At 36.7% G+C, this 133,196-nt stretch overlaps 1 protein-coding gene, 1 long non-coding RNA gene and 2 other non-coding genes across 4 annotated transcripts; 2 read left to right on the forward strand and 2 right to left on the reverse strand.

The window, feature by feature from the left end:
- Positions 1-10,645: 10,645 nt before the first annotated feature.
- On the reverse strand, positions 10,646-100,605 carry LOC112778199 (2-alkenal reductase (NADP(+)-dependent)-like). Its single transcript, XM_025822549.1, has 9 exons — positions 100,298-100,605; positions 97,811-97,905; positions 97,658-97,665; positions 94,740-94,917; positions 74,702-74,717; positions 14,143-14,227; positions 13,557-13,631; positions 13,391-13,473; positions 10,646-11,033 (listed from the first exon to the last, which is right to left on the reverse strand). Exons 1-9 carry the CDS (start codon positions 100,603-100,605, stop codon positions 10,646-10,648), a joined length of 1,236 nt encoding a protein of 411 aa, XP_025678334.1.
- On the forward strand, positions 41,102-41,209 carry LOC112780380 (small nucleolar RNA R71). Its single transcript, XR_003191221.1, has one exon. It is a non-coding gene; the product is annotated as a small nucleolar RNA R71 (small nucleolar RNA).
- LOC112780469 (small nucleolar RNA R71) lies at positions 52,872-52,978 on the forward strand. The gene has a single exon (XR_003191302.1). It is a non-coding gene; the product is annotated as a small nucleolar RNA R71 (small nucleolar RNA).
- LOC140181861 (uncharacterized) lies at positions 84,963-88,629 on the reverse strand. Its single transcript, XR_011877479.1, has 4 exons — positions 87,914-88,629; positions 87,750-87,842; positions 87,525-87,671; positions 84,963-85,167 (listed from the first exon to the last, which is right to left on the reverse strand). It is a non-coding gene; the product is annotated as an uncharacterized lncRNA (long non-coding RNA).
- Positions 100,606-133,196: the final 32,591 nt, after the last annotated feature.

Genomic DNA, 133,196 nt, shown 5'->3' on the forward strand with positions numbered 1-133,196 from the left:
AATACATAGTATATATTTGTGTATAAATACATATGTTGTTTAACTTATTTTAATGTATATTTTATATTCTAACATGTATTTTATAATAACGACTAATTTTAATAACTGATTTAAGTATACACATAATATGGTTAAAATATTTCTTTTAACCAAAACCTTTGTTATAAACAAGATTATTAAAAGAGTTAAAATTAAAAAATTAAAAAAATATAGGCAAATTACATTATTAAATTAATTAATATTTTAAATTACACAATTACATCAGTTAAAATTTGTTTACATGCAAATGCAATTTTTTTTATATAAACCGTTACGAGTTATAGTATTTTAATTTTTTGTATAATATGCCTTAGATCATCGCGATTTACGTGCAACATCACGCAAAGCATAAATCGCTACAAGTTGTAGCAGTTTATGAAGACAAAATGACAAAACAGAAACCACTACAAGTCATAGCGGTTTATGAGAAAGAAAAAATAAAAGCATAAGTCGCATGGGTGGTGGTGGTTTATGCTTGAAATGTTATCACCAAGAAAAATAAAAGTATAAGTCTTTTTTTATGATTTATGTTCTTATTTTAGTCTATTTTCTACTACTAAGTCCAAAATATATTTTTTTTATGGTTATGTACGTGTTTCAATTTATTTATCTTATGAAACTTTAATATATTTTCTTATCTTTTTATTGAGGTATTTTTACTATTATAAAAGAAAAAAATTAGTTTATTTATAAGAGATAATAACGTCGCTCTTATTTTGATAATGCCACTATTTTTTTTAATTCATACAAAATGTAACGCAAAAAAATCATATAAAGGATAACATTACCAAAAATAGGAATTTACAAAAAAAATTATCGTGAACGTCTTCCTTGTTCTACTAGGACTTGTCGCGCCACCGTTTCTGAGGTTCAGCCTCACCGCTATCACTGGGTTTTAGTCACTTCGTTGTCGTTGGGGCCAACCCTCTTATGCTCCCCTATAATCTCTGTGCATCCACTTGCTTTTTCTCCGACATGGGTTTGGGCTTTGGTTCTGTCCCGTCGCGCTGTGCTTTGCTGCGTTGTTGTCACTGGACAAGGGTTCCACTGCTCTTCCATTGTCGCTGTACACCTGCTGCCTTCCATTATCGTGGGTTCAGGGTGTTGGTTCTCTTGCCATCGCAGCGTCACGTTGTGTCCTACTACGTCCTCATCACTAGAGTTTCAACCACTCCTGGAACCTTCTCTGCCTTTCCTCTATCATCGCAGGTCTAAGGCTCTGGCTTTTTTTCCATGCTTCTTCTCTATTTCTTTTAAGAAAGAAAGAATGGGAAGTGACCTGGCAACTGCATCCTTGGAGAACTCTCCCTAGGAGGAAGATCTATTACTACAAAGCATTAAGAAAGCTAAACCGAATGGAGATGAAGCCTTGCCAGATGTAGAGACTGAGTCTACAGAGACTGGGAATGTCGAGAACATGTAGGGAGAGAAAATAACCTCTACAAAAGTTATGATGGATATGGTCACTAAAGAGAATACACCAACTGTAGTTGAGAACAAAACAAGTGCTCGCGCTGGGGTGTGCTCGTATAAGGATAGCTTGCTGCAGGATAGTACTTGAATGGTGTTATCACATGAAGATATCTATCAACTGGTGGCTAAAGATTATAACTAATATGAGACCAAGGGTATGCAGTATGAGGCTCAGGATCCCTTCGATCCAAAACCTATAGTGGAGGTGTCATTAGAAGAATGTAAGGATTGGTGTAGACCATAGAAGTTCTCACTAATTGTTAAATTACTCGGAAAAAGCCTTGGTTAGTGGGAAATGGAGTCTTACGTGAAGAGAGTTTGGTCATGGAATGGGGAGGTGAGGGTCATTGATCTTACAGAAGATTTTATTCTAGTTCGGTTTACGGATGAAAGAGATCATCGACATGCACTCTTTGAAGGACCTTGGCAACTAGCAGATCACTATCTTTCTTGTGTAGCGTTGGAAACCCCTGTTTCAACTGTCTAGGGGATAGTTTGTGCACTTGTTCGGGAAATTGATCCTCGACAAAAGTTGGTACCAATAATTCAGGTGTTAGGACGAGACCTCAGAGTTGAATATGAATGATTGCACTTGATATGTTTTGGTTGTGGCAAGTATGGCCATAGATCAGAAGCATGTCAGGAAGAAAATCATGGGAAGGAAATTCAGTTGTCACCGAGGTTGACTAAGAAATCCCCAGGTGTTTTTTCTCAACTGGAATGAGCAGATATTTCTGGTTTAGTTCAAAACTCCTCAAATTCAAGTGCCCAATCAATATGGACTATGGATGCAAATTTCAAAAAATTTGAAGTAAGAGTTAATACAAAGATAGTGGAAGTTTCTAGTACATTTAGGTCGTGGATGTTAATGAAAAAGGCCCAACAAAGGCCAACTCGTAATAAGGACACCACTGACCTAGAAAAAAAAAGACGCATAGCTCTGGATTGCGCTTCCAGATTCTGGAGAATGAGGAGGCTCATGTCTCAGATTATGTCCAAGTGTTAAAAATAGATGGAAGGGTCAAACAACCTCAAGTCATTTTCCCGAATAGATCAAAGAAACAATCTCTCCCAAAATGGACTTTGCTAGTAAAAGTCAACTTCAGGTCATTCAGAAAGAGAGTAAATGTGTGAAGAATGATAGCATAGATATGAGAAAAGGAAGCTCTAAAAGTTCAGAGACTACAACAAAGAATGGAAAGGAAGTGGTTACTTCCCGTCAAACAGAAGATTTGAAGAAAAAATAAGAAAACTATTGGGCAACACTGAAAATAATTAAACATGCAAGAAATTGGGTGGAAGATAATGCGTTAGCTTCAGGAGGTATCATGTATATTCAAACACATTTTCCTTCCCAAGAAGATATTGTAGCTATGGAAGCGATTCACCAGAGTAATGGGTTGAAGCCTGCGATGGCAAAACCCACCAGACTTGGGTATGTCGGGGGTGATTCGTCAAGTATGGTAGTAGAGCAACCCACCAAAGTTGTTAGTTGTAGTCAAAATTGACTAGTATGTCATATTCCTTTCTTTCTTAGTTTTGATGAATATTCTAACATGGAACTACATAAGGGTTGGAAGGAAGGGTTTTTCCAATTTGGAGAGAGAGAGTTGTATTGTAGATACCATACTAACCTCGTTTGCTTGCTTGAAACACATGTCTTGGGTGCGAAAGCAAGTAATATTGCGAAAAGGTTTGGATTTTCAAATTGGTATCTTAAAGAAGGAGTTGGTTTTTTCAGAGACATCTGGATATTGTGGAGCTCCAATAGTTGAAAAGTTGATGTTATTGAGCCTCACAGACAGTTTGTATACTTGAAAGTTGCATATGGTATAGATCAATTTCGGCATTTGACAGTGGTTTATGGTTTCCCTCATCTTGGGTTACGGTCTGCTCTATGGGAAGGCTTATTGAGAATTGTTGATTCCCTACAAGGTGAGTGGTGTGTGGGCAGTGACTTTAACCGTGTGTTATCAATGACAAACACAATGGGTAATTTTCAACTATCAAGAGACTAGCAACACTTTGTTGATTGTCTCCTAGGATATAGGTTGCAAGATATGGGGCCAGCCTTTCACTTGGCAAAGAGGGTCAATTAGAAGAAGACTAGATAGATATATTGTAAACAATGCATGGTCCTAAAGAATTAATCAGGCAATGGTGAAAACCTTCCAAAATTAAAGTCAGACCATGGTCCAATTCTTCTGCATTTTGGTGAGTCAACTGGCGGATCTTCTTCTTGACTTTTTAGATTTATTATAGCTTAGCAAACATATGCTGAATTCAAGAATTTGCCGGAGAGTAACTGGCAAAAAAATAGACCCTTGAATGAAAATATTTCAAAGTTTATGAAGGTAGTTGAGCATTGGAACAAAGATGTATTTGGGAACTTGTTCAAAAGAAAAGCCCGACTATTTTCAAGATTGGATGCCATTGTTGCTGCTCTTTAGTTTAAGATAAACCCTTACCTAGATAATTTGCAATACTCTCTATGGAAGGAGCTGGAGACAGTGCTTATTCAGAAAAAAATCTACTAGAAGCAATGCTCAAGTTGTAAGTGGATTAACTATGGAGAGAAAAATACCTCCTACTTCCACAGCATTGCGACTTCTAGAAAGAGGAGGAATAAAGTGATTATGTTGAAGAATAATGAAGGGGTATATATATATAATTGCCAACAACTTAAAGATCTTGGGGCACAAAACTCTCCTAATTTATACACAGAGGATATGCCTTACGGGAAGTTGGAGGCTCCTGGCTTGATTTCTTCACTGACTAATGAGGAGAGAAGCCGGTTAGACAATATGGTTACTGATGAAGAAATTTCTTCGTCCCTCTTTGCTATGGGTACTTGGAAAGCTCCGGGACCCGATGACCTATATTTAATGTTCTACCAGAGCAACTAGGACTTGGTTAAATGGTCATTGGTAGAGTGGGTGAAAAAATTTTCATTGATCATGAGAAAATCAAGGCAGTTAACAATAGCTTCATCTCCCTTATTCCAAAAAGGGAAACCCAAAATCTTTCAGTCAGTTTAGGCCGATTGGATTATGCAATGTCACGTATAAGCTGATCATCAAAATCATTTTTCACATGCTAAGGCAATTATGTCGAAGCTTATTAGTCCGTCTTAGTGCAATTATGTTCCAGGAAGGTAGAGCACGAATAATATTTTAATTGCTCAGGAAGTGATTCACACGATGAGGACAAAGAAAGGGCATGTTGGATATATGGCAATCAAAATTGATTTAGAGAAGGCATATGACAGATTAAATTGACAATTTATCCAAGATACTCTCATCGAAGTTGGTCTGCCAGAGAGATTGATTAATTTGATTGTGTAATGCTACACTTCAGCATAATTGAAAGTCCTATGAAATAGTGCTCCGTCTAGTCCCTTCCTTCTGACCAAAGGTATCATACATGGAGATTTCATGTTGTAAGACCTGAAAATTTTAACCAGCCAATAAAATAATTAAAATTGAGTTAATAGGGCTTTGAAAATACACGGTCTGGGTTAAAAATTTAAATTTCATAATTTAAAATTTTACGAATAAAACTTGGGCTCAGATAATTAATTAAAGCACAAAAATATAATTAGTTGTGAAAAAATGCGTACTGATGTTATAATTAACTGTACACACTTAGGTCTGTCGGGTATTGCGTATGAGAAAAATAAAAATGTAGAAATAACTAAAAAAATATTTGAAATACGAACCGAAACACTTATCTTTAAAAATTTGGCCCTAAGTAGGGCCTATAGGTGAAAAGACAAAAACGTCCTTTACTTATAAGAGTCACCAACGTGACTCTCATTTTCATTTTTCACCCATTCACCAAAGTGAGAGAGAAGGGCACGAGAGTGAGAAAGAAGAGAAGAGAATAAATACTATTCACTTTTACATTCAAATCCACTTTTCTCATAAATCAAAACTCCGATCGATGATTCGTTTGCGACTACGCGTTGCTCTCAACTCCCTCTATGTTTTTATACCACTTTTGTGGTGAGTAATCACGAGAACCCTGCCCTATTTTTCTATTTTCCTTTGTTTTTGCATTTTGGGTATGTAGGTGTTGAAAATTTGTGATTTTGATGCTTTAGGAAAGTGCAAGCTCACATTCTAGCAGAGTTTTGACCCATGATTATGTAGAACAAGGTAAGAGAACTCTTTTTATGTATTTTTCTCTAATTTGTATAAAAATCTAGTATGAACAATGTAAAAACTTGAATGAAATTAGATTGAGTAGAGTTGCTTGGATGCTTGGCTTGGTTGGTGTTGATTGAGGCTAGTCTTGGACCGAAAAAAAGGTTCAAGAGGTTGGAACCACTGTCAACTAAGGTACGGGTTTCGGTTTCGAATAAACATTATATAATGTTATGTGAAATTCTAGGCTAGTTGCCCTTAAGATAATATTGAAGTGATGTGGTTGATGACTTAGTATGAATATGTAATTTTGGTTTATTATTGATTGTTGAATAAATTTTGGGCCGGAGACCGTGATTGGGTGAGTTGTACCCCTTGGTAAGTTTTGTGAAAATTTGATATGTATTAATGTATTGTGGTGTGTTTGTTGAAGTTGAAATCCTTGTAGGTAATGTGTGAAATTGAATGAAGGTTTAATGTTGAATGAATTTTGGGTCGGAGGCCGTGATTGATTGAGTTATATCTCTTGATATGTATATTGACTTGTGGTGGTGTGATTGATGAAATTGGAGTTTCTATGAAGAATACACATAATTGAATTTGGGTGGCCTATTGTAGGATTGTATGTTTTATTGGTATATTGCATATTATGTGGGATGAGATTGATGAGGGTTATAGTCTAAATTTGATAATAATTGGAGTTTTCATGATTTTGATTTTAAATGGAAAATTACATGATTTTGAAATAAAGATTGAAGTTTAGTGAATTAATTTGTAAAGAATTAGATGGAGTTAAGAATAAAATAAATGGTTAGTCTTGGAATTTAATGAGGCTATTATGTAATGTTTTCAAAAAGAAAAGGTTTTTGAGTAGTGTGAATTTTGAATGTTGCAGAAAATGTGTAATTTAGTAATTTTGGTCATCTTCGATGGGTAATAACTTGGCACTCGGAGTTTGAAAATGAATGAAACTTAGTTTAAATTAAAATTGGGAATGTCTACTTTAAGATTGTCAAAGAACGGAGGGAAAATAATTTTTGTAGAAAAAGTTATAGGTGTTTGAAAATTAGTGGTTAAAATTGAATTAACAAATTTTGCAGAGTTAGTGGCTGAACCAGGTTCCCTGCGCACACTCCTATGTTGCATATGCACCATTGTGCTTTTGTGCGTACAAATCATTTGCAAATCCTCAAGGGACCGAATCAGGTTCCGTGCATACGCACGAAGCCTGTGTACACACGATTGTGTTGATTTTTCCAAAGTGCTGTTTTTAAACTATTTAGCCTTTCTGACAAGTTTGTAACCTATGTAACCTTCGTATGAACTCTGAAAAGCATATTATAGGCTTTGAATATGCTGGGGTGGATATAATGGATTGAATTGAGTAATTGTCAGATAAAAACTTTGTTAACTAGATAGAAAATATTGTGGGGATGGTGGTTCGTCCTGTCCACAGTAAGGACAGTAGTTTTGTCCCGTTCACGGGTTCATAATCATTATTTGCTTGGTAAGGATGGTGGTAATGTTCTGCTTGCTTAGTGTGTCATTGTTATGTGGGAATGGTAGTTTTGTCCCGCCCACAATGAGAATTGTGGCATAGTCCTGCTTATGAAATGAGGACATTGATTATTTTCATAAATGAATGAAAATTATGATGAGTTATACTTTACAAGATAGGTTAAGATTGTGATTATGATTGAAATGATTTTATTAGAGGCTTATGTTAAAAAGTGAGGTTTAGAGGAGGTTTATAATGAAAACTGTGATTGAGATATATGCTAGCGATTATGATTAATGATAAATTTAATTATGATAATGGGTTTGGTTGATGGTTTTTATTGATTTGCAAGGACGTGGGTTTCATCCTGCTTGCGTTGTTGATGAGGTACTGCCACCGAACAAGGATGGTGGTGTTGTCCCATTTGCTCGGAGTTGTGGCGTGGATATGGGGAAGGTGGAAAGATACTCTACTTCGTATTATTTCTCCTGAGTTAAGGAAAGGTAGAAAGACACTCTCCTTTGTATTATTCTCCCACAATCTCTCTTATTGCAAGGTGACAGGGCACTCTCCCTCTCGAGACTGGCTTGTGATAAGTCCAGGTGATACCCCAGTGATAAGGTGACAGATCACTCTCCGTCCCAAGATGTGGCAGGGCACTCTCCCTTTCGAGACAGACTTGTGATAAGTTCGGGATGTTTCTCCCGGGGATGTACCTCCCGGGGATGCACAACAAAGAGACGATATTTGGGTTAGCCAACGGATATGTCAGGTCTTGCAGTTTAACCGACACATGGGTTCATGGCTAGTAGAATAGGCATGCATCATGTACATCTGTTTGCAATTGTTTGGGTGTGCATAATTGTCTTGGTTTGCCTATTTGATAATCCTATTTAACTGCTAATTGTATTACTTGTCCTAAATGTTCTTATTTGTGATTGTTTGGTATGATTGCCCGTGTGTTTTCATTCCATTAAAAGAATAGGGATTGAAATTAATCATGAAGAGGACTGTTGAAAATGGATGAGGTATTGAAATTAATGAGAATGATTGTTGGGAATGGATGAGATTGGTGGCAATTTAAATACTCTTATCTTAGCAACTTTATCCTGTATGGATTAGTTAAGATCCTAGGCTTGGATTCTTGTGAAGTTGGAGAATAGGATTGCCTAGAGGATTCATATTTTTTTATGTAGTCTTTATTTAGAATTATTACTCTACTGGAAACCTTTGAATTCTTACCGTCGTAGATTTTGTATTTTTCAGATATAGAACGCAATGCACCTCGCTGAGAGTACGAAAGTTTCAGGTGACGAATCGAAGAGGATCACTTTTGAGATATTTTTTTTGACACTAGAGGTTTCTCCACTTTTGGAACTTTGTTATATATGACTGTATATTCCTCTTAGAAGCTTTTATTTGGAGAAATAGGCTTTCTATTTTGTATATTTTCTAGTGTTATATTATTCTAGCCAGCCTTTCTTCGTGGGTCGATACTAGTAACTAATATGTGTATACATTATTATGTATCTTCACTTTGAACTCAGAAAATATTCCGCTTTTGTATACAACGCTTGCCGCTTTAACGTGTTCATATGTGATTAATGGCTGTCGATGTTTAAATTTTCTTCACGAGCTTCTAGTTAATATCATCCTTCTATATTATATATGTATTTTCTTTTCTAAGTGTCGTAATGCCTCGCCACCATTGATTTACGACTTATGGGTAAAGCTCTGTGTGGTAGGATATTACATTTATGGTATCAGAGTAGTTTATCCTTGTAGAGCGTGAGGGATGGACTGATTATGCTTCTGGACATACTTTGAGTTGTGTTTATATGCTATTTAGGATATTTACTTAATAAATGTAGCATAATTGTTCATGAGCATACCTTTAGAAATTCGAAGTACTAAACTTGAGATATTAAGACTGATCACCTTAATATCAATTGTTTGGTATTGAGGACGAGGACAAGGTCGAGGACGAGGATGGAGAGGTAATAAGAAAACCGATATGGTGAACAATCGGACTGATTTCATGGCTGTTATGGTGAGTATGACTGCTGCCATGAATGCTAGTGTTGTTACTACTAACCGAGTAGTGGAAAAAATGAGACAACAAGTTGGGAATGATAATGGGGGTTGTAATGGACAAGGTGGTAGAAATGAACAAGAGGACAGAAAGTCGATGACTTTGGCTACATTTCTGAAAGTGAATCTTCCAACTTTTAAGGGTACAACCAACCCCACTGAAGCTGATAACTGGTTCCATGCTATGGAGAGAGCGCTGCAACCTCAACATGTGCCGAAAAATCAATATGTGAAGTTTTTCACTTATCAATTGGAAGGAGAGGCTCAATTTTGGTGGTAAGAAGCGTATATTTTTCGAATTTTATTTTGTTTTTTGCCCAAAGTTATACGTGATATATAATATCATTTTTTACTCATTCCATATTTAACTCCTTAGCATCGAAAATTTTTTTATTTCTTGCATATCACAAACACCAAATTATAGCATAAAAGAACAATTTTCATACCTCATTAAATTGTCATGGCATTTTATGATCCATCCAAGATCCGAAGTACTCACTTATATAAACTGACCACACCCACATCGATCAAGTTTCTTACTTGGAGAGCTTGACCCCATATACTCTAAGAGAATTCACACATAAAAATAATTTAAAAATAATTTCACTTCTATTATTATAGAATACACTCCTCAAATTTTCTTATGCTATAATGCCACGTCTAAGTAGCTTATCCGATCTTTTGTGTTAAATCTCTCTTGGATTAAGAACCAAAATAACAATTCCATAGCTTTTTTGCCGATTTTGGAGGGATAATTCCACTGGTTGAAATTTATTTGAATTATAATTTTAATTTTTAAATTTAATTTAAATTAATTTATTTTAAAAATTTTTGAATTCGTATTTTAAGTATTAAAAAAAGAATATACAAAACAACAATGATACATGCAAATATTATTATTTTAAACAAGTACTTAATCAATAATAGTTTGCATTCATATATATAGGAGTTTATATACAAAAAACACATAATTTACATCTATATTTATTAAAATTTACACACGAGTTAATACAATTTATACTAATATTTATCAAAATTTATATAATTTATTTATTGAAAATAATTTAGTATTTATACTGATTAAATACTAGTTAAAATTATGATAAAACTGATGGCCTCTGAGATTTTCTAATATACAAAATATTAAATTTACCGATGTGTTTATTGCAATTAACTTTTTGAATTTATGTAAAAAAAAAAAAGTGAACGAAGACTAATTTTATTGGATAACGACACCATATCAATCCTTTATTTTAGCAAGCTTGAACATAATAACGACAATGCTATTCTTATTCTTATTGTTAATATAAAGTTCACCATACACTATATGCATAAACTGAAAAGTTTGACATTTAAACCTTCTGCTATATATGTCATACTTTGTTTTCTATAAATCCCTTCATTCTTCCTCTTCTACTAACCTAACAATTTTCTTTCCAATATTACTTCCATTGAAGAGGCTTACAAAAGCAGAAGGGACGCTTTCCATACCCAATAAGATGTCTTCAGTCACTTGTAATTCGCCAGGTCGAAGATAATTTGATGTTTTTATCATAAAATTTTGGAAGTGGTGAATCATAAGGTCAGGAGTTAAAAATTCTTGTATGGTGATTCTCTTGTATATAACATTCACTAAATCTAATAATGCTCTCTTTCTTATATCAATATATTCCGATGTTGCTCCACAAACAACCACTCTACTAAATGTGTTCATATTATCAATCACTGCTTCTAGCATCTTGCCCCTAACATTGTCAAAATATATATCAATTCTCTCAGAAAAATACCTAGGATGAAATAAGAGCAAAATTACTTATGATACATTTTTTACTGAAAAAAAATAAATTTATGTGTTATTTTTTTAAAATATAAAAAAATACAAAACTTTTTATTTAAAAATTAAAAGAATTAAAAAATTATAAGTTAAAACTTTTAATTACTTTTATATTTTTGATACTTCATCTCATTTTTTTTACAGTATTTTTTAGTTTGATAAGTTAAAAATTAATTCATCGAAAATCTGAGCTTCATTCCCATTTGATTAAGAGTGTGTTTGGTGTAATTTAACATTTATAAACTATATATATATATATATATATATATATATATATATATATTGATAATAAAAACGTAAAATAATATTGATTTATAAATAGCTTTGACTGAACGTGCAATTTCTTGAATTTATACTATTTGACCGCTCATATGGAGTTATAATCATCAGTATTTTAAATAAATAAGATGTAAAATTAAAGTAATATTAAAAATTAGTGATAATTATAAACAACAAATATATTATTTTAACCAAAGATCTCAAAACCTTAATTAGTGAAATGCAGTGTGATGCGTAAGCATTTTCTCTATTTTTTTCTAATGAATTTGCATTCAAATTGTTAAGTTTAATCAAGATTTAAATATCTTTTAGTCATTATGAATGCTACTTTGAGTTGTGTACAATTCTGTTTATTTCAGGTAGCATTCGGATGGATTTGATAGAGTTTCTGTAGAAGAAGAAGAAGAAAGTAGATGATACTATCAACCCTAACCTCCTTGCACTCAAATAGAAATAACTTGAGCTACAGAGGTCTAATTGACGTGATTTTAGTGGCATTGGAAAGCCAACTTCCAGAACTTTCCAATGATATATAATAGTCTACACTTTTCATATGAAATTACTGCCTTGGTGGCACCAAACTTGAAAAATCCTAAGTTTGGCGCCATGATCATCACAACGCCTTCCTTTCTTGCTGCTTTGGTGGCGCAAAACTTAAGAAATCCCAAGTTTGGTGCCAAAATCATCACAACGCCTTCCTTGCTTGCTGCCTTGGTAGCGCCAAACTTGAGAAACTCCAAGTTTGGCGCCAGCTTTGGAGTCTGTAGTGGTCCCCTTCTCGCTAACAAGATAGCACGCAATCTTTTATTAATTTTGATTAAACTTTTATTTTATTTATAAATAGAAAAATATATTATTTAGGTTTAGAAAATACATTTTACATTTAACTAGGATTAGATATAAAAGGAAAAAGAATCAACCCTTCAGGGGAGCTCTTCTCTTCTCTCTTATCGCATTCCACGATTGACAGCTTTTCAGAATCCTTATTTTCTTTCTAAACCATGAGCAACTAAACCTCCACTGTTAAGGTTAGGAGCTCTGTCTATTGTATGGATTGATACTATTATTTTTCTATTTTAATTCATGTACTGATTTATATTTCAAGAATTATTTTCGTTCTTTATCTTATGAATTTGGGTGCAACGAAAGTATGACCATTGTTCTAATTGAGTTCTTGTATAACTTGGAAAAGCTATTTGCTTGAACAACAATTTGAAAATAATTTCTCCTAAATTTCTAATTATCTAGACTTAATGGGATACATGACATATAATCCTCTTATATTTAGGTAATTAGGGTTTCTTTGGCATATAAACTAGAATTGAACTTCACCCTCTAATTGGAATTAAGTGACCAATGAATTGGCGGTTGATGAAAGTTAGAGGAGACTAAAAAAGTCTAAGGAATTAGGGTTTAGCCACATATAATTTGCCATGAATTGAATCTTGCATGATTAAAATAGTTAGTAAGAAAAGTCAATCCGGAAGATAGATATCTCTGAAACCTTTACTGTTTTCTCCATATATATTTTACCTAAATTTACTGCTTATTTTTTTATTCTCTGAATTACTGTTTGATGCTTTTGAACTCTCAACACTCTTTTCTGTTTGTCTAACTAAGTAAATCACTTAACCATTGTTGCTTAATCCATCAATTCTCGTGGGATCGACCCTCATTCACTTGAGGTACTACTTGACACAACCCGGTACACTTGCCGGTTAGTTTGTGGTTATAAATTCCGCACCACGGTGAAATATAAGTTTTTAAAGCTAATGGAATTATTACACCACAGTCGGAATTTTACAGCGGTTATTTTTTAATTTTGTGACGGTTTTAAATCACCTCTATATCATCCTATAATAAATGAATAAGCATCACGTCTTCGGATGCCTTATTTAATATTTATTAATTATTACAACAATTAATAAATATTAAATAAGACAAATTTTAACTATTTTTGACTAATTTATTTTTGTTACTAAACATTTTCGCATGCCTTAATAATTCAGTTAAACTAAGTACATTTCATACTTTCTAAGAGTAGAACTTTGATGTGTTTCTTCTTTGTAATTGAATGCATCATCAAATCCTAGCTTATCTTTAAGAAATGTAACCTACACAAAATTACACAAGGGTTAGGCTTTGTTAGTGATATACCTAATGCAAGTTGGATACCAAAATGTTAACAAGTATTGACTTTGTTTTGACTTCCAACACAACCAACAACATAGCAACCGAAAAGCTTTGCATATTGCCCAACCAAACTTCCAATTAGGGGTGGCAACGGGGCGGGTAGGGACGGATTTTTTCTTTATCCGATCCCGTCTCACCGTACAATAATTCGCATAGAATCCGTCCCACTTCTATCCGCGGGTAGTAAAATGTTGAACCCTAACCCGCTCCTGCGGGTACCCACCTCGTCCCTATCCGTCCCTATAATTATTAAAATCTAATAAATAAAATTAAATTTTAAAATTTATATAACCATCATCACATACATAACATAAATTAAAGTAAAAATTTAAATATGATACAATATTATTAATTATTTACTAATTATTATATATATATATATTATACATATTATATATTAAAATTATATATATTATATATATAAAGGGGCGGGTATTACCTAAATCCGACCCGTCCCGCCCCTCCCAAAAACGCACTCCGCTAAAACTCGCCTCAATACAGGACGGATAATTATCCGTCCCAATGCGAAACGAATAGGAGCGGAGTGGATATCCGCGAGTTCGGATGGTATTACCATCCCTACTTCCAATACTTCCACAAGCTGCTGACACAAAAACCTTTTCTCCCGGTTTGCACAATTCAAAAAATCCACATAAGCTGTCATTCCCCCAAGCGCTAAGAAAAAAAACAAGATTTTATAATTTGCGCTGCTGTTCAAACATAAGCGGCATATATTGATGTAGAGCAAAAAGAGAGATTAACTAGTAAAAGATGTGGTAGCATAGTTGGAAAGGTGGAGACAAAACAATTTTATTATTATTATTATTATTATTATTATTATTATTATTATTATTATTATTATTATTATTAATTTTGAAATGAAATCACCAATTCGATGAAGCTATCATAAGTTACAAAAAATCTCTATAGATAGCTTATTCGGATTGGTCATTTATATATACGTTAATACATAAATTTTGTTATTTTACCGACCAAAAATAACTTCAATAATTGATAATTGAGTAATATGTTTGATAAAAAAAACTCATTGTTATCCTTATTGTCAAAATTATGAAAACTTTTTCTGTCTCATGTCATAGTCACATTCTCTCAAACATAAATTATTTTCCCCCAAATAAATTTTAAACTTCATTCTTGTTCGTGATCTGAGTGACCTCGGGTGCTCGACGGATCAGGTGGCAATGAGAAGATGAGCGGGTGAGACTTTGGACCAACTTGGAGCGGGTGTAGAGATGCGGGTTGAAAAGCTGGCGACGCCGGAGGCGGTGTGGACGGGGGAGGTGGCCACCTGCAAGGACATTCCAACGATCAAGTTAGCGTCCGTACGAGGTGATAGCCAAATTAGATAAGATGTTACGTACCCTGGGGGAGAGCTGGCCTCTTCCCTTATATACCGTGCTGGATGGGCCCATAGGTGACCTAGCCCACTGGCCAAGAAGCTTCTATGAGCTGTCCTGGTCCACATGGGGGAAGGAGCAGGTCGTTTCGGTTTCCGGGTCGGGGCTTCGGGTGCTGCCCCGAGGGTACTGATGAGCAGATATTTTATACGCTTTTTGGGGTTAAGTTCATGTAGTTTTTAGGATGTTTTAGTTAAGTTTTTAGTATATTTTCATTAGTTTCTAGGAAAAATTTATATTTCTGGAATTTACTATGAGTTTGTGTGCTTTTCTGTAATTCAGGTATTTTCTGGCTGAAATTGAGGGAGCTGAGCAAAAATCTGATTCGGGCTGAAAAAGGATTGCTGATGCTGTTGGATTCTGACCTCTCTGCACTCGGAATGGAATTTCTGGAGCTACAGAAGTCCAATTGGCGCGCTTCCAATTGCGTTGGAAAGTAGACATTCAGGGCTTTCCAACAATATATAATAGTCCATACTTTGCTCAAGGATAGATGACGTAAACTGGCATTCAACGCTAGTTCTATGTTGCAGTCTGGCGTCCAGCGCCAGAAACAGGTTACAAGTTGGAGTTCAACGCCAGAAACAGGTTAAAACCTGGCGTTGAACGCCCAAAACAGCCCAAGTACGTGAGAAGCTTTAGTCTCAGCCCCAGCACACACCAAGTGGGCTCCAAAAGTGGATTTCTGCACTATCTATCATAGTTTACTCATTTTCTGTAAACCAGGGTTACTAGTTTAGTATTTAAACAACTTTTAGAGATTTATTTTGTATCTCATGACATTTTAGATCTGAAATTTGTACCTTTTGGCAGCATGAGTCTCTAAACCCCATTGTTGGGGGTGAGGAGCTCTGCAGCGTCTCGATGAATTAATGCAAGTACTTCTATTTTCCATTCAAACATGCGTGTTCCTATCTAAGATATTCATTCGCGCTTAATTATGGAGAAGGTGATGATCCATGACACTCATCACCTTCCTCAACCCATGAACGTGTGTATGACAACCACCTCCGTTCTATATTAGATTGAATGAGTATCTCTTAGATTCCATAATCAGAATTTTCGTGGTATAAGCTAGAATTGATGGCGTCATTCAGGAGAATCCGGAAAGTCTAAACCTTGTCTGTGGTATTCCGAGTAGGATTCTGGGATTGGATGACTGTGACGGGCTTCAAACTTGCGAGTGCTGGGCGTAGTGACAGACGCAAAAGGACAATAAATCCTATTCCAGTATGATCGAGAACCTCTAGATGATTAGCCGTGCTGTGACAGAGCATTTGGACCATTTTCACTGAGGAGATGGGAAGTAGCCATTGACAACGGTGACACCTTACATAGAGCTTGCCATGGAAGGAACTTTGCACTTTTGCATGCATGAGGGAAGAGGAATACAAGAGAAAAACTGAAATTCAGAAGACAAAGCATCTCCAAAACCCCAACATATTCTCCATTACTGCATAATAAGTATTTATTTCATACTCTCTTATTTTTCGTAATTCAATTTGATAAGTGAATTGTTTTCCTGACTAAGAGTTACAAGATAACCATAGATTGCTTCAAGCCAACAATCTCCGTGGGATTCGACCCTTACTCATGTAAGGTATTACTTGGACGACCCAGTGCACTTGCTGGTTAGTTGTGCGGAATTACATAGTGTGAAGTAATTTTCGTGCACCAAGTTTTTGGCGTCGTTGCCGGGGATTGTTCGAGTTTGGACAACTGACGGTTTATTTTGTTGCTTAGATTAGGAAAAATTTTTCTTTTTGGTTTAGAATCTTCTATTATTGTTTTTGGTTGAAATGATTTTTTTTAAATCCTTATTTTCTCTTTTTTTTAAATTTTTCGAAATTTTTTTTACTAATAATTGAGTTTTTTTTAGTTATTAAAAATACTTCTTCAAAACAAGTGTTACATTTACTGCCCAATTGGCTAGAGCATTGGTCTATGTTCTTGGTAATTGGGTATCTTCTTGTTAAAATCTTTTTTTTCAAAAATAATTTTTCTTTGATTAAATCTTGAGCCAAACTTTAAGTTTGGTGTTTTCTTGTTAATCTTTCTATAATTTTCGAAAATTTTAGTTTGGTTTGCTAAAAGTTTTAAGTTTGGTGTTCTACCTTCATGTTCTTGTGGTTCTTGTGATTCTTCAAAGTGTTCTTGAGTTTTCCTTGTGTCTTGATCTTAAAATTTTTAAGTTTGGTGTTCCTTGGTGTTTTCCCTCCAAAATTTTCGAAAACAAGGAGCATTAGATCTAAAAATTTTAAATCTTGTGCTATTTTATTGTTTTTCTCTTTCCGTATTAAATTAAAAAAAATATCTTTTCTAACTATTTTTAAGCTAATATTTCGAAATTCTTCATAAAAATTTAGATTTCAATTTCAAAAATTTTATCTTATCATATCTTAGTTGTCAAGTTTTTTAAAAAAAAGCATATCTTTTTCAAAACCTGCTAACCACTTATTCTCTCTCTTCATTTTTTTTCGAAAATCCTCTTAAAATATTTTCAATTTTTTTATTATAGTTTTATTATTTCGAATTTTTAATATAATAAAATAAATAAAATAAAGCCACATCATCTCCCTTTCTCCATCATGGATCTAAGTGGAAATGAACAGTCCAGAAGGACTCTGGGGTCATATGCTAATCCCACTACTGCTTCATATGGGAGTAGTATCTGTATACCCTCCATCGGAGTCAGTAGCTTTGAGTTGAATCTTCAGCTCATTATCATGGTGCAGCAAAGTTGCCAGTATTCCGGTCTTCCACAGGAAGAACCTACAGAGTTTCTGGCACAGTTTTTACAAATTGCTGACACAGTACATGATAAGGAAGTAGATCAGGATGTCTACATATTATTACTGTTTCCATTTGCTGTAAAAGATCAAGCTAAGAAGTGGTTAAATAACCAACCTAAGGCTAGCATAAGGATATGGAAACAGCTGTCAGAAAAATTCCTGAATCAATACTTTCCTCCAAAACGGATGACACAGCTAAGGCTGGACATCCAAGGCTTTAAACAAGGAGATAATGAATCTCTTTATGATGCCTGGGAGAGATACAGAGAGATGCTAAGAAAATGCCCCTCTGAAATGTTTTCAGAGTGGGTTCAGCTAGACATCTTCTATTATGGGCTTACAGAAAGAGCTCAGATGTCTCTAGACTACTCAGCCGGTGGATCTATCCACATGAGAAAGACAATTGAAGAAGCTCAAGAGCTCATTGATACAGTTGCCAGAAATCAGCATCTGTACCTAAGCAGTGAACCTTCCATGAAAGAAGAGGCTAAAATAGTGACTACTGAACTCAGTCCTGCTGAACAAGCTACTGAATTCAATCAGCAATTGGATTTTCTAACAAAACAGTTAGTCGAATTCAAGGAGAGACTACAAGAGACAAGGATGGCTAATATAAATATGGAAGAACAATTAAAGCAAACAAAGCAGTAGCTATCAAAACAAATAACAGAAGAATGCCAAGCAGTTCAATTAAGAAGTCGGAAAATATTAAATACCCCACCTCAAGGCAGCAGGAAGCCAAGAAATGAGCAAACTACCCAAATTCTATCTGAGGACAGTAAGAGCCCAGGAAAAAATAATTCTGGCGCTAAAACGCCAGAAATTGGGTGGAAGGCTGGCGCTGAACGCCCAAACCATGCTCAGGACTGGCGTTCAACGGCAAAAAGAAGCAAGGAACTGGCGTTGAACGCCCAAAGGAAGCACAGTTCTGGCGTTCAGACGCCAGGAACAGCTGAGGAGTTAGCATCTAACGTCACTCCAGCTTCTAACCCTGGCACTCAATTGCCAGTGAGGGATCAAACACACACAAGTGCTGATGACAACCCCTCTAAAAGGGCTTCTTCAACCACTTCTGTAGGAAATAAACCTGCAGCAACCAAAGTTGAGGAATATAAAGCCAAGATACCTTATCCTCAAAAACTCTGCCAAGAGGAGCAGGATAAGCAATTTGCTCGCTTTGCAGATTATCTCAGGACTCTTGAAATAAAGATTCCGTTTGCAGAAGCACTTGAGCAAATACCTTCTTATGCCAAGTTCATGAAAGAGATCTTAAGTCATAAGAAGGATTGGAGAGAAACTGAAAAAGTTCTCCTCACTGAAGAATGCAGTGCAGTCATTCTAAAAAGCTTCCCTGAAAAGCTTTCTGATACCATGCATATTAGAGGGTAATTACACCAAGACAGCCTTATGTGATCTTGGGGCAAGCATCAACCTAATACCTGAATCCACTATCAGAAAGCTTGGTTTAACTAAAGAAGTTAAACCAACCCGGATATGTCTCCAACTTGCTGATGGCTCCATTAAATACCCATCAAGCATGATTGAGGACATAATTGTTAGGGTTGGGCCATTCGCCTTTCCCACTGACTTCGTAGTGCTGGAGATGGAGGAGCACAAGAGTGCTACTCTCATTCTAGGAAGACCTTTCCTAGCAATTGGACGAACTCTCATTGATGTTCAAAAGGGGGAAGTCACCCTGAGAGTCAATGAAGATGAGTTTAAGTTGAATGCTGTCAATGCCATGCAGCATCCAGACACACCAAAAGACTGTATGAAAGTTGATCTTATTGACTCTTTGGTGGAGGAGATCAACATGGCTGAGAGTCTTGAATCAGAGCTGGAAAACATCTTTAAAGATGTTCCGCCTGATCTAGAGGATTCAGAGGAATTGAAAGAGTCTCTGAAATTTCCTCAGGAAGAGGAAAAACCTCCTAAACCCGAGCTCAAACCATTACCACCATCCCTGAAATATGCATTTCTGGGAGAAGGTGATACCTTTCCAGTGATCATAAGCTCTGCTTTAAATCCACAGGAAGAGGAAGCACTAATTCAAGTGCTAAGGACACACAAGACAGCTCTTGGGTGGTCCATAAGTGACCTTAAGGGCATAAGCCCAGCTAGATGCATGCACAAGATCTTATTGGAGGACAATGCTAAGCCAGTGGTTCAACCACAGAGGCGGCTAAATCCTGCAATGAAAGAAGTGGTGCAGAAAGAGGTCACCAAATTACTGGAGACTGGGATTATTTATCCTATTTGTGATAGCCCCTGGGTGAGCCCTGTTCAAGTTGTCCCCAAAAAGGGAGGCATGACAGTGGTTCATAATGAAAAAAATGAACTGGTTCCTACAAGAACAGTTACAGGGTGGCGCATGTGTATTGACTACAGAAGGCTCAATACAGCCACCAGGAAGGATCATTTTCCTTTACCATTCATAGACCAGATGCTAGAGAGACTAGCAGGTCATGATTATTACTGCTTTTTGGACGGCTATTCAGGCTACAACCAAATTGCAGTAGATCCCCAGGATCAAGAGAAAACAGCATTCACATGTCCATCTGGAGTATTTGCTTACAGAAGGATGCCATTTGGGCTGTGTAATGCACCTGCAACCTTTCAGAGATGCATGCTCTCTATTTTCTCTGATATGGTAGAAAAATTTCTGGAAGTCATCATGGATGACTTCTCAGTATATGGAGACTCATTCAGCTCCTGTCTTGATCACCTGACACTGGTTTTGAAAAGATGCCAAGAGATCAACCTGGTTTTAAACTGGGAAAAATGTCACTTTATGGTGACTGAAGGGATTGTCCTTGGGCATAAAATTTCAAACAAGGGAATAGAGGTGGATCAAGCTAAAATAGAGGTAATTGAAAAATTACCACCACCTACCAATGTTAAGGCAATCAGAAGCTTTCTGGGGCATGCAGGATTCTATAGGAGGTTTATAAAGGATTTTTCAAAAATTGCAAAACCTCTAAGCAACCTGCTAGCTGCTGACACGCCATTTTTGTTTGACACAGAGTGCCTGCAGGCGTTTAAAACTCTGAAAGCTAAGCTGGTCACAGCACCAGTTATCTCTGCACCAGACTGGACATTACCATTCGAATTAATGTGTGATGCCAGTGATCACGCCATTGGTGCAATACTTGGGCAGAGATATGACAAACTTCTGCATGTCATTTATTATGCTAGCCGTGTTTTAAATGATGCCCAGAAAAATTACACAACCACAGAAAAAGAATTGCTTGCAGTGGTCTATGCCATTGACAAGTTTAGATCATACTTAGTAGGATCAAAAGTGATTGTGTACACTGACCATGCTGCTCTTAAATATATACTTACAAAGCAAGATTCAAAACCCAGGCTTATAAGATGGGTATTGCTTTTGCAAGAGTTTGATATAGAAATAAGAGACAGAAAAGGGACAGAAAACTAAGTGGCTGATCATCTGTCCCGAATAGAGCCAGTAGAAGGGGCGCCCTCTCCCTCTATTGAGATCTCTGAAACCTTTCCAGATGAGCATTTGTTCGCCATTCAGGAAACACCATGGTTTGCAGACATTGCAAACTATAAAGCTGCAAGGTTCATACCCAAGGCGTACAGCAGGCAACAAAAGAAAAAATTAATTTCTGATGTAAAGTACTACTTGTGGGATGAACCCTATCTCTTTAAGAGATGTGCAGACGGAATAATCTGTAGGTGTGTGCCTAGAGAAGAAGCACAGAGCATCTTATGGCATTGCCATGGGTCACAATATGGAGGTCATTTCGGAGGTGAGCGAACAGCCACCAAGGTCCTCCAATGTGGTTTCTACTGGCCTACACTCTACAGAGATTCCCGAGAGTTTGTACGTAACTGTGATAGTTGCAAGAGAGCTGGTAATTTGCCTCATAGTTACGCCATGCCTCAACAAGAAATCTTAGAGATTGAGTTGTTTGATGTATGGGAAATTGATTTCATGGGGCCTTTCCCACCATCATACTCAAACACTTATATTATGGTGGCAGTTGACTATGTATCAAAATGGGTAGAGGCCATTGCCACACCCACCAATGATACTAAAACAGTGCTGAAGTTCCTCCAGAAACATATATTCAGCAGGTTTGGTGTCCCTAGGGTACTAATCAGTGATAGGGCACTCACTTCTGCAACAAACAGCTTTACTCTGCCATGGTCCGGTATGGGATTCGCCACAAGGTGGCGACTCCATATCATCCACAGACAAATGGGCAAGCTGAAGTTTCTAACAGAGAACTGAAAAGAATCCTGAAATGGACTGTAAGTATCTGTAGAAAGGATTGGGCACGAAGCTTGGATGATGCTCTGTGGGCTTACAGAACAGCATTCAAGACTCCTATAGGGACCTCTCCGTACCAACTTGTGTATGGTAAGGCTTGTCACCTGCCCGTGGAACTGGAACATAAGGCCTACTGGGCAACCAGATTCTTAAACTTTGATGCCAAATTAGCTGGAGAAAAAAGATTGCTCCAGCTGAATGAGCTAGAGAAATTCAGATTCACTACTTTCGAAAATGCCAAGCTTTATAAAGAGAAATCTAAAAGGTGGCATGACAGAAAGCTGTCATCTAGAATCTTTGAACCAGGACAAAAGGTTCTGTTGTTTAACTCTAGGCTCAGGCTATTCCCAGGGAAACTAAAATCCCGGTGGAGGGGACCATATATGATTACAAGTGTATCACCATATGGTTATGTGGAGCTTCAAGACATTGATTATGATAAGAAGTTCATTGTTAATGGACAGAGAATCAAGCACTATCTTGAAGGCAATGTTGAGCAAGAGTGCTCAAGGCTGAAGCTAGATTAAAAGCTCAGCAAGGTCCAGCTAAAGACAATAAAGAAGTGCTTGCTGGGAGGCAACCCAGCCATTGGGAAGACTTTTTCTATTATTTTGCCCTATTATTGATTTTATTTGTTTATATAAAGTTCATTGCTACTAAGGTAAAGAGTCAATTGTATAAGTTCACAAGGTTACAGAAGGATTCAGCACACAAAACAGAGAAAGAGAGCTCACTAGCAAGAAAATACCAGTAAAAGTATGTTTTGGGCGTTCCACGCCCAAAAGAAGCATCCATTGGGCGTTGAACGCCAGTAAGGATAGCTATCTGGGTGTTAAACGCCAGATTTACAGCGTCCTGGGCGTTCAGAAAAACGCCCAGTGACAAAGGAGTTCCTGGCGTTCAACGCCAGAAAGAAGCAACAGCTGGGCGTTGAACGCCCAGGAGAAGCAGCAGTTGGGCGTTAAACGCCCAAAACATGCAGTGTTTGGGCGTTTAACGCCAGGATGGTGGGGAGGAGGTAAATTCGTTTTTACTTCATATTTTTCATTTTAATTTTAATTTTCATGTTTCAATTCATGATTTCTTGCATAAACATGTTACAAACCCTGATTTCTAAAATCCCTAATTTCTAAAAACCCTACTTTAAAAATATCAAATGAATCTTAATCTATAAAAACAAATTCTTTTTCAATCCAATCCAACTCTTTTTCAAAAATTTCCAAAACAAATCTATCTCTTTTCCTTCTAAAATCCTTTCAACTCATCAATATCTTTTTCAAATCTCCACATTATCTTTTTCAAAATCCAAATTTATCTTTTTCAAATATCTTTCATATCTTTTCAATTTTAAATCACATCTTTTCATATCATACTTATTTTTTTAAATCATATCTTCTATCTTATCTTTTTTTAAAAATTTTCGAAAACCCACCCCCTCCCTTTTAAATCCACATTCGGCTTCCCTCCTCTCATCCACCATTCGACACTAGCTCTCCTTCTATCCCTATCCTTTCTTTTCTTTTGCTTGCGGACAAGCAAACCTCTAAGTTTGGTGTGTTTATTCGTGATCACTAAATTATACCCACTAAAGGAAAACAAACCATTCCAAGAAACAAGAAGCAAGAAAGAGAGAATTCCAAAACCACTTTGGAATCAAGGAAAGTTCTTAACCAAAGAACATTCAGACCATTACTACAAAATAATGGGTCTAAGATCAGTGATCCCGGAAGTCAAGTTCGATCTGAAGGAAGATGAATATCCAGAGATCCAAGAGCAGATTCGAAATAGGAACTGGAAAGTCCTAGCTAATCCTGAAACAAAAGTGGGAAGGAATATGGTTCAGGAGTTCTACGCTAATCTGTGGCAAACAGACAGGCAGAGAATATCTGGAACTGCCCTCTATGACTATTGGACTATGGTCAGAGGAAAGATTTTTCACATCCACCCTGACAAAATCAGGGAGATCTTTAAGCTACCTCAGCTGAAAGATGACCCAGACTCCTTCAATAGGAGAATGATGAGAACAAATAAGGGCCTGGATAAGATTCTAGAGAATATATGCATCCCTGAAGCCAGGTGGACCACCAGCAGCAAGGGTGTCCCAAATCAACTCAAGAGAGAAGATCTTAAACCAGTCGCCAGAGGATGGCTGGACTTCATTGGGCATTCTATATTGCCCACTAGCAACCGTTCTGAAGTCACCGTCAAAAGAGTAGTGATGATCCATTGCATTATGTTGGGAAAAGAAGTGGAAGTTCATCAACTGATTCCATCTGAATTTTACATACTTGCAAACAAGAACTCCAAAGATGCCAGGTTGGCTTATCCAAGCCTAATCTCTATTCTCTGCAAAGATGCTGGAGTAAGGATGGGAATAACAGAGTACATCTCAGTGGAGCAACCAATCACTAAAACCACAATGGAAAAACAACAAATGCAGGATGACCCCATCAAGAGGAGGGCACAAGAATTCCTCCCGGAAGTCCCTTAATTTGAATATTGGGAACAGCTTGAAGCATCTGTCACCAAGTTGCAAGAATCTATGGACCAAATAAAGGAAGAACAGAAAAATCAAAATAGTATGCTCTGTAAACTGCTCAGGGAACAAGAAGAGCAAGGGCATGACTTAAAGGAACTGAAGCGTCAGAAGTTATCTCTTGAAGGACCAAGCACTCCACAGACTAGAGGAACATCCACATCCCAAACTCAAGGTTGTTGAGCTCTAATCTTAACCTTAACTCTGTGATAATTGTTCTTATTTTTAGTTTTACCTTAGAAGTTATAGTAGTAATTAGTAGTTATTTTATCTCCAATTAAGCTATAATTTATTTTTCTCATCATCATTAAACATGAATAAAATAGAAGATTTTCTTTAGAATAAGGAGGCAATATTTTTCAAATTTTTAATAAAACAAATTCTAATTGTTTACATGTGGTGGCAATGCTTTTGCCTTCTGAATGAATGCCTGAACAGAGCATATGTCTTTAGAATTTGATGTTCTTGAATGTTAAATATGTTGGCTCTTGAAAGAATAATGAACATGAGACATGTTATTGATAATCTGAAATATCATAAAAATGATTCTTGAAGCAAGAAAAAGCAGTGAATACAAAGCTTGCAAAAAAAAAAAGCAAGCAGAAAAAGCCAATAGCCCTTAAAACCAAAAGGCAAGGGTAGTAAAAAGGATCCAAGGCTTTGAGCATCAGTGGATAGGAGGGTCTAAGGGAATCAAATCCTGGTCTAAGCGGCTAAACCAAGCTGTCCCTAACCATGTGCTTGTGGCGTGAAGGTGTCAAGTGAAAACTTGAGACTGAGCGGTTAAAGTCAAGGTCCAAAGCAAAAAGAAGAGTGTGCTTAAGAACCCTGGACACCTCTAATTGGGGACTTTAGCAAAGCTGAGTCACAATCTGAAAAGGTTCACCCAATTATGTGTCTGTGGCATTTATGTATCCGGTGGTAATACTGGAAAACAAAGTGCTTAGGGCCACGGCCAAGACTCATAAAAGTAGCTGTGTTCAAGAATCAACATACTGAACCAGGAGAATCAATAACACTATCTGAATTCTAAGTTCCTATAGATGCCAATCATTCTGAGCTTCAATGGATAAAGCGAGATGCCAAAACTGTTCGGAAGCAAAAAGCTACTAGTCCCGCTCATTTAATTAGAATCTGAGTTTCACTCAAAAACTCGGAGATATTATTGCTTCGTAACTTATTTGTATTCTATTTTATTTGTCTAGTTGCTTGGGGACAAGCAACAGTTTAAGTTTGGTGTTGTGATGAGCGGATATTTTATACGCTTTTTGGGGTTAATTTCATGTAGTTTTTAGGATGTTTTAGTTAAGTTTTTAGTATATTTTCATTAGTTTCTAGGAAAAATTCATATTTCTGGAATTTACTATGAGTTTGTATGCTTTTCTGTAATTTCAGATATTTTCTGGCTGAAATTGAGGGAGCTGAGCAAAAATCTGATTCGGGCTGAAAAAGGATTGCTGATGCTGTTGGATTCTGACCTCTCTGCACTCGGAATGGATTTTCTGGAGCTACAGAAGTCCGATTGGCGCGCTTTCAATTGCGTTGGAAAGTAGACATCCAGGGCTTTCCAGCAATATATAATAGTTTATACTTTTCTCAAGGATAGACAACGTAAACTGGCATTCAACGCCAGTTCCATGTTGCAGTCTGGCGTCCAGCGCCAGAAACAGGTTACAAGTTGGAGTTCAATGCCAGAAATAGGTTACAACCTGGCGTTGAACGCCCAAAACAGCCCAGGCACGTGAGAAGCTTTAGTCTCAGCCCCAGCACACACCAAGTGGGCCCCAAAAGTGGATTTCTGCACTATCTATCATAATTTACTCATTTTCTGTAAACCAGGGTTACTAGTTTAGTATTTAAACAACTTTTAGAGATTTATTTTGTATCTCATGACATTTTAGATCTGAAATTTGTACCTTTTGGCAGCATGAGTCTCTAAACCCCATTGTTGGGGGTGAGGAGCTCTGCAGCGTCTCGATGAATTAATGCAAGTACTTCTATTTTCCATTCAAACATGCGTGTTCCTATCTAAGATATTCATTCGCACTTAATTATGGAGAAGGTGATGATCCGTGACACTCATCACCTTCCTCAACCCATGAACGTGTGCATGACAACCACCTCTGTTCTATATTAGATTGAATGAGTATCTCTTAGATTCCATAATCAGAATCTTCGTGGTATAAGCTAGAATTGATGGCGTCATTCAGGAGAATCCGGAAAGTCTAAACCTTGTCTGTGGTATTTCGAGTAGGATTCTGGGATTGGATGACTGTGACGGGCTTCAAACTCGCGAGTGCTGGGCGTAGTGACAGACGCAAAAGGATAGTAAATCCTATTCCAGTATGATCAAGAACCTCTAGATGATTAGCCGTGCTGTGATAGAGCATTTGGACCATTTTCACTGAGGAGATGGGAAGTAGCCATTGACAACGGTGACACCTTACATAGAGCTTGCCATGGAAGGAACTTTGCACTTTTGTATGCATGAGGGAAGAGGAATACAAGAGAAAAGCTGAAATTCAGAAGACAAAGCATCTCCAAAACCCCAACATATTCTCCATTACTGCATAATAAGTATTTATTTCATACTCTCTTATTCTTCGTAATTCAATTTGATAAGTGAATTATTTTCCTGACTAAGAGTTACAAGATAACCATAGATTGCTTCAAGCCAACAATCTCCGTGGGATTCGACCCTTACTCACGTAAGGTATTACTTGGACGACCCAGTGCACTTGCTGGTTAGTTGTGCGGAATTACATAGTGTGAAGTAATTTTCGTGCACCAGGTACCGACCCGACCGGTCGCTGGGCATGGTGACTTGGGCCGCCTAGTGGCAAGTCGGGCGTGCTTCGGGTCGGGTGTTGGGGACCGAACCGTCAGATTTTCCCTGTTGTGGGGGATGGTTCAGGGATTGGGTCGGAGGCGATGCACCGACCCGTCGGCCAATCGGGCTGGACTTGTGGTGGTCCGTAACAGTGCCCCCAACGCGGCAGCCTTGAGGTTTGAAGCTCGTGGCTAGGCGCGTTTGTCCTACTCGCCGAGTCGGGACGTGTTCTCCTTCTCGGGAGCTCGTTGATAGTATCCGTGTTCCTCACGCGTGGTCAACTCGTCTCTCCCTTGGTGCTGCCTCCTTGGCTTCTGCGCTAGGCATTAAATGCCCATCATTTCATGATTTGAAAGAGGCGTGAAATGACAATTATGCCCCTTCCTTTTGGCGCTCCTTTGGTGGTTATGTCTTTCGGTCTTTGCCCCCTTTTAGTTTCGTAACTTCTTCTTCACTTTCCTCTTCTTCTTCTTCTTCTATTTTCTCTCATTCACTGCTTCTTTTTGTTCTCCTTTTGCCCTTCGCTACTGCTTTGGCCTCCTTTCTATTTTCAGTGCTGCTTCGCCCTTTGGATTCTTCCTTCGATTTCGCGGATTTTGCATCTTCCTGGTATGTTGTTTTTACAGTTTTCTTTGCTTACTTTTCCCTTTGGTATTTCCTTGTGTATTTTCCTTGTGCATGCCTGGGTTTTGTTTATTTTTCTTTTAGAGGGGGTGCCACTAGGTATTTTCTTAGCTTTTGCTTAGGTTTTGGGTTAGTATAAGGGTGCATGGAGGGTGGTTTAGGGAGTTGTAGCTTGTTTTTCATTGTTTTTAGGGTTCCTGACCTCCCGTCCTGACTAAGTGATCCCCCTGCTGTAGGTATGGCCGAGCGTCCCATGGCTCCAAACATGGCTCAGCGGCTGCTAGCCGATTTCGTCGACCACTACGCCTGGGTTACTTCCGACGTGAAGGATACCCCATCCGGGGTTACCCGAGAGAGCCTCCAAGAACTTCGCCAGGCTGGGCTTTTGTACGGAGGGGGTCCCGAGGAGGCGTTCTACCAGGTCTACGTTCCCGCTGACCGGGAACGCGTTTGCCATAAAAATTTGGTGTCTCCGCGTGTGGTTGATTGGTTGTGGGTTTACAGACCAATGTTTACTACTCTGGGAGTTCGTCTTCCGTTTTTTCCCTTTGTGATGGGTTTGTTAAATCGGTGCGATCTTGCTCCGTCGTAGCTGCATCCGAATACTGTGATTACCATGCGGGGGAGGTTTTCGGGAAGATCATGAAACCATTGATCTTCTAGACCGAAAGATATCATGGGAGATCCCCTGTTCAGAACGGCGGGACCTCCCGTTGAGATGGATAGGACCCGGGTATCCCTTTTTGCTGCCAATCTAGACTTCGGAGGGTTATCACGTCCGACCACGATGTTGACCACAAAAGTTGGGGGGTTGTCGGCATTCCCTGCGGGCTCTTGTCTTGGTTTGATAGTTCGGCTGCGGTCCTCCTTGGAGCGTTCTCGCTCTCGCCTCCTTGGTTCTCGGATGAGTTGGGAGAACTCGTTCAGCTTTCCTTCCCTGATGACTTGCTCTAAAGCATCTTTGAGATCGAAGCAGTCCTGGGTTTTGTGACCAAACCCCTTATGGTAATCACAGTAAAGGCTTTTGTTTCTTCCTGTTCTCTCTTTCAATGGTCTGGGTCTGGATAGGATTCCCTTGTCCGCAATCTGCTGGTAGACTTCTACTATGGGCGCCGCAAGTGGCGTGTAGTTTATGAATCTCCCTACTCATGGGAGTTGTTTTGATTGTTTTGCCGAGGTTCCATCCCTGGGAGCTTCCTTGTACCTGTCGACCTGGGGGGCCTGCTGTGCTAGGGGGTTCGAGGGCTGCCGTTTGTTGCCTGCCACGACCTGGCTTACCTCGTCATCGTTGATGTATTCTTTAGCCACACTTTGAATTTCCTGCATGGTTCAGAGGGACTTCGTAGTGAGGTATTTTCTAAAGTCCTCATTTAGCAAGTTGTTCGTCAGGCAGAGACTGGGAACTGAGTCAGTGAAGGCATCGATTTCTAAACATTCATCATTGAATCTGTCCAGGAACTTTCTGGTCGGCTCTCCGGGTTTTTGGGTAACTCCTAGCAAGTTGATCGGGTGTTTTGCCTTGGCTATGCGTGTCGTGAATCGAGCTAGAAAGCTTTGGGAGATGTTTGTGAAGGTCGTGATGGATCATTGTGGGAGTGCATTAAACCATCGGATCGCTGGGCCGGTCAGCATCACAGAGAATGCTCGGTACCTGACCGCGTCGCCTACCCCTTCCAGATTCATTCTTGCTTCAAATGCCGTGAGGTGTTCCTGGGGGTCCTTAGTCCCGTCGTACCTCATGTTCGTTGGCTTGTCAAAATTCCTCGGAAGCCGGACCTTGAAGATCGAGGGGTGGAAAGGAGTGGCTCCCATGATGACGAGTTCCAGCCGTTTCCTGGCTTTTCCTTTTTGGGACTCCCCGTGGCTTTCGGATCTACCTCGGGTAGACCGAGAGGTTGCCTGCGTATGTGCTTCGTCTTCGTGCTTTGTCGAACTCCTTTCTCGGCTCTCGTATCTTTGGGAGGGGGAGCGGGTGCGGGATCAGCTGGCGTCCCCGGGGGATCGGCTGATGTCTCCGTGGGATCGACTCCTCACTGCCAGCTCCCTTTCAGGGTTTTGTAGTACTATGTGTCTAAGCTCCTGCATAATCTTGGCGCTATCGGCTCCCATCCCTCTGAAGGGATGTCTTTCAGGGGTCTTGGTGTAGATTGGTTGGTTTGGCTGAACGGAGGATCGTGGTTGTTCGCCGGCGCGAGCTGTTGAACTCGCCCTACTCAAGCGGGCCCCTCCTCTTTCACGAAGCTCCCCTGACGTGGGGAGTCGCTCTATGTCTGCTCCAGGGTCCCCACAGACGGAGCCAATGTTCGTGACCTCGGGTGCTCGACGGGTCGGGTGGCAATGAGAGGATGAGCGGGTGAGGCCTTGGACCAACTTGGAGTGGGTGTAGAGATGCGGGTTGAAAAGCTGACGACGCTGGAGGCGGTGTGGATGGGGGGGGGGGTGGTGGCCACCTGCAAGGACACTCCGACGATCAAGTCAACGTCCGTATGAGGTGATAGCCAAATTAGGTAAGATGTTACGTACCTTGGGGGGAGAGCTGGCATCTTCCCTTATATACCGTGCTGAATGGGTGATAAACCCATATTTTATGATATATTTTGTGCTTACTTTGAGTAATTTATTTAATCCTTCACCCACTTATTCATGTTAATTGCATAGTTTTACTTTCCCTCCCTTATTATGTGATGTATGTGAAAAACATGTTTCTTATGCTTTAAAATCAATTATTTTAATTACCTTTATTTCCATTCGATGCCGTGATTAGTGTGTTGAGTAGTTTCAGATCTTCTAAGGCAGGAATGACTCAAAGGATGGAAAAGAAAACATACAAAAATGGAAGGAAAGCACAAAACGGAGTTTCTAAAGAAACTGGTATCCACGCGATCGCATGGACGACGCGGACGCATGCCAAGCGCGAATCAACAGCGACGCGGCCGCATGACTGACGCGACCGCGCGCCTTAAGCAAAACACATATGACGTGGTCGCATGACTGACGCGACCGCGTGACAAGAAAAGCTCCGAATGACATGACCGCGTGACCCACGCAGACGCGTGACAGAGGCCACGCACCAGAAATTGCAGAAAACGCTCCCAGCGATTTCTGAAGCCCTTTTTGGCCCAAATCCAAGTCCAGAAGGCATAGACCAGAGGTTATAAAGTGTGGAAATGCATCCATTCAAAAAGGAGAGCTCGCCAATTAGTTACTTCTCATGATTTAGATTAGTTTTGAGAGAGGTTCTCTCCTCTCTCTCTTAGGATTTAGGACTTCTCTTAGTTTTAGGAGTGACTCTCAATCCCAGGTTTAATGTTCCTTTGCTTCAAGCTTCCCTTTTACTTTTATTCCATTACCTTAGTTGATTATTTACCTTTGCCATTTAATTTATGAATTCTTCTATGTTTCAGATTATTTGAATTAATGTTAATTGAGGTATTCCAGTTTATTACTGCTTTCTTTAATTTATGTTATTGTTGCTTTACATCTGAAAGGCATTTTTATTCCAGCAAATTTACTTTTTTCCTTTTGGTTTTGGTTAAGAAATCAGTAACTTAGGAGTTACCTTATCTCAACATAATTGATAACTGTTATCTTTGCTAATTGAATTGAGCTTCAATAATCCCAACCTTTTCTTAGGAAATAAATAGGATTCGAAGATCAAACTAATTAGTCCCTTGACTTTCCTTTGCTTTAGTAAAGGTTAACTAAGTCGAATTAAGATTCAACTTTCATTGTTTTTGATAAGGATAACTAAGTCTGGACTTCCAAATTCTCATACCTTGCCAAAATTTTTTTTTACAGTTATTTATTTATTTTTAATTGCCATTTAAATTATTTGTCATATTCGTTCCTCATTCTTGAAACCCCAAATCTACAATCTCCATAACCAATAATAAGAACATACTTCCCTACAGTTCCTTGAGAAGACGACCCGATGTTTGAATACTTCGGTTATCAATTTATTTAAGGGGTTTGTTACTTGTGACAACCAAAATATTTGTACGAAGGGATTTTTGTTGGTTTAGAAACTATATCTACAACGTGACTGTTTTATTAAAATTCTTTACTGGCAAAAATCCTAACGTCAATGGGCCCATAGGTGACCTAGCCCACTGGCCAGGAGGCTTCTATGAGCTGTCCTGGTCCACGTGGGGGGGGGGGGAAGGAGCAGGTCGTTTCAGTTTCCGGGTTGGGGCTTCGGGTGCTGCCCCGAGGGTACCGACCCGAACGGTCGTTGGGCGTGGTGACTTAGGCCGCCTCGTGGCAAGTCGGGCGTGCTTCAGATCGGGTGTTGAAGACTAACCCGTCGGGTTGTCCCTGTTGTAGGGGATGGTTCGGGGCTTGGGTCGGAGGCGATGCTCCGACCCGTCGGCCAATCAGGCTGGACTTGTGGCAGTCCGTAACAATTTTCTTCCTTTTCCTTTTGTCTTTCTCATCATTGTCATTCCCTTCGTCTTTCTCTTCCTTTCACGATACGTTTCTGCCGTCCTTGTATCTTGCTTCAAAGTTTAAACATTATAATTTAAAATTTATTAAGTATGACTAATTCTTGATTATTCATGAAATTTATTTGAGATTTGGCTTTTGATTTTATGATTAACTTTTTTTTTTGACAAATATAAGTTGTTGGATATTGATTTGTATGAATTTGTTCTTGGTACGTAATCAGGACCCGCATGAGAATGTAAATTTAAGTAGAGAAACACGGCTCATGGAAAGTCACATAGAATATGTGCCATGAGTCAGTAAAAATTTGAGAATTGATATTTAACTATGTGAGTATAATTAATTAAAGGCTTTTGAGCCTTTAATTTAGATAGTTTCATTTGTGTGTAATTAAATTAGTTGAAAGAAACCAGCAAACTGTGAACTTGGGTATTAATATGGATTTAATGAAGTCTTTAAACTGACTATTTAAACAACCAATGGATTTTACTTAATTGGGCTTGACGAACGGACTCTCTGCTAGTAAAGAATTTTATAAAAATAATCACGTTGTAAGTATAGTTTCTAAACCAGCAAAGAATCCTTTCGTACAAAAGTTTGGTTGTCACAAGTAACAAACCCCTAATAAAATTGATAACCAAAGTATTTGAACTTCGGGTTGTCTCTCAAAGAATTGCAGGGAGATGTACTTATTATTGGTTATGAGTTTTCTGGGAAATTTGGAGTTAGGGCAATGGGCACAAGCATATGATTGTAAATTAAAGTAATGAAAATTAAAAGAGATTTATATTATTCTAAATAAAAAGCCTTGAATGGAAGAATGATTAATTGGAAGTTCTATTCTTGTTGGAATTTTCTCAAGTGTAGTATAAAGAGGTTGTTATTTTCACTTAGTTAACCCTTACTAAATAAAGAAAAGACAAGTGATTGAGCTAACTCTTATTCGCAAATCCTAGTCCTCTTCCTTAGGAAGGTCTAGCGTTAGTAAATACAGAATTAGCCAACAACTTCCAATTTAACTGACCACTTGAGCATTCCAACTCAAGTGTCTCCAATTAATCAATTCATCAATTAAAGCTAAGAATGTAAAAAGCTAAATTAAAATCATAAATATGAAATACCTCAAATTGCATTAAATAAGAAATCAAATCTAACATGGAGAGTTCATAAATCAAATTGGAAAAATAAACAAACTAAAGTAATAGAATAAATAAAAGTAGAAGAGAACATAATTAAAGGAACATTGAACCTGGAATGAAGAAGCAATCCAAAAATTAAGAGAAATCCTAAATCCTAAATCCTAAGAGAGAGAGGAGAGAGCTTCTCTCTCTAAGAACTACATCTAAAACCTAAAATTGTTAATTATGAATGTTGTGTTATCCTCGTTATGAATGGATGGATTCTCCCACTTTATAGCCTCTAATCTGTATTTTCTAGATCGAAAACTGGGTCAAAAACAGCCCAGAAATCACCCCAGCAATTTCTGGTACGTACAGGTCGGCAAAGTCACACGTACGCGTCGTCCATGCGTTAGCGTGGATTGGGTTTTTGCCAGGTCACGCGTCCGCGTAATCTACGCGTGCGCGTCGCCTGGCTTCGGGGTAGCTATATCAAATTATATATCGTTGCGAAGCCCCGGACATTAGCTTTCCAACGCAACTAGAACCGCATCATTTGGACTTTTGTAGCTCAAGTTATGGTCGATTTAGTACCAGGAGGTCAGACTGGACAGCATTAGCAGTTCCTTCAGTTTCTTGTATTCCTTCCACTTTCGCATGCTTCCTTTCCATCCTCTAAGCCATTCCTGCCCTGTAATCCCTAAAATCACTTAACTCACATATCACAGAATTGAATGGTAATAAGAGAGGATTAAGATTAGCAAATATAAGGCCAAAGAAGTATGGTTTCAATCATAGCACAAAATCAGGAAGGAAAAAATGTAAACTCATGCAAATCATATGAATAAGTGAGTAAAGAATTGATATAAACCACTCAAATTAGCACAAGATAAACCATAAAATAGTGGTTTATCAAGCTCCCCACACTTAAACATTAGCATGTCCTCATGCTAAGCTTAAGAGAAATGGTGCACGAAATTGTGATCATCAATGGCGCCATCAACATGGTACGCTCAATTGTAATCTCAACTTTTTATCACAACTTCGCACAACTAACCAGCAAGTGCACTGGGTCGTCCAAGTAATAAACCTTACGCGAGTAAGGGTCGATCCCACGGAGATTGTTGGTATGAAGCAAGCTATGGTCATCTTGTAAATCTCAGTCAGGCGAATATAGAATGGTTATGGAGTTTTCAAAAATAAATAATAAAATAAGGAAAGAAATACTTATGTAAATCATTAGTGAGAATTTCAGATGAGCGCATAGAGATGCTTTTGTTCCTCTGAACCTCTGCTTTCCTGCTGTCTTCATCCAATCAATCCTACTCCTTTCCATGGCTGGCTTTATGTAAGGACATCACCGTTGTCAATGGCTACTTTTAATCCTCTCTGGAAAATGGTCCGATGCGTGTCACTGCATGGCTAATCGTCTGGAGGCATCACCCTTGTCAATGGCTGCATCCTATCCTCTTGTGAAAATGGTCCAAATGCTCTGTCACAGCACGACTAATCATCTGAGGTTCTCGATCATACTGGAATAGGATTTACCCTCCTTTTGCGTCTGTCACTACGCCCAGCACTCGCGAGTTTGAAGTTCGTCACAGTCATTCAATCCCAGAATCCTACTCGGAATACCACAGACAAGGTTTAGACTTTCCGGATTCTCATGAATGCCGCCATCAATCTAGCTTATACCACGAAGATTATGATTAAGAGATCCAAGAGATAATCATTCAATCGAAGGTAGAACGGAAGTGGTTGTCAGGCACGCATTCATAGGGAATGATGATGATTATCACGTTCATCACATTCATGTTGAAGTGCAAATGAATATCTTAGAAGCGGAATAAGTTGAATTGAATAGAAAAACAGTAGTACTTTGCATTAATTCATGAAGAACAGCAGAGCTCCACACCTTAATTTATGGAGTGCAGAAACTCTACCGTTTGAAAATACATAAGTGAAAGGTTCAGGCATGGCCGAGAGGCCAGCCCCCAAAACGTGATCACAGGATCAAAAATACAATCCCGGATGTCAAATACAATAGTAAAAAGTCCTATTTATACTAAACTAGTTACTAGAGTTTACAGAAGTAAGTAATTGATGCATAAATCCACTTCCGGGGCCCACTTGGTGTGTTCTTGGACTGAGCTTGAATTTTACACGTACAGAGGCTCTTTCTGGAGTTGAACGCCAGGTTGTAACGTATTTCTGGCGTTCAACTCTGGTTTGTGACTTGTTTCTGGCGTTTAACTCCAGACAGCAGCGTAGAACTGCCGTTCAACGCCCTTTTACATCGTCTAAACTCGTTCAAAGTATGGACTATTATACATTGCTGGAAAGCCCTGGATGTCTACTTTCCAACGCAATTGAAAGCGCGCCATATTGAGTTCCGTAGCTCCAGAAATTCCACTTTGAGTGCAGGGAGGTCAGAATCCAACAGCATCAGCAGTCCTTCTTCAACCTCTGAATCTGATTTTTGCTCAAGTCCCTCAATTTCAGCCAGGAAATACCTGAAATCACAGAAAAACACACAAACTCATAGTAAAGTCCAGAAATGTGAATTTAACATAAAAACTAATAAAAACATCCCTAAAAGTAACTAGATTCTACTAAAAACATACTAAAAACAATGCCAAAAAGCGTATAAATTATCTGCTCATCACAACACCAAACTTAAATTGTTGCTTGTCCCCAAGCAACTGAAAATCAAATAGGATAAAAAGAAGAGAATATACTATAAATTCCAAACTATCAATGAAAGATAGCTCCAATTAAATGAGCGGGACTTGTAGCTTTTTGCCTCTTGAATAGTTTTGGCATCTCACTTTATCCATTGAAGTTCAGAATGATTGGCTTCTATAGGAACTCAGAGTTCAGATAGTGTTATTGATTCTCCTAGTTCAGTATGATGATTCTTGAACATAGCTATTTTATGAGTCTTGGCCGTGGCCCTAAGCACTTTATTTTCCAGTATTACCACCGGATACATAAATGCCACAGACACATAATTGGGTGAACCTTTTCAGATTGTGACTCAGCTTTGCTAAAGTCCCCAATTAGAGGTGTCCAGGGTTCTTAAGCACACTCTTCTTTTGCTTTGGACCTTGACTTTAACCGCTCAGTCTCAAGTTTTCACTTGACACCTACACGCCACAAGTACATGGTTAGGGACAGCTTGGTTTAGCCGCTTAGGCCAGGATTTTATTCCTTTGGGCCCTCCTATCCACTGATGCTCAAAGCCTTGGGATCCTTTTTATTTGCCCTTGCCTTTTGGTTTTAAGGGTTATTGGCTTTTTGCTCTTGCCTCTTGGTTTTAAGAGCTTTTGGCTTTTTCTGCTTGCTTTTTCTTTTTCTTTCTATTTTTTTTTCGCCTATTTTTTTTCTCTTTTTTTCTGCAAGCTTTGTTCTTTGCTGCTTTTTCTTGCTTCAAGAATCATTTTTATGGTTTTTCAAATTATCAAATAACATGTCTCCTTGTCATCATTCTTTCAAGAGCCAACATATTTAACATTCTTAAACAACAACTTCAAAAGACATATGCACTGTTCAAGCATACATTCAGAAAACAAGAAGCATTGTCACCACATCAAAATAATTAAACTAAGTTCAAGGATAAATTCGAAACTCATGTACTTCTTGTTCTTTTGAATTAAAACAGTTTTCATTTAAGAGAGGTGATGGATTCATAGGACATTCATAACTTTAAGACAAAGTTACTAACTACTAATGATCATGTAATAAGACTCAAACATAGATAAGCACTTAACATAAAAAAAACGAAAAACAGAGAATAAGAACAGGGAATGAGTCCACCTTAGTGATGGTGGCATTTCCTTCTTGAGGAACCAATGATGTCCTTGAGCTCTTCTATGTCTCTTCCTTGTCTTTGTTGCTCCTCCATCATTGCTTTTTGATCTTCTCTTATTTCATAAAGAATGATGGAGTGCTCTTGATGTTCCACCCTTAATTGTCCCATGTTGGAACTTAATTCTCCTAGGGAGGTGTTGATTTGCTCCCAATAGTTTTGTGGAGGGAAATGCATTGGAGGCATTTCTGGGATCTCATGGTGATGAATTTCATGCGCCTCTTGAGCTACATGAATGGGCTCTCTTGCTTGCTCCATCCTTTTCTTAGTGATGGGCTTCTCTTCCTCAATGGGAATGTCTCCTTCTATGGAAGCTCCAGCTGAGTAACAGAGATGGCAAATTCGAATCGGTTGCTAGTGGGGATGATGGAGCATTGTATGAACTCTAACCATCCTCTAGCCACAGGCTTGAGGTCCAGTCTTCTTAGTTGAACCGGCTTGCCTTTGGAGTCAATCTTCCATTGAGCTCCTTCCACACATATGTCCATGAGGACTTGGTCCAACCTTTGATTAAAGTTGACCCTTCTAGTGTAGGGGCGTGCATCTCCTTGCATCACAGGCAAGTTAAACGCCAACCTCATATTTTCCGGACTAAAATCTAAGTATTTCCCCCGAACCATGGTGAGATAATTCTTTGGGTCCGGGTTCTTACTTTGATCATGGTTCCTAGTGATCCATGCATTGGCATAGAACTCTTGAACCATTAGGATGCCGACTTGTTGAATGGGTTTTGTTAGAACTTCCCAACCTCTTCTTTGAATTTTATGTCGGATCTCCGGATACTCATTCTTCTTGAGCTTGAAAGGAACCTCAGGGATCACCTTCTTCTTGGCCACAACATCATAGAAGTGGTCTTGATGAGCTTTGGAGATGAATCTTTCCATCTCCCATGACTCGGAGGTGGAAGCTTTTGTCTTCCCTTTCCCTTTTCTAGAGGATTCTCCGGTCTTAGGTTCCGTCAATGGTAATGGAAAGATAAAAAGCTTATGCTTTTACCACACCAAACTTAGAATATTGCTCGCCCTCGAGCAAGAGAAGAAAGAAAAGATGAAGAAGAAGAAGAAAATATGGAGAAGAGGGGGAAAGGTGTATTCGGCCAAGAAGAGAAGAGAGGGTTGTGTTGTGTGAAAATGAGGAAGAATGGAGGGCTTTATATAGGGAAGGGGGGTTAGGTTCGGCCATGTAGGGTGGGTTGGGTGGGAAATTAATTTTGAATTTTGAAGGTAGGTGGAGTTTATGAGGTAGGTTTATGGGGAAGAGTGGATGGATGTGAGTGGTGAAGTGGTGATAGGGAAGAGAGATTGAGGTGATTGGTGAAGAGTTTTGGGGAAGAGTGTTTATGGGATGGTGTGAAAGAAGGGTGAGAAGAAGTGAGTGGAGGTAGGTGGGGATCCTGTGGGGTCCACAGATCCTGAGGTGTTCAAGGATTTACAACCTTGCACCAAATTAGGCATGTAAAATGCCTTTGCACACAACTCTGGGCGTTCAGCGCCAGATTGGTGCTTGTTCTGGGCGTTGAACGCCCATTTGTTGCCCATTTCTGGCGTTGAATGCCAGAACCATGCTTGTTCTGGGCGTTCAGCACCAGCTCTTCTCCAGGGTGCAATTCTGGCGTTCAAACGCCCAGATGCTGCCCATTTTAGGCGTTCAGCGCCAGAACCATGCTCTGTTCTGGCGTTGAATGCCAGCCAGATGCTTCTTACTGGCGTTTAAATGCCAGTAAGGCCTTCCTCCAGGGTGTGGTTTTTCTTCTGCTGTTTTTGATTCCGTTTTCTATTTTTATATTTATTTTGTGACTCCACATGATCATAAACCTAATAAAACATGAAAGAATAAGAAAAATATAATTAGATAAATAAAAATTGGGTTGCCTCCCAACAAGCGCTTCTTTAATGTCAATAGCTTGACAGTGGGCTCTCATGGAGCCTCACAGATGTTCAGAGCATTGTTGAGACTCCCCAACACCAAACTTATAGTTTGGATATGGGAGTTCAACACCAAACTTAGAGTTTGGTTGTGGCCTCCCAACACCAAACTTAGAGTTTGACTGTGGGGGGCTCTGGTTGACTCTGTTTTGAGAGAAGCTTACTGTGCCTCTTTTTCATGTTTACAGAAAGGTATCCTTGAGTTGTAAACACAAGGGAGTCCTCATTCAATTGAAGGACTAATTCACCTCTGTCAACATCAATCACAGCTCTTGTTGTGGCTAGGAAAGGTCTTCCAAGGATGATGAATTCATCCTCATTCTTCCCAGTATCCAAGACTATGAAATCAGCAGGGATGTAAAGGCCTTCAACCTTTACTAACACATCCTCTACTTGTCCATAAGCCTGTTTTCTTGAATTGTCTGCCATCTCTAATGAGATTTTAGCAGCTTGCACCCCATAGATTCCCAGTTTCTCTATTACAGAGAGGGGCATGAGGTTTATCCCTGAACCAAGGTCACACAGAGCCTTTTCAAAGATCATGTTGCCTATGGTACAAGGTATTACGAACTTTCCAGGATCCTGTTTCTTCTAAGGCAATGTCAGTTGATCCAGATCACTTAGTTCATTGGTGAACAAGGGAGGTTCATCTTCCCAAGTCTCAATACCAAATAACTTGGCATTCAGCTTCATGATTGCACCAAGAAACATGACAGCTTGCTCTTCAGTAACATCCTCATTCTCTTCAGAAGAGGAATACTCATCAGAGCTCATGAATGGCATAAGGAGGTTTAATGGAATCTCTATGTTCTCTAGATGAGTCTCAGATTCCTTTGGTTCCTCAGAGGGAAACTCCTTATTGATCACTGGACGTCCCAAGAGGTCTTCCTCACTAGGATTTACGTCCTCAACCTCCCTTACAGGTTCGACCATAGTGGTTATGTCAATGGCCTTGCACTCTCCTTTTGGATTTTCTTCTGTATTGCTTGGGAGAGTATTAGGAGGGATTTCAGTGATCCTTTTACTCAGCTGGCCCACTTGTGCTTCTAAATTTCTAATGGAGGATCTTGTTTCATTCATGAAACTCACAGTGGCCTTAGATAGATCAGAGACTAAATTTTCTAAGCTAGATGGATTCTGCTCAGAATTCTCTGTCTGTTGTTGAGTGGATGATGGAAAAGGTTTACTATTGTTAAACCTATTTCTTCCACCATTATTAAAGCCTTGTTGAGACTTTTGTTGATCCTTCCATGAGAAATTTGGATGATTTCTCCATGATGGATTATAGGTGTTTCCATAAGGTTCACCCATATAATTTACCTCTGCTATTGCAGGGTTCTTAGGATCATAAGCTTCTTCTTCAGAAGATGCCTCTTGAGTACTGTTGGATGCAGCTTGCATTCCATTCAGACTCTGAGAAATCATATTGACTTGCTGAGTCAATATTTTATTCTAAGCCAATATGGCATTCAGAGTATCAATTTCAAGAACTCCCTTCTTCATAGGCGTCCCATTACTCACAGGATTCCTCTCAGAAGTGTACATGAACTGGTTATTAGCAGCTATATCAATGAGTTCTTGAGCTTCTGCAGGCATTTTTTTTAGGTGAATGGATCCACCTGTAGAAGTATCCAATGACATCTTAGCTAATTTAGACAGACCATCATAGAATATATCCAGGATGGTCCATTCTGAAAGCATGTCAGAAGGACACTTTTTGGTCAGTCCTTTGTATCTCTCCCAAGCTTCATAGAGGGATTCACCTTCTTTCTATCTGAAGGTTTGAACATCCACTCTAAGCTTACTCAGTTTTTGAGGAGGAAAGAACTTGGCTAAGAAAGCCTTGACCAGCTTATCCCAAGAGTTCAGGCTATCCTTAGGTTGAGAGTCCAACCATATTCTAGCTCTGTCTCTCACAGCAAAAGGGAAAAGTATGAGCCTGTAGACTTCAGGATCTACTCCATTAGTCTTAACAGTATCACAGATCTGCAAGAATTCAGTTAAGAACTGAAAAGGATCTTCAGATGGAAGTCCATGAAACTTGCAGTTCTGCTACATCAGAGAAACTAATTGAGGTTTCAGCTCAAAATTATTTGCTCCAATGGCAGGAATGGAGATGCTTCTTCCATGTAAATTGGAATTTGGTGCAGTAAAGTCACCAAGCATTCTCCTTGCATTATTGTTGTTGGGTTCGGCTGCCATCTCCTTTACTTTTCAATAAGGTTGTCTCTGGATTGCTGTAATTTAGCTTCTCTTAGTTTCCTCTTCAGAGTCCTTTCAGGTTCTGGATCAGCTTCAACAAGAATGCCTTTTTTCTTGTTCCTGCTCATAAGAAAGAGAAGAGAACAAGAAAAGAAGAGGAATCCTCTATGTCACAGTAAAGAGGTTCCTTATTGTTAGTAGAAGAAGAAAAGGAATAGGGGTGAAGAAGAATGAAGAATCCAAACACAAGGGTAAGGATAGGAGCAGTGATGTGAGATGAAGAGAAGTGTTAGTAGATGAATAAATAATTAGAAGGAAATGAGGGAGAAGGATTTTCGAAAATTATTTTTGAAAAAGGGTTAGTGATTTTTGAAAATAGTTTTTGAAAAAGGTTAGTAATTTTCGAAATTTTAAAATCAAAAGTTAAAATAATTAGTTAATTTAAAAAGAAATTTTGAAAAAGAGGAGAGATATTTTCGAAAATTAGAGAGAGAGAGTTAGTTAGGTAGTTTTGAAAAAGATAAGAAACAAACAAAAGTTAGTTAGTTAGTTGAAACAAATTTGAAAATCAATTTTAAAAAGATAAGAAGATAAGAAGTTAGGAAAGATATTTTAAAATCAAATTTTGAAAAAGATAAGATAAGAAGATATTTTTGAAAAGATATGATTGAAATTAGTTTTGAAAAAAGATTTGATTTTTTTTAAAATCACAATTAATGACTTGATTCACAAGAAATCACAAGATATGATTCTAGAACTCAAAGTTTGAATCTTTCTTAACAAGCAAGTAACAAACTTGAAATTTTTGAATCAAAACATTAATTGATGATGTTATTTTCGAAAATATGATGTAAAATTAAGAAAAAGATTTTTGAAAAATAATTTTTTGAAATTTTCGAAAATAGATAAGAAAAATGAAAAAGATTTGATTTTTGAAAAAGATTTTGAAAAAGATAAGATTTTTAAATTGAAAATTTGATTTGACTCATAAAAACAACTAGATTTTAAATTTTTTTGAAAAAGTCAAATCTAATTTTCGAAATTTAAGAGAGAAAAGAGGGAAAGATATTTTTTTGATTTTTGAAATTTTAATGATGAGAGAGAAAAACATGAAAAAGACTCAATGCATGAAAATTTTGGATCAAAACAATGAATGCATGCAAGAACACTATGAATGTCAAGATGAACACCAAGAACACTTTGAATGTCATGATGAACATCAAGACTTATTTTTGAAAATTTTTATATGCAAAGAAAACATGCAAGACACCAAACTTAGAAATCTTTCATGTTTAGACTCTATGGATGCAAGAATGCATATGAAAAACAAGAAAAGACACAAAACATGAAAACATCAAGATCAAGCAAGAAGACTTACCAAGAACAACTTGAAGATCATGAAGAACACTATGAATACATGAATTTTCGAAAAATGCAAGATGAATATGCAATTGACACCAAACTTATAACATGACACATGACTCAAACAAGAAATACAAAATATTTTTTTGATTTTTATGATTTTATGCTTTTTTTTGTATTTTCTTTTAAATTTTTTTTTTCTGAAAATCATTTTGAAAAGGAAGAATAAGGATTCCAAAATTTTTAATATGAATTCCAGGAATCTTATGCTCTTTAGTCTAAAGCTCCAATCACAGGGGGTCAGGCATGGCTTAGTAGCCAGCCAAGCTTTAGCATGAATATGAGTGTAATTCATTCAATTTTAGGCCAAAACCTCAGTCCAAAAGAATTTAGACATGGCTTTATGGCCAGCCCTCCTTCATGAAACACTAGAATTCATTCTTAAAAATTCTGAAGAAAAATATATTTTTGAAAACACATTTTTTTATTTTAAAATTTTTTCGAAAACAAAGGAGAAATTTTTGAAAGAATCTTTTTTTGAAAAATTTTTGAAAAGAAAACAAAAAGAAAATTACCTAATCTGAGCAACAGGATGAACCGTCAGTTGTCCGGCGCCAAAAACTTGGTGCACGAAATTGTGATCATCAATGGTGCCATCAACATGGTACGCTCAATTGTAATCTCAACTTTTTATCACAACTTCGTACAACTAACCAGCAAGTGCACTGGGTCGTCCAAGTAATAAACCTTACGCGAGTAAGGGTCGATCCCACGGAGATTGTTGGTATGAAGCAAGCTATGGTCATCTTGTAAATCTCAGTCAGGCGGATATAGAATGGTTATGGAGTTTTCGAAAATAAATAATAAAATAAGGAAAGAAATACTTATGTAAATCATTGGTGAGAATTTCAGATGAGCGCATAGAGATGCTTTCGTTCCTCTGAACCTCTGCTTTCCTGCTGTCTTCATCCAATCAATCCTACTCCTTTCCATGGCTGGCTTTATGTAAGGACATCACCGTTGTCAATGGCTACTTTTAATCCTCTCTGGAAAATGGTCCGATGCGCTGTCACTGTATGGCTAATCGTCTGGAGGCATCACCCTTGTCAATGGCTGCATCCTATCCTCTTGTGAAAATGGTCCAAATGCTCTGTCACAGCACGGCTAATCATCTGAGGTTCTCGATCATAATAGAATAGGATTCACCCTCCTTTTGCGTCTGTCACTACGCCCAGCACTCGCGAGTTTGAAGTTCGTCACAATCATTCAATCCCAGAATCCTACTCGGAATACCACAGACAAGGTTTAGACTTTCCGGATTCTCATGAATGCCGCCATCAATCTAGCTTATACCACAAAGATTCTGATTAAGAGATCCAAGATATAATCATTCAATCGAAGGTAGAACGGAAGTGGTTGTCAGGCACGCGTTCATAGGGAATGATGATGATTGTCACGTTCATCACATTCATGTTGAAGTATGAATGAATATCTTAGAAGCAGAATAAGTTGAATTGAATAGAAAAACAATAGTACTTTGCATTAATTCATGAAGAACAGCAGAGCTCCACACCTTAATCTATGGAGTACAGAAACTCTACCGTTTGAAAATACATAAGTGAAAGGTTCAGGCATGGCCGAGAGGCCAGTCCCCAAAACGTGATCACAGGATCAAAAATACAATCCCGGATGTCAAATACAATAGTAAAAAGTCCTATTTATACTAAACTAGTTACTAGGGTTTACAGAAGTAAGTAATTGATGCATAAATCCACTTCTGGGGTCCACTTGGTGTGTGCTTGGGCTGAGCTTGAATGTTACACGTGCAGAGGCTCTTTCTGGAGTTGAACGCCAGGTTGTAACGTATTTCTGGCGTTCAACTCTGGTTTGTGACTTGTTTCTGGCGTTTAACTCCAGACAGCAGCGTAGAACTGGCGTTCAACGCCCTTTTACGTCATCTAAACTCGTTCAAAGTATGGACTATTATACATTGCTGGAAAGCCCTGGATGTCTAATTTCCAATGCAATTGGAAGAGCGCCATTTTGAGTTCTGTAGCTCCAGAAATTTCACTTTGAGTGCAGGGAGGTCAGAATCCAACAGCATCAGCAGTCCTTCTTCAACCTCTGAATCTGATTTTTGCTCAAGTCCCTCAATTTCAGCCAGAAAATACCTGAAATCACAGAAAAACACACAAACTCATAGTAAAGTCCAGAAATGTGAATTTAACATAAAAACTAATAAAAACATCCCTAAAAGTAACTAGATTCTACTAAAAACATACTAAAAACAATGCCAAAAAGCGTATAAATTATCCGCTCATCAAGAAACTATAAAGGAGTGAAGAGGAATGGTAGAAAGTATGAAATGCAACATATCTATATGAATGCAACTACATGCAAAATGTTTCTACCTACTTGGTTAAAAGTAAACAAATCTTTCAAGAACAAATACGAACTGGATTTCACTAATTCAAATCACAAAATAAAGTACAAGTAAACTTGCAGAAGAAAATAGCTCATGAAAGCCGAGAACAAAGAATCAAGCATCGAACCCTCACCGGAAGTGTATGCACTCTAATCGCTCAGGTGTTTAAGGTTCGATCTCTCAATTCTCTACTAATCTTGCTTTCAAAGGCTTGCTCTTCATCTAACAATCAACAAAAATTTAATGCACAGATATACATATCAAGAGGTCTTTTAAGGGTTATAATGGGGTTAGGGTCAAGGTAGGATTGTATTTGGCCAAGTGGACTAAAATCTGAATCCTTAATTAACTTAAACTTTCCACCTAACTTAGACAATCCATGTAATCATAATACCACATCTAACTATCTATTAACCATGTTTTCCACATATTCATGCGTCCGAATCTGAGTACAACTCATATGCATTGCTTTCACCATTTACTTTGGGGCATTTTGTCCCCTTTTATTATTTGCTCTTTTTCTTTTCTTTTTCTCTCTTTTTTTTATTTTTTTATTTTTTTATTTTTATTTTCTTTATATATATGCCTTTTTTTCTTTTGTTTTTCTCAATGCATATGATTAAATTATTGAATGCATGAACATGTCCAAAACATTTCTTTCACATTTTCATAAAGATATACAACACCCAATTCTTAAACCAAACTTTTCCAAACCCACTTTTCCCACACTTAAATCATAAGCACTCTCACTAGTCTAAGCTAACCAAGGATTCAAATTAAGGACATTATTATTTTCCGCTTAGAGTTAATGATGTGCTAAAGTAAAGAATAAAAAGGGTAAAATAGGCTCAAATTGGTTTGCAAAGGATAATGAAAGGTTAAGGCCATATGGGTATGTAAGCTTAGTGAAACAAGGGCCTCAATCATATAGGTGCATGTATACATCAAACAATGGAAATATAGAATCAAGCAAGACAAAGATCACAATTTTAGAGAGAACAACACACACCAAAAATAAAATATTGGTTGATAAAATACAACCAATCAAATAAGCTCAAAATCTCACAGGTTTTGTGTGTTCGAGCTCTAAACCATATTCCAAAATAATATTTCTTCAAACAAATTCAATAAAAATTTTAATTCAAGTTAGTGGAATGCTATAAAAAGTTTCTTGAAAAAGAAAATATTACTTCAACCAAGTGGTAAAATATGCACAAAAATCAAACAAACATGCAAATGCAACAACTCATTTAACAAAAAAAATTTAAACATTGGTGTTGAGAAGGAAATAACTAACCCATGGAGATCGGTATCAACCTCCCCACACTCAAAGATTGCACCGTTCTCGGTGCATTCTGAGATGTGTAAGTGGACGGGCTGCTACAACTGATGCTATTCTCCAAAGATTGTGCAGATGGAACTTGTCTGTTTCCCCATTTAGAAGCTTTCCCTTTCCCTTCTTTGGTGGCCATCCTGAAAGAAGAGGAAAAAAAGAAAAGTAACCCAGAAATAAAGATAGGAAACAAATAAAATATGGTTAGGTTAATGCCAAATGATGAGGGTCTCAATTACATGGTAGCTACAACATGCAAGTGAGAAAACAGTAGAAGCAAATGGCATATCAGTAGTGCAAAAAATTGCAACAATAGGGAAGAGAGTGTGGATAATGAAAGACAGTGTAAGTTCATATCAATGCAAGAGGAGTGCAAGTATCATAAAAGATTAGCATTGATTTAAATAATATTACCCAATCAGAATAAAACAAGTCATGAAGCACCAGAACAATCCAAGAAAAGATGTAACAGTTGAATAAGAAAATTTAACACCAATAGAAAAACTAATAAATTTAGAAAAGAAAATAAAAATATGCACAAAATTAAAATGCAATGAATGAAAGCATGCAGATAAATTAAGTAAAAATAGAATGAAAGAGAATAATGATGAGAAGGTAAATAAACGAAGAAAAAGAAAGTAAGAAAGGAGGAAGAAAGAATTAGGATTAGGGAAGAAAAGATAGGAATTCTGGCGTTGATTTGGATAAATTGTGTGGCGCAGGCGACGCGGACGCGTGGGGCAGCGTTCGCGTGGTTGACGCTATTTTCAGGTGACGCGGACGCGTGGGTGGCGCGATCGCGTGAATGGCCATATTTTGAGAAATGACGTGGACGCATGGGGCACGCCTTCGCGTGGTATGGCTTGTGCTTCTAGCATCATTCCAGCCCAACTCCATCATAACTTACTGCCATATACTTCTTTACATCGATTTTGCAGTGGCACGCGGTCGCATGGGCGACGTGGATGCGTGGGGAGGCTATTTCGCAAACGACGCGAGCGCGTCAGCGACTCGGTCACGTGGGCATGTTTGTGCCTAAGGCACGCCTCCAGCCACGCTTTCGCGTGACTTTCTGCTTCGTTTCTTCCTAGTTTTTAATGCACTATGACGCGGACGCGTCAGCGACGCTGGCGCGTCGCGTGCCTCTCTTCTTTTTTTTTTTTATATACAGAATGCAAATGCAAATGCAGGCTATATGCAGAGATTATGAGAAGAGTCATTAACAAAAAAAATAGAATAAAGTAAAATAAAACTAAGACTGAAACTGAACGATCATACCATGGTGGGTTGTCTCCCACCTAGCACTTTGCTTTTACGTCCTTAAGTTGGATGTTCTTCAAGCTTATTCTGCTACTGTTGGTGGGTCTTCCAAGAGGAAGACCTCTAGTTCTTTGTGATCCTTAATCTTTTCTCCATGATAAAGCTTTAGGCGATGTCCGTTGACCTGTAGGAATTTGGAGCTAGAAGGATGATACAGGTGAAAAACTCTGTATGGCTCTGCCTTTTCTACTCTATAGGGACCTTCCCATCGTGATCTTAGTTTGCCTGGCATAAGCCTCAGTCTGGAGTTATAAAGAAGAACTAACTCCCCTGGTCTGAATTCTCTCCTTTTTATGTGTTTGTCATTGACAGCCTTCATCTTTTCCTTGTATCGCCTGGAATTATCATATGCTTCTAGGCGAAGATTCTCTAACTCTGCTAGTTGTAGCTTTCTTTCAGCACCATATTCTTCAAAATTCATATTGCATTCCCTTACAGCCCAAAAGGCCTTGTGTTCCACCTCTACTGGAAGGTGGCAAGCCTTTTCGTACACTAAGTGGAAGGGGCTCATCCTGATAGGTGTTTTGTATGCTGTTCTATATGCCTAGAGTGCATCTTGTAGCCTTGCACTCCAGTCTTTCCTATGGGGCTTTACTATTTTCTCCAGAATGCGTTTAATCTCCCTGTTAGACACTTCTGCTTGTCCATTGGTTTGAGGATGATAAGCTGTTGCTATTTTGTGAACAATCCCATGCTTCTTCAGTAATCCTGTTAGTCTCCTGTTACAAAAGTGAGTGCCTTGATCACTCACGATTGCTCGTGGTGATCCAAAGCGACATATAATATGATTTCTAACAAAGGAAACAATAGTGTTAGTATCATCAGTACGGGTAGGAATTGCTTCCACCTATTTAGAAACGTAATCTACAGCTAACAGTATATAAAGGTAACCATTAGAGTTTAGAAATGGACCCATGAAATCAATGCCCCAAACATCAAAAATTTCACAGAAAAGCATAATCTGTTGAGGCATCTCATCCCTCTTGGATATATTACCAAATATTTGGCATGGGGAACAAGATTTACAAAATTCAGCAGCATCTTTAAAAAGAGTAGGCCACCAAAATTCACAGTCTAAGATTTTTCTAGCTGTTCTTTGAGGGCCAAAATGTCCTCCACTCTCAGAGGAGTGGCATGCCTCTAAAATGGACTTGAATTCTGTTTGAGGTACACACCTTCTAATTACCTGGTCAGCACCACACCTCCATAAATATGGGTCATCCCATATATAATTTTAGACTCGCTTTTCAGCTTGTCCCTTTAATGTTTAGTAAAATTTGGAAGGAAGGTATGGCTAACTAGATAATTAGCTACAGGTGCATACCAAGGAACTACTTCGGATACTGCTTGCAAACTATCAAATGGAAAAGTATCATTGATAGGAGTGGAGTCATCCTTAATGTGCTCAAGGCGACTCAAGTGGTCTGCCACTAAATTCTGGTTACCACTCCTATCTTTAATTTCTAAATCAAATTCTTGTAGCAACAGTATCCATCGTATTAGCCTTGGTTTGGACTCTTTTTTAGCTAATAAATATTTTAGAGCTGCATGGTCTGAATACACTACTACCTTAGTACCAAGTAAATAGGCTCAGAATTTATCCAGAGCGAAAACAATAGCAAGAAGCTCTTTTTTAGTAGTAGTGTAATTAGACTGAGCAGCATCTAAGGTTTTAGATGCATAAGCAATTACGAAGGGGTCCTTACCTTCGCGCTGAGCCAGCGCCGCTCCTACTGCATGGTTGGAGGCATCACACATAATTTCAAATTGCTGGCTCCAGTCTGGTCCTCTCACAATTGGGACTTGAGTCAGGGCGATCTTTATCTTATCAAACACTCTCATGCAATCTTCACTGAATTTGAACTCAATATCTTTCTGTAGCAGTCTGGATAAGGATAATGCTACCTTACTGAAGTCCTTAATGAATCTCCTGTAAAAACCTGCATGACCAAGGAACGAACGGACTTCCCTCATAGAGGAGGGGTAAGGTAAACTAGAAATGACATCTACCTTTGCTGGATCTACTGAAATACCAGTTTTAGAGACAACATGTCCTAGAATAATCCCTTGTTTTACCATAAAGTGACATTTTTCAAACTTCAATACAAGGTTTGAACTAACACATCTGTCTAGTACTCTAGCTAGACTATCTAAGCCAAGGTCAAATGAATCACCATATATGCTAAAATCATCCATAAAAACTTCCATACAGTTCTCAATAAGATCTGAAAAGATACTCATCATGCATCTTTGGAAAGTAGCAGGTGCATTACATAATCCAAAAGGCATTCGTTTATAAGCATACGTTCCAAAGGGACATGTAAAAGTGGTCTTCTCCTGATCCTCAAGAGCTATATGAATTTGAAAGTTGCCTGTATAACCATCTAAAAAGCAATAATGGGATTTACCTGACAGGCGATCGAGCATCTGATCAATAAATGGCAAGGGGTAATGATCCTTGCGAGTAGCTTGGTTGAGACGCCTATAGTCAATATAAACCCTCCATGAATTCTGCACTCTAGTTGTCAGGAGTTCGCCATGCTCATTCTTGACTGTTGTGACTCCAGACTTCTTGGGCACCACTTGTACTGGACTAACTCATTCACTGTTTGAGATGGGGTAAATGATATCTACTTCAAGTAGTCTGGTTACTTCTTTCTTGACAACTTCCAAGATGGTGGGATTCAATCTTCTTTAGGATTGACGGACGGGTTTTGATTCCTCTTCTAAATATATTCTGTGCTCACAAACTTGAGGATTGATGCCTACTATATCTGCCAAGCTCCACCCAATTACTTTCTTGTGCTTTTTCAGCACACTAAGCAGTTGCTCCTCTTGTTGAAAAGTGAGTTCCCTTGCAATGATGACTGGGAACTTCTGATTATCCTCAAGGTAAGCATACTTGAGGCGTGGAGGGAGGGGCTTCAATTCCAATTTCTGCTCATGGTTAGGTTCTGGATCATCCGGGGCTGGTGGTAATGATAAAGTGTCTTTATTATGTTCAGAGGGTGTCCCCACACTTGGACCTTGCTCCAGGTGCTTCTCTTCTAATTCTTCTTGATGAACTTCAGCTATAGTTTCATCAATAATATCGCACTGGAAGATAGAATGATCTTCCGGAGGGTGCTTCATAGCTTCATTTAAACTAAAACTTACTGTTCTACCATCTATCTCAAAGGAGTAAGTTCCTGAGAATGCATCCAGCTTGAACTTTGAGGTTTTCAGGAATGGTCTCCCAAGCAGGATTGATGATGGTCTTCCTGAGTCATTAGGGGGTATTTCCAAGATATAAAAGTCAATAGAAAAGGTGAGCCCCTTAATGCTCACTAATACATCTTCAGCAATTCCAACTATTGTAATAATGCTTTTATCTGCTAACACAAAACAAGTTGCCGACCTTTTTAAGGGAGGGAGCCTTAAAGTATCATATATAGACAATGGCATTATACTAACACATGCTCCTAAGTCACACATGCAATCAGAAAATTTTACACCTCCAATGGTACAGTTTACCATACATAGACCTGGATCACTACATTTTTTAGGTATACTTCCCATTAAAGCGGATATAAAACTACCTAAAGGAATAGTTTCTAACTCATTAATTCTATCCTTATGAATGCATAAATCTTTCAGAAAATTTGCATATTTAGGTACTTGCTGAATAACATAAAAAAGGGGAACAGTTACCTCAACCTTTTTGAAAATTTCTACCATTTTGGGATCAAGTTCCACCTGCTTTCGGGGCTTTCTTGCAAGGTGTGGGAATGGGATAGGGATGGCGCTACTTGCGGATTCTGTATCCTTTGGTGCTCCATTCCTTGGCTGAGCTAATTCTTCTTCAACATTGTCTTGTACTTCATCTTCCTCTTCAGCATCTTCCATTTCAGCATCTTCTACTTCCATTGAGTCTTCAATTGGGGCGTGTTCTATTGGGCTTCGCTCCTCCTGGGTCCTTTCTGGCAGTGTGGTTCCGGACCTTAAAGTGATGGCATTGATGCCACCCTTGGGGTTAGGTAAGGGTTGAGAAGGAATTCCACTAGAGCTTGAAGGTTGGTTGGTGGAAGCAGGTAGTGATTCTATCCGGGTGGCGAGAGCTTGTAAAGTGGCATTCAGACCATTTAAAGTAGAGTTCAGTGTAGTCTGCATGTCTTGTTGTCCTTGTGCAAGAGAATGAAGCATCTCGTCAGTTGATGAGGAAGTGGGATAAGTGATTTGTGGGACTTGTTGTTGGTTATGCTGGGGTCCTTGTGACTATCTCAGGTGAGGAGCCCTGTAAGGTTGGTTCTGATTCTGCTGTCTATTGTTGTTATTCCACCTCTGGTTTCCATTATTGTCTCTACCTCCTCTGTTATAGTTATCTCTCCAGCCATGGTTGAAATTATCTCTCCAACCTTGGTTGGAGTTGTCTTGCCATCCTTGGTTATAGTTTCCTCCTTGGTTGTAGTTGCCGCCTTGTTGATTATATCCTTGGTTCGGGCGGTCATAGAAGTTATGAGTGGCTGCCACAGTGTTATCTTCTTGTTGGAGTTGCGGGCATTCATCAGTATAATGACTATAGTCAGCACAGATTTCGCATACTCTTTGTGGGACTAGCTGTTGGCTTTGTTGTGGTGTGGCAGGCTGAGCTTGTTATTGGTTCAACTGCATTTGCTTCAGTAGGTTAGTCATTTCATATATACTCAGCTAAATTGCTGATCAGTTTCCATGCTTCATCTGCGGTCTTGTACTTTTTCAAAGAACCATTACTAGCACCATCTAGTGTGGTTTTATCCCGATGCTTCATTTCTTGAGTGAAATAGCTGATTAACACTAGCCTATCAATCATATGATGGGGGCATGCATCCAGAAGGTTCTTAAAACGCTCCCAGTACTCATAGAGAGTTTCTGATTCTCCTTGAATAATGTATGAGATCTCTTTCCTTAATCTGTCAGTAACTTCAGCTGGAAAGTATTTTTCCATAAATTCTCTCCTGAGCGTATCCCAGTTAGTAACAGTCACTTCAGGTTGGGAGTAGTACCACTCCCTTGCCTTTCCCTTAAGAGAAAACGGGAAGGCGGTTAACAGAATAGAAGTTTCATTCGCACCATGACGCCTAACAGTAGAGCAGGAAAGCCATGAAACTTGGGCATCAACTTGATTAATGCAGTCTTCAGCTCAAAATCTGCAGCCAGAGTTGGATGATGCACTTGATACGGCTGCAGTGTAAAATCTGGGGCTCCAGCTTCCTGAGAGTAATCCTCCTAGGTGCTGCTATGTTATCTGCATGTGAATCAACTGAATCAATAGTAAAGGAGCTTGTTTCGTTCTCAGATGGCGGTTCAGATTCGCCCTCAGATGAGACTGGTGAATCGATAACAATCACTTCACCACCTTCAGAGGCTAACTGACGTCAAGCTCGCCTAATACGTGAAATAGTTCTTTCAATTTCGGAATCAAATGCGGCTAAGCTCAGATCAGGCAATGAACGCGTCATTCAATGAAAGAAACATATAGCTCATGGTAATAAAATAAAAATAAAATATGCAAATAAAAATAAAAATATGTACACTAATTAATAATTTAGCACACAATTGCAACTCCCCGGCAACGGCGCCATGGCTATTTCACAAACAATCAAATTCCACCTTCCATAACCACTATAAATTGAATTTCTGTGGCACTAACTGGTGCACGAAATTGTGATCATCAACAATGGTGCCAAAGGACTTGGAGCTCTCAAACGTGAATCACACTTTGTCACAATTCCACAAAACTAACCAGCAAGTGCACTAGGTCGTCCAAGTAATACCTTACGTGAGTAAGGGTCGATCCCACGGAGATTGTCGGCTTGAAGCAAGCTATGGTCATCTTGTAAATCTCAGTCAGGCAGATTCAAATGGTTATGGAGGATTGATAATAAAAATATGAATAAAACATAAAATAAAGATAGAGATAGAGATACTTATGTAATTCATTGGTAGGAATTTCAGATAAGCATATGAAGATACTTTGTTCCTCTCGAACCTCTGCTTTCCTATTGCCTTCTTCCAATCAATCATACTCCTTTCCATGGCAAGCTTTATGTTGGGCATCACCGTTGTCAATGGCTACTTCCCGTCCTCTCAGTGAAAATGTTCTACGCATGCTGTCACCGCACGGCTAATCATTTGTCGGTTCTCGATCATGTTGGAATAGGATCCATTGATCCTTTTGCGTCTGTCACACGCCCAACACTCGCAAGTTTGAAGCTCGTCACAGTCATCCCTTCCCAGATCCTACTCAGAATATTACAGACAAGGTTTAGACATTCCAGATCTCAGGAATGGCCGCCAATAATTCTATCCTATACCACGAAGGTTCTAATCTTAGATTAGAAACCCAAGAGATACACATTCAAGCTTGTTTGCATGTAGAACGGAAGTGGTTGTCAGTCACATATTCATAGGTGAGAATGGTGATGAGTGTCACATAATCATCACATTCATCATGTTCTTGGGTGCGAATGAATATCTTGGAGAAGAAATAGACTTGAGTTGAATAGAAAAACAATAGTACTTGTATTAATTTATGAAGAACAGCAGAGCTCCACACCTTAATCTATGATGTGTAGAAACTCCACCATTAAAAATACATAAGAACAAGGTTTATGCATGGCCGTGAGGCCAGCCTCCAAAAGCGTCTAAGATAGCATAAGACTTATCAAAGATGAAAATACAATAGTAAAAGGGTCCTATTTATAGAGAACTAGTAGCCTAGGGTTTACAGAAAATAAGTAATTAATGCAGAAATCTTCTTCCGGGCCCACTTGGTGTGTGCTTGGGCTGAGCATTGAAACTTCCATGTGTAGAGACTTTTCTTGGAGTTAAACGCCATCTTTTGTGTCGGTTTGGGCGTTTAACTCCAGCTTTTGTGCCAGTTTCAGTGTTAAACGCTAGAATTCTTGAGCTGACTTGGAACGCCTGTTTGGGCCATCAAATCTCAGGCAAAGTATGAACTATTATATATTGCTGGAAAACCCAGGATGTCTACTTTCTAACGCAATTAGGAGCGCGCCAATTGGGCTTCTGTAGCTCCAGAAAATTCACTTTGAGTGCAGGGAGGTCAGAATCCAACAGCATCTGTAGTCCTTTTTCAGCCTCTGAATCAGATTTTTGCTCAGGTCCCTCAATTTCAGCCAGAAAATACCTGAAATCATAGAAAAACACACAAACTCATAGTAAAGTCCAGAAAAGTGAATTTTATTTAAAAAATAATAAAAATATAATAAAAACTAACTAAAATATACTAAAAACAATGCCAAAAAGCGTATAAATTATCCGCTCATCACTAACACAGTAGAATTAATGTTTTGTCGATTTTTAGTAAATTGATAGTAGTTTAATTCTAATGGTCTGGGAGCAAAATCTACTTCTCTTTTACAAGTACCAGTTCTATAAGTGCATTGAAGGTTCTCGAATTAGACGAGTATTAAGATAGGAAATAAGTTCGAAATGTGCAAAAAAAGATAAAAGAAGTGTAAAAAAAAGATTTGAAAAGTAAACTGACTGAAATCGAAATGACTTGTACTGAATTATAAAGAAAGCGATTAAAATGCCTTCGATTTGATCATAGGACTTTGGGTAGGAAACTTAAAGATACTGAAACATAAATTGAGCGAATAAGTAAAAGACACTTTGAATGTAAATCTGACAATAAAATTAAAAGATGCTTTGAAGATAAATTTGACAAGAAAAAGTAAAGTTTACAGAAATTGTAAATGAAAATTTAAAGGCAATGGAAGGAACCCTACAGAAATTGAACTCGAATGCAGACTCAGAAATTCACTGGGATGTGAGTGTGCATGAGTGTATTTCTGAAAAAAAGTTCCAACCCCTATTTCCTAAAACTTACTAATATTTATAACCTATGTCTGTAACCAATCATTAATTACACAATGCTGCCTTGTATGCGAATTCTTAGGTAACTGTTCACGCTCTTTTTCTCACAGATGTTACCCATAAATTCCTCACTCAAAGAAAGCCTTCAACTTCTCTACTTAATGAAAACTGCCTGATTCTTTATTCGAACAAATGTTAGATTCTTCAATCAAATACTTGTTCGATTTACCAAGGTGTCTAGGTCGAGTCCGTGTCAAATAACTTCTAATAAATACCTGCACGTTCGTCATTTCGACTTTTGCTTCTTTCTTGACCCTTCACCATTGTTTCGAATCAGCCTATTCTTTCGAAATAATTATTTTGACTAACAAATTGCCCCCTAGGATTAATGTGTTTATCTTCGAAATCATTTCTTGGAAGATGAAACACTTAATCCTACTCCAAATGTCAGTCTCCTTACCCAATAATAATTACCATTTATCTTCTCCATTAATTCGGACCCGTTTGACACGTCTCCCACGATTCACATTTTCTCTCTCCACCACTTTGCCTTCTTCGTAAAGTTACCTCCTTTTCCTTTGAATTCCCTCTATAATAACGGCTAAACAAAAATTTCCTTTAAATTCGACACTTCTATCTTTGTTCATCTTTTTCAAACTCTTATTCTCTCAATTTCTATTGCATTCACCCTTCTGTCTTTATTCTTCAACCTTCATTCTTCTTTATTCATCAATGGCTGCTTCTTCATCCCACATTGTTGCACAGGACAAGGGAAAAGGTCCCATGGTGCAACCACCGGCTCCTCCAGCTCTCCATGTGTTAAATCAGGTCAATGATGAAGTCATTGATGACCCACAACTTCAAGTTAATGACCCTAGAATCCTTATTCCCTTTACTGTGGGTGAAGATATCCATTGTTTCATTGGTCTCATCGAGAATCTGGAAAGGGTAAACAAAAAACTTTCTTTCTTCCCTAGTGCTCAAGGGGAAGATCTGTCGACTAATCAAGACCTTGATATCTCTTTTTTCACCAATCAAAAACCTTTTTAGAATAACCCGAAAATCAACCCTCGTGGAACTGACTTCACAGCTTGGTGATAATGAGAGAGGCTAGGATTAATTCACATGTGGGTTAGGAACTCGGTTATCCAAAGAAAACAGATTTAACGTTGCAAGTATAGTCCCGACCCGACGAATTGGCCCCTCGGATCAAATTGGAAATTCACAAGATATGTCACAAGCAAAACCAAATTAACCGAGAGTATTAGACTCCCGAGTCGTTTCCCTAGGAGCACTTTAGAACAACGAGTGTGTAATTCCGATTGTAGTGATCAACGGGTTGTGAATGAAGAAATTAACATATAAAGCAATAAAAGAACATGCAAAATTATAATGATTGAACTAATTAAGATATTAAAGAACCGACTATGTAATATAAACAAGTAAAGTATAAAAGAAATCAACATATAAAGGTATAAAAGATTGAAAGCATCAAATAGGAGTCTTGGCTTGGAGTGAGCTAAGGGTCCTTTCCTTTTTGGAACCACAACTATGACAATTATAATGGATTAGTCTCACTTGATCAACCCTCACGTCGAAAAGTAAGTTAAGTGAGCATAAGTGTCCTTAACCCACAAATCCTAACTTGCTTGCTAATTACCTTAGCAACAAATTAGCATTAGTGGGAACAAGAACAATTAACAACCGAAGAATTGAAACTAAATGTTGGACATTCCAACTCTAGGAACCCACTTGCTCACTTTACCCAAGCCAAGAACCAATAATTTAGCCTAAAACCATGTTTGACATTTTGTCAAACACTTGGTGGGCAAAAAGCTTAAACATGAGAAAAATGAGTAAAGACTTGAAACTAAAAGCAACAATTGATCTCAATCAACAAAGATAACACAAGAGAGAATATAATCAACATCCAACATCAAATTCATCAACAAGAAATTGAAATTGCAAGAGAAAAGTAAAATTGAACTATAACTTGAATTAGAAGAAAGAGTAATGGCAATGTAACTATAAAGAGTAATAACAAGAAATTACTTACAACGAGAGCTTGCAAAATCCAAGATCAAAAATGAAAATGGCACTTGAATGTAAAACCCTAATATAAACCCTAATAGAGATGATGAAAAACTTAGAGAAAAACTAAACTAAAACTTCCTACTACTACTCCTAAACTATACTAAATGATATGATATGTTATGGCTTCATTCTCCCCTCCAATATAAGCTAGAAGACTTCAAAAATGGGCCTCCAAAGCCCCCAAATTGTGAGGCACGTGCTATTTTAATGAAGTCATGTGCGGACACCTGTGCGGACGCACAGACCCGTGTGTCCGCACACTTCGCGAGAAATCCAGGCCTGTGCGTACGCACAAGCAGTTGTGCGCACGCACACTAGGCGATGCAAGGCTGGACGCGCGACGCGCTCACTGCACTCTACACGCTTTGCTTGGATGGCTGTGCGTACGCACAGGTAGCTACCTGTGCGCACGCACACATCTCTGAGCTCACTCCTTTGATTTCTCTTGCTTCCTCCTCTTTGCATACTCTTCTTCTATTTTCTCCAATCCATTCCTACCTTACACACCTGAAAGCACTCACTAACAATATCAAGGCATCGAATGGAAGACAAATGAAATAAAATAGATTAAATTAAGTATAAAAGAGCATATTTTCATGATCAAACACAAATTGGGAGGAGAGATCAAAAGCATGCTTTTCAAGGGAATAAGTGTGAGTTTATGTGATGAAAATCCATTCAATTCTAACCAAAAATCATCATCAAATATGGATTCATCACTTATTATGGGTGCCTTGCTCCATCGAAGAGCACGGCTTGGGGGGCTCTTGGAATCCAAGATCTTCTGAGACTTTCTTACTTTTCACCTTTGACACTCCTTTGGATGATTGGAGCCGTAACCTTTTTCTGGAACAGGACTACCAACAACTTCCACCTTCCTTGTGAAATGATTGGTATGTCACTCCTTGACATAACTGCTATCACAGGACTTCCAATTAGTCCTCTAGATTTTACCTCTGACATGCAACCTAGACATCAGTACAATATTGCTTCTATGACTTCTTACAGCGATTTTATTGCTCATCACATGGGTGCAGAGGGCATTCCCATTACGGATGATGAACATGTAGCTTTTCTGTTCTACTGGCTAAATGCGATCATCTTCTGCTCTCGAAGTGTTCAGATACAAAATCTTTTCCTTCCTCTTGCTGCTCTACTCCATGAAGGAAACCATCTCAACTTGGCCAAGCTTCTTCTAAGGCATATTTTCAAAGAACTTGGCCAGTTTGTTAATTGTCTTCGAAACAACTATTTGATCAGTACAGGTGGCCTTCTCTAGCTTCTCCAACTATGGCTTAATGCCATTTTTAAAAAATATATGATAAAGCCTGGAGGGGGTGCTATAGATAAACAGCACATTGAAGGCTTCTGATTGGCTAATTTAAAGCCAAATTTCCCAAAAGCACAATCGGATGAAAACCAATTTTAGGCTGTATTTTCTCTTTTTCATTCTTGCAAAGATTTCCATAATGAGGATCTCAATTTCACCCCTTTCTTGCGTCGGAATTGTGGTCCTGATTGGCTATGAAGGAACAAGAGGGGTTTGATTTGGTAAAAGGGCAAGAAAATAAATGACAAGAAAAGTAAAGAAAATAATTAAAGAAAGCAATTAATAAAGAGAGACATTCATGGTAAGGATTGAGAATATAGGCTTTCTATCCTAGTCACTAATGATAACAGTGATTAACAAGAATTTATCTTATTTCGTCATCCCCAATGTTGGAAGAAGGTGTATAGTTATCTTCCATAAGAGAAAGTCAAATAAGACTAGTTAATCTCAATCCAAAAATCCTAATCAACTCACTAACGGAATTAGCAAGAGATTAAAGTCAATGGAAATAATATTAACTAACAACTCTAGATCACCAATCTAAATTGGGTATTAATGACTCAAGATCGCTCAATTTCTCTTTTCAAGCCAAGAATGCTCAAAAAGCTACTCTAACATCCAACTGAGCATTTTGTCAAACACTTGGAAGGCATAAAAGGTAAGCATGGCAAATGGCAAGAAATAGTAAAATCTACAACTACCCAATACAAGGAATCAACAATAACAACTCAAATTAACAATAAAAAAAGAACATCAAACATCAAATTACATTAAAAGAGATCCAAATCCAACAAGAGTTCATCAACATAAAAGAGGCATAAAAGGAAAATTAACAAGAAAACTAAGAAGAACAAAGATGTAAGAACAAGAAATTGTAAAGAAAACAAGATGAACATAAGAAATTGAACCTAGATCTAAGATGCAAAATAAACCTAAGAACCCTAATTCTAGAGAGAAAAGGGAGCTTCTCTCTCTAGAAAACTAACCTACATGATGCTATCCTATAACTAAGTGCTCCCCCTTTGTCCAATCTTCAATTATGCATGAAATAGTCCCTGGAATCAGTTGGATTTGCGCCTGGAAAGCTCAGAAATCGCCCCCATAGTTTTCACTTTAATGAGGTCACGTGCCCGCTATGACGTGTACGCATGGGCCACGCGTACGCATCGTCTGGCGGTTTTCTTCTCATGTGTACGTGTCATGTCACGCGTATGCGTCGACTGGACGACCTCATCTTCACGCGTGCACGTCGATGTATACACTCCAAATCCTTGTTTTTCCATGAATTCTCCACTTTGCATGCTTTTCTCTTCACTTCTTCCATCCAATACTTGCCTTATGAACCTAAAATCATTCAACAAACACATCAAGGCATCGAATGAAATTAAAGTTAATTAAATTAGCAATTTAAAGCCTTAAAAAGCATGTTTTCACACTTAAGCACAAATTTAGGGAGAATTACAAAACCATGCTATATCATTGAATAAATGTGAGAAAAGTTGGTAAAATCTCCTAAATTCAACACAAGATAAACCACAAAATTGGAGTTTATCAAATCTCCCCACACTTAAACCAAGCATGTCCTCATGCTAAACCAAGAAAGACAAGAAAAGGGGTATGAACATTTATTCAATGCAAATAATCTAAATGCATCTATCTATATGAATACAACTAAATGCGAAATGATTCTACCTACTTGGTTAAAAGTAAATCAATCTCCAAGAACATATACGAACAAGTAGGGTTAACATATTATGATGATTCATAAATCCTACCAATTCAAATACAAAAATTGAAGTTCGAATAAACTTGCAAGAAGAAAGCTCATGAAAGCCGGGAACAAGGAATTGAGCATCGAACCCTCACCGGAAGTGTATCCGCTCTAGTCACTCAAGTGTATAGAGTTGATCACTCAATTCTCTTCTAATCATGCTTTTTAAGATTTGTTTTTTATCTAACAATCACGATTATTCAATGCATGCATACAAGTATCATGAGGTCTTATTCATAAGTTGTAATGGGTCTAGGATAAAGGTAGGGATGCATATGGTCAAGTGAGCTTGAAATTTGAATCTTTGATTAAGCTAAGCTCTCACCAAACACTTATAACAACCTATAAAATTCTAATACAATACCTAGCTACCCATGATTTTCACTTTTTTTCACACACTCATGCATTCTCTTTTTTATCACCACACATATGCATTGATTTTTGTTGAACTTTACTTTGGGCATTTTGTCCCCTTTTTATTACATTTTTTTTCTATATATATATTTTTTCTATGTTTATTTTTCTTTTCTTTTTCTCAATTTCTTTTTTCAAACTAAAATATATACAAGAACATCAATGCATATGGTTTAAACATTTAATGCATAAGTACATACCCAATTCCCAAAATCTTCAACAAAAACACACTTTTACCTCAACCAATGTCCCAAGTTTTCCATACCCAAATGATACACACTCTCGCTAGCCTAAGCTAATCAAAGATCCAAATTAAGGGATATTTATTATTTTTCACTTAGGGGTAGTGATGTGCTACAATTAAGAACAAAAGGGATTAAATAGGCTCAAAATTGGCTAACAATGATTGATGAAAAGTAGGCTATTTGGGTAAGTGTGTTAAATAAAATGATGGCCTCAATCATATAAATGCATTTATACATAGAATAATAGACATAAAGAATCAAACAAATCAAAGATTACAATCATAGAAAGAGAATAATGCACACAAGAATGGAAATAAGTGGTTATATGATGTAACCACACAATTGGGCTCAAAACTCACATCCTTGTCTTCTTATCTCAAAAACCATATTCCAAAATAAATTCTTCAAGCAAGTTCAACAAAAAACAGTTTTCTTGGAAAAGAAATCATCACCCTAACCAAGTAGTACTAACATAAAAAGAAGTGGTAGAATATATACAAACCCTAAATATCATGCACCCTATCATGCAATGCAACAACTAACTAACGAATAAAATTAAGAATTAGTGTTGAAAAAGGAAATTGTTACCCATGGAGATCGGTCGGACGACCGAACCTCCCCACACTTGAAGATTGCACCGTCCTCGGTGTATGCAAAGAAGAGCAAGGTGGACGGGTTGCTACAATTGATGAGCTCCTTCAAACGATTGTGCGGATGGACTTGTTTGTTGCCCCACTTAGAAGCTTCTCCTTTCCTTTCCTTCTTGGTGGCCAGCCTAAAAGGAGAGAAAAAGAAAGAAAATTAAGCCTACAACAAAGATATCAAAGTAAATAGAACATAAGCGGGGGCTAATGCCAAATAAGAATATGGTTCTCAACTACATGGTAGCTACAATATGTAAATGAGAAAAAAGTATAAGCTAAGGCATATCAACTAATCCTTGATGCAAGAGTAAAGTCAAAGCATAAGGGAATGCCATGAAGAGCATGTTGAGCATCAAGTTCAAACAAGAAAGAGTGGGTTATGAAAGATATTAAAAGTTCATGTCAATGCACAAAGGACGCAAGAATCATCGAAGGTTAAGCATTGACTTAGAAATTTCATCACCCAACAATATCAAGCAAGTCAAGAAGTACCAAAACTAACCAAGAAAGTCTCAATAATTGAGTAAGAAAGTTCAACACAATTATTAAAATAAGAAACTTAGAAGAGAAAACAAGAACAAGCTATAAAAACAAAATTAAAATGTAATGAATGAAAATAAGCAAATGCTACATACAAAAGAAAATGAAAAATAAGAAAAATGAGAAGTAAACTTTTGAAGAGAGGGAGAAGAAAGAAAGTAAGAAAGGAAGAAGAGAGAAGAAGAAAGGAGAGAAGAAAGAAGAAGAAAAGAAAAGGAAGAGAGAAGAGGAAAGAAAAAGAAAGGGAAAGAAACAGCGCGCGAGGCGAGCGTCGCCCACGCGTGCACGTGGGAGGCAGCAAGGACAAGCGACGCGTAAGCGTCGCCCACAAGTACGCGTGGGAGCCAAATTGTGCCATTTGCACAAAACCAGCACCACTCCAATGCAACTCTCTGGTTTTTGTACCAGGAATCCCAAAATGCCACACGACGCGTGCGCGTTGACCACGCTTACGCGTGGCATGCATTTTTTTTTAAGGAATATGAAAACAGAAACAGGCACTCTCCTAATCTATAAGCATTCTAAAGCAATCAAAATTTGAATTTAACAACAAATCTTTTGGTTTTTGAAAAATTTTCAAATACAAAACAACCAAAACTTACACTTCAAGCAAAATACAATTCAACAACAACTAACCTACAACTTAAGGTACAAATCTAATCAAACAAACCCACAACCAAAACACTAAAACTAGAATATGCAAAGAAGAAAACTACCTAACAATGGCAACCCAATTCATCCATTGATTATATATACAAGAGAATGGAAAGAGTTTACCTCGGTGGGGTGTCTGCCACCTAGCATTTTTAGTTTAAGTCCTTAAGTTGGACATTTTGGAAGCTCCTTGTCAAGGTGGTTTATACTTGTACTCATCCTTGAACTTCCACCAATGCTTGGATTTCAAGTAAGCTCCAAATCTTAAAATTGATGGTACCAAGCTTCGGTGAAGTTCCGCACAAGCTAAGGGCTCCTAAAATTGATCTTCATATTTGTCCGAATCCCAAATCTTATTTCCACACCCATCTTCTAATTGGTCATCATTGTTCCATCCGGGTGGTAAGCACATAGAATTCTCCTCCTAGACCCATACAATTTAGCACTCTTCCAACCATGGGACCTATGCCTTGAGGGTTCAACCCTAATGAGCCTAACATTGTTTTTCCAACCACTACACAATTCTCTCCTACTCTTGACTCCACAAAGAGCTCTAAGTTGCCCATCCGTCTCAAGCAAACCATATTCAAGTGAAAAAGTAAAGCTTAGGGATAAGAATTTTACCCACTTGAATGTCATGTTGGATGGTGGCTTAGGAAGGGGTGGTTCCAATGATCTTGCAAGTTCCACTCCCTTGTGCTCTTCCTTGACTACCTCCACCTCTTGGAAAGCTTCTTCAATTTCAATTCCTTGCTCACCAACTTCTTCTTTACACCCCTCATTGCTCAAACCATGTGTCGGAGGTTGTGCACGATCCTCCTTGTCATCAATTTCATAACACAATGAGGGAGGTTCATCAATTCCAAAAGACACATTGGTTGGTGTGGAATTATCTTCAATGATGGAGCTTGCTTCTTGCTTAACCTCTTCCTCTTGGTATCTTCCTTCCAATTCAATCTCTTCTTCATTGTTTGCCAAGGTTATGGGAGGTAAGGTATCTTCTTCTTTAATCTCTATGTCAAGCCCAATGGGAGAGGATTTAATTGTGGATAGAAACTCATTGATGATTGAATCCATCTCTTGATCAACCTCTTCAAAGTCTCCAACCATGACATACCTTGGAGGTTGTACACCCTCCTCAACATCAATATCAAGCTTCTTGGAAGAGGGCTCTCTACTTCTACATCCCCATGGACTTCCAACATCTCCTAGGTCTTCAACCACTTCTTCCGGCTCAATTGTCCCAACTTTCTCCCCTTGTGGCAATCCTTGCTTTAACTCCTCTTTTTCTCTTTGAAGCTCCAAATTCTCCTTCTCATTGTTCTCTTCAACTAATCCTCCACATTTAGCAATAAGGGTGTCTTGGATAGTTGAGCGCATTGATGCCAATTGGCTTATCACTTCGGTTAAGCTAGCCACCACTTCTCCTTGCTCTTGGCAACGAATTAAAAGTTCTTATTGTTCTTGCATTAGGGGTTAGAGAGATTGGTCCAATGAAGGTGGTGGTAGAAGAGAGGGTTCATTGTTTGGGAGGAAGGGTTCATAATTGGAAGGTAGTTCATCTTGGTAAGGGTATGGATATGGTGTATATGGAGGTGATTCTTGGGAGTAGTTATGTTGGAATTATTGTGGTTCTATGTATGGCTCATATGACTCATAAGGTGGTTGGTATGATGGATATGGATTGGGGTCATATGGAGGTATTTGGTGGTATGGAGCTTGTGAGTAAGGTGGTTCAAAATTATGTTGGGGAAGTGGTTAAAAGGCATATGGTGGTGGTTGTTGACAACCACAATGAGAGTCACCACATCCATTAGGTTGATATGCATTAAGAGTGGAATTATACCTATAAGGAACCGGATGTTGTTGCCAAGAAGGGTGATCAATTCCTTGAGGCTCCTCCCATCTTTGATTGTTCCATCCTTGATGCATGTTGTCATTGTAGTTCCCATTTCCTACAACATAATTTGAGCCAAACTCATAGCCAAAGGGGTGAGAATTCATAGTGAAAAAGGGAAACAAAGGCTAACAAAATAAGCAACAAAGTCCTAAACCAAACAAAAACTAACAAACAAGCAAAAAGCAAACATATTCACATATTCACAATAGCCAATAATATAACACCATCGCAATTTTCCGGCAACGACTCCAAAAATTTGAAGAGAAAGATGTTTGACGGTTCGGAATTTCACACAAAATAATTCCGTTGATAGTATAGTCCAAACTGAAAATCAATCCTCAAATCAAATTATAAAAGATTGGTTGTCACAAGTACAAACCCCAATAAAAATTAACCGAAGTATTTAAACCTCGGGTCGTCTCACAAGAAATTTCAATGAAGTGCTCAATTATTGGCTATGAAGGAACAAGGGGGTTTGATTTGGTAAAAGGGAAAGAAAATAAATGACAAGAAAAGTAAAGAAAACAATTAAAGAAAGTAATTAATAAAGAGAGACATTCATGGCAAGGATTGAGAATATAGGCTTTCTATCCTAGTCACTAATCATAACAGTGATTAACAAGAATTTATCTTATTTCGTCATCTCCAATGTTGGAAGAAGGTGTAAAGTTATCTTCCATGAGAGAAAGTCAAATAAGACTAGTTAATCTCAATCCAAAAATCCTAATCAACTCACTAATGGAATTAGTAAGAGATTAAAGTCAATGGAAATAATATTAACTAACAACTCTAGATCACCAATCTAAATTGGGTATTAATGACTCAAGATTGCCCAATTTCTCTTTCCAAGCCAAGAATGCTCAAAAAGCTACTCTAACATCCAACCGAGCATTTTGTCAAATACTTGGAAGGCATAAAAGGTAAGCCTGGCAAATGGCAAGAAATAGTAAAATCTACAACTACCTAATACAAAGAATCAACAATAACAACTCAAATTAACAATAAAAGAACATCAAACATCAAATTACATTAAAAGGGATCCAAATCCAACAAGAGTTCATCAACATAAAAGAGGCATAAAAGGGAAATTAACAAGAAAACTAAGAAAAACAAAGATGTAAGAACAAGAAATTGTAAAGGAAATAAGATGAAAACAAGAAATTGAACCTAGATCTAAGATGCAAAATAAACCTAAGAACCCTAATTCTAGAGAGAAGAGGGAGCTTCTCTCTCTAGAAAACTAACCTACATGATGCTATCCTACAACTAAGTGCTCCCCCTTTATCCAATCTTCAATTCTGCATGAAATAGTCCCTGGAATCAGTTGGATTTGGGTCTGGAAAGCTTAGAAATCGCCCTCAACATTTTCACTTTAATGAGATCACGTGCCCGCTGTGACGCGTACGCATGGGCCACACGTACGTGTCATCTGGCATTTTCCTTCTCACGCGTACACGTCGACTGGACAACCTCATCCTCACGCGTGCGCATCTGTCATGCATGTGCATCGATGTATGCACTCGAAATCCTTGTTTTTCCGTGAATTCTCCACTTTGCAAGCTTTTCTCTTCCATTCTTCCATCCAATACTTGCCTTATGAACCTAAAATCACTTAACAAACACATCAAGGAATCGAATGGAATTAAAGTCTATTAAATTAGCAAGCCCTAAAAAGCATATTTTCACACCTAAGCACAAATTTAGGGAGAATTAGAAAACTATGCTATTTCATTGAATAAATGTGAGAAAAGTTGATAAAATTCCCTAAATTCAGCACAAGATAAACCACAAAATTGGGGTTTATCAGATTGCTTATTACTCCAAATACAGTCGTACCCTGGAAGAGATCAAGCGTTCTGTTGTCCAAACAATCCCTGCTGTTGAGGGTTCTCCAAAGAAAACTCAGAAAAGAAAGGCCGAAGCTACATCTTCCTCACGCCAACCGTTAAGGAAAAGTCGACGAACACCTTCAAAGACTTCCAGGAAGGTAACTACATTCATACACTCATTCTTTATCTGAGACTCTTCGATAACTACATTTACTTGCAACTCTTTTAATTTCAATCTTTCTTTAGTTACAGTTGCAACCGTCAAGTGAAAGTTCTAATGAAAGTGAGCCATCTATCCAGAATATTCTTGCTGTAACCTCACAGTCGGAGGATACAATTGATTCAGATTCGGGCTCTCAATTAGTTCGAAGAACAAGACCTATTTCGGTAATATTATATCATTTTCACATATACTTCCATTTAGTCAAAATATATCTCAACTTACTATACCTTGCATCTCAGCCTGTCACTGCTGCTCAATCAATCACATCATCTCTGGCACCTGACCAGCCACATCAACAACAACAACAAGACTTAGGACAAACCACATCTCACTCATCAATCCAAGCCACAGAGTCTGTTCAGCCTCTTCAAGTCACTTTTCCAATTCCGACTGGAACGCAGGTAGTTGACTTAACAAAGGAGCATACCCCTCATTCCCCAACACAAACTTTGATTGTTGGACATGTTTCTCCAACAAACTAGGCTAATACTTTTACCGGATTTCAGGTGGCCCCTGATTCGGATTCTCCCTCTCGAGTTGCTAAAACTGTTGTTCCCAATTCGGATTCTCCATCTTGAGTTCTGGAAACTCTCCCTTCTCTACAACGAACCTCCAGTCCTCCCAAATAAGCTGCACTTCAAACTTTCCCTGGTCAGGGATCTGGAGGTTTGGGTGTTTCTACCTTATCTACAAATGCCAGCCTGGTTAACCTGGTCACTATTTTGAACCAAGCTATTCAAGAAGATAAGGTACTTCTTTTTAGTCCTGTACTCATTGGTCCTTCTACATCTGGTCCTTCATCTGAATTGAATGTTAATGCTCGAGAACAACTTCTGTCACTTCTCAAGCTCCTGGACCATCCACCCATTGAGTGGACCAATAATGTAGCCCTGAACAAACTTTTGTTTGATCTTTTAAGTTTGTCTCTTGAACTCTATGTCCCATCCTCATACTCTGCCATAGTCAAACAATTCATACAAATTGCCAACAGGAGCGTAACTACCCAAGAAAAACTACAAGAGATCAAGGGTATAGTGGCTCAAATTAGAACTGAATCCGAAAGCTATGCTACAACTCTACAGCCAATCAAGGTTTCCCATGAAGAATTCGATTTAAGAATCTCTCAGGCCCTCTCCATTCAAGCTCACTATGATAATGAAGAGAGAAAACTTGAAGCAGAATTGGCTCAGATCAATGAAAGATTGGCGAAAATTCAGAAGAGGAGGGCAGATATAGCTACACCTTTAGCCACCGTCCAGCATGAACGACAACAACTTGTGCAAGAAATCGTTTCTATTGAGACCAAACAAGAAGAATGTGAGAAACAACTTGACGAAGCCCAATATGAAGAATTCGGACATGCTGAGACACTTTCAGCTCTAAACAATGAAAGGGTAAAGCTACGCTCATACTTGGGAGAGCTTATGGCGCCTTACATTTCTTCACCTTAGACTTCAGTACTTGTAATAGTTTTCTTTATTTTCAGACTTACGCATTTTAATCTTAATTTAGCAAACAGTGATATTGCTTCAAATACTTCCTATTTATCGAATTGATTATATTTTCGGATTCGATATCTTTGATTCGATATGCATTTCCCGAATATAATCCTATCACTTGGAAAGGGCCCTCCCAAGTATGGGACCATTTGCCAAGAATTCTTGATTTCTTTTTCATTGGCAAAATAACTTTTAAAACCAACTCACCTATACTGAAGTATTTCTCCTTTATTCGACGATTATAATTTCGAGCGACACTTTCTTTTTGTCGAATCATGTTTTCAAGCGCCAATATTCGCTCTGAGTCTAATTCATTCAACTCATCAAATATTGCATTCCAATAATCATCGACTGGCAAATCATTCTGTCTTGACACCCTCAAAGTGTTAAGATTGATCTCCAATGGCAACATAGCATCATGGCCATACACCAATTTATAGTGTGACGTACCTGTCGACCCTCTTGGTGAATTTTGATAAGCCCATAGTACTTGACTTAACGTTTCATGCCAAGTTCGAGGTCTATTTGCAATATGTTTTTTAATCAAACTTATCAGAATTTTATTTGCTGCCTCAACTTGTGCATAGTAGGGGGTTGAAGTAACCATATTGATATTCCTCGAAACTGCAAAATTCTTAATTCGCTGACAAGTGAACATAGCCCCTTGATCAGTGCTCAATGTTTGAGGAATCCCAAATCGATGGATTATATGTTCCTCAATAAAATCTATTATTTCATTTTGCCCAACTTCTATTAAAGGAACTGCTTCGACCCACTTTGTAAAATAATCAATTGCTACCAGAATAAATTTATGATGTTTTGATGAAGGAGGATGAATCAATCCAATTAGATCCAAAGCTCAACCCCCTGGCCATGGCTTTATAATTGAATGCAACTCAAATGCTGGGATCTGTTGTATCGATCCATGCTTTTGGCATTCTAGACACGCCTTTGCATATTCAATACAATCCTTGATCATGGATGGCCAATATACGTGATTTCGATATAGCACCCATTTCATCTTCCTCCCAGCCTGATGAGCACCACATATCCCTTTATGGACTTCACCTAAAGTAATGTCTTTATCATCTTGACTTAGACATCTCGATAGACTTCCATCGATTTCTTTCTTATACAACTCATCAGCTATCAAGACAAAATGCATTGCTCACAATTTTACCTTTATATCGACTGGGATACTGTGATTATTTAAATATCCAAAAATAGGCTTCCTCCAATAATTATCTTCCCATTCACCTATACACAAAGCTTCCCTTTCATTCGCAGGCATCAAAATTTGATTTGGCTAGTTTTTTTACAGTTTCTGGGCCAATTCTACATCTCGAAGCAATTTGGGCTAATTCATTAGCGATCTCATTATGAATTCTTAGGATATGAACTAAAGAAACTTTTCAAAAAGCGGTTGACAATTCCCAAGCCGTTGCCAAATATTTTTGCAACTTCTCATTATTACATTTGAATTCCTTCGATAATTGTTTCAGGACTAACTGGGAATCCCCTAGGATTTGGACTTCCAAATCCCCTTTCCAATCAATATTTCAAGCCCAAAATCAAAGCTTCATACTCTGTCACATTATTCGAGCGAGGATATTTTAACTTGAACAGGAATTCTGATGGAATCCCCTTTGGTGAGATAATAAGAATTTCAACCCCTGCACCATCTTTGTGCTTCGATCCATCAAAATATAACTTCCAATAATCGACTTTAATGTCGAGTACATTTGCCCCCTGGTCATTCAGATTATTCGAATTATCAACTAAAAAAATCTGCAATGACCTGACCTTTCACAGCCTTGGTAGGGACATATTGTAAATCTAATTCTGTCAAAGCTAACATCCACTTTCCTAATCGACCTCGTAACAATGGAAAACTCAACATATATTTGATGAGATCAGTTTGTGCTATAACCTTTACTGATTTAGCCACCATGTAGCATTTTAATTTCATGCACATATAGTATAGGGATAAACACAATTTTTCTATTGGGGAATACCTTATTTCAATATCGGTCAAAACACGACTAAGGTAATAAACTATCCGTTCTTGCCCATTTTCATCATCTTGGACTAGCATACACCCAATTGTGTTTGCGGATGCTGCGATATACAGTTTCAAGGGCTCTTGAGGATGAACATTCACCATTATTGGAGCCTTAGATAAATAAGTCTTGATTGACTCAAATGCCTGTTGATGCTCATGAGTCAATTCGAACTGTGAATCATTCTTTAGTTTCACTAAAGGAGTAAACACCCTGGTTCGATCAAAAAGATTCGAAATGAACCTTCGAAGATAATTAATTTCCCCAAGAATAATTGCAATTCTTTTTTCGATTTCGGCGAAGACAATGCCAATATTGCATCAGCCTTGCTCTTATTGATAGTAATCCCTTTCTTATGAACAACAAAACCTAAGAAGTTCCCAGCCGATACACCAAAAGCACATTTCAAAGGATTCATTTTTAACCCCTTTTTCCGCATTGTAACAAATGCTTTCCTTAAGTGATCAATATGTTGATTCACCGAAATCGAATTGACCATAACATCATTAATATACACCTCCATAAATCTCCCAATATACTCATGGAATATAGAATTCATTGCTTGCTGGTAAGTTGCACCAGTATTTTTCAAACCGAAGGGTATAACTACTCACTCATAAGTGCCTAATGTCCTTGGACAATGAAATGCAATTTTGGACACGCCATCTTCTGTAATGAAGATTTGATTATATCCTGAATAACCATCCATAAAACTTAGAATTTTGTTTTTCGCTGCAGAATCGATCAACATATCTGCGATTGGCATAAAATACTCATTCTTCGAAGTAACATTATTCAAGTCTCTAAAATCAATGCACACCGTTAACTTTCCATTTTTCTTCATTACGGGAACAATATTCGAAACCCATTCAACATAACGTGCAGCTCGAATAAACTTTGCTTTAATCAACCGTTCTATTTCTTCCTTAATCTTTTGATTGATTTCTGGAGCAAAACGACAAGGAGTTTGCTTCACAGGTCGAGCATTTGGTTTCAATGCTAATCGATGTTCTACAAGAGAATGATCGAGACCAGGCATCTCATGATAATCCCAAGCAATACAATCTTTAAATTCATGTAAAAGATAGAAAAGTTCAGTTCGAATAGGATCTACAAGATCTTTACAAATATAAGTAATTTGGACATCGTCAAGAGACCCCAAATTAATTTCTTCTAAAGGATCTTGAGATTCAAATCCTTTTAAATGATCCTCATCTTTTACTGAATATTTTTCGAACCCAAAGGTTCTAAATCATAGATGCAATGAAAAGAAAAATCAACAGATTCATTAGGAATAACATGAACTTGATCATGTGCCTAATTAACATCAACTTTATTTTCAACCCAATGGACTTCTACTATTAGATCAGCAGTTCGTCTAACACTATCATTAGCATTACACATTGAAGAAAAACTTAAGCCATGACTAAACTCGATTGTAGACATCGAGCTGTTGCTACTAAGAGAAGAAATTACATTCCTAAATTATTCCACTTCATCAGAAGAACCACCTTTATTTTCTACAAAAGAAAAACTACTTAAATAATCATTAAAGTTACCAGGTAATCCGAGACATCTTGAACACGGTCCATGGAGCAATGCCTCGGATCCCTTAAGATGAACAATCCCAGCCAGTTAGGGTCACATTCAGATGTGGATGTCGCAACTTCACTGTTAAACCTTCTGAAGACAAGTAGCAACCCTCGCAGTTATAAGAATTCAACGCCCTGTCAACATTTAACGACTTCAGTTTTGGGTTATATACCCTGAAATCGACATGTAGCTGTTCAACATATAGATTCGAATATGTCTTAACAACTTCAGGCTTGCCATCCTTTGTCCAAAGGAGGACACTGATGAGCGGATAATTTATACGCTTTTTGGCATTATTTTTAGGTAGTTTTTAGTATGATTAATTAGTTTTTACTAAGTTTTTATTAGTTTTTAAGCAAAATTCACATTTCTAGACTTTACTATGAGTTTGTGTATTTTTCTGTGATTTCAGGTATTTTCTGGCACAAATTGAGGGACCTAAGCAAAAATCTGATTCAGAGGCTGAAAAAGGACTGCAGATGCTGTTGGATTCTGACCTCCCTGCACTCAAAATGGATTTTCTGGAGCTACATAAATCCAATTGGCACGCTCTTAATTGCGTTAGAAAGTAGACATCCTGGGCTTTCCATTAGTATATAATAGTCCATACTTTTCTCGAGTTTTGACGATGCAAACTGGCGTTTAAACGCCAACTTCCAGCCCTATTCTGGCGTTAAACGCCAGAACTAAGTTACAAGCTGGAGTTAAACGCCCAAACTGGCACCAAAGCTAGCGTTTAACTCCAAGAAAAGTCTCTTCATGTGAAAGCTTCAATGCTCAGCCCAAGCACACACCAAGTGGGCCCGGAAGTGGATTTCTGCATCATTTACTCATTTCTGTAAACCCTAGTTACTAGTTTAGTATAAAAACTACTTTTAGGGATTTATTTTATATCTTTGGATGTTTAGTTCTTAGACCTACATCTTTTCATATTGTACACGTTTGGAGGCTGGCTTCACAGCCATGCCTAGACCTTTCACTTATATATTTTCAACGGTGGAGTTTCTACACCCCATAGATTAAGGTGTGGAGCTCTGCTGTTCTTCATGAATTAATGCAAAGTACTATTATTTTTCTATTCAATTCAAGCTTATTCTTATTCCAAGATATTCACTCGCACTTCAACCTGATGAATGTGATGACCCGTGAAACTCATCATCATTCTCACCTATGAACGCGTGCCTGACAACCACTTCAGTTCTATCTGCAATAGCTTGAGTGTGTATCTCTTGGCCTCCATTCCAAAAGATCGGAGTCTTCGTGGTATAAGCTAGAATCAATTGGCAGCATTCTTGAGATCCGGAAATTCTAAACCTTGTCTGTGGTATTCCGAGTAGGATCTGGATGGGATGACTGTGACGAGCTTCAAACTGGCACCATTCTGGGTGTTAAACGCCAGAAACAGGCACCAGACTAGCGTTTAACGCCAGAACAGAGCACCAAGTTGGCGTTAAACGCCAAGAAAGGGAGAAAAGCTGGCGTTAAACGCCAGAAACAAGCAGCAACCTGGCGTTTAACGCCAGAATTGCACTCTAAGGGAATTTTTGCACGCCTCAATGGAGCAGGGATGCTAAGTCCTTGACCCCTCAGGATCTGTGGACCCCATAAGATCCCTACCTACCCCACCTCTTCTTCTCTCTTCTTCACACATTTTCATAACACTCTTCCCCAAATACCCTTCACCAATCACCTCATTCACTTTTTCCCAAAACACCACCCACCTTCAAATTCAAAACTCTTTTTTTCCCCCAAACCCAACCCCAAATACACGAACCTAACCCTCCCCCCACTCCTATATGTACCCCTCATCACTCCTTCAATATCACACATCACAAACACCTTATACCCCCTTGACCGAACTCACCCTTACCCTCCATCTCCTCCATTTTCTTCTTCTTCTCCTTCATTCTTTCTTCTTTGCTCGAGGGCGAGCAAACACTTTAAGTTTGGTGTGGTAAAAGCATTGCTTTTTGTTTTTCCATAACTATTTATGGCACCTAAGGCTGGAGAAACCTCTAGAAAGAGGAAAGGGAAGGCAATTGCTTCCACCTCTGAGTCATGGGAGATGGAGAAATTCATCTCAAAGGTCCATCAAGACCACTTCTATGAAGTTGTGGCCAAGAAGGTGATCCCTGAGGTCCCTTTCAAGCTCAAAAGGAGTGAGTATCCGGAGATCCGACATGAGATCAAAAGAAGAGGATGGGAAGTTCTCTCCAATCCTATTCAACAAGTCAAAATCTTAATGGTTCAAGAGTTCTATGCAAACGCATGGATCACTAAGAACCATGATCAAAGTATGAACCCGAATCCAAAGAATTGGCTTACAATAGTTCGGGGGAAATACCTAGATTTCAGTCCGAAAAATGTAAGATTGGCATTCAACTTGCCAATGATGCAAGAAAACGCACGCCCCTACACTAGAAGGGTCAACTTTGATCAAAGGTTGGACCAAGTCCTCATGGACATATGTGTGGAAGGAGCTCAATGGAAAATTGACTCAAGAGGCAAGCCGGTTCAATTGAGAAGGCATGACCTTAAGCCTGTGGCTAGAGGATGGTTGGAGTTCATCCAACGCTCAATCATTCCCACTAGCAACCGGTCTGAAGTTACTATAGATCGGGCCATCATGATCCATAGTATCATGATTGGGGAGGAAGTGGAAGTTCATGAGATTATACCTCAAGAACTCTATAAGGTGGCTAACAAGTCTTCCATTTTGGCAAGATTAGCCTTTCCTCACCTCATTTACCACCTCTACAATTCGGCTGAGATTGTCATAGAGGGAGGCATCCTCATTGAAGAGGACAAGCCCATCACTAAAAAGAGGATGGAGCAAACAAGAGAACCCACTCATGGACCTCAACAAGAGCATGAGGAAATTCCTCATCATGAAATCCCTGAGATGCCTCAAGGGATGCACTTCCCTCCATAAAACTATTGGGAGCAAATTAACACCTCTCTAGGAGAATTAAGTTCCAACATGGGACAACTAAGGGTGGAACACCAAGAGCATTCCATCCTCCTTCATGAAATTAGAGAAGACCAAAGAGCCATGAGGGAGGAGCAACAAAGGCAAGAAAGAGACATAGAGAAACTCAAGAGCACCATTGGTTCTTCAAGAGAAAGAAGACGCCACCCTCACTAAGGTGGACCCATTCCTTAATCTCCTGGTCTATTTATTTTTCTGTTTTTGGTTTTGAACCTGATGTTTTATCTATGTTTTGTGTCTTTATTACATGATCATTAGTATCTTAGTGTCTATGCCTTAAAGCTATGAATGTCCTATGAATCTATCACCGTTCTTAAATAAAAAAATGTTTTTAATTACAAAAGAACAAGAAGTACATGATTTCGAATTCATCCTTGAAATTAGTTTAATTATTTTGATGTGGTGACAATACTTTTTATTTTCTGAATGAATGCTTGAACAGTGCATATTTTTGAAATTGTTGTTTATGAATGTTAAAACTGTTGGCTCTTGAAAGAATGATGGAAAAGGAGAAATGTTATTGATAATCTGAAAAACCATAAAATTGATTCTTGAAGCAAGAAAAAGCAGTGAATACAAAGCTTGCAGAAAAAATGGCGAAAAATAAAAGAAAAAGAAAGAAAAAGAAAAAGCAAGCAGAAAAAGCCAGTAACCCTTTAAACCAAAAGGCAAGGAAAAAATAAAAAGGATCCAAGGCTTTGAGCATTAATGGATAGAAGGGCCTAAAGGAATAAAATCCTGGCCTAAGCGGCTAAACAAAGCTGTCCCTAACCATGTGCTTGTGGCGTGAATGTGTCAAGTAAAAAGCTTGAGATTGAGCGGTTAAAGTCGTGATCCAAAGCAAAAAAAAGTGTGCTTAAGAACCATGGACACCTCTAATTGGGGACTCTAGCAAAGCTGAGTCACAATCTGAAAAGGTTCACTCAGTTATGTGTCTGTGGCATTTATGTATCCGGTGGTAATACTGGAAAATAAAGTGCTTAGGGCCACGGCCAAGACTCATAAAGTAGCTGTGTTCAAGAATCAACATACTAAACTAGGATAATCAATAACATTATCTAAATTCTGAGTTCTTATAGATGCCAATCATTCTGAACTTCAAAAGATAAAGTGAGATGCCAAAACTATTCAGAGGCAAAAAGCTACTAGTCCCGCTCATCTAATTGGAGCTAAGTCTCATTGATATTTTAGAATTTATAGTATATTCTCTTTTTTTTATCCTATTTGATTTTCAGTTGCCTGGGGACAAGCAACAATTTAAGTTTGGTGTTGTGATGAGCGGATAATTTATACGCTTTTTGGCATTGTTTTTAGGTAATTTTTAGTATGATTTAGTTAGTTTTTACTAAGTTTTTATTAGTTTTTAAGCAAAATTCACATTTCTAGACTTTACTATGAGTTTGTTTGTTTTTCTGTGATTTCAGGTATTTTCTGGCTGAAATTGAGGGACCTAAGCAAAATTCTGATTCAGAGGCTGAAAAATGACTACAGATGCTGTTGGATTCTGACCTCCCTACACTCAAAATGAATTTTCTGGAGCTACAGAAACCCAATTGGCACGCTCTCAATTGCATTAGAAAGTAGGCATCCTAGGCTTTCCATCAATATATAATAGTCCATACTTTTCCCGAGTTTTGACGATACAAACTGGCATTTAAACGCAAACTTCCTGCCCTATTCTGGCGTTAAACGCCAAAACTAAGTTACAAGCTGGAGTTAAACGCCCAAACTGGCACCAAAGCTGGCGTTTAACTCCAAGAAAAGTCTCTACATGTGAAAGCTTCAATGCTCAACCCAAGCACACACCAAGTGGGCCCGGAAGTGGATTTCTGCATCATTTACTCATTTTTGTAAACCCTAGTTACTAGTTTAGTATAAAAACTACTTTTAGGGATTTATTTTATATCTTTGGACGTTTAGTCCTTAGACCTACGTCTTTAGACCATCTTTTCATATTGTACACGTTTGGAGGCTGGCTTCACAGCCATGCCTAGACCTTTCACTTATATATTTTCAACGGTGGAGTTTCTACACCCCATAGATTAAGGTGTGGAGCTCTGCTGTTCTTCATGAATTAATGCAAAGTACTATTATTTTTCTATTCAATTCAAGCTTATTCTTATTCCAAGATATTCACTCGCACTTCAACCTGATGAATGTGATGACCCGTGACACTCATCATCATTCTCACCTATGAACGCGTGCCTGACAACCACTTCAGTTCTATCTGCAATAGCTTGAGTGTGTATCTCTTGGCCTCCATTCCGAAAGATTGGAGTCTTCGTGGTATAAGCTAGAATCAATTGGCAGCAGTCTTGAGATCCGGAAAGTCTAAACCTTGTCTGTGGTATTCCGAGTAGGATCTTGGATGGGATGACTGTGACGAGCTTCAAACTCGCGAGTGTTTGGCGTAGTGACAGACGCAAAAGGATCAATGGATCCTATTCCAACATGAGTGAGAACCGACAGATGATTAGCCGTGTGGTGACAGTGCATTTGGACCATTTTCACTGAGAGGACGGATGGTAGCCATTGACAACGGTGATCTCCCAATATACAGCTTGCCATGGAAAGGAGTATGAATGATTGAATGAAGACAGTAGGAAAGCAGAGATTCAGAAGGAGCAAAGCATCTCCATACGCTTATTTGAAATTCTCACAAATGAATTACATAAGTATTTCTATCTTATTTTATTTTTTAATTATATTTTAATTATCAAAACCTCATAATCATTTAAATCTGCCTGACTGAGATTTACAAGATGACCATAGCTTGCTTCAAGCCGACAATCTCCGTGGGATCGACCCTTACTCACGTAAGATTTATTACTTGGACGACCCAGTGCACTTGCTGGTTAGTTGTGCGGAGTTGTGAAAAGGAGTTGAGATTACAATCATGCGTACCAAGTTGTTGGCGCCGTTGAGATCACAATTTCGTGCCCCAGACACTTTGATTCACAGTAGATGGTACAGCCCCAACTCTGTGAATCCAGTCTCGACCCAGTAAAGCATTGTAACTTGCTTTCAATGGCACCACCACAAACACAGTGTTTCGTTCAGATGACCCTACTTTCACCCCCAAAGTAACCAGACCTTTTGCAGGAATAAAAGAGCCACTAAAGTCTGTTACAGCAATATTGGTGGGAACCAAGTCATCAGGATGCTTACCAACCTTCATTAGCATCCTTTCTGGTAAGAGACTTATTACTGCTCCACCATCAATCAAAACTTTATTTACTTTAATCTCACTCAAAGTAGTAGTAATATGGAGTGGGCGGAGATGAGAATTTTGCTTCTTAGTGGGCCTCAGAAAATACCCTGGTTCATCCTCATATTGGATGAAAGAAAAAGCCTCTTCAGCATCCATGTTATAGTCCTCTTCTGTATCACCTTCATACTCACCCAAATACTCAGTTGGAATAATCAAAATAGTTCCAATCATGTCATTATCTCCCTCTTCGAAATATTCTTCATCCAAGTCAACGTCCTTAACTTTGTCAACACTTGGAATTTCGGCTAACACCTTACCTTTATCCAACTTTGCAAGGGATGGAATGCCTTTTGGGCATGTCTCCCCATTATTTTTCAAAAATTGCTGCAGTCTCAGCGTCAAATACAGCATTACATCGAGGACACAAGGATACATCCCGATCTTTGATCTTTTGTTTTACTAAGAAATCTAGTAAGCCATCCCCTGCTCGAGGATATACTGATTGAACTTCCAACTCGAAATCGCCTAGAGCCACATCAAAGTCATAAGACATGCCAACCATATTTACTCCAAAACATGGTTCAACAAAACCAGCATCAGCGTCGAAAAGGATCAACATCAACTTTCATTTCTTTCTTCCTATCATTGAACTTCAAACGCCCTTCCATTATAGCCTCCTGAATTAAGTCCTTAGTCGAATGACTGGTTGCTTGGTGAAATTTACAATAAGGTTTTCCTTTTAAATCTTTCACCGAAAGTAAAGTTCTACCCTCAGGCAGAATTAATTTTTTATCTTTAAGCAACACATCAAAAATCTAATCAGATTTTGAAATATCAAAACTATATTCTTTTTCCGCTCTTTAGTTTTGAATCATTCAACTTTTCATTACTAGGGAGCTTTTTTAGTAAGGAGCAAACATATGGAGGACCTTTCTTAAGTTCAACCAAATCAACCTCTGCCTCGAGATCGAATTCCTCCTCTGAGGACTCCATGGTTACATAAGCAACCTTCTCCTTTCAAGTAAAAGGTTTACTCTTTAACTTATGTTCATTCCTATATTTCTCCTTTTCTTTTTTCATAAGTTCGACCTGATGAACCTTTTCAGCCAAATGGACTAAGTCAGGGATATGCACATTAAGTAGCTTTCGACGCATATAAAATCTTAACCCCATAACTGCTATGTTCACCACTTCACTTTCGGGTAATGACACGTAACATCTACTTCTAGCATTTTTGAAACGTATCATATAATAATCGATGGTTTCACCATCTTCCCGTTTCAAAGCAACTAGATCAGTAACTGCTACATTCAACTCCCCTCGGTAAAATTGAGTATGAAAAGCAGTTTCCAACTGATTTCATGTCGTTATCGAATTTGGTCTGAGATTCGAAAACTAAGTAAATTCATTCTTCGTTAACGAAGAAGGAAAAAACTTCATTTTCAAATTCTCATCGTTGGCTAAATTCCCAATCTCGACCAAATATCGAGCGACATGTTCAGTGATTGACTCTCCAACTTCCCCTGCAAATTTTGTGATTATCTTTGGATTTTTCACCCCTCTTGGCACTTCATCCATTTGTACAACTTGAGGGAAAGCAGACACAAAATGAGGTCGGTTCATAAAACCAACATTCAAACCAACTCGATTGAGCACTTCCTCCACAATCCTTGTGACTTGATAACGTTCACCACCATGATTAGCACGTAATGGGCGAGAACATCATCTGCATTTTGACCACGGGGAATTATCTGAGGATTTTCTCTATTTAAAACATTGTTTTCATTTTGAAATATATTTTAGAATCCTTCATTATTCCCCCTGGCATCATGCCTTTCACCTTCATCATAATCAAGGATTCGAGCAATTCGTTCGACTTGTCTGGCAAGGCGTTCGAATTTCAATTCGTGATCAGCCATCATGGGATTTAGAATTTTGGTCATTTGTTGAGTCAATAGGTTGACTAAATCATGATGACTTTCCTCTACATGTTGTCGAAATACCGCCATGGAATTAGAAGCATTCGATGTAGAGCCAACATTATAATCACGAGAGAACTCGAAATGTTTGTTGTGGGTTTTGAGAATTATTTACTCCATTTATACTCCTGAAAAGAACATGAGGAACAAAACTACTCACAGGTGGAGTATAACCAGGACAAAGGCCATAAGGGGGCTATCCAGTGGTTAATGGAGGCTGGACTGGTGGTAAGTTACCACGTGGATGAATATTATGTCCAACATTTTCAGTTTGTACGCTAGTAACCACCGTACTTTCACTTCCAACCAAACCTTCCGAACGTGATGTCACGTCCGTAGATTGCACAGTTATTGGTATGCTGTCATTGGTGGATGAACCACCATTCACATTTGACAATTCATCAGCCATGTGAATAATCTTTTCACTTCTCAATTTCATACACCAAATGACACCAAAAAATTATTTGACACACTTCAATTTAAAACTGTCCCACTAGGTGTGCCAATTTTTTTTGTCAATTTTTAGCAAATCAATGGTGGTTCGATTCTAATGGTCTGGGAGCGAAACCTACTCCTCTTTTGCAGGTACCAGTTCTATAAGTGCATCAAAGGTTCTCGAATTAGACGAGTATTAAAATAGGAAATAAGTTCGAAAAGTGCAAAAAAAAAATAAAAGAAGTGTAAAAGAAAAGATTTGAAAAGTAAACTGACTGAAATCGAAATGACTTGTACTGAATTATAAAGAAAGCGACTAAAATGCCTTCAATTTGATCCTAGGACTTTGGGCAAGAAACTTAAAAGATACTGAAACATAAATTGAGTGAATAAGTAAAAGAAACTTTGAATGTAAATCTGACAATAAAATTAAAGGATGCTTTGAAGATAAATTTGACAAGAAAAAGAAAGTTTACAGAAATTGTAAATAGAAATTTAAAGGCAATGGAAGGAACCCTACAGAAATCGAACTCGAATGCAGACTTAGAAATTTGCTGGGGATGTGAATGTACTTGAGTGTATTTCTGAAGAAAAGTTTCAACCCCTATTTTTTAAAACTTACTAATATTTATAACCTATGTCTGTAACCGATCATTAATAACACAATGCTGTCTTGTATGCGAATTCTTAGGTAACTGTTCCTGCTCTTTTGCTCATAGATGTTACCCATAAATTCCTCACTCAAAGAAAGCCTTTAACTTCTCTACTTAATGCAATCGTCCGATTCTTTATTCGAACACATGTTTGATTCTTCAATCGACTACTTGTTCAATATACCAAGATGTCTAGGTCGAATCCGTGTCAAATAACTTTTAATAAATACATGTACGTGCATCATTTCGACTTTTGCTTCTTTCTTGACCCTTCATCATTGTTTCGAATCAGCCTATTCTTTCGAAATAATTATTTTGACTAACAATTAGATCATCCATGGTCACTAACCAAGTAATTTTTGTCCAAAGAACCCACTTGACGGCATTATCTCATGACCAATTTGGATGTATATAGGATTATGTGAGAAGTTACAGGTTTGGTTCAAAAGGTTTACAGAATTTGTTTTCAAGAGACTAAAATTGAAATTAAAGAACTAGCATTTACTATTATATTTGGTGGTTAGAAAATAAAATTAAAATTTTAGTTTTAAGATACAAAATTTTGGTTTTTATATTTTTTCTAAAAAATAGAAATAAAAGAGACTAAAATTTCTAAAATTAGAGACTGAAATTTTAACATTTTTTTTGAATATATTCTCACGTAATCTTTTAAATTTTAAATTTAATCTTTAATTTTTATATTTATTTTAAATTAAATATGATACTTAGACATAACTCAATCTAATATATTTTATATTTTTATACAAAAAACAATACAAAAATTTAATTTAATCGTTATCTTTTAGTCTCTGTCTCTCCGTCTCAGTCTTTCATCCAAACTCATTCTAAAAGTTACAATATAGTTTATGACGAGTCAAACCCCAAAATGGTCCCTAAGATTAGCGTCATATACTAAAATCGTCCCTGAGATTCTAATTGTACCAATTATGTCCCTGAGATTGACAAAAGTGTACTATATTAGTCCCAGACCTATTTTCCATTAAAGACATGATGACATGGCTTGATGACGTGGACTGTTAGTGACACGTGTCACTCTACGATTTAGCCACGTGTAATGGAATGATGATGTGTTGACCGGTGACACGTGGCATGCTGATGTGGACGGTTGTGCCACGTGTCACAATGCTATTTGGCTATGTGTCCGTTTTGTGCCACATGTCACAACAGTATTCGTCCACGTGTCATTTGCTATGTCATTATTGTAGATGTATCAAATTAGTCTCTCACTTTTTATTAAGTGACTCATTTTAGTCCCTGAAATTGAATGTCTTACACTAAATTAGTCTTTTCACTAATTTTTTTTCATTTTTTTTAAATTTAAAATTTTTAATATTTTGAATGTACTAATATGGTACTTTTTATCAATCTCAAAGACGTAATTAATACAATTAGAATTTTAGAAATAATTTTAATGTACAATACTAATTTTAAAAATTATTTTAGAGTGTAACTCAGTTTATGACATAATCTTATAAGAGCCATAGAAAATCATTTTTCAGTATAGTGTAATCTTGGGTTCACACTAATCATCACATTTGAAAACATTGAAAACACGAGTAGCCTTCCTCTAGCAAATCGTGCTTAATAATTGTGCAAATTGGTGCCACTTACCCTCGTACCAATAGAAGACTTTTTGCAGTATTTGTTTTGTTGGACATATTTATCCCTTAATGAACACAGTAGTATATATTTGTTATTTGGTTTATTAAATATAAATTTTGGATGGATCCAGTAGCACACAAAAATATATAAAATATATATTTTTATGTTTTTTTTGTTTGAGATATTGACATATAATTTATAATACACAAATTTTTTTAATTTTGTTTTTTTTTATTTTTATTTTGTTAATTATCTTCTTTTTTTTAGTGATATTTTTTTTGACAGAAATAATATTAACATTTATAATTTATTGTTCTATTCAGTATATAGTTACTAAACAAAATAAAAATTTTGTGTCATATTATATTTATATTTTCAGTATTTATGTTTTTTGTTTTTCTGTCTCAATTCATACATAAACCAAACACAGTCTAAAGTAAAACACTTTCTATGCGGCATGGTCAAATCCATGGAGTGCCTCGTGAAAAAAAACTTCCGTAAATTTATCATAATGTGCAAGTTTGTAGTTTGATAGCATCTTTCAACTAATTTAAATGCTTTCGAAAATATCCCTAACTTTTAAAAGCGGTAAACACAAGTATGCTTTTTGATTTACCAATGTTTTTGAAAATTACAAGCGTCTCTTCAAAAGGTTTTATAAAACCAAGAGGCTTAGTTTGATAAAACTTTTATTTTTAAAAATAACTTATAAAAGTTAGCTTTTTAAAAATTATAGGATATGTGTTTAGTAAATTAAATTAAAAATATCTTTTAATAAGTATAAGGAATAACAAGTGTATTTCGTAAACTAATTTTTAAAATTTAAAACTATTATAATAAATAGTAATATAAGAATTAAATTTGAATATTAATTAATATACGAGGTTATATTAGACATTTTAGTTTTGTGATAAACACAAGCTGTAAGACCCAGAATCTTTGAAAAGTCTTGTTATGATCAAGTCTCAAATCTTACAGTTATTTATAGCCTTAATTTCAGAGATCATTTTATTAAAGATAATTAAGGCAAGTTTTGATTTATTGAACTTGAGATAAGTTATGACTATTATCTAATATGATAATTATTGGATTATTTTCTATAATTATATTATAAAGTTGATAGTTATGAAATAATAAGGATTTTATATGATTTGGATTAGATAAGTAATATTTTAAATATTATTACTGCTGTAACACCCTAACTACAAAAGTTCACACTTCCGGCTGCGCGACTCTGATAGCTCGGACATTACAACGACACTTACACTATTTAATACTAAAATATGAGCCTGTTTAAAACTTTAAACCGTAATACCGCTCCCAAAAATACTTTCGTTCGATAACAAACATCCATAAATACCATACAACTTACGAAAGCTCATAAAGAGTACATCCATATATATACACATATATATAAATATAAATAATATTACAAGCATTAGACAATACAACTCCTATCCCTCTTACAGAATATCTCAAGATAAAGGCGAGGGTACAATAAACCATAACTAAAACAATACAGAGCATCTCAACAACAATAAAATAAACTCTTCGTAACTTCTGCGCCCATATCCTGAAAGGGGAAAAATGTAGGGGGGGTGAGAACATCATCCTTGAAAGGGTTCTCAGTAGAGGGTTTTTGGGAATTACTGTAATAGGATACGTGAAGATAACCACACCAGTGATTCATAACCGTCTTATGCCTCTTTTCAAAAACAACGGTTTACAATAGAAGTAAAGTCGGAAATCTTTTCGGAAAGAAGAACCGTTCAATTCTCAAAAACTCAAAAGCCTTTCAAAACGGTTTATCTATGCGGAACCAAAATAGCCTTTCATAATTTTATTCCAAACCAGAAACACAAAACCGAAATCAACCATCAGTTCATCTCTTTCCAACCACGGCCCTAGGTCCAAACAATCCAACCAACAACCAATCACCACAATCCAACAGAGTCCCAGATGCAAACACAGATAGGAAGTTCAAGCACAAACAAACAGTTATTACAAGTAGAACAGTTAGCAATTAATCACATAGGCAAACCAAGTATAATATGCACACCCAACCAATGTCACACAATTGCATATGATGCATGCCTGTCCCTAGTGGCTGATGATATCATCTGTCGGTTACCAAGCCAACCCGACGTGTCCGGTAGCTAACCCGGACACAGTCTCTCTGTTGCGCTTTATTATCATTAGAGGGTATCTGCGCCCTGTCGCCATTAGAGGGTATCTGCGCCCTGTCGCCATTAGAGGGTATCTGCGTGCCCTGTCACCCTTACAACCAGAGAGAAAACACAAGCATACTCGCATACAACATTCATCTCAGCCATCCGGCTTAAATTCACAATTCATTCGATTGCATACATGCATTTATACTCAACCATGGATCACCATCCGGCTCACGGTTCAATCCAGAACCAGCCAATTTATCAATAAATACAGCCCTTCGGCTTAAGTTTATAATTCATAATCAGCCATACGGCTCACAACTCATTCGGCAATCAGCCATAGTTCAATAGCATACACGGCCATTCCGGCTCACAACAAAACAACACTTCCACCATTCAACATCATCAAATTCATAAAACCGGCATTTAAGCCATAAATCACTTTTCTCAAGCCATTTCACTTTGAAATCAAATTTCAACTCTTTTTAGCCTTGGCTTTAAAGATCTCATTTCTCAAATCATCTCAGGCTCATAAGCCAAATTTACTCAAAGTGAGTTCCCTTTTTAAAACAAAGCCACTCTCGGCATTCTCTTTCCAAAACTTCCAAAACCATGGAAAGTTAAAGATTCTTTTTGGGAACATTCAAAATCACCCATCCAACAATGGAATTTTATAACAAAAGTTTCTTGCCAGAGTCCCAAGTCTTTAGGGAAGGTCAACTTATATAAATTCCTTAAAATTCATTGAAACTTTTAAAATCATAGATTCCCGGTTCAAGTAAATAAAACTGAATTTATTATGAAACCGATCATACAAAATCACAAGTTCCAACCCGGTCCAAAAATCAACTCATTTGAAACGGAACCGGTTCATTTGAATCAAACCACTTTCAGGTTTCTTTTTGGAACCCATTTTTCTAACTCTTCCAAAATGCCTCAAACTTGATTACTCAATCAAAAGTCTAAATTCCTTTAAAATCACTAAAAGCTCCTTTTTATATTAAAATCAATATTAGAGCATCATTCTTTCCTTCAGTGATTCAAACTGTACAAATAGTTCGTTTCTAAATAAGCCGAACTCAACGCATAAAGTTCATTAAATAAATTAAGCTTGAAAACATAAATATTCTCTTAATAAATCAATTACTACAATTTCTCAAATCCAACCCTTTTTAAATAACTTTACAAATAAGAGTAGGATTTTGTAGAAATTTCGGCAGCGCCTCCCCTAAAACTTGGACTTTTGCCACCCGGTTCGGGTCCCAACTAAACCGTTTCTCATTCCTTTTCAACAGCTCAAAACCAGAAATCAATTCAAGGCAGCTAAATCCAACAGTCGCCTCAGTGGCATATCTCAAGAAAACCATTTCAAAATCAACTCAATATCAACCGATTTAACTCATTTCCAAAGCTTTAAAGAATTGGTTCAGCAATAAATCATTTATCAAAACCAAATCAATTAAAGCAACACAGGCTGAATTTCAAGAGTATTCTATCTTTCACATCATCAAAATAATCAACTCAATTCAAATCAATCCTCAACGGATTAAACTCAGATTTCAAATATTTAAAGAATCAGCTTCAAAACATTACATCTCACAAAGCCGCACAACTCAGCCAAACCAACATCCATAGACATTCGAGTCAATCAAATAATACATAAGGCCGATACAATCACCAAATACACATTTTCTCACATCGGTATCCATATGTAATAATTCCAACATATAAAAATATAGTTTTTGGAAAGCGCCCCTACCTTAAAACGCAATTCCATAACCCAAACGCCTCATCAAGTCCTTTCCGCCTCAACCCGAACTGACGGCAACCAAAATCTCAGCTCCAAGCCACTTTCGCAACAGTCTCAACAACTCGAATCGCAACATACAACAACCGAAACTTAATCCTATAGAAATCAACGCCACAAACCTCAGTGTATGATAACAGAACGGTAACTAAAAGGCTTTCAAATCTAAACGCTTACCGAACCGAAGAAGGAACGGCTGAACCGAAGCAGCGGCGGTCTCCGAACCGGTTTGGCGGCAGCCCGGCAGCCACCTCAAGCGGCAGCGATGACCTGAACCATATGCAGTGACAGTGAGGTTTCCAGAAACTCAACGGAAAGGGAAACCAACTTAAGACCCTTACCGATAGACTTTTCCGGCGACGGCAAGGGCAGCCAGAAGCTCCGGTGGTGGTTCCGGCGGCCTCAACAACTTCTTCGGCAGCCATACACGACAAGAGACAATCCTGGTTGCAGTTGGTTGGGCAGCGGCGGCTTCTGACGGCCATAGAAGCTCCGGCGGCCAGAACAACGGCACGGCCTCTCCTTCCTTCTTTCACGGTTCCCATGACAGCAACCACCCAACTCCGGTGATGGCGCGCTCGCAGCTACAGCGCCCAGGCACGCCGCGATGTCACAAGGCAGCGTCCCATCCACACCAGCAGCAAGACCCACGACGGTGACCATGGCGAGGCGACTTGGCTGGTCAGTGGCGGCAACGAGGATGCACGGCGGCGGCTGGTTCGCAGCAACAGTGCCCCTGACGGCCAGCCTTCCAGCGCGACTTTTCTCCCCTCGAGTGCATCACAGCGGCGACAACCAGCGTGGACGCAGTGGTGACGATGGCGCGGCGGCTCCAAGCTTGCGACAACCATCACTCGCGGACCAACCCTCTCCTCGGTTCCGCTCTCCCTGGTGACGGCGCAGATGGTGCGGCGGTGGCGGGCTGAACTGGAGCACGATCGGCGGCTCGTGGTGAGTTCCCTCCCCCTGGCCGACACATTCTCACTTCTCTCCATTTTTTGCTTCTGTTCTTTTCTCTTCTGAAGTTGTTGTGTTGCAGGTCTGCTGAAGGGAAGAAGAAAGGGTGGCGGCTGCTAGGCTTGGGAATAAGGGTTTTCCTCATTTGGAAAACTAGGGTTTTTTGTCAAGCTAGGGGTAGTTTAGGTAATTTCAAATAAAAGTAGGGATAATATAGTAATTTCACATAAAATTGGGAATAATATAGTAATTGAAACCCAAATTAAATCCAACACTAATTGTATATAGAAAATACTATTTGATCATCCATTTTTACTAATTACTTTTAATAAAATGTCCAAATCCAAAATTTAGAAATAATATAATTAATTTTTTTCTATTTTTCAAAATAGCAGTATTAATATTTAAAATATTACTTATCTAATCCAAATCATACAAAATTTCTTATTATTTCATAACTATCAACTTTATAATTCAAATATAGAAAATAATCCAATAATTATAAAATTGGATAATAAATCATAACTTGTCTCAAATTCAATAAATCACACTTGCCTTAATTATCTTTAATAAAATGATTTCCGAAATTAAGGCTATAAATAACTATATGATTTGAGACTTGATCATAATAAGACTTTTCAAAAGTTCTGGGTCTTACAACTGCTATTTTGGAAAATGAAGAAATTAAGTATATTATTTCTAATTTTTAGATTTGGGCATTTTATTGAAAATAATTTGTAGAATTGATGAGTAAATAGTATTTTTCTATATACAAATAGTGTTGGATTTAAATTGGGTTTCAATTACTACATTATCCCCAATTTCATTTGAAATTACCAATTTGCCCCTAACCCTAACTTTCAAAATAATGAAACCCTAAAGCCTTCATCCCAGCAGCCGAAACCATGCCTTGTCCCCCCTTTCACCCACGGTTTTCCCCTTCCTCCATGAACAAAGAAACAAAAAACAAAAGAAAGAACGGAGGGCCGCGGAGGGGAAGAGAAAGAGGATTGCGCCGGCGTGCTGGGCTCACTGCCGTCGCAGTCGCCGTCGCGTCTTGCTACGGTCAGCTTCACCGTCGCGTCCTGCCATCCTTGCCACTATGGAGCTGTTCCGATCTGGACTGAGGGAGAGAGATTGAAAGAAGCTGCTGCGCTGCCCAGAACCGCGTCCAACTCGCCGCCGTCTCCGTGGGGCTTGTGTGGCCGCGGTCGCTCTTCGCCGTGGAACCCGTGTCGTCGGCGTTCACCCCACCGCCGGAGCAGAGACGCGTGAAGGAGAGAATGGATCTGAGGGCCGAGCTGAGGTCCAACCACCGCGTCGGAGTCCTTCCGTGTCGCCGCCGCACGCGCTGTGACCTCCAGCCGCGCCGTTGCCAGTCGAGCTTACTCCGCCGCCGTGAAGCCCAGCTGCTGTTAGGAACCTTGTCGTTGCTCATGGGGTGCGCTGGAAAGCCTCTGCCGCCGGAAAACGTCACTGCTGCAGCGTCACTGGAGTTCTGGCCCCCGGAGAGACCTCGCTGCCGCAGTGGTTGTGGTCCACTGTATAGCCGCTGAAACCACCGCCGGTAAGGGTCTTTGCAGTTGGTTCTCATTCCTTCCTGTTCCTGGGACTTATGGTCATGACGTTGTTGTGCAGTCACGGTTATCGTGATCGGAAGTCGTCGCTGCTGCCGCTTGAGGTGGTCGCCGCCGAACCGATTCGGAAGCCGCCACTATTTCGGTTCAGCCGTTCCTCCTTCGGTTCGGTAAGCGTTTCGATCTGAAAGCCCTCTAGTTACTGCTCTATTATATGTTGAGGAGTTGTAGCATTTGTTGTTATGAGAGTTAATCTCGGTTATTATATATTGTGATTAGAGTCGTTGTGGTTGCTGAGAAAATGGTTTGGAGCTGAGATTTTGGTAGCCGGGATTTTGATTGTTGATTTCGGGTCGAGGCGGAAAGGACTCGGTGACGCGTTTGAGTTATGGAATTGCATTTTGAGGTAGGGGCGCTTTCCGAAAACTACAGTTTATTATTGGAATTATTACATATGGATACTGATGTGAGATATGGTGTAATTAGTGATTGTATCTGCCTTATGTATTATTTGATTGACTCGAATGATTATGGATGTTGACTTGGCTGAATTGTTGTGTGGCTTATGAAATGTAATGTTTGAAGTTGATTCTTTAAATATTTGAAATGAGTTTAATCCGTTGAGGATTGGTTTGAATTGAGTCAATTATTTTGATGATGTGAAAGATAGAATACTCTTGAAATTCAGCCTGGGTTGCTTTAATTGCTCTGGTTTTGATAAATGATTTATTGCTGAACCGATTCTTTAAAGCTTTATAAATGAGTTAAATCGGTTGATATTGAGTTGATTTTTGAAATGGTTTCCTTGAGGTATGCCATTGAGGCGACTGTTGGATTTAGCTTGCTTTTGAATTGATTTCTGGTTTTGAGCTGTTGAAAAGGAATGAGAAACGGTTTAGTTGGGACCAGAACCGAGTGGCAAAAGTCCAAGTTTTAGGGGAGGTGCTGCCGAAATTTCCATAAAATCCGAGTCTTTATTGAAATGTTGTCTGGAAAATGATGAGTTAAAGACTTGTACTATTTTATTTGAATTATCGAGAAAAGGATGATTCATGCTTTCGAAATGAATTAATAAAGAGGAAATTATGATTTAGTCTTGCTTCTTAAGAAAGGCATTGTATCTCTTTCAGGGGAAGATTATTTAGATGAAACTTGTGTTTTAAAGCTGTTTGGATGTGAAAAGGGTTTATGCCTTTGAATTTGACTTGGGGTTTCAATTAAAGAAGTTTCAATGGCTTTGAAAGAACCTGAATGTCTATTGACAAGTTTCATTTTGAAATATTTTGAGAAAGGTTTTAAGTGCTCTTTGAATTCTGAATTCTTGCAAGACTAAAACAATTTTGAACAGTTGAAACGTTCTAGAATTTATCATGGGGGTTGAAGTTGGTTTTGCCTAAGTAAAGGAAACGGCTTTGAAAGAAGTAAATGATTACATGACTCAGTTTGGCTTAGATCCTATTTGCTTACTCAAATCAGAAAGCCAATGTTTTAATGATTTTAAATGAATTTGGCGAAATGAGTTATGTTATTCTCCCCTAAAGACTTGGGACTCTGCCGAGAAACTTTTGTTATGAAATCCCATTGTTGTATGGGTGATTTTGAATACTTTGAAATAAATCCTTAACTTGCCATGGTTTTGGAAGTTTTGAAAAGAGAATGCCGAGAGTTGCTTTGTTTTAAAAAGGGAACTCACTTTGAGTAAATTTGGCTTATGAGCCTGAGATGATTTGAGAAACGAGATTTCTAAAGCCAAGGCTGAAAAGAGTTGAAACTTGATTTCAAAGTGAAGCGATTTGAGAAAAAGTGATTTATGGCTTAAATGCCGGTTTTATGAATTTGATGATGTTGGATGGAGGAAGTGCTGTTTTGTTATGGGCCGGAATGGCTGTGTATGATTATGAATATTGGCTGGTTCTGGATTGAACTGGAGCCGGAATGGCTGTGTATGATATTGATTTATGGCTGATTGCCGAATGAGTTATGGGCCGTATGGCTGACTATGAATTATGAATTTAAGCCGGATGGCTAAGATGGATGTTGATCCATGGTTGGGATTGAATGAATATATGCTTGAGATACCTAGGTAGTAGCAAGGGTTGTGGTTCGTCCCACTTGCTCCAGGTCAGAGATTGTGACACCTGGGTAGTAGCGATAGTAGTGGTGATTCCACTCGTTCCAGGTTGAGCTTTTAAACACCCGCCTGGGTAGTAGCCGCAGTAGTGGTTGTTCCACTGGCTCTGGGTTGAGCGGGTAGTAGCAATGGGGTTGTAGCTCAAACCTACTTGCTCCACGAGGGGTGTTTCTGTCCATGGTTAGCTACCAGGACGTGTCGGGTTAGCTATATAACCGACAGATGATATCATCAGCCACTAGGGACAGGCATGCATCATATGCATTTATGTGACATTGTTTGGGTGTGCATATTATACTTGGTTTGCCTATGTGACTAATTGCTAATTGTCCTACTTGCAATAACTGTTTGTTTGTGCTTGCATCTTTCTATTTGTGTTTGCTACTGGGACTCTGTTGGACTGTGGTGATTGGTTGCTGGTTGGATTGTTTGCGCCTAGGGCCGTGGTTGGAATGAGGTGGACCGATGGTTGATTTCGGTTTTTGTGTTTCTGGTTTGGAAAAGTATGAAATGCTAATTTGGTTCAACATGGTTAAACCTTTTTGAAAGGCTTTTTGAGTTTTTGAGAATTGAACGGTTCCTCTTTTAGAAAAGATTTCCGACTTTACCTTTATTGTAAACCGTTATTTTTGAAAAGAGGCATAAGACGGTTATAAATCACTGGTGCGGTTATTTTCACGTATCCTATTACAGTAATTCCCAAAAACCCTCTACTGAGAACCCTTTCGAGGATGATGTTCTCACCCCCCTACATTTTTTCCCTTTCAGGATATGGGTGCAGAAGTTACGAAGAGCTTATTTAATTGTTGTTGTGATGCTCTATATTGTTTTAGTTATGGTTTATTGTACCCTCGCCTTTATCTTGATATAATCTGTAAGAGGGATATGAATTGTATTGGATTATGTTTGTAATATTACTTATATATATGTATGTATATATATGGATGTACTCTTTATGAGTTTTTGTAAGTTGTATGGTATTTATGGATGTACGTTATCGAACGAAAGAATTTTTGGGAGCGGTATTGCGGTTTAAAGTTTCAAACAGGCTCATATTTTAGTATTAAATAGTATAAAAGTCATCGTAATGTCCGAGCTATCAGAGTCGCGCAGCCGGAAGTGTGAGCTTTGGTAGTTAGGGTGTTACACAAGCTAACTTTTAAAAAAAATTCTTAGGCTGTGTTTGTTTTTGAGAATAGGACAAGACAAAACACTGAGAACAAGACATAAATGACAAAGACACAGAATTTAGTATTCTTGTATTCTGTTTGGTGATAAGATAGAATAAATTATGAAAATTTATTTTATTCTCATTTTATAATAATAAAAAATATAATTATAAAAAATTAACAAGAATAATAAAAGAAAAATAAAAAATAAGTTGTGTACTTTATTAGTATCTATGTATCATTTTTGTTAGAATGAACACAAAATATAATAATTTAGTATCTTTAAATATAATGTTTCTATTTATGTTTTATCTATCAAATACAATTTTGTATTTTTGTGTTATTGTCTCATGTCCTGTCACTATAAATAAACACAATATTAAATACTTTTAAAAGTACCTTAACTTTAAAAAATTACAAACACAAATACATACATAAACTTTTTAATTTACCAAAAATAAAACAAAATATTTATGCTTTTGAAAAGTATAAATGTCTCTTAAAAAAAATAAAGTGAAATAGTGGAACCTACAGTATCATTACACATGCTATAAATTAATCTTGAAAATTTATCAGTACTGATAAAATAAAAAGTTATAGAATTAATTACAATTGAATTTTAAAACTTGTGTATGTTCTAAGAGTAAATAAATACTCTTATTATGTGTTATTTATTTTGCCTGATATTAGTTTTTATTTTAGAGTTTAGAATTTTAAGATTTAAATGTGATTTAAAATTTAAAATTTTATTTGACTAATATTTTTAAAATTTAAATTAAAAATAATAACAAGCATATAATAATATGAAAGACAATTAATTTATCATAATAAGAAAGTTGATCTTAAAACACTTTAAAACTTAAAATTTCTCATAAAATTATAACTTTCATCACGTGTAAATTTCACTATATCTTAATTTAAAAATAATTAGACTTTGCACTTTTTCACTTTACTAATATCATTCTTTATATATGGGATTGATCCATCTTCATATATTTATAAATGTATGTTTACGGGACATTCAGTTTAAAGTGTTGGGTGAATATGAAGTTAGATTTTCCATATAATGATTCCAATATACTCTCAAGGACCAATACGATGATGACACATATTTTAGGGGAGAAAAACATGATATTACTCTTCCAATTTTTTTTTCACAGGGCATGATTTACTTTGCTTTAATTAATTAAATAATTAATTAATAATTAATTAAAATGTGTAGCCAATTGTGTAATTTTGTATAGGTAAATATAGCACAAAGTGCTTGGCCATCTCTATAATAGCGAAGTATCCATGCAATAACCATGAGCCATGTAATTAATAAAAAGCTTACCTAGAACCCCAAGATGATAACTGAGTGGAAATTCGGAGGGCTCTAATTTTCTCATTATGGTTCTTTCTTTCATAAAACAGTACTCAGCCCAAGTGAATACTCCAAGAACCAAATCACCTTTCACGAACTTATTGTTACCAGAAGTCACAACTTTTCCAATAACAGGACCATCAATTGCCTGGAAAGTGAATACATCAACACATAACATTTGAAGCCGAGGTAGGGAGAGGCAAAATTAAAGGAGACACTTTGGACATAATAATGATCTTCTTGCAACATATAATTAAGGGCCAATTTAGTAAAATTTTTACTTTTTAAATATAATGATTAGTTTTTTAAAAGATAATTTTTTGAAAAATCTTGCTACTACACATTCAAATTTTTAACTAATTTAGTCTAAATCTAAAAAAAATCAGTTTTATTAGTGAGAGTATGAATATACGTTTTAACTATCCCACTGATGTTAATATTCATTCTTCTTCTTTACTTTTTTTTTTTTTCATTATCGTTTTTTTATTGTTGTTGTTGTATTTTTTTCTTTTCTTCCTCCTCTTCCTATTGATTTTGCAACATCATATGTATTTTTTTTATTTTTTTATTTTTATTCTTATTAACAAAGTAAAACAAGAAGAATCATGAGAAGATAAAACAAAAAAATAAAAAGAAGAAGAATGAAGAAGAGTATGAAGGTTGTAGTAGGCTTAGAGAAGGGGAATTGAATCTATGCCTTTCTTTTAAGTTACTGAAGTGACCCTTTAAAGCAAACTTTGAATTCTGATTCTGTTTGAACTCAGCAGCGGAAATTTATGAGACAATTTATTTTTGTCTCATGAATATCAGAAAACAGAACATAGCAGAGAAGAGAAAAGCTAACACCAGTATGTATCCTGGTTCGATTGCCATGTGCTATGCAACCTAGGTCCAGTCTCCTCCACAACAATGGAAGAATTTCCACTACAGTTAAAAGTATTACATACACCAATTCCACAGGATTGACCCAATCCTTTCACACTCAAGTTCTAACTTAACTTGACATTGGCTATGCTAATACCTAACTCTTCACTCTTAGTGCTAACCCAACTAAGGAAGAGATACCTCACAGGTACAAGATACAAGACATAGACATACCTAAAGAAATCTAAAAATAATTCTAGGCTTTTCTCTCAAGTGTATCTCTCAGCCTTTTTCCGCTCATGGCTTTTACTTGAGCTCTCTCAATATGCCTTTTCTCACAAGAAATTACAGAAAGATAAACATTGAAAAGTACATTACAATCTGTAAAACATGAAGGAGATTGACTTCATCAACAGCCTCTTTGCTATGTGATAAACCAGTTTGCATGTCTCTGATTTAGTTCTTCATTTTTGGCGGAATGCTTCTTTGAAAGAGAGCACTGTCCAAGTAAAGGAACTTCTTCAGAGAACTTCTTCATAGAACAAATCTCAATACTCTGGGTTATCTCTCCTTGGCTTCTGAATGAACAGCAAACCTCTTTTATCTTCTTGCATGTTGCTTGGTTGCTCTTCCTAGGTCAACTTCTTGAGTATTGTGCTTCACCAACCCACGACATCACTTTTTCTTATTAATCCTCAGAGTAAAAACTTTGCTTCTGACTTCCCTTGATTGACCGAAAGCCTCAAGACAGCAAACACAAAAGGATCTTTCAATGGTAAACCAGATCTCAGCCATTGAGAAGTTACTTGGTCCCCAAGTATCACTTGTGACCGTAGATACACAGCAGATTAGGGTAGAAATCAAATTTCCCTTGTATGCCATTTTCGGACTTGTAGAGAGTTGGGAAGAAGAGAATAAGGCAGCTTTCATGTAATAAGAATTGGTTTACCTTTAACCTGTGCTTAAGCTTGATATGGTTTGATTTTTCTTATTTGACCTAAACCCTTCTTGTATAATCTTCTCTTTCTTTCTTCTTTTGTGAGTAGCTTAGGGAAGAAGCTCTCTCTTCTCACTTTTTCTGAGTTCTGACCACAGCAGGCAAAAGTGTACGTTGAGTTGGTGAAAGCAAGTGAAGGAAAATTTGCTTGCTGAATATCAAATCGGGCTTGAGTATACATTCAAGTTCAGCCCATTAGATATCTTGCTTTGATTTTCTTTGGGCTTCCATTTGCTTTATAGCCCGCCAGCCTTGTTTATTGATTTCATTTAGTTTGGGCTGCTAGCTTTTATATTGGGCTGTTGCAATGTTGAGTTTTGGCCTGCAACATATAATAAATAATTAGCAACATACAATTATAAACAATCAATATTTAATTATTTATTTTACCCAATTAAATAATGTTTGTCATCACTAATTAATTTAGTTAATTTCTTAACTCAACAATCTCCCCCTTGATGACAAACATATTTAAGCAATAATCAAAAGGAAATGAATTTTAGTAAGGTTTAGGAACTCCCTTTGATTTTTGTTCTTTGCTTTTATGTTGCTCCCCCTTTGCTTTTCAAGATTAGCTCCCCCTAGATTTATGCTCTTCTCTTCTTTCCTGTTTACATATGCTTATTTGGAACCAAACAAATACTATGTACTAACCAAAGATGCAACAAACATTAATATTTTTAAGTTTTAGCCAAAACAGAGCATTAACTTATCAGGGTCAAAGCAACAACGTATCATAAAGCAAAGTTTTCATCCTCATGCCAAGATAATCACAACAGTTCTCAACATTTGCAAACATTTACAAATCAAGATTATTAAAATCTGCAGCAGTCAAACAAAAAACAAAAAAACAGTGACCAAAATCAACTTTAGTCAATTTGACATTCAGCATTCCATCTATTGATTCACAATTAAGATTAAAAAAAATCACCATTCAGCACATTTAGTAATTCAGAGATCAGAGAGGCTATTACTCCCCCTTTTGTCATCAAGGGTGGATAATAAACAAGATCAATAAAAACATAACCTTAAAACCTGCAAGAAGGTATTAGAACACAGTGCAAAATATCTAAGAAGTTTAAAAGTAATTTGCAGCAGTTGTTAAGGTATTACAGTCATCCAAAAATAAGAAACATAAGTCCTAAGGTAGCAAAATGAACAGAATTCATGAGACAAAAACAGCAATTAGCAGCAGCTTCATGTAGCATCCTAGGCATCCGAAGCATTTCCCTCCGAATCAACTTCTTCATCAACATCAGTGGCAGGGTCTTCATCCTTTTGAAGGTTATCAATGAAAGTCATGAACATAGCCACTCTATCTCTTGACTTACGGAGGAAATTCTCGTGCTTGCTTGCTAGCTTCCTTTGCTCTTTGCTCATAGCAATCAAGTGATTTGATTGGGAGACTGACGATCGATTTTTCTATTGGTAAAGAAATATAAAAATATGATCGCGTTGTAAGTATAGTTTCTAAACCAATAGAAAACTCTTTCGTACAAACGTTTTGGTTGTCACAAGTAACAAACCCCTTTAAAATTGATAACCGAAGTATTTAAACCTCGGGTCGTCTTCTCAAGGAACTACAGGGAGGTATGTTCTTATTAATGGTTATGAGTTTTGTAAATTGGGGGTTTTTGAAAGTAAGAGACAAGTAATTTAAATGACAAATAAAATAAATAAATGATTGTAAAATAAACTCTTGGCAATGTATGAAAATTCGGAAGTCCTATCCTAGTTACTCCTATGAGAATGGAAGTTAATCCCACTTAGTTAACCCTTATGAAAGCAAGGGAAAGTCAAGTGAACTAATTAGTTAGATTCCCAAGTCCTAGCCAACTCCTAAGGAAAGACTAGAGTTAGTGGAATACCAGTCAATTTAGCCGACATAACAACCAATCACGGATAGTTGATAACTCAAGAGCTTCCAGTTAATCAATTAAAGCCAAGAATATAAAAAGCTAAATAAGAATCATAAACTGAAATACCTCAAATTATATTAAATAGAATATTCAAATCTAACATGGAAAGATTCATAAATTAAATTGGAAAAATAAATAAAAGGAACATTGAACCTGTGATGAAGAAGAAATAATCCTAAATCCTAAAACTAAATTCTAAGAGAGAGGAGAGAACCTCTCTCTCTCTAAAAACTATATCTAAAACTAAAAATTATGAATTATGAGCTGATGATTATGAATGGATGCATTCTCCCACTTTATAGCCTCTAATTTGTATTTTCTGGCCCGAGAACTGGGTCAGAAACAACCCAGAATTTGCTGGTTTCGAATTCAAATACGCTGGTTTTTTGCCACTGCGATGCGTCCGCGTAGATCACGCGTTCGCGTCACTTATAGTCAGGAAAACTATGACAAATTATATATCCAATCGAAGCCCCAGATGTTAGCTTTCCAACACAACTAGAACCGCATCATTTGGACCTTTGTAACTAAAGTTATAGCCGTTTGAGTGCAAAGAGGTCAGGCTGACAGCTTTGCAGTTCCTTCAACTTCTTGTATTCCTTCCACTTTTGCATGCTTCCTTTCCATTCTCCAAGTCATTCTTGCCCTGTAATCTCTGAAATCACTTAACGCACATATCAAGGCATCTAATGGTAATAAGAGAGGATTAATATTAGCAAATTAAGACCAAAGAAGCATGTTTTCAATCATAGCACAAAATCAGGAAGGAAAATATAAAACCATGCAATTTATATGAATAAGTGAGTAAAGAGTTGATAAAAACCACTCAAATTAGCACAAGATAAACCATAAAATAGTGGTTTATTAGAGACAAACTCCTGAACAACATCCTTGACAACATTCAACAGGGCAAATTTCTGGCCAGTAGAGATGGAAGTGCCCTCGATGGAAGGAGGAGGAGATTCCTCAGGGATAAAGTCATCATCATCATCATCCAATACCACTCTTTCTGAACGAGTGGGTCCCTTTTACTATTTCACTGAACTACCCCCTTTTAGATATGAATGTATGTTTTCATAATCTTCATTTGACAGGTCAACATCAAAATACTCAAATATGCAAGTTAGAAACATGCCATAAGCTAGTGCTTTATCTTTCTCACTTCTAACAGAATCAAACATGTATCTAGCCATCAAATAGGCAAAAGAAATTTCTGTTTTCGTGATTAGGGCATACAAAACAAGTGTGTCTGTGTAAGAAACCCTTTGATATGAACCACTTTGAGGAAGTAAAATGTGGTTGACAATTCAGTGCAACTGAGCACGTTCATATCCTAGGGCTTTGTGAGTGGGTGTGATGCTATCAATTAAGGAAACATGTTCACAAATGTGAGCCAAAGCATCATGGTAAGAGATACTAACTCCTTCATCCTACTTTACAGACGTATAAGCACACGGCCCAACATCAGTGTACTTTAAAGAATCACTGATTGTTTCATTATTTAAAATAATGTCTCTGTCCTTAACATAAGAATGCACACTTCCTTCATGGTAAGTCATATTTGCAAAAAACTCTTTGACCAGCAGAGGATACACAAGTTTTTTATTTTAAAAAGGTAATTTTAGTCTAAAAATTCCAGATTTTCAACAAAAGGGAAACCTTTCTTTTTCAAAGCAGGTAAATCAGCAAGAAAAGAGGGACACATAGTACGGTACTGAATAACTCTTTGTGAACGCAATGAAACAGACCTTGGCTTAGATTTTGTTGTCTCAGGAATAGATTCTTCAGCAGCAGGGCGCTTGCCCTTGGATGAGCTTGGTTTCGAGGAGCTTGGTTTGGAAGGCATTGCCTTTGGTGGTGGTGTTGGCTTGGCAGAGGTAGGATACCTTGGTGTGGTCTTGGTCCGCACCATGGGATCAGTGCGAGGAGGAGATGTAGGAGGAGAAGGTGAGGGAGTGAAGGTCTGAACTCTTGAACGAGTAGAAGGCTTCGGTTTTGATGGGAGTTTGAGGATCTTTTCACGAGGAGGCCTTTGTGGAATGGTTTTCTTCCTCATGTGGGTGGTTTCTTCATTTTGAGGGAAGAGAAATAATAAAGGTGGTGAAGAAACTAAAAGGTTTGAGGAGAAGTTATGGAGGGAAGAGAGGGAGTGTTGGTAATCGTACCCAAAAAGATTTTCTAAAACCATGCAACTTCATCACCATCTGATTTGACTTGAAAATACATGACCTCATAAAAAGAAAGATTTTATTTGATTTTAAAATAAAAAAGAAAATTAATTTTAAATTTTAAAAATCCCCTTTTAAAAATTAAATCAACCTGAAAGCTTTTTTGGACAAGAAACCGAAACACACAAGCTAACAAAAAACAAATATTAAAAAATGTAACATTCATATTGGGCTCAGAGGTGGTTTGAATTAATGAAACACATAGGACCACCCATGATCTGATTTTTGAGGTTGGCCCATATCAACTTTCACTTGCAATAAGTCCAGAACACGCTGATTGAAGGGAAGGTTCTTCACATGCCCAGAATTGTCTCATACCTGTTTATGAGACAAAAACTCTAACAAACACATCAGCAATTTTTAAACAATAAATCATATCTTAGAATTCCTAGGCTAGTCCTAAGCATACAAAATCTGTCCTCAGCAAGTGGTTTTATGAAAATATCTACTAATTGTTCTTCCGATTTAACAAATTGAATGCTAATATCTCCTTTTTGGACATGTTCTCTTATTGAGTGAAATTTCACTTCAATATGTTTAGTCCTAGAGTGCAAAACCGGGTTTTTAGAAATATTAATGACACTCATATTATCACACAACAAGGGAATATTTTCAGCATTTAACTTGTAATCAGCAAGCTGGGTTTTTAACCACATCAGCTGAGAACAACATGAAAAAGCAACTATATACTCAGCCTCTGCAGTGGATAAAGCCACTGTTGGCTGCTTCTTACTAGACCAAACATTTAAGGACTTTTCAAGGAAGCAACATAAGCCTGAAGTGCTCCTTCTATCAACTCTATCACCGGCAAAATCTGCATCACAATAGCCAACTGCAGAAAAATTATCAATCTTAGGATACCAAAGACCAAAATTGGATGTGCCATGAACATATCTAATGATCCTCTTAACTGCAGAAAGATGTGACTCTTTTGGTTTGGATTGGAACCTTGAACACAATCCAACACTTTGCACAATATCGGGTCTAGAGGAAGTTAAGTACATAAGAGAACCAATCATTGCTCTATACCTAGTCTCATCCACATCTTTCTCAGTTTCTCCCTTGTCTAATTTTGAATTAGGGTGCATGGGAGTTCCCATAGGTTTGGCATTTTCCATACCAAATTTCTTAACTAATTCCTTGGCATACTTTTCTTGATGAATGAAAATACCTTTTTCAGTTTGTTTAATTTGTATCCCAAGGAAAAAATTAAGTTCACCCATCATGCTCATGTCAAATTCACTTGTCATGAGTTTGGCAAATTCAGAACAAAGGGAATCGTTTGCTGATCCAAAAATAATATCATCAACATATATTTGGACAAGAATAAAGGAATCATTAGAATTCTTGATAAATAGAGTTGTGTATGTGGTGCCTCTTTGAAAACTATTTTTCAAAAGAAAAGAGCTAAGTCTCTCATACCAAGCTCTAGGAGCTTGTCTTAAACCATAGAGAGCTTTAGATAATTTGAAAACATGGTTAGAATGCTCTTTATTTTCAAAGCCAGGTGGCTGCTCCACATACACTTCTCTATCTATCACACCATTCAAGAATACACATTTCACATCCATTTGATATAATTTAAAACCATAAAATGCAGCATAAGCTAAAAGAAGTCTTATGGCCTCCATTCGGGCAACAGGGGCAAAGGATTCATCAAAGTCTATTCCTTCTTCTTGGTCATATCCTTATGCCACTAGCCTTGCTTTATTTCTTGCAATGCTGCCATCTTCTCCTAACTTGTTCCAAAATATCCACTTGGTTCCGGTCACTTTCTTTCCACTTGGCCTTGGAACCAAAGTCCACACTTGGTTCTTCTCAAACTCAAGAAGCTCATCCTCCATAGCTTTAACCCAAGAAGGGTCACTAAGGGCTTTCTTGACATTTTGAGGCTCCATTTGTGAGAGAAGGGCAGTGTTTGTTCCTTCATTTGCCTTTCTAGTTGAAGATCGAGTTTTCACTCCATGAGAGACGTCCCCAATGACAAATTCCTCAGGATAATTCTTTAAGAACCTCCATTCACGAGGTCTGGTGAACTTGGAGGCAGATTCAGATACCAAGGGATTCTGGGTGTTGTTGGCTTTAGGGTTTTCTTCATATTCATGAGACAAAATGGAATTATCTCTTGAATTTTCAGCAACAGCAGTTTCTGGTTCAGCTTGAACAGAATTTCCATTTTCTTGATTTTGCACAGTTTTAGCGTCCTTTTGAGCTTGATTTCTTGCATCACAATATTCCAAAATATTTTGCACCAAGTTAGTATCACAAAATATAACATGTATGGACTCCTCAATAATCCTAGCATCTTGATGATAAACCCTATATGCTTTACTAGCTGTGAAATATCCTACAAACAAACACTCATACGCCTTTGGATCAAATTTACCCAAATTATCCTTGTTATTTAAAACAAAACATTTGCATCCAAAGATGTGCAAGTAATCTAAGTTTGGTGGGTAACCTTTCCAAAGTTCATAAGGTGTTTTCTTCAAAAATTTCCTTATGATTGTTCTATTCAAAATGTGGCAAGCTGTGTTAACCGCTTCAGCCCAAAGGAATTTTGGAACATTGCACAAAGCATAGCTCTTATCATTTCTTATATGCTTCTATTTCTTCTTTCCACAACACCATTTTGTTGTGGTGTTCTTGGACAAGAGAAGTTGTGAGATATTCCAAATTCCTCACAAAAGTATTCAAATAAATTATTTTCAAATTCAGTTCCATGATCACTTCTTATAGAAGATATCTTCAAATCCTTTTCATTTTGAATTTTCTTGCAAAAAGGTTCAAAGGCCGAAAAGGCTTCATTTTTGTGTGCAAGAAATAAAACCCAACCAAACCTAGTATAGTCATCCACAATTACTAAACCATAATGTTTACCACCAAGGCTTTGAGTTCTTGTTGGACCAAATAAATCAATGTGTAGCAACTCAAGTGGTCTTTTAGTAGAGACATCTTCCTTTGGTTTAAAAGAGCTTTTTGTCTGTTTTCCCATTTGGCAAGCATCACAAGTGATGTCTTTGTCAAACTTTATCAAAGGAAAACCTCTTACTAATTCTTTCTTTACAAGTTTGTTTATTTGAAACATACTTGCATGGCCCAATCTCTTGTGCCATAACTACTTTTCAGATTCTTTAGAATGAAAACAAACTACATTTTGATCCTTTAGTTCATCAAGAGTAAGTCCATAAACATTATTAAAACGCTTGACAACAAATAGTACTTCATTTGTTTTTTCATTTATAACACAATATTCAAGCCTGTTGAAAGTCACTAAATATCCTAAGTTACACAGCTGACTTATACTCAAAAGATTGTGCTTTAAACCACATACCAAAAATACATCATCAATGAAAGTAGATTGTTCATTACCTACTTTTTCAACAACAATTATTTTACCTTTACCATCATCTCCAAAGGTCACAAAACCTCCATCATACTTGCTTAGTTTGATGAAGTAAGTCGACCTTCCAGTCATGTGCCTTGAGCATCCACCATCTAAGTACCGCATATCCTTTTTGTTCTTGGATGCTAAGCAAATATGCATGATAAGCTTCAAATAACCTTAGGTAACCAAATTAATTTGGATCCTTTGAAGTTAATCCATCTTGGTTGTCCAAGTGCATTGAAATCACAAACAACATTGTAAATTTTGTTTCCTACAACTCTCTTTTCAATGAAACATTGTGCATATGAGTGACCAAATTTCTTGCAATTAACACAATGATTTTTTGATGTGTGTCACTGAAATTGAGGTGAGTTATTTTGCTTGAAATGATTAAAGGGTTGAAATTTTCTGGTTTTTGGAGGAGATACATTTCTTTTGACAAACTGATTTTTATTAAAATTATTCCTCTTTGCAAAAATATTTTCACTAGAATTTTTTTGAATATTTGGACTTTTTGAATATGAGGTTTTGTTGTAAAATAGTGGTTTCTTGAAAGCAACCTCATTTTTCAAAATGTATCCCAAACCTGGCTGACGTTAGGATTTTTGCCAGTAAAGAATTTTATAAAAACAGTCGCGTTGTAGATATAGTCTCTAAACCAATAGAAATCTCTTCGTACAAACGTTTTGGTTGTCACAAGTAACAAACCCCTTTTTAAATTGATAACCGAGTATTTAAACCTCGGGTCGTCTTCTCAAGGAATTGCAGGGAGGTGTTCTTATTATTGGTTATGAGTTTGTAAATTGGGGGGTTTTAATGTATAAGGTAAAAAGCGAGAATAGTAAATGGCAAGAAAGTAAATTGTATTAAATTAAATAGATAATAAAACTCTTGGCAAGGTATGAAAACTGAAAGTCCTATCCTGGTTATCCTTATCAATTGTAATGAGAATTGGATTTTTCTCTCACTTTGTTAACCTCTAACTATGAAGGTAAGTTAAGTGGATGAATTAATTCTGATTCCTCAAGTCCTAGTCTTTCCTTGAGAAAAGTTAGAGTTAGTGGAACTCGAATTAATTCTTGAAGAATTCCAATTTTCAATTAACAATGAGTTTGATAACTCAAGAGTCTCCAATGACTCAACCAAAGCCAAAAGGGAAAAATCCAAATTATTTATATAATAAATAAAAAAAAACAATCATAATTCTGAAATACCTCAATTAGCACTAATAAAGATATCAAATGTAACATGGAAGAGTTTATAAATTAAATTAGAAAAATAAAAAAAAAAGAACATTGAACCTGTGATGAAGAAGAAATAATCCTAAATCCTAAAACTAAATCCTACATCTAAATCCTAAAATTGTGAATTTTGAGAGCATGTTTATAAATGGATGTATTCCCCTACTTTATAGCCTCTAATATGTGTTTTCTGGGTCGAGAACTAGGTCAGAAACAACCCAGAATTCGCTGGTTGCAAATTCAAACATGCTGATTTTTTGTCACTGCGACGTGTCCATGTGGAGCACGCGTTCGCGTCACCTATCGTCAGGGAAACTATGGCATATTATATATCAAATCGAAGCCCCAGACGTTAGCTTTCCAACACAACTGGAACCGCGTCATTTGGACCTCTGTAGCTAAAGTTATAGTCGTTTGAGTGCGAAGAGGTCAGGCTGGACAGCTTAGCAATTTCTCCAACTTCTTGTATTCTTTCCACTTTTGCATGCTTTCTTTCCATCCTCTAAGTCATTCCTGCCCTGTAATCTCTGAAATCACTTAACACACATATCAAGGCATCTAATGGTAATGAGAGAGGATTAAACATAGGGAACTTAAGGCCAAAGAAGCATATTTTCAATCAAAGCACATAATCAGGAAGGAAAATGTAAAACATGCAAATTGTATGAATAAGTGGGTAAAGAGTTGATAAAATTCACTCAATTGAGCACAAGATAAACCATAAAATAGTGATTTATCAACCTCCCCACACTTAAACATTAGCATGTCCTCATGCTAAGCTCAAGAGAAACCATAAAGAATGAAGAGGAATGGTAGAATGTATGAAATGCAACCTATCTATATGAATGCAACTATATGTAAAATGTTTCTACCTACTTAGTTAAAAGTAAACAAATCCTTCAAGAAAAAATATGAACTGGATTTCACTAATTCAAATCATGAAAATGAAGTACAAATAGACTTGCAAGAAGAAAATAGCTCATGAAAGCAGGGAACAAGGAATTGAGCATCGAACCCTCACTAGTAGTGTATACACTCTAATCACTCATGTGTTTAAGGTTCGATTCTCTCAATTCTCTACTAACCTTGCTTTTTAAGGCTTACTTTTCATCTAACAATCAACAAAAATTTAATGCACAAATACACAAATCAAGAGGTATTTTAAGGGTTGTAATGGGGTTAGGGTCAAGGTAGGATTGTATTTGGTCAAGTGGACTAAAATCTGAATCCTTAATTAACTTAAACTTTCCACCTAACTTTAGACAATCCATGTAATCATAATACCACATCTAACTATCCATTAACCATGTTTTCCACATATTCATGCATTCTAATTTCAAGTACAGTACATATGCATTGCTTTCACCACTTACTTTGGGGCATTTTTGTCCCCTTTTATTTATTTGCTCTTTTTCTCTTCTTTTTCTCTTTTTCTTATTTTTTTATATTATTTTTTTTCAATGCATATGATTAAATTATTGAATGCATAAACATGTCCTAAACATTTCTTTCACATTTTCATAAAGATATATAACATACTCAATTCTCAAACCAAACATTTTTAAATTCAACTTTTCCCATACTTAATTCATGAGCACTCTCATTAGTCTAAGCTAACCAAGGATTCAAATTAAGGACATTATTGTTTTCCGCTTAGAGTTAATGATGTGCTAAAGTAAAGAACAAAGGGGTATAATAGGCTCAACATTGGTTTGCAAAGAATAATGAAAGGGTAAGGCCATATGGGTATGTAAGCTCAGTGAAACAAAGGTCTCAATCATGTAAGTGTATGCATACATCAAATAATGGAAATATAGAATTAAGCAAGACAAAGATCACAATTTTAGAGAGAAAAATACACACCAAAAATAAAATATTGGTTGATAAAATGCAACCAATTTAAATAAGCTCAAAATCTCACTGGTTTTGTGTGTTCGAGCTCTAAACCATGTTCCAGTATAAAATTTTTTGAAACAAGTGTAATATTAAATTTTATTCAAATTAGTGAAATACTTTAAAAGGTTTCTTGAAAAAGAAAATATTACTTCAACCAAGTGGTAAAATATGCAAAAAATCAAACAAATATGCAAATGCTACAACTAACAAGGAAAATAAACCATTGGTGTTGAGATGGAAAAGTAACTAACCCATGGAGATCGGTATCGACCTCCCCACACTTAAAGATTGCATCGTCCTCAGTGCATGCTAAGATGTGCAAGTGGAGGGGTTGTTCCAACTGATGCTTTTCTCTGAAGATTTTGCAGATGGACTTGTCTGTCTCCCCATGTAAACGTCTTCCGGTTCCCTTTCGGGTGGCAATCCTGAAAGAAAAAGGGAAGAAAAGTAACCCAGAAATAAAGATAAGAAAATAAATGAAGTATGGGTGGGTTAATGCCAATTGATAAGGGTCTCATTTACATGGAAGCTTCAACATGTACATGAGAAAATAATAGAAGCACATGGCATACTAGTGGTGCAAAATTTGCAACAAAGGAGAGGAAAATGTGGGTAATGCAAGATAGTATAAGTTCATAATAATGCAAGAGAAGTACAAGTATCATAAAAGATTAGCATTGATTTAAATAATGTTACCCAATCAGAATAAAACAAGTCATAAGCACTAAGATAATACTAGAAAAGATATAACAGTTGAATAAGAACATTTGAACACCAATGGTAAAATAATAAATTTAGAAAAGAAAATAAAAAATATACAAAATTAAAATGCAATGAATGAAAGTATGAAAATAAATAAAATAAAATAAAAGATAAGAAGAATGAGAAGGGAAAGAAATAAAGTAAGAAAGAAAGAAGAAAAGATAGAAGAAATTAGGATTGGGGAAGAAAAGATAAGATAATTGGCTGATCTGGATAAGCTGTGCGGCGCAGGCGATGCAGACGCGTGGGTAACGCGGTCGCGTGGTGCGCGATAAGGTCAGGTGACGCGGACGCGTGGGTCACGCGATCACGTGACCTGATTTGTGCGATTGGCGCGAGTGCAGCCTCGCATTCGCACAACTCTCTGTTCGAAATGCATTTTTGCCAAAAATCTGGGTGATGCGGTCGCGTGGATGGCCTTTTGTTGAAAACGACGTGGACGCGTGGGGCACGCGTTTGCGTGGTAGGGCTGGTGCCTCTAGCACAAGTCCAGCCCAATTCCAGCTCAACTTTCGGCCATACACCCTTGTTACGTCGATTTACAGGGCCACGCAGTCGCGTGGGTGACGCGGACGCGTGGGGAAGCTATTTGTAAATGACGCGGCCGCGTCGGCGACGCAGTCGCGTGGGCATATTTGTGCCTAAGGCACGCCTCCAGCCACGCTCTCGCGTGACTCTCTATTCGATTTTTTTCTTCCCAATGCACTGGCGACGCAGACGCGTCGCGTGCGTACTTCTTTTTTTTTTTAATAATGCAGTATGCAGAATGCAATGCTAATATGAATGTCATTCATGATTCCAAGTCCAATGAAATAAAATAAAACTTAAAAACAAACAAAACAGACTAGAATTAAAACTAAAAAAGGAACGATCATACCATGGTGGGTTGTCTCCCACCTAGCACTTTTAGTTAAAGTCCTTAAGTTGGACATTTGGTGAGCTCCCTGTTATGGTGGCTTGTGCTTGAACTCATCCAGGAATCTCCACCAATGTTTGTATCTCCAGTAACCTCCGGGGTCCCAAACTAGGCATGTAAAGCTCTTAAGAAGCTTCAAACAGATTCTTAGGCTCCCGGGGTGACAAATGTCAGAGCAGGATCCCAAATCTTGCTTTTACACCAATCCTTATCGGGATCTGTATTTTTCCAACTGGGTGATAAGTAATTTGAATTCTCACTGCAGCTACCAAACAGCTTCCTAGACCCATTCAGTTGAGCTTTACACCAACCTTTGCGTTTAAACTTAAAGCTTCCAACCGTGATGAACCTTGCAGGACGATTCTTACCACTGGCCATCTTCCTCTTACTCTTAATGTTACAAAGAGTTCTAAGTTGACCATCCGTCTCCAGTAGCCCATATTCAAGTGGAATTAGAAAGCTAAGGGATATGAATTTTACCCACTTGAATGTTGTGAAGGATGATGGGATGATGGCAACTTAGGGGGAGGGGTCTCCAATAACTTTGGCAAGGTGATTTCAAGCTCCACTCCCTTGTGCTCTTTGACAACTTCCACCTCTTTGCAAACTTCTTTGATTTCAACCTCTTCCTCTTGGTAGCCTTTTTCCAATTCAATCTCTTCTTCATTGCTTACCAAGGGCATGGGAGGCTGTGCTTCTTCTTCTTGAATCTCCATCTCTTGATCAACCTCTTCCAAGTCTTCAACCAGGGTATGCCTTGGAGGTTGTACACCCTCCTCAACATCAAATGCAACCGTCTTGGAAGGAGGCTCTATGACTGGACTTTCCAATGGAGGTACAGTATCTCTTAAGTCTGCAACCACTTCTTCCTTTTAATAATTTCTGCTTTGTTCAGTTGTTTAAGTATAAAATCATACTCATCCTTGATGATTTTCTTTCCATGACAACTCCTTTCAACTACTCTTTCATCTTCAAGGGTCTCTCCTACCTTTACCCGTAGGGCCTCCTCTAGCTCCTTATGAACTATGGATTCGCGAAGATGATCCCTTCTCTCTTGTTCCATGTCAATAGCATCATTGGAATCATGTTGCTCTTGGATTAATGGATGTGGGTGCTCTTCCATGGATGGTGGTGATGGGATGGAGAGATCATTCTGTGGTTGAAAAGGAAGTGCACTAGAGCTTGAGGGTTAAATTTTGGAGGTAGAGGGTTGGTTCATGCGGGATATAAGATTTTGGAGTGTAGAGGTGAGACCAATGATGTTAGAGATGAGTGTATTGTTATCCAATGGAGGTTGGGGTGGATCTATGTATGGCTCATTCGGTTCATAGGGTGGTTGGTATGGTGGATGTGGGTTAGGGTCATATGGAGGTAAATAGTGTAAAGGGGCTTGTGAGTTTGGTGGTTCAAAGGTATGTTGGGGAGGTGGTTCATAAGCACAGGGTGGGGCTTGTTGGTAATTACAAGGGGGTCCACCATATCTATCAGCTTGGTATGCATTGTAGAGTAGTCCTTGCCCATGATATCTTGGAGGGTGTTGTTGCCTAAAGGGTTGATCAGATTCTCTTGGCTCCATCCATCTTTGATTGCTTAGACCTTGATGCATATTCCTGTTATAGCTTCCACTCCTTTCAACAGATTTAGAACCAAACTCAAAGCGAGAGGGGTGAGAATTCATGGTAGCTAATAAAAATTAAAAACGAAAATAAAAATAAATTTAAAATTAAAAGGTTATTGAAATTAAAATTTTTGAATTTGAAAATTTAAATTTTGAATTTTGAGTTTTTAAATTTTGAAATTTGAATTTAGAAAATTAAAATTTTGAAATTTAAAATTTGAATTTTAAAATTTTGAATTTTGATTTTTGAATTTTAAAATTTTGAAATTAAAATTTTGAATTTTGAATTTTAAATTTTGGAAATTAAATATTGAAATTTGAAATTTGATTTTTGAAATAAGATAAGATAAGATTTTGAAAAAGATATGATTTTTGAAAAATATTTGAATTTTGAAATTTAAAACTAAGATAAGATAAGATAAAAATTTTAAAATCAATTTTTTTTAATGGAAAATTCGAAAATTCAATAAAAATAAAGAGAAAAGATATTTTTGAATTAAATGAGGAAAGAGAAAAACAATAAAATGACACCAAACTTAAAATTTTTAGATCAAAACGAAGAAAACAACTAAGAACAACTTGAAGGTCAAGATGAACACGAAGAACAACTTGAAAATCAAGATAAACACCAAGAAAAAATTTTTGAAAAATTTTTAATAACTAAATAAAAACCAATTACCTCTTAATTTACGAAAAAGCAAAAATAAAAATAAAAATAAAAACAAAAAACAAGCAAAAAGCAAATATTTACAATAACCAATAATAAGGCACACGTTTGCAATTCCCCGGCAACAGCGCCATTTTGACGTTAGGATTTTTGCCAGTAAAGAATTTTATAAAAACAGTCGCGTTGTAGATATAGTCTCGAAACCAACAGAAATCCCTTCATACAAACGTTTTGGTTGTCACAAGTAACAAACCCCTTTTTAAATTTATAACCGAGTATTTAAACCTCGGGTCGTCTTCTCAAGGAATTGCAGGGAGGTGTTCTTATTATTGGTTATGAGTTTGTAAATTGGGGGGTTTTTAATGTATAAGGTAAAAAGCGAGAATAGTAAATGGCAAGAAAGTAAATTGTATTAAATTAAATAGATAATAAAACTCTTGGCAAGGTATGAAAACTGAAAGTCCTATCCTGGTTATCCTTATCAATTGTAATGAGAATTGGATTTTTCTCCCACTTTGTTAACCTCTAACTATGAAGGTAAGTTAAGTGGATGCATTAATTCTGATTCCTCAAGTCCTAGTCTTTCCTTGAGAAAAGTTAGAGTTAGTGGAACTCGAATTAATTCTTGAAGAATTCCAATTTTCAATTAACAATGAGTTTGATAACTCAAGAGTCTCCAATGACTCAACCAAACCAAAAGGGAAAAATCCAAATTATTTATATAATAAATAAAAGAAAAGAATCATAATTCTGAAATACCTCAATTAGCACTAATAAAGATATCAAATATAACATGGAAGAGTTCATAAATTAAATTAGGAAAATAAATAAAAGAACATTGAACCTGTGATGAAGAAGAAATAATCCTAAATCCTAAAACTAAATCCTAAGAGAGAGGAGAGAACCTCTCTCTCTCTAAAAACTACATCTAAATCCTAAAATTGTAAATTTTGAGAGCATGTTTATGAATGGATGCATTTCCCTACTTTATAGCCTCTAATCTGTATTTTCTGGGCCGAGAACTGGGTCAGAAACAGCCCAGAATTCGCTGGTTGCGAATTCAAACACGCTGATTTTTTGTCACTGTGACGCGTCCGCGTGGAGCACGCGTTCACGTCACCTATCGTCAAGGCAACTATGAAATATTATATATCAAATCGAAGCCCCGGACGTTAGCTTTCCAAATCAACTAGAACCGCGTCATTTGGACCTCTGTAGCTAAAGTTATAGCCGTTTGAGTGCGAAGAGGTCAGGTTGGACAGCTTAGCAATTTCTCCAACTTCTTGTATTCCTTCCACTTTTGCATGCTTCCTTTCTATCCTCTAAGTCATTCCTGCCCTGTAATCTCTGAAATCACTTAACACACATATCAAGGCATCTAATGGTAATGAGAGAGGATTAAACATAGGGAACTTAAGGCCAAAGAAGCATGTTTTCAATCAAAGCACATAATCAGGAAGGAAAATGTAAAACATGCAAATTGTATGAATAAGTGGGTAAAGAGTTGATAAAATCCACTCAATTGAGCACAAGATAAACCATAAAATAGTGGTTTATCACTGGCCTGTGTGAACTTAGTTCGGTTCTTGGTGAAGGCTCAGTTTCATTTGTGTATATCTCATCAAATTTTTCTTCAAATGTTGAAACATATCCAATACCAGATTTGTTTGGTATGGATTTGGTATTTGATGAAGAAGCCACAAACTTTATAGAGGAAACATTGGAAACTGCATCTTCCTTGGCTATGTAACCTAAACCAGATTTTTCAAATAATGGTCTTTGGCTTGCAAGCAATTTGTCTAAGTTACTGAAACTTTGAGCAAATTTTGCTAAGTCACCATTCAGTCTTTTAATTATGTCATTTAATCTTTTATTTTCAGAAATTAACTCATGAGAAGGATCCACAATGTGCTTTCCTTTTAACTTTTCACGTTCAGATTTTAGAAATCTATTTTCTTCAATAATGTCCAAAGCACATTCTGTTTCCTTCACTTTTTCTTTTAAAAAATCATTTTCATCTCTTAACACATCTCTTTCAGATTTGCACTCATTGTATTTGTCAAGCAGTTTTGAGGTGTTCAAGGTGAGATCATCAATGATAGCATGTAAATCTTCCATAGACAAATCAAAGTAATTTACCTCATAAAAATTATTGTTTCCAGCCATGAAAAAATCTTTGTCTTCACCTTCAGATTCTTCTTCCTCATTGGAGTCATTCTCGAGATCCTCCCAAGCTGTCATGAGCACTCTCTTCCTTTCCTTCTTTCCCTTGTCCTTCTTTTTGAGCTTTGGACAGTTTAGCTTGAAGTGTTCAGCCTCCTTGCAATGATGACATGTCACCTTGCTCAAGTCCATCTTGTATTCCTTTGAGTTTGAACCCTTGTATTTGCCCTTGTTCTTCATTATCCTTCTGAATCTCCTAGCAAAAAACATAAGTTCATCATCTGAAATACCATCACTAGACTCACTCTCTTTTGGTTCTATTTTTGACTTAAGGGCTATTCCCTTTTTCTTTGAGTCTGGGTTTGTGTGTGTGGTTTCATAGGCAAGGAGTTTTCCTCTCAGCTCATCATAGGTTATAGAGCTTAGGTTGTTGCTCTCGGTTAGGACAATGGCAGTGGTTTTCCATTCTTTTGTGAGGCTTCTAAGGAGTTTTCTCATTAGAGTTTGTTCTAAGTAGTTTGTACCCATAACATCAAGGTTGTCGATTATGATTGAGAATCTCTCAAACGCTTCATCAATGCTTTCTCCATCCTTCATGTTAAACATCTCGTACTCTTTTCGCAGCTCAATCCTCGTTTCTTTGACTTGTTTAGTGCCTTCGTATGTCACCTGGAGTTTTTCCCAGATTTTTTTAGCTGTCTTGCCTCTAGACACCTTTCGGTACTCTTCAAAGCTGATAGCACAGTGAAGAAGGTTGATGTCTTTAGCATTCAGCTCCATCTTCTTCTTGTTGTCCTCATTCCATTCAGCTTCTTCTTTTGGAGTCACCACTCCATCAGCACTTATTTTTGTTGGAATCTTGGGACCGCTCATGACAATCTTCCATATGTTGTAGTCAATGGATTGGATGAAGATCCTCATCCTCTCTTTTCAGTAGGCATAGTTCTTCCCGTTGAAGAAAGGTGGCCAGTTGTTTGACTGGCCTTCAGTGAGGGTATAGGCAACTGTGGTTGTGCCCAAGTTGTTCGCCATTGGATATTTGCTCCAAGCGGTTAAGCTTGATTCTTGAGACCTTAGCTCCTGATACCAATTGAAGGTTGCAGTAGGCTTAGAGAAGGGGGTTGAATCTATGCCTTTCTTTTAAGTTACTGAAGTGACCCTTTAAAGCAAACTTTGTGATTCTGTTTGAACTCAGCAGCGGAAATTTATGAGACAATTTATTTTTGTCTCATGAATATCAGAAAACAGAACATAGCAGAGAAAAGAAAAGCTAACACCAGCATGTATCCTGGTTCGGTTGCCATGTGCTATGCAACCTAGGTCCAGTCTCCTCCACAACAATAGAGGAATTTCCACTACAGTTAAAAGTATTACATACACCAATTCTACAGGATTGACCCAATTCTTTCACACTCAAGTTCTAACCTAACTTGACATTGGCTATGCTAATACCTAACTCTTCACTCTTAGTACTAACCCAACTAAAGAAGGGATACCTCACAGGTACAAGATACAAGACATAGACATACCTAAAGAAATCTGAAAATAACTCTTGACTTTTCTCGCAAGTGTATCTCTCAGCCTTTTTCCACTCATGGCTTTTACTTGAGCTCTCTCAATATGCATTTTCTCACAAGAAATTACAGAAAGATAAATATTGAAAAGTACATTACAATCTGTAAAACATGAAAGAGATTGACTTCATCAACAGCCTCTTTGCTATGTGATAAACCAGATTTGCATGTCTCTGATTTAGTTCTTCATTTTTGGCAGAATGCTTCTTTGAAAGAGAGCACTGTCCAAGTAGAGGAACTTCTTCAGAGAACTTCTTCAGAGAACTTCTTCACAGAATAAACCTCGATACTCTGGATTATCTCTCCTTGGCTTCTGAATGAACAGCAAACCTCTTTTATCTCCTTGCATGTTGCTGTTGCTCTTCCTAGGCCAACTTCTTGAGTATTGTGCTTCACCAACCCACAACATCACTTTTTCTCATTAATCCTCAGAGTAAAAACTTTGCTTCTGACTTTCCTTGTTTGACCGAAAGTCTCAAGATAGCAAACACAAAAGGATCTTTCAATGGTAAACCAGATCTCAGCCATTGAGAAGTTCTTGGTCCCCAAGTATCACTTGTGACCGTAGATACACAGCAGATGATGGCAGAAATCAACTTTCCCTTGTATGCCATTTTCGGACTTACAGAGAGTTGGGAAGAAGAGAATAAGGCAGCTTTCATGTAATAAGAATTGGTTTACCTTTAACCTGTGCTTAAGCTTGATATGGTTTGATTTTTCTGATTTGACCTAAACCCTTCTTGTCGAATCTTCTCTTTCTTTCTTCTTCTGTGAGTAGTTTAGGGAAGAAGCTCTCTCTTCTCACTTTTTCTGAGTTCTGACCACAGCAGGCAAAAGTGTACGTTGAGTTAGTGAAAGCAAGTGAAGGGGAATTTGCTTGCTGAATATCAAATCGGGCTTGGGTATACATTCAAGTTCAGCCCGTTAGATATCTTGCTTTGATTTTCTTTGGGCTTCCATTTGCTTTATAGCCTGCCAGCCTTGTTTATTGATTTCATTCAGTTTGGGCTGCTAGCTTTTATATTGGGTTGTTGCAATGTTGAGTTTTGGCCTGCAACATATAATAAATAATTAGCAACATACAATTATAAACAATCAACATTTAGTTATTTATTTTGCCCAATTAAATAATATTTGTCATCACTGATTAATTTAGTTAATTTCTTAACTCAACAGAGTAGTTTTGAGTTTGCAGAATTTATCAGAAAAGAGTATAGTACTAAATTGGACCTCTACATTTGGACGTAATCCTGTTTTGGTCCTTAAGGTTTAAAGTGTCCTAGTTGAATCCAAAAAAGTTTCTTTAAGCTTTAATATAGTCCCACCATGAGGTCAAAGTTAAATAATTAACAGAATATCCTACATAACAGCAGTGCAAGAACAAGATCGATAATCTAGAGAACAAGTACAACTCTAGATACACAAAATCAACCGTGGATTTATCAATACATTTATTTAACTTCGACCTCACGGTAGGACTACATTGAAGTTAAATGAGATTTTTTTTAATTCAAATAGGACACTTTAAACCTTAAGGACCAAAACAAGATTACGTCCAAACTATGGGACCAATTTAGTACTTTACCCTATCAAAAAATAACACCGAAATTTCGGTGCATTCTGAATTTAAATAAGATGTACTTGGTCTGTGCTTATTTTGAATTGAGTTTGTTTGTGTGTCGTCATCATTAAGTAATTTCGGTGCAATCTGGATTTAAATAAGATGCACTTGGTCTGTGCTTGTTTTGAACTGAATTTGTTTATGTATCGTCATCGTTAAGTAACTTCGCTAGATTTAAATAAGGTGCACTTGATCTCATTGACTTGAATTTGGTGTAATTAGTTTATGTAAGATAATTATAGTACTTCTGGTGTCATATAAGTCATATTGATGATTTTTCTGGCTTTAAAAATTTACATGCATATATTTTTGTGGATGATTGAATTTAGTTTGTGTGTTTGTTTTCAACTTAGTTTGCTTGTGTGTCATCATGATTAAGTAATTTCAGTACATTCTAGATTTAAATAAGGTGCACTATTGTCTGTGCTTCTTTTAAGCTGAGTTTATTTCTATGTCGTCATCGTTAAGTAATTTTGGTGCATTTTGAATTAGAACTATTATACGTATAAAAAGAAGAGGACGATGATGGCAATAACAATAACGACGACGACGACGATGATGATGATGATGATGATGATGATGATGATGATGATGATGACGACGATGATGATGTAGGAGGAGGAGGAGGAGGAAGAAGAAGAAGAACGCAAAGAAAAAGAAGAAACACAAAAAAAAAAAGAAGAAAAAGCAAGTGATGTGAAAAATGATTATAACAACTTAGTTAAAATTAATTAAATATTTTATTTAATTATAAAATTTTTGTTATTTTTAAAAAAGGGAAATATATATGTTTGATAAATTAAATTATAAATAAATTAAGTGTAATATATGATCTTCTTGCAACATATTAAAAGTAGGTTTGGTAAATTATTTATTTTTTTAGAGTGGCTTGTTATAGTTGGCTTTTGAAAAATATAGATTTTTAAAATTAAAGTTGTAATACCTGTATGAATTTTTTTATAAATAAATATAAAATAAATATAATATTTACATATATAAATACGGTCTAGAATATTTATGTTTTTTTATTATTTATCTCATTGTTATAAAAAAATGAGATAGTTATAAAGTATCTCATTTGTTCAGAAAATAAGCATGTAAATTTTCTTAAACATATCACATTGGCCGTGCATACAAAATATCCACTTATAACTATCTTATTTTTTTCCACAAAATAAAATCATTTTATAATATAGTTCGGATCGATTTAAAAAGTAAAAAATTAGTATAATTTGTTGTAGTATTAAAATTTTAAAATTTTTTAATTTAAATCATAGATCATTTAAATATTACATTTTAAAAATTATTTAATTCAAAAAATTTTGAATTTTAACTTTTTTTCAAAAATTAATTTAAAAAAACGTAAATTCATTTAATAATAATTAATAAGATTTAAAATTTAGATTGAATTCATACCATCAAACCACCATAATTAATAAAATTTAAAATAAAATAATTATTACTACCACAACCGTGATCTCTTAAAATTTTCAAAAATTTTAAAAGTTTAAACTTTAAATTTAAATTAATAATTTTAAAATCTAATAATAGAAAGACATTGTCTTCCATGATATTGCTCCTAAATGTTTCTTGCTTTACTTAGAACAAATTCAATAAGATTATTTTTAATTTATGATTTTGACCTCTACAATAACTAAATTTATTTAAAAATAAAATTTATATTAGATACTGTAACACCCTAACTTCTAGTACTTCATGACTGTACTAAAAGTTCGAGCACTACTTACCTCTATTTCTTTAATTTCCTACTATATTTATTTAATATTGAGCCTCTACATGTTAATTTGTCGATATTTTTAAAAAAAAAAACGAAATTCCTTTTATTTTGATATATACCTTAAGCTCAACTATGTCTGATAAACATATACTCACATAATTACTATTAATACATAATAACTATTCATGCAAGACTCAAATATAAACCTACCCCTATGTAAAAATACAACACTTTAAAATACTAAGGGCGAGGAAAAATAAAATCTAAGAATAAACCAAACACGGAAAATGCAAATACATATGTACGCAAAACTTGGTAGTTCAGTCGCGGCTCCGCGTCAAGAGTTCCTGAACCTATTGCTGAAACAAAAGAACTGTAGGGGGTGAGAACGTCGTCCTCGCATATTTTCAGTAAGGATAACGAATGTCGTAAAAATATACAGAATAATATACAAATAGTTAACTCATAACCCAAAAACAGTTTTCTTTATTGAACCCTTGAAATCCTTCCTAAGTCTTACCTAAAGTCGGGTAAACCTCTTTACTTAAACCACATTACTTAACAAAATCTCTGTTACAATAACAATTCCTCATCCCTAAACAATATTCCTCAATTGCCGCAATATCTAAATAAGCTAGCATCGCAAATAATATACCTAAACCCAATCCACAAACATCAGCCCCCACCACATTATTAAGTCCACAGCACAAGTAGAATGTCTATACAGGTATACAAGCAAGTCACCAAGAAAACAGCACAATCACAAGTAAACAAGATAAGCAACCACAATCAAATGCAAATGCGCAAACAATATGATGCATGTCTATCCTAAGCAGGCCATGAGCTCACGCGTCGGTTGTCTACCCGCAACCCGACGTTACTCGGGGAGAACCCCAAATATGGTTCATTTACCGTGTCAGTCAGGCACAATTATTATCATGGGCGAACCCATGTCAGTCAGGATATCTTGGCATCACGGTAAGAACAGGCTATCAATTAGACGAACCTTCCCGCATTAGCAACCTTAGGCTATCAGTTAGGCGGGCACTTTCGCATTAGTGATAAACCCCAATTTTGTGGTTTATCTTGTGCTTATTTTGGGGGATTTTATCACCTTTTCTCACATTTATTCAATGAAATAGCATGGTTTTGTAATTCTCCCTTAACTTGTGTTTAAGTGTAAAAATATGCTTTTTAAGCCCTTAAATTGGTGATTTTAATTCACTTTAATTCCATTCGATGCCTTGATGTGTTTGTTGAGTGATTTTAGGTTCATAAGGCAAGTATTGGATGGAAGAAATGAAGAGGAAAGCATGCAAAGTGGAGAACTCACGAAGAAATGAGCATTTGAAGAATTGAGGGCCACGCGCACGCGCCATGCACGCGTACGCGTGCATTGAAGATTTACAAGCCATGCGCACGCGTCACCCATGCGTACGCGTGAGTAGGAGTTTTGGCCAGAGACGCACACACGTCACGCACGGGTACGCGTGACGCTTGACACATGACCCACTTAAAATGAAATCGCTGGGGGCGATTTCTGAGCTGCCCAGGCCCAAATCCAACTCGTTTCTGAGGGTATTTGATGCAGAATTGAAGATTGAGCAAAGGGGGAGCACTTAGTTAGTCATGATATGCCTTTAGTTAGTTTTCTAGAGAGAGAAGCTCCCTCTTCTCTCTAGAATTAGGTTAGGATTAGGTTAATTTCTCTTAGATCTAGATTTGATTACTTGATTTCATCTTGTTTCCTCTACAATTACTTGTTCTAATACTTCAATTCTTCTTGGTTCTTTTGTTAATTTTACTTTTATGCTTCTTTCATATTTATGAATGCTCATGTTGGATTTGGTTTACATTTAACGAAATTTGATGTTTGATGTTCTTTTATTGTTAATTTGAATTGTGAATTTTACTTTCTTTGCAATTGGTAGTTGGTAGATTTATATTTCTTGCACTTTTACTATGTTTTCCTTTTATGCCTTCCAAGTGTTTGACAAAATGTTTGGTTGGATGTTAGATTAGATTTTGAGCATTCTTGGCTTTGGAAAGAGTAATTAGGCAATCTTGAGTCATGAAAACCCAACCTATGTTGGTGATCTAGAGTTGTTAGTTAATATGACTCCCATTGACTCTAATCTCTTGCTAATTTAATGTGAGTTGATTAGGATGTTTGAATTGAGATTAGCTAGTCTTGTTAGACTTTCTTCGAGTGTGAAGATAATATGTTACCTTCTTCCATCGTCAGGGATGACGTAATGAGATAAATTCTTGTTAATTATTGTTATTAGTGACTAGGATGGAAAGCCTATGATCTCAATCCTTGTCATGAATGTCTCTCTTTATTAATTGCTTTCTTTAATTGCTCTCTTTACTTTTCTTGTCATTTATTTTTCTTGCCATTTTTATCAATCAAACTCCTTGTTCTTCATAGCTAATAATTGACCACTTCATTGCAATTCCTTGTGAGACGACCCGAGATTTAAATACTTCAGTTAATTTTTATTGGGGTTTGTACTTGTGACAAAACCAAATTAAATTTGATGTGAGAGTTGTTTGTTGGTTTGAAGCTATGCTTACAACGAAGTAATTCTTTTTTATAAGAAAAAATCTAGACCGACAATAATCCTCGCTATCAATTTAGCAACCATAGGCTATCAATTAAGCGGACATTCCCGCATTAGCAACCTTAGACTATCAGTTAGGCGGGCACTTCCGCATTAACACTTGGCACAAAGTTTCATTTAACATACACTTTTCAAGCATCTATCATATTCATTCTTTCTCATTTCTTTCCTCTTAAGTATCTATTTCCTTCATTATTTCTCATTTTCTTTCTTTTTATTATTCCTCCACATCATCAACTACATATCCATACCTTCGCATCACCTACATTATTAAATGTCTCTCCGCATCACCGCTTAATTACATATACCTCCGCATCACCAAATAATTAATCACACCTCTGCATCACCATCTATCCACTCATCTATCATACCCTTAAATAAGTTTTTAGGTAATCAAACTTCATAATACTTAATAAAAACCCTTTCTTAGTAAACCGAACTCAATTATAACTTAAAACAAAAAATTTTTCTCAATAATTGACATATGATTCCAATTCTAGTAAAATCATTCATAAACTCTCAAAATTACTATTTCTAGTTAAAAAATCAATTTCCATTCACTTTCATGACCAAAAACTCAATCATAAACTCAACTAATTATTCACAGCTAAAAATTCAAACTCAATAACATTATGATTACTAACATATTTGCAATTATTTACTATACTTTGGGCATTCTTAAATTGAAAACTGTTAATTTTAAAATAAAATTCCCTACCTCTATATGAAATCAAAATCAACGAAAGTTTCGAAGAAATTTTCTGACCGAACTACTGAAGAGAAAAGCATAAAAAATTGTCTGTACCTTCTAGAACTCCAATTGGTCGAACTCAAGAGGAAGGGGAGTTACGTCACCGTCAATTTCTATCGAACAAAAGTAATGCCAACGTGTAGAGTAGAAAGATACGAACACTTTTACCGGATTAGATTTTTTATTGGAGTTACGGATCGCAAAAAATCGAAATCGAAAATTTTAGTGGGGTTATGGTTTCTTCATGCAACATTCGGTCTCTCCTTTTCTTATTTTCTTTCTTCTGAGTTCGGTGATGAAGAAAGGAACAAGGAAATTCTTCATTGAATAATAATCCTAATTAAGGTGCTATAGGTTTAATTTGATTCACATTTCCGTTCTTCTCTTTCTTTAATGGTTCGGCACAATGGAATGGAATTAAGAATAATAAGTTTAGCTAATGAGGTGGCTGATGGTGGTTTATAATTAGAAAAGGGAATTTGCTTAGTAATAAGATTAGGTGTCATGGTTTAATAAAATGAAAGAGAACACGTGTCATCGTTATACATATATACATATACATTAAGCCATGTTTCTTTTCCTTTTGTTATCAAATGATTTCGTTGGAAATAATAATAATAATAATAATAATAATAATAATAATAATAATAATAATAATAATTTCTATTATTTTTCTTAAAGTATTTTATTATAATAATAATTAATTTAAAATTTTAATAAATTTTAAATTTAAAATATTATAAAATTTAATTTAATTATTTTTAAAAAAATAATTCTCATCAAATAAAATTATTAACAAATATAATAAATCATAAATTATTCATTATTTAATTTTTAAAAATTTAAATTATTATAGATATAATATTTTAAATAAGACTAAAGAGAGATCATATTATTTTAAAAAAAATAATTAAATACTATCACTTGTATAACTCATCGAATAAAATGTTATTATAACATTATGACAAAAACTCAATCAAAATAAATAAGATGTATTCAGTTATACTTTTATATTTTATTATTTTATTTTTCATCATATTCTTATCAATCTGATAGAAAAATATATTCAAATTAAATCAATTTAATGTAAGTTCTTTGTCAATTATTAATAAAAATTTAATTTTTTTTAATTCAAATGCACAAAATTCTCGATCTTCACTAATTTTTTTATTGGAAATTTTCTAAATTTAATAAGCCAAAATATGTAATATCTCAACATGTAATGTGTTATTTTATTGTTGTTATGCTTAATTAAATAAAATTTAGATAATATCTTAAAGTTTAATTTAATAATTTTATTAATGTGTTATATTTTTAAATATGGTATGTAATTATTAATGGTGTAAGTCTATAATTTTTATTTTAATTAATTTTTCACAATTTAATTGAAATTATTTATCTACTTAATATACTAAAATTAGGTTTTCTTAAAATTAATGAAAATAAGGTGTCAATTTCTCATGAATTTATTTTTGATAAATTTAAATTAGTTTTGAAAAGTATCTCTCTTTAATTATTTTTGATAAATTTTTAAACATTTTTTTATTGTTTCTAAGTAGGAGAGAAAATAAATTAGACTAAGCCAGACTTTATTCTTAACAGGCTGGGCTGACTTGTCATGTAGTTACTTGACCTGCACTTGACCTACAATCTATTATAGACTCTTTATTTAAAATACTAAATCGGATCTATTATTCAATCTGGCCTGAATTAATTTCATTAGCAACAATTTAAAAACTAAACACTGATTATATTCCTGCCAATTACGCGTATATTATTTTAATTGCCACTGATTAATAAAAGCTACTATCAAGTCAAACTTTCCAATTATCCAAGGATCTGATGTCCATAATATACAAATTAATATTAATGAAATGGAAAAGTTAGATATTGCAATATTAAATGTATTGGTGAAATACATTTCATAAGTTTTAATTTATGACATTTTCAAAGAAAAACTATTTCTTTGAAAATAATTTTACATATTTATAGGTTTCTGGATACAGTACACTTAGAAAAATTGTAGGGCTGGGTTATTGAGACGAGTTCTTTCTTTTTTTTTTTTTTTTTGGTTCGGATTTGAGTTTATAATTTTAGTGCCATTATATTTTTAGGCTATTCTTAGGGCATATTTAGGGTATTCGCCATAAACTTCAGGGATCAGTTAGACAGCAACAACCTGATGCAGCAGGAGTATTAATACAGTGTCCCGTAAAATATTTCATGCGTCTACAGTATTGGTAGCAACCATCATCATTATTTGGACAATATGCTTTAGTTGCTTCTTCAAAGCACTGCATAGTCTGCTTCTTATACATTGTTCTTGCTGCCATTGTGCAAATTCTTGCTTCTGCAATATTCAGTACACATTATGGTTATTCGAATTTGTATGTGCAAAAATTCTAATATATATATATATAGGTTCGGGCTTCTTAGAGAGCCTTCTTGTAAGAAAATCCAATAAGAATTTATCGATTCACATATTTGTTGTATTCGTTCTGTTTCAAAATAACCGTAGCGTTAATTTTTTTTAATACATTAAAAAATTAATAAATTTAGACCTATTTTGTATTAAACACACTATTTTTTAATATATAAAGAAAAAAGGTCAAAGAGATCATTATTTTAAAATGGATGGAGAAATATTTTTGCTTACCTGAAGCCAAAAGCAGAGCTACAAGAAGGTTGCATAAGAAGATTTTTGTATAACCGTTGATAGCCATTATTGTAGAAAAGCTTGTTTTGTTTTCTTGAAAGATTAATAATCAACCTCATTGTATGTTGAGATTATTTATAGTATCATGGAAATCTAATTAAGGTTATTTTTTTCCTTTGAAATTATTTTATAACTTAGAATGTTTGTTTCTTAACTTGAAATTTGATTTCTAAATTTTTATTATTCTATAAAATTCAAATAAGAGCTAATGGGGTATTTGTACAATGTGTACAATGGGCTGCTTATTTAGCCCAATATGAGTAAAAATAAAAATTACCCGCGAAATAATAAATTTAAAAACTCTTATTCAATTATTTCACATCAAATTTCAAATTTCAAATTCTCCAATTTCAAATTTCAAATTTTTAAAAAATTCAGTTAGTTATTTAAAAAAAAAATAACCATCTGAAATTATCCAATACTCTCTTCTTTTTCAATCGGCGGCCACCCCACCTTCATCAATAATCATCCCATTTCACCGTCGCTACTTAGCTTGCCACACGCCACTCACCCTTAATAAAAATAACCATCCACTTAAGAATAAAAATAATCATCCGCATACCTAATGAATTGAACATCTAACATATTTTAATTATATATAACTAAACTCAATCCAATCAAAATAATCATCTACATAAAAATAAAATAACCATCCACATACCTAATAAAATGACCATCCTAAATTTACCATTAAAATAGAAGAAAAAAATGAATAAACAAAAGAAATTATTATTGTGGTGAAACATAATTTTGAAGGACTAGTCATGACAAAAGCGACAATGTTGTGAAGCATAGGGCTCAAATCATGAAAGAAGCCAACCATGCTTGGATCCGAAGAAGAAGAAGAAGAGCATGGTGGTATCATCGGTAAGAAGAGACTTGAAGAAATGGGAGAAAACGAAGCCGGTTCGGAAGAGAGGCACGAAAACAGCGGAAGCAACGTTAGACTGAGCGTCGGAGGACGAGGCGCATCCAGCTAACCGGCGGAGGTGAAGACAGTGTCAGTGAGAGGATGCGGCGGCCTCGGTATAGCCGGCGAGAAATTCAGTGATGCGAGATGAGAATCGGAGAAGATGACGGTGAGTTTTGGACGTGTATTAGAAATTACGGTAAAATTAAAAATAACCGTACATAGTGTGAATGAATTAAATACTAATTTTAATTTTTAATTTTAATTTATTTTTTTTAATTCATTGTACATAATTAATATTGACTCCAATACTTTCTCTTCAAATAAATATGTGTATTCTAATTCATCTTTTATGGGAAACTAATTAAGGGTGTGATTTATTAATGATTTTTTCCTTAAAAATTTGTGAATAACATTATCTTTTGAGTCAACAACATATCCTTGTTCTAAGTAATATTTTATTTTGGGTCAACAAAATATCCATATATGTTAATGCCGAAAGGAACTTTTTTTTTTGGGTAGAAATAATAATTAATTAGAAGGCACAAAAAAAGTTAAAATTATAATATAAAAATGAATTTGAACTTGTTTAAAGATTTAGACTATTTATTAATTAATTTTGATTAACTGTAAGTAGGGGGCTCTACTCCCTTTTACTCTACTATTATCCGTTTTTATTTTTATCCGCGGGTATCTGTTTCTCTCCTACTCGCTCCTATAAAAAATAAATAATATTTTAATTTTTACATATTTAAAATTAAGATAAACACTTAAAATTCATATCTAAATTAAAATATAAATATAAGATTCATATAATATCAAATAATTTAAAATTAAAAAAGTTAATATTTGATCACTACAAATTTAACATCATAACAAAAAAATTACATCATTAAATATGAAAGAGTCTTCAAATCTTCAATTTTCATTTTTGATCATTTTGTGTCTTCTCTAGCATTACTACCCAAGAAATCTATCTACTTCTATCTATCTATCTATCTACTTAATATACTAAAACTGGATTTTTTTCTAATTAATGAAAGTGAAATGTCAATTTCTCATGAATTCATTTTTCTTCTAAAATGAAAGTATTATTCTCTCTTCTAAATTTATTTTAGAAAAATATCTTTGTTATAATTATATTATAATTAGCATTTAATGAATAATGCATGATTATACTAATTTAAAAAAATATCTTTATTATAATTATATAAAATTAATATTTAATGCATTTTTTTGTGACTTTATTTAATGCATTATCAATTAATGAAAGTGAGGTGTTAATTTCTCATGAATTTATTTTTTTTTCCAAAATAAAAGCACTATTCTCTATTTTAAATTTATTTTAGAAAAATATCTTTATTATAATTATATTACAATATTACAATTAGCAAATGAATAATATATGATTATACTAATTTACAAAATATCTTTATTATAATTATATAAAATTAATATTTAATACATTATTTAACTAATTATTAATCGAGAATATTTTTAATCATTTTAGTTATATTGATACAATTTTAATTCTTATTCATTATGCAATAATTTTATTAGTGACAAGTTGTTACATTAATGGTCACTCATTTATAATAATAATAATAATAATAATAATAATAATAATAATAATAATAATAATAATAATAATAATAATAATAATAATAATTAAATGCTAAAATAATTTTCCAAATATTGTTTACCTAACTTCAATTAGTTAACAAAATTAATTTTAGTTGCTATATTTTATTTTCTACATAATTATGTTAATTATCAAGAATTTTTTTATAATTATACATCAAATTAGCATTTAATACATAATTATGTTAATTGTCAATAATTTTAATTTTGAATCATTGTAATATAATTTTAAATTAACCATAATTTCCGGCAAGTTAATATTAATATATACCTTAAAAAATTAAAACAAAAATCTATGATTCTAATCATAATAAAAATGTATATGATATGATAATGGCTTATTCAATCACGGAAAATATATGATGTATAATTTGAATTATATAGTATTTTTTTATGGTTCGTGAGCCTAGATATGAGAGTTAACTTATTTTTTTAATTTATTATTTTTCCTTAACTACCTCATAGAACAAGAATGTATTCTTCATTTTTCTTCGAAGTTGATCCTTTTAAAGTATAATTTATAATTTTTTATAGTATTTTTTATATACTCATTCTATTATATTATTCTTTTGATAATTTAATGATTGTTCTTACTCCAATTTATTATTTTCATCTGATGTTCCAATGCAATTGTGTTTTACCGCAATCGTTTACAATGCACCATATCCATCAAATGCCATCTTAAGTTGTATTTGACGCCGGGACGTCATTTGGCTCACCAATCTTGGCGAGGTTAACAACCCCACTATGGTAAAAATAGTCAAGAACCCATATTGGTTGGCTAAGTCAAGGATGTACCCCGTTACACTCAAAAGAGTCTAGAGGAGATAAGCACAAAGCTTATAATATAAAAAGTGTTTATTTCTCAAGTTGCATGATAAAAGAAATACATTGACTTATTTATAGTAGTAAAGGGAGGGGAAGCCTTTGAGTATTAGGCGATATGGGACTAATTCATATGCATATTATAATAACATAACTAAGCTTTACTACTTTAGCTAATATTTCTAATAATCTAATAGATGCTCATGCATCATTCTCCGTGGGTTGGAAGAGATTTGGTCTTATCTCCTATTGATTATGCATCTCTTCATAGTAGGGTGACAGATCAGCAACGTTAAAAGTGACAGGTACTCCATAGTTTCCTGGAAGCTCAATCTTGTAAGCATTATCATTAATGCGCTCCAAGACTCTGAATGGTCCATCCGCTCGAGGAGATAATTTTCCGCGAGACTTAGGAAATCGTTCCTTTCTCAGATGAATCCATACCAAATCTCCGACATTGAAAATATTTGGTCTCCTATGTTTGTTGGCTTGGGCCTCATACCGAGCAGTCTGACACAATATCTTATGTCGTACCTCCTTGTGGAGTTTCTTGATTTGTTTAGCACGTTCATCAGCATTTACACTATACTCTCGAGGAGTTGGTAACGGCAGAAGGTCTAAAGGACTCAGGGGTCGCTTGCCATATACCACCTCGAACGGACACCTCCCTGTTGTTTTACTAATGGAATTATTGTAGGAGAACTCGGCATGGGGCAACACAAGATCCCACTGGCGAGGGTGTTTTTCCACAAAAATTCGTAGCAAATTTCTAAGGCTTTTGTTGACCACTTCTGTTTGACCATCCGTTTGCGGATGACTCATGAACTTCACGTCTCGATCTGAAGTGATTGTTTGAGGGATACCATGCAAATGTACAACCTCTTTAAAGTACAAATCTGATATGTAGGAGGCATCATCTGTATTATGACAAGGTACAAAATGAGCTATCTTCGAGAATCGGTCAACAACCACCATAACAGAATTTTTTTGCCTCTGTATCCTAGGTAATCCCACGACGAAGTTCATGCTAACATCTTCCCATGGGGCCTTCGGAACAGGCAACGGCTTGTACAAACCAGTGTTTTAATTTTCACTTTTAGCAATGTGACAAATGTGGCATCTCTGAATGTGTCGAATAACATCCCACTCAAGTTTTGGCCAATAGAATTTCTCTTTTATGAGAGCCAACGTTTTATTCCTTCCAAAGTGTCCTGCTAATCCTCCATTATGGGTCTCCTAGATAATTGATTGGCGTAATAAATAACGGGGCATGCACAACTGATTGCCTTTGAAAAGATAACCTTCTTGAATGAAAAATTGTCGATAGGATTGTTGCAAGCAGCATGTCCAGATTTCTCCGAAATCTGGATCTTCCTCATATAACTCCCTTACAACCTCAAAGCCAACAACATTAATTTGTAGAGTAAAAAGGAGAGTGTGTCGTCGGCTTAAGGCATCAGCAACTTTATTTTCATTCTTAGATTTATGCTTAAGGAGGAATAGAAAAGATTGTAGAAACTCACTCCAAGTTGCATGGCGTTGATTCAACTTTTGTTAGGAGTTAATATGTTTAAGAGCCTTGTGATCACTATATAAGATGAACTCCTTAGGCAATAGATAATGGCTCCAGTGGCTTAATGCTCGCACAATCACATAAAATTCCTTGTCATAAGTAGAATACTTTATTTTAGCGTTATTAAGCTTTTCACTGAAGAAAGAAATTGGTCGGCTTTCTTGAGAAAGTACAGCACTGATACCAACATTTGAAGCATCACAATCGACCTCAAACATGAAATCAAAGTTTGAAAGTGCAAGTACATGAGTAGTAGAAATCCTTTCCTTCAGTGCTTCGAAAGTCTGTTGCGCCTTAACACTCCATGTAAAGGTATCATGCTTAAGACATTCAGTAAGTGGAGCAGCAATGGAGCTAAAATTCTTGATGAATCGCCGATAGAACGAGGCTAATCCATGAAAGCTCCTTATATCATGCAACGTCTTTGGAGTAGGCTAATTAACAATAGCATAAATTTTGCTATGATCCACCTCAACGCCTTGACTTGTCACAACATATCCCAAAAATATGACTCTATTCGTCAAGAAGTCACACTTCTTGAGATTAGCATATAGCTTTTGCTCTCAAAGTACCGCAAATACTTGACGTAGGTGGACTAGATCTTCGTCATGATCCTTAATATATATTGAGATGTCATCAAAGTAAACAACAACAAACTTCCCAATGAAGGATTGGAATACCTGGTTTATTAAGCGCAGATAAAGGTTCTTGGTGCATTAGAGAGGCCAAATGGTATAACAGTCCATTTGTACAATCTATCTCGTGTCTTGAAAGCTGTCTTCCATTCATCACCAGGCCTCATACGGATTTGATGATAGCCACTCCTTAAGTCGATATTAGATAAGATAACAACACCATGTAATTGATCCAGTAGATCATCAAGTCGGGGAATAGGAAACCTGTACTTGATGGTGATCTTATTCACAACACGACTATCAATGCACATATGTCATGAACCATCTTTCTTTGGAACTAGCAGAGCAGAAATGGCGCAAGGACTAGAACTTTCTTTGACTAGGCCTTTGTCTAGGAGATATTTTACTTGGCATTGCAACTCGTCATGCTCCTTAGGAATCATACGATATGCTGGCTTGTTTAGGATCACCGAACCAGGGACAAAATCAATGGCATGTTGAATATCTCGCATTGGTGGTAACCTGTTAGGGATCTCCTCAGGGACCACATCAGAAAATTCTTCAATCAAAGGCTTGACATCCTCATGTACGAGCAAGGTCTCCTTGTTCTCCTTACAAATCAGTAAAAAACACATGAAGTTGAACTTTCAATGAGTTTTGTTAAGGTCTGACCTTGTGATTAAGGACGGCTCAACTTGCTTCTCGTACTCATCAGGTCTTAATGGAGTCAACACAATCTTCAGTTAGCATGGCAGTATTCAAAATACGGCGAACCACCAAAGCTTCACCACAATCTGTTGGAACCTCCTCTTCAGCATCATACTCAACATCATTCTCCTTCTCGAACTCTTCACTTGGCTCTTCATGGTTTTCTTCTTCAATTAGAGTGATAACTCTTCGATTTGGGCAATCAGCAACAATATGTCCAAATTCTTGACACTTGAAACACCTTCTGTTGGATTCAATAGAGCGAGAAGAGTTGTGCTCCTTATTGGCTTGTGAACTTTTTAAAGGACTTACCTTAGAGGATTGTTGGGGACTCCATCTTTGCTTTGGAAGATTAACCACCCCCTCTTTTGAGAAGCGATTGTTCTCCTTCTGTGTTATTTGCCTTTCAACCTTCAACGCTAGTCTTGTAACATCATCCAATGTCCAGATGGTTGTAGTTGAACAATGTTTGCAATGTCCTCATTAAGCCCTCCGAGGTAGCGAGCAATAGTTTGTTCTTCAGGTTCTTGAATGTCATACTTCATAAGAAGCTCTTCAAACTCCATAGTGTATTCCTCCACGGTCAATGATTTTTGTTTCAAATTGTGAAATTTGATGAAAACTTCTTGCCTGTAGTGCTCTTGAAGAAACTTTTTTCTTAGTTCACGGCGTATTTTATCCGATGTCTTGATCTTGCTCAGTCCTTCTCTTTCTCACTGATGCTTGAGATTCTCCCACTATATGACGCATGCTTCTTTAAGTTGATCGCCACAAGCTTTACACGCTTGTCATCTGGAATGTATTCTAACTCGAATACTCTTTCCACTGTGCAAAGCTAGTCGATAAAATCATCAGGATGGAGTCCCCCTTCAAACTCAGGAATATCAATTTTGATTCCTAAGTCTTTAGCTTTGTGAGTCATATTGTGTCGTGCTCTTCGTGTGGATAAATCTTCAGATAAAGAAGAATAATGAAATGGATTTGCATTATCCTCTTCGCTAGAAGGACTGTCTTCAATCTGGTTTCCATGATTATGTTGAGCAGCTTCATATTTTGCAAGTTGCTCATGCAACTCCTTAATTTGACGGCGTAATTCCTCCACTTCAATTTCCTGAGTAGTTCTATGCTTTGAAGCCATCTTTTACTACTATGCAATGAAATTGATGCTTGGATGTTGATGTTGTGATGATGATGAGGACGCACAATGATGGAATGAACAAAGATAATCACCAACAGAAATGACACCAAAAGAAGAGAAAAGAATGATATTACCCAAAACTTCGCAGCAGACATCCATATTGACGATTACTCGTACCAACAGTGAGAGAACCGCACTAAAGATCGTACCGACGAACCAAATAAAATTTTACCGGAGCAAGTCGAGGACCGACTTTGCTCTGATACCAAACTAATGCCGGGACGTCGTTTGGCTCACCAATCTTGGCGAGATTAACAACTCCACTATGGTGAAAATAGCCAAGAACCCACCTTGGTTGGCTAAGCCAAGAATGTACCCCGTTACTCTCAAAAGAGTCTAGAGGAGATAAGCGCAAAGCTTATACTATAAAAAGTGTTTATTTCTCAAGTTGCGTGATAAAAAGAATACATGGACTTATTTATAGTAGTAAGGGAATTGAAGGGGGAGCCTTTGAGTATTAGGCGATGTGGGATTAATTCATATGCATATTATAATAACATAACTAAGCTTTACTACTTTAACTAATATTTCTAATAATCTAATAGATGCTCCTGCATCAGTATTCACTGATTCGGATTCTAATTACAAGGATATAAGCGTCCAACGAAGGAACAGTAAACTCTAATTTACCGAAGGATGGTTGGATCTACTCACTTATTATGACCAACCTAATGGAATGTGGGTAAGGTTAGTTTTTTTGGGAGGAACTCGATTTTTTATTGAGGTTGTTTCTACAGAGCTTTGTAGGCCAAGTTCAAATTCCATCCCCTCTATGCTTTCTACGTCTGCCTAGAAATCTTCAAAGTGGAGCACATAATGAGATTAAATTTCCTCAATTTAAGTTCAATTTTGGTAAATTTGTATCAAATTCGGAAATGCAATTTCAACTATTGGTAATATATTCAAATTTTCTTATCTTAAGCTTTTCGTAATTAAAAATAACATTGTGATTTTTTTTAGAAATTACTGGCCTTCTTTTGCATCAATGCAATGCTATTAAGGAGAATAAATATCAGTTTAATTTTTTCGATGTGGCAATTCTATACTTTGTCGCATTACATAGATAGCGAATGATGAAACTTATTTAACAAGGGGGTATGAATTTGCACGAATTCTTGGTTGTCGTTACGAGAATGACTCTAATCTATACGTGTCTAAGGACTAGAATAGATTAAATATTATTTAAGTAATTTAGTTCTAATATTGGCATTTGATTAAATTAGTTTTAGCTTAATTTAAATTTAAATTGTTATC

This window comes from Arachis hypogaea, chromosome 19, assembly GCF_003086295.3.
Source record: "Arachis hypogaea cultivar Tifrunner chromosome 19, arahy.Tifrunner.gnm2.J5K5, whole genome shotgun sequence".
NCBI lineage: Eukaryota > Viridiplantae > Streptophyta > Magnoliopsida > Fabales > Fabaceae > Arachis > Arachis hypogaea.

Coding starts and splice junctions, on each gene's coding strand:
- LOC112778199 (XM_025822549.1), bottom strand. CDS start 100,605: ATGAGGAAGAAAACCATTCCACAAAGGCCTCCTCGTGAAAAGATCCTC. Junction 13,632..14,142: donor TGTCAGCAGCTTGTGGAAGT/ATTGGAAGTAGG, acceptor TTGCCACCCCTA/ATTGGAAGTTTGGTTGGGCA. Junction 11,034..13,390: donor CAAAGTTCTACTCTTAGAAA/GTATGAAATGTA, acceptor ATTTCATCCTAG/GTATTTTTCTGAGAGAATTG.